At 33.4% G+C, this 115,298-nt stretch overlaps 10 protein-coding genes and 1 pseudogene across 17 annotated transcripts; 6 read left to right on the top strand and 5 right to left on the bottom strand.

The window, feature by feature from the left end:
• Positions 1-7,402: 7,402 nt before the first annotated feature.
• On the bottom strand, positions 7,403-12,581 carry LOC128161049 (uncharacterized; annotated as a pseudogene).
• Positions 12,582-17,131: 4,550 nt separating this feature from the next.
• On the top strand, positions 17,132-19,484 carry LOC128158687 (leukocyte elastase inhibitor-like). The gene is made up of 2 exons (XM_052821624.1): positions 17,132-17,171; positions 18,041-19,484. Exon 2 carries the CDS (start codon positions 18,072-18,074, stop codon positions 19,302-19,304), a length of 1,233 nt encoding a protein of 410 aa, XP_052677584.1. The 5' UTR covers positions 17,132-17,171; positions 18,041-18,071; the 3' UTR covers positions 19,305-19,484.
• Positions 19,485-25,748: 6,264 nt separating this feature from the next.
• Positions 25,749-29,244, bottom strand: LOC128158697 (uncharacterized). The gene is made up of 4 exons (XM_052821640.1): positions 29,046-29,244; positions 27,794-28,025; positions 27,460-27,570; positions 25,749-27,147 (listed from the first exon to the last, which is right to left on the bottom strand). Exons 1-4 carry the CDS (start codon positions 29,136-29,138, stop codon positions 26,804-26,806), a joined length of 780 nt encoding a protein of 259 aa, XP_052677600.1. The 5' UTR covers positions 29,139-29,244; the 3' UTR covers positions 25,749-26,803.
• Positions 29,245-31,515: 2,271 nt separating this feature from the next.
• On the top strand, positions 31,516-34,144 carry LOC128158691 (galactoside alpha-(1,2)-fucosyltransferase 1-like). The gene is made up of 2 exons (XM_052821634.1): positions 31,516-31,631; positions 32,879-34,144. The coding sequence occupies exons 1-2, from the start codon at positions 31,604-31,606 to the stop codon at positions 33,916-33,918; spliced, it is 1,068 nt and encodes a 355-aa protein (XP_052677594.1). The 5' UTR covers positions 31,516-31,603; the 3' UTR covers positions 33,919-34,144.
• Positions 34,145-34,836: 692 nt separating this feature from the next.
• Positions 34,837-50,132, bottom strand: LOC128158682 (isoleucine--tRNA ligase, cytoplasmic-like). Its single transcript, XM_052821620.1, has 29 exons — positions 50,030-50,132; positions 49,511-49,659; positions 47,631-47,787; positions 47,081-47,200; positions 46,407-46,626; positions 45,954-46,082; positions 45,605-45,692; positions 45,239-45,299; positions 45,002-45,100; positions 44,619-44,741; positions 44,246-44,337; positions 43,849-43,947; positions 43,464-43,590; positions 43,193-43,266; positions 42,630-42,824; positions 42,206-42,292; positions 41,860-41,943; positions 41,264-41,408; positions 40,690-40,810; positions 40,315-40,406; positions 39,912-39,989; positions 39,150-39,271; positions 38,437-38,725; positions 37,850-38,038; positions 37,450-37,545; positions 36,888-37,055; positions 36,410-36,649; positions 35,368-35,649; positions 34,837-35,134 (listed from the first exon to the last, which is right to left on the bottom strand). The coding sequence occupies exons 2-29, from the start codon at positions 49,630-49,632 to the stop codon at positions 34,997-34,999; spliced, it is 3,837 nt and encodes a 1,278-aa protein (XP_052677580.1). The 5' UTR covers positions 49,633-49,659; positions 50,030-50,132; the 3' UTR covers positions 34,837-34,996.
• A 2,095-nt stretch (positions 50,133-52,227) lies between these two features.
• Positions 52,228-53,597, top strand: LOC128158698 (protein kish-B-like). The gene is made up of 3 exons (XM_052821641.1): positions 52,228-52,356; positions 52,832-52,963; positions 53,299-53,597. Exons 1-3 carry the CDS (start codon positions 52,347-52,349, stop codon positions 53,379-53,381), a joined length of 225 nt encoding a protein of 74 aa, XP_052677601.1. The 5' UTR covers positions 52,228-52,346; the 3' UTR covers positions 53,382-53,597.
• A 2,410-nt stretch (positions 53,598-56,007) lies between these two features.
• On the bottom strand, positions 56,008-71,378 carry LOC128158690 (MAP kinase-activated protein kinase 2-like). The gene is made up of 12 exons (XM_052821633.1): positions 71,305-71,378; positions 70,844-70,925; positions 69,381-69,533; positions 67,659-67,798; positions 66,740-66,804; positions 65,056-65,135; positions 64,465-64,591; positions 62,363-62,438; positions 61,047-61,171; positions 60,468-60,553; positions 59,919-59,999; positions 56,008-59,447 (listed from the first exon to the last, which is right to left on the bottom strand). The coding sequence occupies exons 2-12, from the start codon at positions 70,892-70,894 to the stop codon at positions 59,301-59,303; spliced, it is 1,131 nt and encodes a 376-aa protein (XP_052677593.1). The 5' UTR covers positions 70,895-70,925; positions 71,305-71,378; the 3' UTR covers positions 56,008-59,300.
• Positions 71,379-79,679: 8,301 nt separating this feature from the next.
• On the top strand, positions 79,680-81,505 carry LOC128158694 (uncharacterized). Its single transcript, XM_052821638.1, has one exon. It carries the CDS (start codon positions 79,734-79,736, stop codon positions 80,658-80,660), a length of 927 nt encoding a protein of 308 aa, XP_052677598.1. The 5' UTR covers positions 79,680-79,733; the 3' UTR covers positions 80,661-81,505.
• Positions 81,506-87,837: 6,332 nt separating this feature from the next.
• On the bottom strand, positions 87,838-90,692 carry LOC128158692 (serine/threonine-protein phosphatase 6 regulatory ankyrin repeat subunit B-like). Its single transcript, XM_052821636.1, has 5 exons — positions 90,632-90,692; positions 90,118-90,415; positions 89,365-89,516; positions 88,999-89,204; positions 87,838-88,674 (listed from the first exon to the last, which is right to left on the bottom strand). The coding sequence occupies exons 2-5, from the start codon at positions 90,257-90,259 to the stop codon at positions 88,164-88,166; spliced, it is 1,011 nt and encodes a 336-aa protein (XP_052677596.1). The 5' UTR covers positions 90,260-90,415; positions 90,632-90,692; the 3' UTR covers positions 87,838-88,163.
• Positions 90,693-90,711: 19 nt separating this feature from the next.
• Positions 90,712-107,990, top strand: LOC128158688 (isocitrate dehydrogenase [NAD] subunit gamma, mitochondrial-like). Of its 8 annotated transcripts, XR_008240025.1 has the most exons (16): positions 90,712-90,851; positions 91,804-91,869; positions 92,289-92,377; positions 92,955-93,070; positions 93,275-93,332; positions 93,536-93,668; positions 98,514-98,647; positions 99,041-99,143; positions 99,339-99,485; positions 99,930-100,024; positions 101,014-101,074; positions 101,591-101,679; positions 102,523-102,573; positions 105,274-105,301; positions 106,364-106,384; positions 107,663-107,990. XR_008240025.1 is itself a non-coding variant. In XM_052821629.1 (15 exons), the coding sequence occupies exons 1-13, from the start codon at positions 90,777-90,779 to the stop codon at positions 105,281-105,283; spliced, it is 1,176 nt and encodes a 391-aa protein (XP_052677589.1). In that variant the 5' UTR covers positions 90,712-90,776; the 3' UTR covers positions 105,284-105,301; positions 106,364-106,384; positions 107,663-107,990. The 8 variants fall into 8 exon arrangements, 7 of the variants coding, with proteins under 7 accessions (XP_052677589.1, XP_052677585.1, XP_052677587.1 ...); XM_052821629.1 differs by lacking the exon at positions 102,523-102,573; XM_052821625.1 differs by lacking the exon at positions 105,274-105,301.
• A 1,241-nt stretch (positions 107,991-109,231) lies between these two features.
• Positions 109,232-112,950, top strand: LOC128158686 (uncharacterized). Its single transcript, XM_052821623.1, has 2 exons — positions 109,232-110,045; positions 111,398-112,950. The coding sequence occupies exon 2, from the start codon at positions 111,411-111,413 to the stop codon at positions 112,734-112,736; it is 1,326 nt and encodes a 441-aa protein (XP_052677583.1). The 5' UTR covers positions 109,232-110,045; positions 111,398-111,410; the 3' UTR covers positions 112,737-112,950.
• Positions 112,951-115,298: the final 2,348 nt, after the last annotated feature.

Here is a 115,298-nt window from a genome sequence, read left to right as displayed (position 1 = left end):
ACTCTTGGAATCTTTATAGGTCAAAACAAAGAAATGTGTTACAATAAAAATTGGACAAAAATTGTTGACGATTTAGAAAAACTATTTGAGTCATGGGAAACAAGAAAATTAACAATATTTGGTAAAGTTTGTGTAATAAATAGTTTGGCAATACCAAGATTCTTATACACTGGGTCAATTTTAAACCTCACAGAAGAAGGTATACTGAAAAAAATACCGAGTCTTTTATATAATTTTATTTGGAATAAATAGACAGAATCAAAAGAAATACTCAGATAGAAAAAAATCAAGATGGAGGCATAGGTATGGTTGATATACTGATGAAACTTAAATCAATAAAAGTGTCCTAGATAAATCACATTTCCAGAAAAAAACAGTTCCTTATCAATTTTTGTAGACAGTCTGTGTAAAGAAATGTTTTTTGATTTGAGTATCTCTGTAAAACCAATGTAATATGTTTACATGATTATCAAATGATAGAACATTTTCCCCTGTTTTACAAAGAAATATTTGTCTTTTTTAACGAATGTAAAAAATTTAAAACAGACATGAGTCTAGACGCACAATTAAAAGAACCGCTATGATGTAATAAACTGTTTGTGTTAAAAAACAAACAAGTATTTTTTAAAGAGTGGTTAAAAAGTGGTATTAAGTACTTAAAGGATATTGTAAACGAAAATGGTTTGAAACCTGCAGAATGGTTTAAGTAACCAACTTGTTTGTAAAAGAAACTGGATATGTGAATATGTAATTATAAAAACGATGTTTTCAAAATGCTTTCAAAATTATGATTATTTTTTACATCAATTTTATTATAAAAATGTTTTTTGAAATTTCCAAGGAATCATGGAAATCTATTTATGAACAAAAAATCTAAGCCATTAAAGACAAAAAATATTTAACTTTAATTACAGACTACTAAACAATTAATTTGTATAATAGAGAAATGATGAAAAGATGGAAAATTGTTGAAAATGATATGTGTGTCTTTTGTAAAGATGTAAAGGAAAACAACGAGCGTCTCATTCTGAGATGTAAGAATGTAAGTCAAATATGAGACACTGTTCAAAAATGTTTAAACTTTGATGTATTATGGAAAACAGTAGTAATAAGCTTTTATTTTGAAAAGAATGAGAAAACACTATTATTGAATGTTTGATTTCTTTGATTGCCTGTAAGATATATAAGTATCAAATGTATTGTAGAATTGAAAACAAAGAGGAAAAACCTCAAGAAATATGTAATCATATAAAATATGTACTAACCTTTTTCTCTGAGGTCTACAAATCGTTGTCACAAAGGAGTTTTGCAATCCTTTTAAAACGTATTATAAGCAGTTTATAATTCATATAATAGATAAATTGATACATAACTTATTTTTTTATATATATATTTATATATCTTTTCTATATCTGTTTTGTTATATAAATAGGTGCCAACAGGTCCACATACCAGGTGTGGTTGCTGTCTTGCTAACATGGGGCATTAGAGACTTGTAGTTAGTGGACTGTGGCTCTTCATGTTAGCATAGGCAATGTCTTGCTGCACTAAAAGTGAAATATACATGTATGTTTGAACAATTCTGAAACCTTTTTTCACTACCTTTTGTCAATCTTTTTTGTTTTCTTTTTCCAATATTTTTTATACTTATAAGACTTATGTCGAATACGCTGTATGAAAATGTGCATTTCTACTTATATTTAAAGATTCTATACATCTATGTTGAAAAATTATGTAGTAAGTACTTTTGCTATTGTTTTGAGAACAAATGTCAATAAACGATCGCGAAAAAAAAAATTTATAAACATGTGGTCATTAATACAACATTTTCCCGTTTTTGCTATCGAAACGCGGAAAAATATAAGTATTTACTTCACTCACTATAAACATAAACAACAACATACATGTACAATGTATGACAGCCAGCCGTGCGTGTGCTAGATATTTCAAAGTATGGGAAAACGACAGTAATTACAAACCAGGAGACTTTGAAACACGGTAACGCTTTTCAACTGAATTTACAATATAGCCTTCCTTTGCACTCTCACTTTTCCATCTACCGTGCCTTTTCAGGCAACTTCCCTTACCAAAATATTGACCTTCTGGCAACACATTCTGGCATTATTGCAGCAATACTGCAGCAACATTCTGGCAATACATTGCGGCAATATTGCTGCAGTAGCGTTTTTCGTATGCAAATGAGATTGCGGCAATATTGCCAGCAAGATGTTGCCGCAAAAGTTTTGCTGCAACATATTGTTGCGACAACACCTTTCTGACAATACTTGAGATTGCAGCCATATTACCAGAAAAGTGTTACGGCAAAAATTTTGCTGCAACACCTTTCTGGCAATACATTTGCATAAGAAAAATGACATTGCAGAAATATTGGTTCAATGCATTTTCTGTGCTCTGGCATCAATGGTACAATATATGCAATATTTATAAATAATAAATGTATACAGTAAAGCAGTCATGTATATTATATTCATCTACAACTAAAATGAAAAAAAAATCTTTAATTGCCATTACAGTTTTATTTTTTTAAAGATGCAAAAAGGTTACAACAAGACTAACATTTTGCATTACATTAAATTTGGACTTTTCAAAAATAAAAAATAACTAGACTTTTGTTGCTATAGCAACAAAAAGGTCTTCCGTTCCTCATGTATTAATCTACACAAAAAATCCAGTTATCTTGTAAACAGAAAATGGATACATGTACATTTTGTCTTTCCTCAAAGTTTGGATGTTCAAGTTTTCGTAAGTTATAGTATCTCGTTGAAAAAAGTTTTTTATCTAGGGACCGGAAACGAACAAACGGAAGTGATTTAAGAAACGGAAAGTAGATATTTTAGTTCATTTACTTACGTACGTTACTGTTCATCACATTGAGTAAAATGTTTTTGAAAAAGTTAAAAGTTTTAAAGAAAGTTCTATTGCTTTGAACGTTTCAAGTATTTACCGGAAGTGACGTAGGACCCAATGAAACCCGTTGAACACATGTTCAATCAATGTCCATTATCTATATAAGTCTTGATCTATCACAGTTTCTGAGATCTTTTGGGTACTTTGTTTTTGAAAAAGAAGGCTACTTGAGATATTTGAGATGTCTCACCGGAAGTAGATGTTTTTTTTACCATGTGTAGATGACTTTTTGTATTTCTATAGCTAAAATGTTACTTCAATGCTAAATAACCAAAATATTTTTAAAAAATCAAAATTGGATGTACTTCCTGTGACGACCGGAAGTTACGCCGGATAAAACAAAATATTGTTAACACATGTACATACATAGGTCTATCATCCCACAAAGTTTGGTTGTTCAAGTCGTTACTATTTTTGAGATCTCGTCGAAATAAGGTTTTTGGTCTCTGGACAGGAAACGGGCAAACGGAAGTATTCAATCTAAATTGTATTCAATATTTCTTGTATACTTGCCTTTTGTACATTATTTTTCATTTATCTAACTAAAAAATATCAAAAGAAAACAGTTAAACTGATAAACAGCTCGATTTTTTAAAACTCTTCCGGTGTGGACCGGAAGTGACGGCTGACAAAATGAAACCGGTTTAACACCTCTTCAATCAATTGTCTATCATCCATGAAAGTTTCGTGCTTTGATCACTTACAGTTTTTGAGATCTCACGGGTACAAAATGTGTTTTTAAAAAGCAACCTGAGATAATTGAGATATCTCACCGGATGTAAAAAAAAGTTGTTGATATAACATCGCATGAATAACCTATGTATAAATATAAACTTATATATTTATTCTATGGAAAAAGAGTTTAATGCAAAAAAATAATTATTTTTGAAGTGCTTCCGGTGACGACCGGAAGTTACGACGAACAATACAAAATAATTTAAACACATCTACAGCTATAGGTCTACCATCTTACAAAGTTTGGATGTTCAAGTCTCTACCGTTTTTGAGATCTCGAGGTGACAAGCTTTTCGTTGCGGGACAGGAAACGGACGAACGGACGTGAATTTTGAAAAACTTTTATCACAAACCTCTAGATGTTTTTATTTCCAATCATCCCTAAAAATTATATGAAAATCCATTGAGACATCTCTGAGAAATTCACAAGACAAAAAGGGGAAAAAAATAATAATAATAATAACTAGACACGATCTCGTTGCGAGCAACGAGGAGGTCTTCCGTCCGATTTCTAGAAGAAAATATGACATCATCGACTTTGATTTTCGACAACAAAACATGATATGGAAAAAGGAGTGAAGTACTTATGCTTCATTGCATCGCTTTTTATAAGTTCTATTACATTGCTTTTTTAAATGCTTGCATTTCCTCCAATCAAAATTGAAAAGATTAATTTTGTTTACATCTGGTCCCTAAAAACCCAAATTGGGTAACGCAAGAGAAAATCATTACATGTATATTGTTAGGATATAGAAACGTATTATACCTAATCTAGCATTAATAACCTTTCACAAAATGGCTCTCATTAAAGGGATATAGATAAAAAAAAAATTAGAGCCCTTTGATCCCCTAATTTAAGGGGCCATCCCCTTTTTCTTGGAAGCAAATGAAAGGACATTTAATTCTGAAAGCATTTTGTCAACAATTTTGAAGATAGCATATGGCTAAGAACATCTTCTTGAACAACTTTTCTTCTGTATTGCATTTCAAAATATTTTTTCTTTCCGAGATATGGGTGATCAAAATTTTGGACTTTTGGTCCGTAAAAACCTTTAATTACGTAATACATGACAAATTCGTTACATTGCTTGAATACATAACTGTGAGATAAACATATTTGCTTCTATAACATTTCACAAAATATCTCTCAGTAAAGAGCTACAGATTAAATGCTTTAGAGCCCTCTGGTCCCCTTATTTGAGGGGCCAGCCCCCTTTTCTTGATATCAAATGAAAGGTCATCTAATTTTAAAGAGATTTTGTTCAAAAAGTGATTAGAAATTTGTTACCATTCTGGAGATATATGAGAAAGAAGGTTTTGGCGGCCGATCTCTTATCTCCTTATAGGGACCGTTTAACAAAATTTTGAAGGTTGAATATTGTTAAGAACATTAATTTGAACAACTGTTCTTCTGTATTGCATTACAAAATATTTTTCCTTTCTGAGATATGGGTGATCAAAATTTTGGACGTTTGGCCCCTAAAAACCCTTAATTACGTAATACATGACAAATTCGTTACATTGCTTGGATACATAACTGTGAGATAAACATATTTGCTTCTATAACATTTTACGAAATTTCTCTCAATAAAGGGCTACAGATTAAAGACTTTAGAGCCCTTTGGTTCCCTAACTTTAGGGGCCAGCCCCTTTTTCTTGATATCAAATGAAAGGTCATTTAATTTTAAACAAATTTTGTTCAACGTGTGTTTAGAAATTTGTTACCATTCTGGAGATATATGAGAAAGAAGGTTTTAGGGGCCGATCCCTTATCTCCTTATAGGGGCCTTTAAACAAAATTTTTAAGGTTGCATATTGTTAAGAACATTGATTTGAACAACTTTTCTTCTGTGTTGCATTACAAAGTATTTTTCCTTTCTGAGATATGGGTGATCAAAATTTTGGACTTTTGGCCCCTAAAAACCCTAAATTACGTAATACATTACAAAATCGTTACATTGCTTGGATACATAACTGTGAGATAAACATATTTGCTTCTATAACATTTTACAAAATATCTCTCATTAAAAGTTACAGATTAAAGACTCTAGAGCCCTTTGGTTCCCTAACTTTAGGGGCCAGCCCCTTTTTCTTGATATCAAATGACAGGTCATCTAATTCTAAACAAATTTTGTTATACAAGTGTTTAGAAATTTGTTACCATTCTGGAGATATATGAGAAAGAAGGTTTTAGGGGCCGATCCCTTATCTCCTTATAGGGGCCGTTTAACAAAATTTTGAAGGTTGCATATTGTTAAGAACATTAATTTGAAAAACTTTTCTTTTGTGTTGTATAACAAAATATTTTTCCTTTCTGAGGTATGGGTGATCGAAATTTTGGACTTTTGGCCCCTAAAAACCCTTCATTACGTAATACATGACCAATTCGTTACATTGCTTGGATACATAACTGTGAGATAAACATATTTCCTCCTATAACATTTCACAAAATATCTATCAGTAAAGGGCTACAGATTATAGACTTTAGAGCCCTTTTTATTCCCTAATTTTAGGGGTCAGCCCCTTTTTCTTGATATCAAATGAAAGGTCTCGTAAATATAAACTTTTTTTGCATTACATGTGTTAACAAAATATTTTTCAGAAAAAAGATAAACTAAGAAAACCACGAAAAATTACGACGTTTTTTTAGTCTCAATTTTCGGGACCGGGCGAGCTTTAACGCCTTTTAAGCATGACAAATATGAATGCAAAATTGCACATCTACAATCTCTTGTCTACAATCCCTGAAAGTTTGAACTCAATATCTTTTACCGTTTAGGAGGAGATCCCTGGACAAGCCGACCCTCTGAAAATCGCTAAAACGTCATTTTCTCAAGAACGGAAATGACGTCATCAAAATAAAAAAATGTATATTAAGTTCGGATTAATATCTATTAGATCTAAAGGTTTCACGAAAATCGGTTCAGCCATTTCCGAGAAATCGCCTGCACAAATTTTGTAAGAAAAAAAAAAATAATAATAGGGAAAAAGAAACCGAACGAAAACAATAAGGTCTTCCGTTGGAAAACGGAAGACCTTAAAAAGAAACATTACAATCACTATAAGGTCTTCCGTTGGAAACGGAAGACCTTAAAAAACAGTTTGTGATTACACATGATAAAGAAGTAAAAAATTATTTTATGCAATGTAACATGCACAAAATAAGTAATGAATAAAAAAAATAATGTATAATATTAGAGACCTGAATCTGGAATTTCAACATGCTTTTAAAAGACACCAGTTAAAATTAATAATCTTTAAATTTAACACATTTTATAAATACAATAAACACAAATATGATAAACAAATCATGATGAAACTTGACTAAAAGTACCCAGCCAATCAGTGACAATTTATTGCTGCAGAATAACATGTATTGCATTTGATTGACAGAACGCGCACAGACGGATTGCCACAACGCACACAGACGGATATGGACAAAAGTTCATTGTTTACCGTAAGCAAAGCTCAAACCATATAGTTCACAAGTCCTGCACAACCACTTGCTATATTACGATTGATCAAAGCATTCGTCCTAGGCATTCCAAATGTCCTTTTTTGACAGTCTCATGGGCATTCTGATTTCACACATAAACAATCACAAAAACAGCTATCAGAGTATCACAACAATATCCACATTGGAATTCGGCACTGTTGTGTATATGTTCCTCCCCGTAATCTTAAACAAATTATGTCATCATTCTTTTTTGGTTGCCAGTTGCACTATTCATTTAATCAGTTAGGTGACAGCTTTATTCATGGTTTTCTTCACGTCTGTGTAACCCAGGGCAAACCTAGCCACTAGGAAGATAAATGGATTTCATATAAGCACATTGGCAATTGTTTTCAGATTTTAAGCAGTTTCAAGGGGGGTTTGGGGGGGTCCATACCCCCTCCCCCTTCAAATATGCCTCGGACCCCCTTCCCCTGGCAAACTCAAATAACCGTCGGAACCCCCCCCCACCCCCGAATAAAATTCTAGATCCGCGCATGGTTCTTAAACAGTGTTGAACCTATTGGTATAATGGTAGATCGCAGTCTTTCGGTTTATAAACTTATAACAAACATGTTTAAACTGACATTCAATGAATATATTTTGATTGCTAAACTTACTTTTTCAAAAACGTGCTCATGCAGATGGTGCAGGGGATGTCAACACTCCATTCGTTCACTCAGATTCGTCCTCAGTTCAGCCGTTGATTTTTTTTACAGATAAACACTCAATTGACAGTGTATTTTTTTAACCTTGTTTACAGATAATTCCCGTATTTCATTCATTTTACCATCTCCAGTGATGGCAGGAGGCTCGATGGCAGACAACATGGCAACTTCGAATGTGAAAATTGGCGGCTAGCGATTTGATCGACCAATCAGCGCGCGCGTAACTTAACATTGAAACGAAAGTAAAAGTGGAAACAAACACCATACGGAAATTCTTAATTCAACATGCATCGAGCAGTTTAGATACTCAAATCTAAGTAGACTGATATTTTAACTTAATAAATAAGAATATACCGTTACAAAAGAACAGACAGGTCGGTATTCACGTAAAACATGAGTGGGGGGGGGGGGGTGTGATTCAAACTTTTATAGTGAAACATCGTAATTAACCATGCATAACAGTTATATGCCATTGAAGGGAATCTCACTGGATTTTTTTTTAATTGAGACTTTAATAGAATAAGACTTTAATCATAAAATATTTATTAGATTTAATTTTTTCGACTTATTATTATTTTGGGGAAAACATGTATACAAAAGCAATTCATGCAATAATAATTGACAGTTTTAGACTTGTGCTGAATGTGTAAAATTTTATAAGTCTAAATTCTGATAAGGCTTTTGCAAGTTCGGTAAGCATAATAAATCAGAGGAAAAAGAAAAGTTTGTGGTAAACTTCTTGCAAATTTTAAGGTGTTATAACTGAAATCATATCTACATTTTTTAACCCCCCTCCACTGCTCGGCTTCTCCTTAAATTATAATTAAAACAGAAATCAAATATGATGCCTAGCAGTATTGCCAGATCGAAATATATATTATGTATAAATTAGTTGATGATTTAAATGATCAAATACATGTAGATGTTACCAGAAAATTATTTCGGGCAGTATGATACTGAGTGTAGCCAGAATATTACCAGAAGTCGTTGCAGCTAGTGGCAATATTCTAGGTGCATTTAATATAATTTTTTACAGAAATTACTTTAATAGTATTGCCAGAATGTTGCCAGAAGTTATTGCCGCTAGCGGCAACACTCAAGCAGTATTGCCAAAATGTTATCAGAAGTTGTTGCAGCTAGCGGCAACATTTCACTAGTCTCAAAATCTGGTTTCTGGTAACAAAAATGTGTTGCTGCAATATTGGCGCAATATTGTGGCATTATTGCAGCAATAATTTTACTTTGGTAAGGGTTTCGTCCACACTTGAATTTGCAGCCACAGTCGCTCCGCCTGCCCTCAACGAATGAAGCCCAATATTAACATTCCCCACAACAGATTTAATTAAAGGTAATATATTATTTCTGGCAGCAGAATAGCTACTTTTCTTGTTTTTATATATTAATTTACAAATGCCCTTTGACCTAAAATTGGTTTGAATATGAAAAATGTTTCTCTTCCACGTCTTCCAAAAGATCCAGATACCTTGGCACATATTTACCTAACAAGACGCTGTGCTCGATCTCGATATCGAAATTTCGTTTCCTTGACGGTATTGGTCTGTTTTGCTTTTCCTTATAAAAATAACCAGGTGATCTTCGTTAACTAACACATCATTAAAACATAGAGAACTAAACTAAGTTTGTCGAATCGTAAAAAACTTGCAAAACTAAACAAAATCATCGTGAGGTTTCTAACATTTAACAAATCCGTTGAATCCAAGAAATTTTCACATAACTCTATTAACACATCCTTTGTTATTGGTTCCTTTCTATTAACAGATTTTGACGTTCTTCTCCTCGCTGCCTCCTGTATAGATGAAACATAAGAATTCTTGGTCGGGTCTGGTAAACCCACACTTTCATGCGCTCATTTAATCGCATACACAGCCGAATTTACCGGATAATGCGTTGCACCATTTTCTAAAAGATGTGTTAGATATAATGCGACATGAATCGGATTCGCCGGCAGAGGCATTGTGTCCTTGTGACTTCATAAAATTTTCCCATCTTTTGAAAGAGTTGAAATATGTCCTATTGGTGTTGTCACTTTTACTTGATAAAATAAGAACACTCATGTAGGGGCAAAGGTCGTCCAAATTACTGCCAGGTTAAACTCATCTGTCCAGTGCTACATTCCGTACTCTCTCCTGTAATCCTAATCTTACGAAATCAAAATTCAATTTTTAGGAAAAGCATATCAAACAAAAGTCATATTTTCCCAAATATTCCATTATTTCTCTTTCCTTTGCATTCAGCATCTACATTTTTAAGCTTAACTACATTTTTCACATACCATTTAAAACTACCTTCCTTGACAAATATTGGCCAAAGCGGGGCAGATTTCCATTGTGGTATTACTAGAGTACATTTACATTTTTCCTGTTCAATTTTTCAAACCACTTTTCGTATCTACCTAGGTGGTGGTACAACCCAGTTAACACTATTTGACCATACCTGCGCAAATGCGTCAATTCCACTGCATGGTATTAGCACAGTCGTATTTTGAATTGAAAACTTCACATTTATTGTTATAACTAGAAGCAAATCTGTCACATGTGTGCTTGCCCCATGCTTCATCAAAATATTCATATACTACCTGTTTAATTGACCAGTCATAGCAATCACTCATTCTCAAAGGGTCTGCTTTTGTATTTTTCGCTCTAGGCAACCAAATGCAATTCAAATGAATAATTTTCTCGTCACACAGACTATGCACTGACATGGTAATGTCTTGCAAAGCCTTTTTCTTACTACCCACCTTCAATATGTGTGGCACATTTTGATTATCTGAATTCACCTCAACTGAGTTGTTTATCACTAAATCTACAGAGTTATTCAATATTCTCCTAACCGTTTCCAGCTCCCTCCAAGTGGAACTCTGAATGCTTTCCCGCTCATTCCAAATACCATACCATTCAAATTCCTGCTGTTCATCCTTTGAACATAAAGTCAAATGACCTCCATAACTTGAATCTGAAGCATCACAGAACAATGCGATTTGTCTGATCTCTGTATCAGTCATCTGACTCAAATGAGGATGTTTTAATTCATTCTTTCTAATTTATTTACCCAAAACTGAAGCTCATCCACCGCCTCGCCTCCTGACTCAACATAATATAAGAATTCCAACTGGATCTTACTAGTATGCAATAATACAAGTATCTTGTTCATAACCTAACCATATCACTAAACATAGTCTGTGTTGAAATAATCTGTCCAACCACTGATGCAATGGAACGAACATCAAACCAATTGAAAACTGCTGTATAGCCTTCCAAAATGTTTTGAATATTTCCTTTAAGTTTCTGAATTCTGGGATTAGACACCGATATTTTGTTAATTTCTGTGTTCCATACTAACCCTAACCAAACTATCTCCCGCGTAGGTTTCCACTGACATATTTATCATCAGCCAAAATAAAACCAAAAGCATTTAAGTCTGCCTGTATTTCTGAACTAAGAATTTCCGCACTCTCAAAAGTTTGAGAACCTCCTATGCCATCATCTAAATAAATGACAACTTTGTGACCTTTTGATCTCCAAAATTTGACCACTTCACGTAAAACTTTTGTAAAAATGTATCCAGCGGTACTAAGACCAAATGGTAGAACATTGAAAACATAATATTTTTCTTTCCACTTAAAACCCAAGTATTTTCTATCCACTTGATTTATCATAATGTGATGGTAAGCGCTTTTCAAATCAAATGAAAACAAATAATCCCCCATCTGGAACAACTCTCGCGATGTACTCGCGTCTTCATACTTGTGTTTCTTCTTAAACAAATGTGAATTAACATGCCTTGCAAATAAAACCAATCTCTGTTTTAATTTTTTACCTGCTACTGTCAATGGATTGACCACTTTAGGTTTTCCTATAGCTTCCTGCACACAGCCCTTCTTTACCAACTTTTCTATCTCTGACGACACAAACCTGTCATTGTCTATAGCAGATTTATTGTTTTTAATCTCTACAGAACTTGGAATAGTAAATAATAGTAAACGGCAAACTTTAGCCAAATTCAATAACACTCAACACATACCTGCTCGCTTCAATCGAACGCCACTGACCCAGATTACTTCTCAGTCTACCTACCGGTGATTTACCTGTCCGTACCTCTGTTTCGCTCGATTGATTACTTTCTGAACATGCAAATGCAAATCTACTTATCTTTTCATCTATCTTCTCTGTGCAATCTTTTCTCCAGAGTCATTTCTTGTGACATCTGTAGCACTGTCCGAATCTTCATACAACCGTTGGACCATTAGATGATTTTGACTCGTTGGATGTAGTGGACGGATAGGGCCTTTATTTTTCCCGTGTTTTTCGTCTTCTGAGTCTGAAGCTATTGGGTTTTTTACATATTCGTCTACTGCTCTTCACCCGGCGGCTGAAGAATCTGCTAATTTTATGAGTTTTTGTCTCTGTTTTATTAAGTTATAACCTTCCGATATCTTCTGTCTCGCTTCCTGGATGCGGTTCTCTTCCATTTCTTCATTCGCTTCCTTAATTGTCGCCATCACTTTCGCGTTATGTTTGTACTGCTCTTCATTCCCGCGTTTTTAAATTTATATCCATCTGCAAAGACTTGTTTTATTTTAGCTTCTTGCCTCTCCGCAATAACTTTCTGGTTTTCGTTAATATTTCTCTGCACTGTAGACAAAGACTGTCCAGAATACTCGAAAACTGGCTCAATATTTCGTTGTTTGCTTCTTTAATTGTCAGGTTTATTTTTCTTTGAATGTCGTCCGCGTCCATTTTGATGTCACTCGCTTGAAACGGCGGCTAGAAGTGACCCACCCTCTAAAACCTGTTCTTTGCCACCATTGAAAACCTTTTTCTATTGGTCAATTTCTGACCAATACAATACATATAACTCATAAACATGTGGTCATTAAAACAACATTTTCCCGCTATTGCTATCAAAACGCGGGAAAATGTAAATATACACATGTGTTGAAATTTGGACAGTGATATACACAGGGCTTGGTCTTGTTCAGTTTATTATGAAATCGTGTGAATATATATTTAACAATACAAATGTGCAATGGGCCTCATTCTTTGACTTAGATTGTGATGCCTTTTTGTCGACCGTAGACTCAATTATTATTGCCGGTGTGGAAATCACTCCAAGTATTCTCATGATTAAGCTTAAAGATCATTCCAAAGACTGCATGATTTGTTCTCCATGACTATGTATTTCAAGCACTTGTCTATTTTGTATAAAGGTTAGCCAATATATATTTGCCAAATTGATTCAAATGGGAAATTCGGTTTTAAACAAAATTCCAGTTTTGCATGCTTGAGATAAGTCTTATACAATGAGAAGAGTGGGAAAGAAAAAGATAAGAGGCATTTACCGGTATTCATGCTATGAATTAATTTTTAAAAAATCAATATTGTGAGAGTCTGCTACAGTATATTTAAACGAACTGATTCTTACACTTGCCTCTTCTATAGCCATGGTTTACTGTTTTTTATTTATCCAAAACAGCTCCTGGAAATTCTAACAAAATTTATACTCTTACACTTAAACACTCTAAGGAAAAGAAAACAAATCAACGCGACTTTCACCAAGAACCCCCCCCCCCCCCCATGAGAACTCACATGTACAAAAGCTGAACTATCTGTCGAAAAGTATTATTGTACATGTATACCTTGATAACCACCTTAACATCCTCTTAAATTTAGAAATTCGTATTGGTTTACTATTAGTATAATGACATATTACATTTTGCACACTTTTATTATTAATACTGCATTTAATATTGTTGTTCACCCCCCCCCCCCCCCTCGATTGACACTAAATTCATCATGTTTATAGTTAGATGAATAATTTATATAATTATACGGTGTTCATGATGTTTAATTACTCATAGGATTTTCGAGTTCATTAAACTGCATTATTCTTGTATAATTTCACGAAATACTGCTCTAATCGAAATATCATTGTCCCGAATTGTCTGTAACTATTTTGACATCCGTTTTTCAACTCCATCACTTGGTACTTGGTACTATACTCTGTCCCGAGTTTTTGCTTCCACCACTTTTTGCTTGATATTTCAATAATAGTTAATACCTTTGTGCTCAAACTACGTTCATCCACTAATATGAAAAATGTCCAGATTACCTGTTTTGAAACGCCCCCTCTGCCGCTTCAGGTTTCAATACACAATCCAAAATTGAAAGTCTACGGAGATTTTGCATTGCATCAGCCATTAATAAGCCCGGATGATAACGTTGAAAAATTGCGCGAGGTATCCCGAATAATTCCGAATGGAGAAAAGATGTAAACATTTTCCATTATAAATCTCCGTAAGAAACTTGTTTTCGTTCCTGTAAACCTTTATGAGTGAAAAGGGATAATTTGTCAATGAAGATATCTTGGATATTTTACATTTCATCGATATCATCTGTACTTCTTTCAAAGGTATGTGTATTTTTATTAAAAATCATCAAAAAGCGATGGAAGCAATAACTCAGGACAGGCTTTAGTATTGCTAAGTTTGTGTTTCTTCTGTCCATTTTTAAAGGTAATTCCATTGACTGCAAATCAGTTTCATTTTTAATTTATACGTCTACATCACCCTTGCAATTGTGTTCGGAATGTTTTCTTTATCGTTGCTAAGTATGTAATAAATCCAGAGGTGCTCGAATGAAAGTTCACGAGACTTCACCGAGATTTGTTCAGTTCCTGTGAAATTTCGAGCGGAAGTATAAGTGTTCGTATAATATTCTCAAAATACGTAAGTACTGGTCGTTTATCATATCGTATCCTACTTTGGTTTATGTTAATACATGAAATTCTTTTAACATCATGTCTTATTTAACCATTTAGCGGTTTTTTTATATTAAACGATAATATTCAGAACAGGGTTATCGTTCGTGTTCAACCACGTGTTGAGTGGTTAAAAAATCATATCCATGTTTGATGCTTGTGGAGTGCAATTCCATGTTTTTAAAAGGAATAATAGGTGTCTGTTTTGCATAAAAACTTAGTATATTGAGCCGATTTCAAGGAACATTCTGCATAAAATAGTATAGTCTGTTTCAATATTGATGCTATTACTAGGTCAGGCGCGGATCGAAAACTAATCCTCAGGGGGATCTCTACTTAGCATGTAAATTGTTGCAACTGGAGACAAAAACTATTTTTTGTATTTACACATTTATTTCTAGAACACATTTTATCCACCAATTAATGAAGATAAAGTTTAAAATCAATAAACGGCTAGATTTTATATTTGACTACTATAGTACCTAGATTCTTTGAAATAGACTATAAACATGAGGCACGATTTTTACTGCGAAACTGAAAGGGTCAAATAAAACCACGTGGTCTAAAATTTAAATGACAATAACATTCGCAGGGGTGTATGTATTCTTTAATAACTTCCAAGTGAAAAGATAGATAATGAAAAAAAACGAGATTTATTCTTGGACCGAATTTTCTCGAATTATTAAGACCATAGATTTAAGACTGTTTTAATATGCTGTGATAATTAACAGAAGTTTAAACACTATATGTAATCTTTGTGATTGCATAAACCGTGAATTATGTCTTGATTAGTGGATCATATAACTTTGGTACATACAATAATATTATAACTTGTTTTTTTTTTTACACAGTTCAATATTATAAAATATTTACAACCTGTGAAATTTTTAAGAGTTTTACAATAAGCAGGGCAGTACTTATTTTGAATTAGTTTTACCTGTTAAACATAATTTACATACTTTTCATGACATATTTTAGGCACATTAAAGAATGACAGAGCATACCTCTGATGCTGACTCTTGTCATTTGAAAAAAAGGCATTTTTGGAAGACAATACCAACATCTGCGGATTATAATTCAAAGCTAGAGAAAATCTAGTCTCATTAAACTAATGCAAACATGAATAAATCAGTCTCGAGTAACTTATCATTGAGAATCTGATTAATTTGCTTGGATTGGTTTAGTTAACGTCACCCCATACTGTCTGCACTGTGAGTACTGGTATTTTAATAGTTAGGTAAAATATAATACATGTAGTAATTTTATATTATGAACAAATGGAATAAATTACCCCATGCATATGTGGGATAATAAATCCCATGACATCTATTTTATGGCATTAAAAACCTTAAACTGTTATTTAAGAAAAAAGTGGGTTTTTAAACCCCACATTATTTCATGGGGTTTTCTGCCCCATGGGATTTATTGCAAAACCCCATGGGGTTTGCATGGGGTTTTCTCTGGGGTATTTTTTCCAAGCTAAAACCCCATGGGGTTAGAACTTTTAAGTTCAAATATCTAAAACAAAAAACTATCTAAAAATGTTTCATTTTTTCCATAAATTTATTTAGAATTAAAAAAAAAACACCAATTGGTACTAAACTTTGGTCGATAGTGTGAATGGAAAGGGGTGCGCAACGCCGGAAAAATGTCCATTCCGAAGTTGTCCGTCCCACTGTTTATAATGAGTCACTAATCTCGTTTTTACGATTAATAAATATGTCGTTATAAAGAAATGATATCGTTATTACGAGTAAGTGTCTCATCAAAACGATTCAGCACGATAATAGCTGGTAATCGTTACAACGATTTAATCATTTCATGATTACGAGTTCAAATCTCGTCATCACAGTATTACGAGTTAATGTCTAGTTATAGCGATTTAATATATTGTTATAACGAGTTATAATTATAACCAGTATAAATTGGTATAGTTACCTGTGTAATGTGACGTACTATATAATTGTATGATTTTTTTTTCTCATATTTGTTACCTTACAGCGTAGCGCAATGAGTTTAAACGTTGACTACAAATATGTGGCCCAAGTGTGTTTACGGGAAATTGAAAGTAGGAGATTTCCAATTTCATATGGGGAAATATACATTGAATGTAAACATTAATAGATATTTGTAAATTTTGAGAGAGGGGGTGTCCACTAAAAAAACAAATAAATGAAAACTTGAGCCAATACTAAATCGAATGACACCGCATTAGCTGACTCTATCAATGTACATGAGAAATAAGTATTCTTTGACACTCGGCAAATAATTTTTTTAAAAACATCTTTATTCTTTAAACAATAAGCTAGCAAAAGAACTTTATCAACATTGTGAAATTCAAATCTCTTGGTTCAAATGGTCTAGACGACTTTATTGTAAGAATGAAATATGAATATTCCTACCGAAGACTAAAGTAATGAAAGAATACTTTGTTAAAAGGAATTGTGTTTTAAAATTTAAATGTTCAGCGATTGTCATATTATCTTATTTAAAAAAGCGTAACATCTCTACTGCTCATATGGAAATAAAGCGGACGAACTAAGTGCATGTATAACTTGACGATTCCTCAGGTATGTTAATATATGTACTGTTTTGATTGCCCCTAGCTAGGCTCCTCACGTATGTAAATACTGTCATGTATTGCCCCTAGCTAAGCGTGGACTCTGGTGTGAGGTGGGGCAATGGTCTTCTCAATACTTAAATTCAATATATTTTGTTTTGTTTCTGTTTAATCTATGTATATAAGGCAGATTTCAGTTAAATATTTTTCTACCAAATTATGACCCCCTACCCATGACCTCCAAAACAAAACAAACCCACAAACAATCATGTATTATATCGTTTTGTTTTTTTTTCTCTTGCAATTTAATAATACTACAATGATCATGTTTGTGGTTTGTGATGAAATATGATCCAGATAAACCTACCGTGACTTTTTAAATCACAGTAAACTAATTTAAACTAACAGTTAGCTATATCAAATGTTATTTGAGACATGCCGGTTACCGTAGTATATTCTTATATCTGTAAGTGACCAACCCAGATATCCAAGTGACCCGGAAGTTACACTGGGGTTTACCCAACCCTTTGCAATGTCATTGTGCAATTGGAGAAAATTGTTTCATGCAAATATTTATCATAAGATTTGATTCAAATCTTGCATACATAAAACTCTATATGTTAATAAGAAAAATCCAGATAAACTAAAGCAAGCCGTTTATACTTTTTCCTTTCTTTTCTATAAACAAACATAAATTCAAACTGTAAAAAAATTGAAGGGACGTTAAAGAATTATCAACAAGCATTCTAATTTAAAAGTAATATTCCTGCATAATTTCCTACTAATTCACGTTTCACTTTGATTTTAAAAACGCCATGCTGCTTAAATGCTATTTTGTTAATAACGGTAATAGATTGCATGCATTTTCAATCATTTCAGGTGAAACTTGACATAAAAAAGAACTGAAAAGATGTTACAGACTAATATCTTGTTTATTGTGTTACTTTTTGTTTGTGTTGGTATATACACAGTAATGACGACTGGTCAACCCTTTAGAAATAAAGAGACCGCAAGTGCATTTGGCGATGCCAACAAGGCTGTCATGTTGAGTCTTTTGAAACAGTTACCACAGGCATCGAACGTTTTCTATTCGCCTTTTAGCATTTCCACTGCTTTAGCCATGGTCCACTTGGGAGCAAGAACACAAACTCTAAAAGAAATGAATGAAGTTCTTCATTTTGACAAAATGGCAAAGGATATCCACTCAGCTTTTGGGGGTTACCTGGAGTATTTGTCAAAGGAAACTGGTGATGTTACCCTTAAAACAGCAAATAGGATCTATCAAAGCATGATGCTTAAGCCTGAAGAGACATTTATGAAAGAATGTGAAAAGCATTTCAAGGCTGCAACAGAATCAATGGATTTCTCTCAGTCAGCAGTAGCGAGTTCGAAAATAAATTCTTGGGTTAGTCAACAAACAGAAAGTAAAATCCAGAATCTGGTTCCAGCTGATGCACTAGATGCCTTAACAGTCATGGTTCTCATCAACGCCATCTACTTCAAAGGGAACTGGAAAAGTCAATTTCAATCCGAGGAAACTCAAAAAATGGAATTTCGAAACAAAAAGGATAATTTCATGACTGACATGATGTATCAGATGGATTATTTTAGATTCTGCCATTTACCCGAAATGCAAATAAAGGCCCTAGACATTCCATACCAAGGTGATAAACTAAGCATGCTCGTTCTTCTACCAATGGCTGTGGATGGACTAAATGATCTGGAAAAGAAGCTGTCTGAACATCTTCTCAATGACATCATCAGTAATCTCGAGGAGAACGAGGTCGAGGTGTATCTTCCAAAGTTCAAAATGGAAAGTGAGTTTAATTTGAGGCCCTATTTATCTGCTATGGGGATGTCGTCTGCTTTTGACGAGAATAAGGCGGACTTTTCCGGAATGGACAAAAGCAAAAATGTCTACATCAGCGAATTGTTTCATAAAGCATTCGTGGAGATGAACGAAGAAGGGTCAGAAGCAGGAGCTATTACATTTCTTGTGACAAGTACCTCTAATCATATAACACAAGAGTTCAGAGCAAACCATCCTTTCCTTTTCTTTATCCGTGATTCGGTAAACGACGTCATTCTTTTTTCCGGCAGATTCTACCAACCAGTGGAAACGCCCGGTAAAGACGAATTGTAAATATTGCTATAGAAAAGATTTACTTTGCCGTCTGAACAGATATATTCTAGACGTATAGTATTGATTGACGAAGTATAGTAATGGACGTTTCACAGACTGAGAGAATATTTTTTTTCTGAATAGCCATAATCTAATAATGTTTTTTTCCGACACTGTTTTGTATAATTTCACATTCAATTATTAAACAGACTCGAACAAGTTTAATGCTTTGTTTTGAAATATTTCATTGTCTGTAGGGATAGACATTGCAATCCCATATTTATATATTTGCAAGTTCAATTTTTCGAATTTAAAAGAAATGAAATAGGAAATACGTACTCAACAGTGTCCTTTTCCTTAATTTTATATATAGTAAATACGTTAGCTTTTGTTTTTATTTACACTCCTCCTTCGAACCACGTGGTGTCTCTTTGGGTTAAAACTTTACTGAATAAATGTAGATTTTGGTTTTCGATTTCACTCTAATCCACGCATGTAGGAGTTGCTTAAAAATCATGTATCTGCTGCTCCTGATGACGATAAAAATGCAAAAAAATTGAATGGTAATAAAAACAACATTTGTTTTTTTAAGACGATGAAATTCGAATTTCTATACTACGAAATCAGTATTATTTGTAGCATCACTTTTTGACGAATTTCAATTTTAACACTTTCATGATTTCGTCAAAATTGTTGTTCGATAAATTAATACGTTTTTTCCTAATTCTTTAAGGTCTTTAATTTGAGGAAGGGAGGGGGTCCACTAAATCCATAAAAACTGAGCCTATACGAATTCGACAGTGTCCACAGTAGCTGACTCTGTCAGTGTATTTGAGAATTTTTTTTCTTTAGTACACTTTGAAACCGAGCAAAAAAAGTTTTAAAAACATTTTTATTTTCTAGGTGATATGATGGCAAGGAAACGTTATCAAAATAATTAAATTCAAGACTATTGAATCAAATGTTCTCGGCGATTTCATGGTTAGAATAAAAATTGAATATTCCTGCCGATGACTTAAGGAAAGCCTCAGTCAAAACTAATCGTATATGTTTGGAGATCGTGTGTGTGATCCGTGTATTGTAACTCTTGGCTCTCCTTGCTGATCGTAGCGTTAAAAACCGTATTAAGGTGACTGAGAGTGTAACATATGACAAACGGACGTTTGATGGACCAGTCGTAGATCTTACGTACAAATTTGCTTTAAGACAGGTTGCTGATCGCAACTTGGGATATCCATAGGAACAGTACTTTCGCCTTACGATTACCGTATGGAGCATGGACACTTATAATTTTTCACATTAAAGAAATATCATTTTTTCTTTAGACATATACTTAAATATATCTACTGCAAGTAAGTAAATTTTGAAACGCCAAAAGAACTCGTAGGAAAAGAAGACTATTATAAATTTCTTATTCTACGCAAGTTTTTAATTCCGCAATTCCATTGCTTTTCAAAAAATCGCAAGAATATATAAACGTCAAAAGAACTCGTAGAAAAAGAAGACTATTATAAATTTCTTATTCTACGCAAGTTTTTAATTCCGCAATTCCATTGCTTTTCAAAAAATCGCAAGAATATAAAAACGTCAAAAGAACTCGTAGAAAAAGAAGACTACTGTACATTCCTTATTCTACGCGGGTACTTAATTCTGCAATTCCGCTGCTTTGCATAAAATCGCAATAATAAAGAAACGCAAGCACCATTTTTTGGTATTAATTAATATGAAAACTGAAAACTGTCGCGATATTACGCAGAATAATATGATGGATAATTATTCTAGTGCTAAGGCGGCATTTTTGCACCTGTGTAAGCTGCGTATATCGAAGGAATTAAATATGATTGACCATTGCTTAAAGAGTTTATAACCACCTTTGTTATTATTGTATCTTACCAGTGAAGTGAGATATTTACCTTTAAAAAAGAAATTCCAGCGGGAAAATGATTTTTCCATAGAAAAAAAGTGCTCCTATAAAAAATCTGAAATTTCCTATTGGAATACAAGAACTTCCTATAGGAATTTCAATTCTGACTGGATTTGATCAAAGCCGATAGGAGATCTTAAATTCCAATAGGAAAACTACCTGTCTGAATTAAATTTCTTCAGGAAAGACCATTTTTCTATAGGAAATATAATTCCTCTAGGATTTTGAAAAAATCCTACATGATTGTCGATATTTCCTGTAGGAGAATCATTTCTTCTAAAGGAATTATCATTTCATATTATATATTTATTTTTAAAGATAAATATCTTGACTGTTTGATAAAACACACTAAAAACAAATGTGGCGCTAAACTCTCTAGACAATAATATATTCTGTGGTATATATGGATTTTTCCGAAACTGCATCTTAAGCGGGTGCAAAACTGCCACCTTAGGACTGGCATGATTATCCGGCACAGTCTTTGATATTGATTCCTCGCGTTTATTAAGCAATTTACTATACGTGACTGCACTTATACATTTATAAAATTATTGTGCTGAAGAAATTTCCAATAATTTTTAAAAAGAACAGTTGCATCGACAAATGCTAATAACTTGTTTTTCTATATTCTTTGAATAATTTTCATAATGTTCACTGGGAAAAATAAGTTAATTCTTTGAACGAATAAAATGTAAATGGTGTCACTCTTTTAATAATAACATTGGCATAAATGCAAGCTATAAATAGGATGTATATATTAGGGCACTTTCTCCTGCACGGGCTAATACTGGGCCAACCTTGATCTTATTCTCTTGTTGTTGGACCCAGTCTCATATAACCTCCAACAAGCCAACATGCGTTTTAGTTTTCAGACTTTTATATAGACTTTACATGAAATATACTTTTACGTGAGTTTGGTATGCATCAGCACCGAACGTCTGATTCCAATTGACTATAATTAACAATTCAAAATTATATATAATGAACAATGGAATAACACAATGAAGGATTAACACAGTAAGTACAGATGCAAGGAAATCAATTATCAAACAGCTATTGATCGAGTAAATCATGACATTTAAGCAGTGTGTACATAAAAAGATTAACAAGAAAGCAAGCGTCAAATGGGCTGCAAAATATATATATATAATTGTTGTATGAATCCTTATTGAGTGTTTACATAAAACACATCAAAGAAAAGAAAATAACGAGTTGGTTAACTAATATTTTGGTAAATTTTAATATATTTTCAGCAACACGTTTGGAAGTTAAACATTTTACTTTTATTATTAAGAATCGAGTTCGTTAGCATTTCTAGAGGTAATTGTATGACCATTGCCATAGAATGAAGTATAGGAGAACACATTGAATTTTTTGTATTCTAATACAAAGTTCAACTTATCATTATTCTCTTGAAGATTATGTATTTCAAATCTTTCCTATTTTTTGTTGCATTGTATTGAATTAAAACTAAATGCATTACTTCATATGACTTAATAATAAAATAGAAATGGATTTTTCAAAATGTACATTAGAGATCATACATTGTAAGCTCATCCTGTAGAAACATGACAATTTCAAGGGTAAAAATTAAGCCGGATAATTTTTTTCCTAAATCTTATCTACACTTCAGTTTATGAAGAGAGTCATGCTTATTTAATTGCTTGAGGTTCTCAAAAGTATTAATTTTTAAAAAATAAGGTCAGCTCAAATTTTCAGGTCTTTCATATTTTTGCGTAAATAATTGATATTTCATAAATCAAATATATCATAAAAATCCATGTCATTCAGGTCTTTAGTATGTCCTGTATACCAATCTCGATACATTGTTTTGAAAAGAATGAAAAGCTCCGAGTCTTTAAAATTCTTCTGGTCTATATTTTCATCTATATCAACTAAGATTTCTTCAATCATTGACCATGCCTTTTGTTCTTGGGAACTATATTTCTTAAGAAATGTCAAAAACTGCTCCATGCCTTTTTTTTGTCTGCGTTTTCAGTCGTTTTCGCTCGCCTTCCTCTAAAAGAACTGTCTCCTCTTCCCTTTCCTTACGTCAACTATGGGTTTTCCACCAGATGCCATACTGATAGTACTGTAGTGATTTTCAGATGAAATTATGCCAGGAAATTTTGAAAATATATACACATCCTAAAAATGGCATTAGACATGTTTGATGAGAAAAAATGCACAATAAACTTTCAGATTCACATGCACACCACAAATACGTGAAAATCATTGATGCTTCCTTTCAAAGTACTGATGCATAGAACAGAGTTATCTGGTATTGAAAAAATATTTAACACCAATTGACCAAAAAAAATATTTGACATAGCATATGATCATGACCAATCTATAATGACTGTATTATTGTTCATTTCAAATAATGTCAACATATTGTTTGATATAAAGTTACCGATATGTCACTAATGAGATCAGTGTTTGCACATATACACACAATGTCCAGGAACACCATGCACCACAAATACCGATAAAGTTTATTTTATTTTACGGGAAAAGATGTAAAACAATGTATAGGCTCCTCGTAAACATGTATTTTCTTTCAATCACTTTTGAATAAGTTGACTTTAAGGCTGATTTGAAAAAGCAGCTCAGCGTTTTTAACATGAGGGTTGTAAGTTTGAGTCTCGGTGTGGTCAACATGCAAATACATACCGGTATTTCTACTCTTTAGAATTCGGCGTTTTTCCATCAGCTGAAAAGATTTTACTGCAAAGTCAACGTACAAGCCTGATACGCAATAAACGTGTGATTTTAGTGTCTGTACTTTCGATTTCATATTTTTTGAAAAGTAATGGAGAAAAACTACATAATGTAATGAGAAAAAACACTTTGTAAGCTTTTTGTAACCATAAAAATATCAAGTCCTCTACCGATATGCTGGATTTACTTCAGTGATGTTTAAGTTCAACATTCTGACTACATTCGTAGCTTGTAGACATTTTGCCAATGCTCCTAAGTGTACATATCCTAATTCTAAGACCATATGTCCCATCATTTTGTTATCAACATCATAGGGAATAAGATATATTTTCAAAGCAAACAAATAACTGAAGACTTACCGTTTAATGTTGGCCTTAATGTCAAGGACCACTATTTTATACACAGACACACTCGAGTGTTTGTCGTTATCAAGATTTTATAATTCAAACGTGACCTACGTAAAGTGAACCTGAATTCATGGTACAAAACATATATTACACCTGTAAAATAATATTAACATGGCAGTCAGTTTGTTAGTTCTTGTCAATTTAATGTGGTACGCATGGGACAATTTTGGTCGCTTCGTCGAAACGCACGAATAGAGAACCCATGGATTCCAATGGTGCTTCAGATGTCATGAAAAATGACAATAACAAACTGACATCTCTTTCAAAAATCATTTGAATCTAAATAGACCATATTCACACTCAAATTAACGTGATATTATTTGTTATCTATATTTGACTACAAAATTCATAAATTCGTATTTATTTAAGTGAAAATTGTAAAAGCCTCAGCGGGATTCAGAATCAGCTAATGCGGCTCAGTAGATGACTATGTTTTTGGGGGTTTTTTTTTTTTTAGAGTTTGACATCAAGAATGTGAGAAAAATATACAAGATTAATTTAAAGAGGCTGCATGGATGGTCAAACAATTTACTATCTGGTCTGCCTCAACTTTTACGATATGATTTGTTTAGCTGTAAACTCTTTAGAAAAGAAAAAATCTATTCATTTTATCTTTCAAATTTGGGTATTTTTCTTTATTTTTAAACAGACCTCTTCTTTTAAATGAAATCGATATAGTCTAAAAAAAAAAAAAAAAAGCCACGACCAAATAGCCCCTTTAACTTTTCATTTCGTAAAAAATACATCCCGGCCAATAGGAAGGCCGTATCTTATTTCCCTACATCGAGTCCTTTTGTGTTAGCCGAGGATTGATGTCAACAAGACTGCGAGAAAAGAATCCATCATGTTACTAATTTCCCGACGAATTAAAGCAAGCTGCAAGTTGTTAGAAGCCTTAACAGTTGTTCTCGAGAAAAAGACTTTTTAAAATCACTTTGAAGACTCAAGTATAATTTGATTTAGGACAAAACCGTATGATTACTCCTAGAATATCTTAAACCTTCTCCAAAGGCGGTCAGTGTTCGACGTTTTGATTAGAGGGGCTACGAGAAGCTATCTGAATAAAAGTTATAGGAAGGGAGAATCATGTATATCTCGTTCATTTTGAAAGATTTAACGTTTATACTGATTACAGCATTTGGTTACCATAAAAGGATGTTTTGTAAGACTTCTGTTAGATCATATAACGAGTTCTTTTCAATCTCGCTGAATTGAAATACATTACATTCTTGATTAGCTTACGTGACGTATAGATTTGATTGTATTTTGCTATTTAGAAATCAAAATCAGTTTGAAGTTGCTCCAAGTTTTATTCAGCAGCAGGTCATATTTTTGATAATGATAATTCAACTAAAAAAAAAAAACAAGAAAAATTGCGGAAACATTCCATTGATAATTTGATGACTGTCTGTAGATATGTGATTATTGTTTAATACATAATTAAGTACTTCAAACTACAATGTGTTACTGCTTGTCACCCAAAGACAAAGTTACGTTATAAGTAAAATACATTTTCACTTAAGCTTGATATATAACGAACTTTATCCCAAACTGTGTGCATTATAACAATGATAGCCTTACCTGTGCATATAATACCTCTTCAGAGAAAATCGTCTTTCAAGATTTAAAAAAGATGAATTTAATTGTTTAAAATTTAATAAAAATGAATGGTTTACATTACTTCCACAAACCAACGAAGATCGTTGTATTTCTAATCTTCTACATACTAAAAGAATCCAACTAAAGCATTTCTTAAAAATCAGTTCTGGTTAAAATTTCTTATAAGTCAGAAGGAATCAGATATACTAGTAATTGTCATAACGGAAGGAGAAAAGACATCGATTCGGTTATTAACAGATGCAAAAGATAAAGGAAATATTTGAGAACTTTTAACAAAAACTTTAACAACAGTAGTTTTGAACAATTCCTTTTTAAGATGTTAACCTTATATTTTTTTTATAATACATGTACAATGTAACCATGATGTAAGACAAATAAAATCATAACACTTGTAAATAAATTATATAAAATATTAAAAATAGCACTAAACATGTATTGAAAACCAACTTTTATTCGCAAACCTCCCTACTGCAAATGTATCCCGCTGCAAATCAGCTCTCTGGTGTTTATGGCATGGATTCAAGGTGCATTATAGAATGTTTCGCAAAAATATTAATTTGCGACAAATTCTATTTCTGGTAGTTTCGCAAAGTAGAGACTTGGCGAATAAAAGTCAATTTACAACTTTACAGGGTTTTTTGTGTGATATAGATACTGTAATTGTTTTGGGGATCACTGCACGACTGCATCATTTTCTACCAATTCTGCCGTCAATTGTATTATTTTTGTAAATAATGATGGCAACCAAGTTAAACAGAATTTCTTTTCTCCTTGGTTTATACAGCAGCTTTTGTGCCCAATAAATTGTTTTAAAAATGCTGTTTGTGAAAGAAATATTGATCCATGTTTTAAACAAGATCTGTTGGCCCTTTCTTGCAGCATTTTTCGTCGATGATCTCTCTGAGCCAGTAGAGACCAAACACCAAGAGGTGTACCAAGGGAACAATCACAAAAACGAGGCCAAACAGCCACAGAACCCCGAACCCGGGCGCTTTGAACCAATCCATGTTCGGGTATACCGGGCGCTCGTTAGCAAGGCTGTATATCATGTTGAAGAAGAAGGTGTAGACAAACAGGAAGGCCACGGGTTGGTAGACGTGGAGAAGTCTGGTTTCCTTGGAGCCGACCAGGATGTTGCCGATGACGTAGAACGCGCTGAAGATCTGAACAAGGATACTGGCGGCATCGGTTTCTATTAAATGTAAAAGTAAAGAATTGTTAGAATTTATACCTTAGCTGTTAAAAATACAAACGTGTAAAAAAGACTGAAAAGATAGAAGGTTTCGAGATAAAATAGGAATGGCATGTCTTCATTTTCCTATTCAATTTATATATTTTGATTGACAATGTATGCTTGTAAAACATTCTGGTAAAAAAAAATAACACTACTTTATTTCAAATAGCAAAAATCCACCTCGCATGATATTTTGAACAATTTGCATTAATTAACTGACCAACGCTAAAGAAATATAGAATGGAGAAATCCTTTAACGAAGCTACTCACCGACAGTGACCAGACTTCCGAGGAGGATCAGCATTGTGAGGGTGGAGGTGTTGGTGATGTTGTACAGGACCCACACGACCTGTAGATACCAGGGGGTGCTCACCAAGCCGCCTACAAAGAGCATGTTATAATACCATAAACCTCATGCACAAAATGACTGTTAGACAGGGCAAATATCGTGGAATCACTATACTAGTATATTGTTTGTTGTGGACTGTGTTTTTCTCACGAATTAATTAACATCCAAGATAACTTTTTTACTGGTGTATATTCTTATAAACGGGATACTGTATTTACGTTAAATCTTAAAACTGGAAAAGTGTTGGTAATTTACCGGGAACTGGGACCAGTAGAGACTGTTTTTTGATGAACACGTAGAGGGTTGCCACGCAGTCACTGACCGCCCCCACAGTCAGCACGGTGTACACCCAGTTGGACAGGTAGAAGGGCCAGGGCTCGGAGTAGGGCGCCAGATCGATCCTGTAGTAGGGCATCAGGATTAGGTTCAGGGAGTGATATATCGCCCATATCAGTGTCCAGATAGGGTAGAAGAACGTTGGAACTAGCTGAAGAGATAAAAAAAAATATTTACACAATAATTACATGTATAAACAATGATTACCGGTTATATGTTTTCTATTTGCCGGTTAATTTCGATGTTTTTCGGTTAAACTCTGTGTTTGTCGATTATAATATGTAATTTTCGTTGTTATATTCTGTATATTATATAATTTTCGTGGTTATACCGGTATTCTGTGTGCGTCGTTAATATTAAGCAGTTTTCGGTTCTATTATGTGTTTGTCGATTATATTTAACGTTTTTCTATCGGTTATACTCTGTGTTTGTCGGTTATATTAATTGTTTGTCGGTTATATCATATGCGTTTGTCTGTTATATTATAAGTTTGCCGGTTACACTATGTGTTTGTCGGTAATGTTAAGAGTTATGTGTTTGTCGATTATAATCGGTGTTTTTCGGTTATGTTATTATTTCGATAGTGTGTTTCATGGTAAAAAATATGTTTGGGTTACGGTTGAAAAGTTTCAACTACGCGTGTAATGTTTATTTAATTTATTCTCGCAACAAAATTTTTAATTGGTTTCTAATTTAATGACTTTCAAATTTGTCGATATGTTTTAAAATGATAAATTTGCTATTTAAATCTTAAATATTGAAATGGTGTTATCACAAGATAAAAATCTGTTTGTTCTGAATTAATATTCTTTTGCTGTATATGAAATTTCAATGCAACTGGTTTGCTTTAACAACAATTCTAAAAAAAAAATTAAAAAATAATCTGAACAATAATCCAATTGATTAGGGCATAAATTCCATTATTTAGAGCTTTAATTCTTTTAATGCACAAAATCGATCATATGTGACGTTTTCAAAGAAGTGAAGAGACACCTTTTACTTGAGATTGTAATAATTTTGTAATAATATCTCGTTTTAACAGACCACTTTTGAAAACTTTTTTTTTTCAATACGACTATGTATTATCCAAATAAATAGTTTTTTCGATTAGTTACATGAAATTTATTGTTAATTGACATTCTTTAAAAATCTAACTATATGTAGCACTTACTTTTCCAAGAACGAAGGTTCTTGGCTCTACATTATTAATTTTCAACTTATCCAATTTAAATTCATCCTTAAACTCGTTGAAATCCTTCCCCATATTTGCCGATCACGATACCAACACAACCGCCTGCCACCTCCAAGAACCGATCCGATGAACAGTGGATGTGTACTGTCCATTCCTAACCGGATGGCGGACATTGATGCTTGTATTTGGTTTGATCTGTGAACAGCATGTCCTGTTCAATTTTGAATGTTAGCCAGCAGTGTAACTACAAATCTTCACTGCGCATGCCTAACCGGATGCAGGACTTTGCTGCTTGTGTTTGGTTTGATGTGTGAACAACATGTCCTGTTTAAGTTGGATGTATAAAGGCAGTAATGTAACTACAAAATCCTGCATCCTTATTTCACTGTCGTCCGGCTGAACCCGAGTTTATGACAGCTGGACGGCCGTGGCCATTAGCCGTGGCCATTAGCCGCCATTTATATACTTCATTCATTAAGCTCCTTTAGAATATTAAGAGCTTTGTTTAAAAGGTTTTAGAAAAATATGTCCAAGTTTAAATCTATAATATTTATGTTTTCCTTTCTAAAAAAAATAATTGATGACAAATTTTTTTTAAATCTAAAATTATAGCGCAATTCTGGTTTTCTCTGTAATCATTTTTTTTTCATTGAGCCGCCTTAATTCATCAGAGCTTCATGCTGAAAGGCTAACACTTAGAAATCTTGTTTTGATTTGAAGACTAAATAATATAAAGAGGGTTCGATAATCATTACATTTTTTAGCCTGTATCGATCTACTTTAGAAGGACAGTTCTAAGTAGTGTAAAAAAATATATACCAAAAATCAAAAAGTAAAATGTATGGATTTTTTTCTTTATTAGATAACAGTATATAGCGAAACAAAGCATATCTTAAAATTCAATGTAGATTCGATGGTTAATTTGTTGACTATCCAGCCTCCTTAATTGAAATAAATAGATTTAAAATTAAATTTTTGATTTAAAAAAAAAACTTCAACCGGTTAAAGTCTCGGCGGTCATGGCCATCTCTTAGAGTAAAAAAGAAAAGCTAATAATTGAAGTACATGTATATATGGATATATCAAATTGAGATTAAATTTTTAAGTTAAATCTTTAAAACTTTTAATATTAATCTCAATAGATATATCGTTTTGTAGGTGTTAGAAATCTGAAATGTTTCAACCATAAAGTCTCTTACTATTAGCATAATTCGTAAGAATTCAATTACAAAAAAATTCAATAGTCAAAAAAGAAAACAAAACAAACAATCAAGCAAACATATTTGCTTTAGATTTTTTTCTGAAAAATTAAATAGATACAATGAAGATATAACTAGTAAAAGTAAATTAATTAAGAATTTTTTCAAAAGTATTATTTAGATAAATTAATCTTTAAAAAATATGAAATTTAAAGTCAAAATTTTTCATTTCTGAGAAAAACTTACTATTTTTGACATAATTATTGCAATAAATAAAAGTAAAACTTTTGTCTGACGCATTTTGATGATTTTACGATTTATTTATTCACCTTTTGAAAATAAATTGAATAAGATCACTGAAGCATTATTGTTGTCTCTTAAATAGTCCAATCCACGCTTTGCAAAAGTTGTTTCCCTTTGCGGGGTCAACCCAAAGGTCAAAAGGGAAAAACCTTTTTCCTTCTTTATGCTACCAAATATCTGGGCGTCCTGTGATAAAATCACTTTGAATTGAATTTATTCCTTTAATGTGTAAGTTGCCCCATCCTGAAGCAATCAAAATACATAACGGAAACGGAATTTTATTGTCAAATGACCAAGTTACAAACCTCTAAACTACAAAGGCTTCTGTGAGAAACATATGAGTTTTTCACAAAAGCAAAGGGACATAACTTTTGTAAAGTGTGGATTGGTCTATCAAATGTATTTATATGAAAGTTACCAAAGAGTTTGAAATATTCATATCTTATAGTAACTTTAAATTGAAATTATGTTAAACATCTAATATCGTGTTAATCATAATTTACGATTATACCTTTTTTGAACAGAGAATAACCAAAATAAAGTAATAATGTTAGATTTTAATTTCAATGCAAAGCTACAGGTTGAAGCAATGGGGACATTTTTTTAATTAAAATTGTAACGTTTGACTTCAGTTTTATTTACAAATTGAATGTCATATATTGCTTTTGTTCAAATCAGTATCCTCGAAGTAGAATACTTGTTTTAAACTTATACGCAAAATAGCTATTTGTAAACAGAAATATCTTTTTCTTAATATGCCTGATTGTTTATCAGTCATAATAAGATCGAAAAAATCTCTATCTCTCTCTCTCTCTCTCTCTCTCTCTCTCTCTCTCTCTGAGAGAGATAAACCTCAGTCAGATCACAAGACAATTTACTAATCACTCTACCATTATAAACAATCGATTGCACCCCATGATTTATTATCATCCCCCAAACACCCCTATCTACAATGTTATCAGCTTCATATAAAGATAAATCAAAGTCAATAAAACACAGAAATAGTCTCTTAAATCACCGCAAAAGGGTGAAGTAATGATCAAATTTACTAAGTCCAAACTAGGTAAGTTTTTTTCTACTTTCTTTTTGATAAAACCTTGACTTAAAGTATATATACAACCGACATCCTTTCTGGTTTCCATGTATCAGTATACATGTATATATACAACTTGTGCAATGGGGTCAGTGATCTTGATTGTGTACACTCAACCATACCGGATACAGAACTTGACCAAGGATGTACAATAGGCCATGTTTAAAGCTATTTCTTAGTGGAGTTGATTTTGTCACCACCATTGATAATTCTTCCGCTTTTAAACACATTAAATACATTTATTAAAGAATTCATCCATTTCGTTCATTATAGTTTAAAAATTTACTTCAAACAGTTTAAGAATTTTGTGGTTTATCTCTTCAGTCTTCAAGTACAGGTGTAATGGGATCAGTGGAATTGGATTAATGTACAAATGAACGTACATATGTATATATATACCGGATACACATTATGACCAATTAAGAGTTAATATGCATGGATATGTGTAGCTAGCTGTGTTCATTACGAAAACTATTTCCATATCCATTTAATATTTAAATTATAACTGGGGTTTTTTTTTAAAATAATTGACAATGTAAGCAATAACCTTTAATTGTTTTCACCCGTTTCGATCTTGGCAGTCTGAACTTTTACCCAAGACATGTATTTCAAAACCCTTTAAGATTGCATCAAAAACTTTTTATTTGGTTACGCATTTATCGGTAATTGCTTATTATATCGTGATGTTACCATAAGTATATGGCATTTGTAATACAAAATATATGAAAACTTCAATTTGCATCCCGCCCCTTGCACCAATTGGGGGGGGGGGGGGGGGGGGGATACATATACTTTCCAAAAAAAATTCTTACCTACCAAAAAAAAAAACAAACCTTATCCGTGGGGGGAGGGGGGGGGCTAGTATGCCTATGACTCCAACTTCTCAATAATTCAAATCTTTTCAAGGTAAATTTAGGAACAATTATCTTTGCTGCAAGAAAAAGTGGGAGCTGAACCCTCTATGATGCTATGTGCCTAATGGTTAGGTCTAACTTTGCAAAAAAAAAAAAAAAAAGTGGGGGTTCCGACGCCTATGCACTATATATATTAATTTTGTTACTGTACGCATACATGATTTCGTGTCATATTTTCTCGCATGCTTAGAGGTATAAATTTAGCCTGCTTCTTTCCAGACAATATGATTTTTTATGATTGCTTATTCAGTCTACACAACATACATGTAACAATGTTTATATTTGGGTTTTTTTTTTTTTCAGGGGCATTGTTGCTTCTTTTCATGACAGCATGTTTTTTAATGCAGCGCATTTCTATCTTACAATATCAAAACAGGAATAATTCAAACTCGGTGTTTCTAGAGATATTACACCCTACATCTGTACATTCCATAAATGGACAAAAGAAATACAAAGATTTTTCTCCACAGTTGACAACTCCGGAAACTAAGCCCGTTGCTTGTATGGTTTTCAATGGCAGACTTGGGAATCTCATGTTTAAATACGCATTTCTCCACATCATATCAAAATCTAAGAATTTGTATCCTATTCTTCCGGAGAATTTTGAACTGAGTAGATATTTCTATTTACCGGAGTACGAATCTCAGGAACAAAACAGCAGACGACAAGATTGTGACAAGATTAAAGAGCGGGAAATCGAGAGATGGTCGTGCTCATATGACGACAAATTCACGAATTTAACCGAAAAAAAGGAAGTGTATTTCCATGGGTATTTCCAGTCTTGGAAATATTGGACAAAATATGAAGAAGAAATAAGGGAAATGTTTACGTTCAATGCAGAAATTCGGGAAGAAGCAAGTGATAAATTATTACATGTACTCTCTGAAATGGGATATGCAGATTCCTCGGATGACGTAGTCGTCGGTTTACATTCAAGACGTGGTGATTATTTATGGAAAGCTGCCAAAGAATTCGGTTACGTCACGCCAAATGAGACCTATTATTTGAATGCTATGGCATATTTCAGGAATAAGTTCCCAAACCAACGTGTTTTCTTTATTGCTGCTTCGAATGATATCAACTGGTTACGCGGAAAACTTGGGAAGGAAGAGAATATTTATTTCTTGGAGAACAATCTTCCATTCATAGACATGGCGATACTATCGTTATGTCATCACGTGATCATGTCGTCAGGGACGTTCGGATGGTGGGCGGGATGGATGTCACGTGGTACTGTTGTATACTATAAACATCTCTACACACCTGGGTCGTCATTTTCTACCACCTTTAGAGGTGGAGACATTGGTGACTTTATTTACCCTGGGTGGATAGGGTTAGCATAACAAAACTTAAACTATATGTACATAAACCATAGTTTTCATTTTCATTGATTTTATTTTGTGTTGTCATAATTCATAGTCACTATGGAAACTGAACAAATGCTTATTTTATTGTCAAATATATCATTACTTGTTTTTTGTTTTGTAAAAATTTCATGTAAAAAATTCGAAATCTAGTCTTTTAATTTTTTTTTTCAAATAATTATAACAGTCATGCCTTACATTTCCTTTTGTTTTGCCTCGGACTAGAATGTCGCGACGTCATTGGATGAAACGCGTCACGTGGCTGCCTTACAAATTTCTTTAAAAGGCAAGCGTCAAAATTTATAGCGCAACATGGCGGACGTGACGTTATTTGAACTGATTTTCAACACAAACGTTTGTTTACATATCAAACTTTAGGTCCTCGACAAAACAAAACACTTATTAGGTTTGTTACTGACTGTTTAAAGAAATTTGTGGGGTCGGTAAAGTCCATAGAAGGCTCGGCTCCGCCTCGCCTTCTATGGACTTTACCGACCCCACAAATTTCTTTAAACAGTCAGTAACAAATCTATTAAGTAATATTGTTGCTCTACCAATTAAACCAATTGTGTGGTCTGTATGACTTATTTTTCACACAAAAATATTAAAAAGCATATTTTTTTTTCAAAGATTGTATATATTTTTTTCAAAGTGCATTGCTACACTGCTTTCAGAAATGGGATGCATTCAGGTTAAGGATAAAATATTTTCTTTTTAATTGAATTTTATTCAAAAGCCTTCAAATACAACTTAACTAAATCATTAAAAACTAGAATCAGGGGTTGTAAAAATCAAAAAGGCATTTATTTATTTATAACAAATGTAGGTTTTTTTTAATGATATTGTTATTTCTATATAGCAAAGGTATCTATTACACAAGGAATATAAACCTGACTTTATATATTCCACTCTTTATTAATCACACAGTGACAAGACACTGAAAATCAGAATAGAATATCAGGATGTTACACTTCCAGAATTAATGTTAATGTTTATATAAATAGCACTGCATGGTTTGTGATTTTAAATGTCTGTGAAATCCCTAGCCGTCCTGCTGTTATTGCACCAGAAGCTGTAGTGTTGAGCCATGTAAATCTAGGAGGTTCTTAACACTGTCTGGAGTTACTACCCCTGCCTTGTCCTTTGTGCGACTTAATGTGACATTCTTTCCATTTAAATTATACACTGCTGATACCTGTAACAAGATTACAGTCCATTACCGTCCTTAAGACACTCAGAAAGCAAATATACAACCCATTTCATTAGAAAAATGTACATGTAAGAGGAATTTGATATAAAACTTTAGTACAAAATCAATTAGTTTATTAATTTTGAAACTTTAAAAAAATACAAATTGTTCATATTTTTATTGGTGTTAACCATTAAAGAGTAAATTATTTTGAAAATATTAGATATCATAACCAATACCTGTGCAAGTAGCTGTTCCACATTCAAGGTGTTTCCTCGGGGATTTTCTAACAGTAGTGTCCCCTTTTTACTGCCTCCTTTTGAATTCTCCACATTCACAAAATGACAGACAGGTGTCGCCACTGCTGTGTACTGGACTCCCTGTGTCCCCACCATGGGCCCCACATACAAAGTCTGACCCAACAGTGTGTCTGGTTTGGTGGTGGATGGAAGCTCGTTTTTCAGTCCAGCATCGGTATACACTACCACCCTTCTTCCTCGTACTCCAAAAACAGATTTGATCTAAAAATGATTAGAAGATGAATTTATATAGGCATAATGAAATTATTCCTTTTTTTGGGCCCAAAATTATTATAAATCATTCAAAATATATATTGAGAAAGCAGGGATTTTATCTTAAGTTGATTTCTATTGTTAGATGTCAAAAGAAAATATCAAATTCCTTTTAAATTTGTAAACTTCAAAAGAGTTATTCCCCTTTTTCATATAGCATTAATATTCTCAATTGGACAACACTGGACCTACATTAACTTATGAGACTAAAAGATTATTTTAGATTATCATTAAACTCATTTTACTATCTATATTCTTCTGTTACTATATACCCCAGTAATACATGTATTGGTATATTCTGAAATTAGATATCAATGTAAAATGTTCAAATCCTCAGATAACTTTCTCCCATATTTCTTTTAAAAACTGATATGAGGTAAAAAGTAAACAAACACCAGAAACAAGCTGTTCTAATTAGCTTGGATTTTAAAAAAATATCATCCACCTTGTTTACATGAAATTATAAATACCCATGGATTCAAAAGTTAATAAAATCTTCAGTTTAAATCAAACCCATGCCCTTTTAACAAATACCGGTAATAAATAATTTATGAATTTTTCACAGATGTACAGTAAAAATGCATGCATGTTCAGCTTTTGAATATACATATTTATGCATATGTATAAGTTCACCAACTAAGGTCCAAGCATAGCTTTCATAAATTTGACAACTCTATTAAAACAACAGGACATGATGAGAAATTCCCACCTGGTCAGTCAGTGTCTGGATGTCCTTGACCCCGTTCCCTGAGGGATTCTCCAGGAGAACCGTCGCCTGATTTCCCTCCACTCCTTCCTGTGAAGGCATTCCCACCAGGACCACATTCACAAACTTGCAATAGGGGGCCGCCTTTGCTGGGGCGGGAGGCAGGAAGCTGACGGTGGTGCTGGCACCACTTGACTCCCCACCCTGTTTCACAATAGCCATCTCCAGCTTATCTTTCTTCACCTGTCAATAGTATCAAGATGTGAAATGTGGTATCCATATCATTGGGCTGATGTCATATTTAAGTCAACTACCCAAAACAATTTTTTTGTATGATTACACCTATGTCTCTCTTATGTAGTTTAAGAAGTAAGCAAAAAAATATCCATGAAACATATACTTCTCTCTTGACAAAAAATCAAATAGGAGTGCTGTGGAATTGAACAAAAAATCTAACATACTGGTGGCCATTAATACTCACGTCCATACTCTCCTGGATGTAGACCGTCTCTGATGCAGGGACAGGGAATGGAACGAGTGGTTGTTTGATGGCATTACCGATGTAGTCGCTGAATTCTTTGATGATTTTATCCAGATTCTCAGAGGCTTTGTAATACACGGTGATCTTGTCTGATGGCACTAGTCCTCCCTAGTTAAAGAAAATCAAAGTACTGAAAGCTTTGAAAGTACTGAAAGTGCTAAGCTAGTGCCATTTTTACTATGTATGTGTTTGTAAATTCAGAAAAAAGAGCACTTCAAGATAGTCTTGATCATGAGAAACAAACATATATGACTCCAGGTGTTCTAATAAAATAATATCATTTCAATGCACTCAATCATTCTTTATCAATTTTCTATGATAAATTCTATAGTTTCAGGAAAAAATATCAACAAATGGCTGCTTTCATGATTTTTTCTCAAAAAGATTTAAATTTTTCAATTTTTTTTTTAAAAGTTTTCAATCCTAGTAAAAAAACATCAAAAAATTGGAATAATTTTTTGAATGTCCATGGAAGACAAAAGAGACATATTCTGTAGGGTACCTTTTGTCGTAGTTTCTGGACTCTGTTGATGACTTCTCTGGCCACGCCCTCATCCAACATGCTCTGGTCGGGGACTATATCTATCAACACCAATACCTAACGAAACAAATTTTTAAAATAAGAAAATACATGTAGCAATATAATTCTGAAGAGGAGAATTGAAAACTGAATACTAGGTTTATTTTGCCTTTAACAAATCAAACTTAACAAAAAGATCTTGATATAGTTTGGTTTAATATTTTTTTATTTGAAAAATGACTCAAATTAGTCACTGATGTTTTTCATCCTTCTGTACACTTTTACATAAATTTATCCCATTGGAGTTATCTTTCTTTTCTAGGGGTAATTCTGCCTTAATCAATTCATATCCTATATACTATTTTAATACCCTTTTATTTACCTCTTTGTCAGAGTGGGCATCATAGGAACTTTTGGCCCCCTCCTTGCTGCTGTCAAACTTGTACATCAGCTTCAGGTCGCCCTCTCCCAGTGTGTGACCAGCCACAGTGATCTCCCCTGTTCTCTGGTACTCTTCAAGCTGAGAGTCTGTCAATTCCTTCACAGCTTTAGCAATGGTTTTCACTGCTCCCTGTGAAATCAAAAGAACAAGTTATTACAGTGAAAATTCCTTATGAACGATCCAGCATTTTATTTCAATTTAACTGAATTATTATAATTGCCTCCTGGCATTTTGTATGATCAATTCACAATCTATCATATGCCACACCAAAGCAATCTTATCATACATGTACACCATTATGCATGCTTAAAAAGAGACTGTTTTCTTCACAAGGAGGAAACACATTCAATAAATGAAATACAAATAAAATAACTATAAACTAAACATTTTTAGTTTTTTATAGTGATGGATCTGACACCACATCTAAAAAAAAATTTCTAATTCTAAGAAATCATCACAAAAAGCCAAAGCCCTATACATCCTAGTTTACAACTCCCTTCTCCTTTTATACACAAAATGAACTTCACCTTTAGCTTGGCTCCCAGCGTCTTGAAGTCAGCCTCAGCCACCAGGTGGGCACCGTAGCTGGATTTGTCCTGAGTGACCTTGACCTCTCGGACGTTGAGCTCCTCCATGATGTAGGACTGGAGAGATTTGATGTCGTTCAGGGCCTCAGGGTCGCGGTGGATGGCCACCACCTCTTTGAGGGGGTACTTGAGGGGGAGGGTGTTTCTTTCTCTGGTGACACGACCCAGTTCTATGACGGACTGCATGCGGGACACTGCCGTCTCTATGGAGACGTCTATCAGATCCTCCCTGCAGGAACCCAGAAATATTTTTAAAACATACCTATTCACTGTGTATGCCCAAACCTTTGGACAAGAATGTGGAGAAACAATACACAAACTTTTTTATCATATAACCCACCTCCCCCTACATTTTCATTGCCAAGAAACCATACACTTCATGAAAGTCAGAAACAGGAATCTTTGATGCAGACCAGTAAACATCAAACATCAGAAAAATTATGATGATCATGAACATGTATAAAATACTTACAACAATTTAAATTTTATTTTATTTTAAATTTTCAATTAATTTTAGAACTTGTCATACTTTGATTCTCGTGGATTTATTGTCATTTTTTTTTACATACATTATTGTATAAATAGACTGGATAAGAGATACCAGATATATTTAGACATTGCAGTGATAGACAGGTGTCCTGACCGGTACACACCTGTAAGAGGGGATCATCAGGAAGTGGACACTGCGGATGTCCTGTGTCCCCACAGACTCGGGGTCTATCAGCTGTCTCAGACTCTGGAACATGTTCTCTGTGATGTACGGAATCATCGGTGCCTACAAAAGCAACAACCCACTCCAAGATTAAACTACTGTACATATATCATAAACAAAGAGGAAAATAAAAATATCTCCATGAATTAATGACCACAACGTCAGTATATGTAAATGTACTGGGTAGTACAGATTTCTTATGCTGAAAGAAAAACGTACAAGTACTGGTACTTTGCACTTTCAATTTTAGGGACATAGTTTTCTGTGCATAGGCCTGATCATGATTATTAGAAGTGCCATCTTAAAAAAAGGTTTAATCATGTTTATTCTAACTGTTAACTCACCATTAGTCAATGGTCATTAGAATTGAACGTTTTCCTTGTGTCTGATCATGGTCATTTGAACTGTTAACTCAACATGAGCCTGACTATGGTCACAATAATTGCTATTAACTCACATTGACCCTCATCATTGTAATTCTAACTCTTAACTCACTATTAGCCTGATCATTGTGATTAAATTCAACTGTAAATTTATCTTGAGTCTGATCATAGATATTCTGTTAACTCACCAACCTAATCATGATTATTTTAACTGTTAACCCACCATGATTATTTTAGCTCTTAACTCACTATGAGTCTGTTTTGATCATGATTATTCTTCAATATGACTTTCATCATGGTTTATTTGAACGTTAACTTACCATGAGCCTGATCATGGTCATCAGAACAGAGAACAATGTCTCCAGAGCTTCCTTACAGTCCTCTGGTCCTCCCTCTCCCTGTAACACAGACAAAACAGTCCATTAATATCTTAATATTCAATGTTCATTTATCATGGAATCCAAGCATGTATTTAATTTTTGATTTTTTCATTAGTGTTTTTGTTTCTTCCAAAAATGTCTCTGTGATAAAATGTTCATATATAAAAGAGCAATTCTAGTTTTAATTATTCTTTGTGCTATGGGTGCATTTAAAAATTATTTTTCAACACAAAATGCTTTATTTCAAATGAAATCAGTATCAGAACTAATGCTGTGATAATCTGCCTGGTATTTTGTATGTCTTGGTGTGTGTGTATGAGTGTAATGGTGGAACTAGACTTACCTTTAGCCTCTTTCTGTTCATCCTGACATACCAGTTTGTGAGCTGGTCCACAAATTTGACAAGTCTCGGCATCACTGTGTAAAGGCGATATGCTGCAAACAGAAAATAAAAATCATCATTATTAGCATGTAAAATTAACTATAGGGCTTCTTACTAAGTTAAACTCACTGATGTAAAAGCTTTTGAGATTTCATATTAAAGTACATTCTCATGATATCATCATAATATTCATGGGCTTTTTTTTAACAGAAAATTATAAGTTAAAGTAAATAGGAGATATACATATTCACACATCAATATTAGAAATGATGTTGACTTGAATTTGTTAATTCATTATATCAATTTGAAATCAGTAAACATATTTCTTAACAATACCCTGCATCTCCACTCTGACGAACTTGATGAGTGACTGGGCAAGGGACATAATCCAGCAGTCCTTGTAATTGGAGCGCTTGGTGAGCTTGTTCTCATTGTAAAGGAACTCCAGCCCCTCCTCCTGAAACAGAACAGGATCTCAGATAGGAAAACATCGAGTCAACAGTTAAAAAGACTCTGCTTCAGAAAACATTAACCAATACATGTAATCATTAACTTTAAAACTCTTCAATGACATATGCTTTCCGTTTATTTCTCACCGACAGTGCATAAAATAACAACTTAACACCCATATAAACAATATTTTGATCTCTTTTGACTACTCGCACATGTAACAACATGGTTGCTGTAAGCAAAATTAACAACTCTGTAACTTAATATCTAATAAAATCATACAGATACATATTAGCTGTTTAACCATCTTACATAACATAAGTCTAGCTATGAATTCCCTATTTTGCATAGATTACGCATTTCCTGTAAGAGCAAGCTTTAATATGTAGTATTTTCAGTGTTTGTACATCAAAGTGCATTTATTTATCAATTTTCCATAAATACTAGCAATATCCCTCACCGTCTGATAGCGGTCCACATTTTGCATGAAGAATCTGTAGGCGTTGTACCAGGGCAGGAACACGTCCTTTAGTACTCTCTCAACCCCCTCCTCCTTAAACTTCAGACCCTCAGCCTTCACCGCGGGGGAGTTACACAGGTACAGCCTGGAGGACAGTCATTGGTCAAATTAAAATGTTAATTTAAAGAACAAGAAAACTGAAATTTGTAATATATGTCGAACTGTCATTGGTCAAATTAAATATATGACAAAATTGAACTGAAATTGGACACACAATAACTGTACTATTGTCATTGGTCAATTTAAAATGTCAGAAGTCAAGAGAAATGGAATTATGATGTAAAATTGCTCAATAGATATTACTCTAGAAGCAGAAATATACGTTGAGGATTTAATTTTGTTTATTTTTATTGGCAGTATAAATCAACGAAAGTAAATCCGATGAATTTTTAACCAAAGTATTAACTAATACAAAGAGATTACGATATGACGAAATTACACGCCAACTGATTTTTATTTGGTTCAAAAACAACAAAATTTTGACCCAACCAAAATATGCGCTTCTACAGTATCTTCTTTTGCAGTTCTTTAGTTACCTGAGAGCATCAGCACCATACTTATGTACAATCAGCATTGGGTCTGGGTAGTTCTTTAATCTCTTGCTCATCTTGTTACCATCTCTGTAATATGTAATGTTACAGTACAAAAATCTCTCAGAAAATATTACCATGAATTTCATTTGTACATACAATAGATACATGTAAGCATTTCTAGCACAATTGACAGATCTGTTGACAAAATCAATTTCAACAATTTTAAGACAGAGAAAAAGAGGGAAAGAAGGAAATGGAAAGTGGGGGAGAAAATGGGTTTTATAAGTTTGCTGTTAATTTAATTGATAACTTGACATTTTTTGGAATTCTCTCTAGGAGTCATACGTACTCTGCCAGGACAATTCCGTTGACGATGAGATTCTTGAATGGAGGTTTCCCAAACAGCAATGTGGACAGAACCAGTAGTGTGTAGAACCTGAAACCAGACATTTAATCACATATACCAGGAAGAGGTGAAAATCCAAACTTTTACATCTAGAGGGGAGCTGCCTCAGAGGTTCTTTTTTTACTACATTCTTTGTACTATGAATAAAAGGATGTTTTAAAACCACATGCAAGTAATGTTTACTTTTGATTGAACTGCTAAATTACTTGAGGAATACTGCAGCTACATTGCCATGAACTAATAATGCTTTTGTCTAACTAGCATTTATAATTAATGGAATCAAAGTTTTACAAAAAAAATTGGAATCGCTATTCATAAATTTTCCCAAAAAAAATCCATATATTAGTCTAGTTGTCTAGTTACACACCATCCTCTGGTCTGATCTATGCCCTCAGCAATGAAGTCGGCGGGGAAGGTGTCATCAAACTCCTTCTTTTTCTCGAAGGGATAGTGAACCTGGGCGTAGGGCATGCTTCCACTCTCAAACCAACAGTCAAACACTTCCGGGGTCCGTCTCAAAACTCCTTTCCCAAGTTTGGAAGGAATAGTGATACCATCCACTCTGAAATCACAACATGAATGTCAACAGTTACAGAATCAATATCTTAAAATCAAACACAAGTACACTTGTCTGAGATGATACTCATGTGTGATGATGGTTGCAGTAAATTCTGTACATATAAACTACTCTATCTTTAAGTTAATTTCAACTTAAACATGAATTTCACAACCATCCTTAAAGTCAATATAATAAGCATAGAAAGACAAAAAGACATATGAAAGATTAAGAACCCTAAATGTATGTCATGAAGAAGCATTTACAGAATATTATTTGCAATAAATTTATGTAAATAACCACAAATTAACATAATTAATTCAGATTTTTTCAATCTACAACAAAACTCTTTCACAATTGTCCAAATGACTTACGATTCCCGATGAAGGTCCTTGACCTCCACTCCAGACAGCTTCTTCAACTCTTCCACCGACCCAACACACACAACCTGTTGTCAGCCAAAAATATCACCCAAATCATAACTCAAGTTAAAACTTCAGTTTTTCTGTTAAAAGATGGTCAAAGTTTTAATCTGGCCAACTTTTTAACCAACTCCAAAATTCCAGCCAATATTTCAAATGCCAAGAAACATTTCCCAAAGACATTTATTTGATTTATCCTCCAATGATAACCTGCTTCTCTCACCTCTTCTCCATCTTCACTGATCCAGAGAGGGATGGGTGTCCCCCAGTACCTGTTACGAGATATCGCCCAATCACGTGCCTCTCGCAGCCAGTTAGCAAATCTTTTCTCTTTCACAAAATCAGGCACCCTGCAGAGAAAAAGGCATTGAAAGACACATCTTAAAAAAAATGTTATCCTATTTACAGAACAAGGTACACCTTCAATAATTGTGTATTTTCAGGAATTGTAAAATTGTAACATCTTTACACCACAAATACTTTGAAATTCCCAATATACAGTGCATTGGTGGATACATATACAGAATGGATTCCTACCATACTGCACATAAAGGAAAAGTGCAGTATATCACATCTGAAATACAAGTGTATTCCTAAGTAATACTAACCAGTATGTCTTCTGGTTATTCTCCAACAGCTGTGTGGTAGCCTGCTCCACTCGCACAAACCAACTCGGCACCGCTTTGTAGATTAGTGGAGTCTCCGATCTAAGGAACAAAATCAACCCAATACTAGAAAGTTCAGGCTCATAACATCTTCATAGTCTAAGCAGTGACTATTTCACACATAAGGTTTAACTTTTAAGAATATCTCCATGTAGTGTGGGAAATGATTAAATGTCATTTAGTCATTAGAGCACATTCTGAGATTTGCTCCAAAATGCATCTCTAGAATTTATACATACTTTGATTATATAGAAAATGGGGAAAATTTGCTATTTGCACACTTATTATACATTCATCAATGTCCATAAACATATCATTTCTCTTTTGCACTATCCTTTACCTCCAGCAGAATGGGTAGCTATGTTTGAATGTTGACTGATGCACCAGACGACCATTCCCCTTCAGGTGTTTTATGATGTGCTTGTCTGCTTCCTGTTACCATGATAGGTATACAATCATTATTGCAAAACCCAACAAAGTATTTAATGTTATTCATCTTACAATGCAAAAGCTGTCTGTAAATAACAGAACCCATTTATAACCAGCGAATTATTCACATATTTACACACAGTGCAAGAAAGTTTTGACTGGTTACATTCTGTAAAATATTACTTCATATATTGGATCTTAAATCAACATGCTTTCAAAATGACCAAACAAATTAAGAGAGTTGTTCAGAGAATACATTTTATAACATTCGGAATGTAAAGGACCTTGACATATTGGCCTTTGAAGTCTAAGACATCACTTGTGAACTTTCCAGAAGCGTCAACGGGGCAGATGATCTTCATGTCTCTGGAGATGATACCATACTTTAAACACACCCTGTAATCATCCTGAAAGATAAAAGGTATTAAAGATTAAATCAGATATTACAGTATCTGAAACACAAAAGAAAATGCAAATATTATCTAACTAAAATGTTTCTAAAATTATACATATGATTTAAATTCATCAATTTTAATGGTATTAAGTAAAGTAATGATATTCAATATTTTTATGACCAATTTTAAAATAACCAGTTCGTGGTGACGAAAAAGTAAACGTAATACTAATATGTCCTGGTTCCTTTGTATATAAAGTTGAAGTACAGTACCTCTCCAAAGTAAGGAGCTTGGTGGACAATCCCTGTACCACTCTCCGCTGTGACATAGTCATCTACCAGGACTCTGAAGGCGTTAGTCTGCTCTCTCATCTACACATAACAAAATAAAATTATTTTACTATTATAGAGTAAACAAGAGCTTAGTAACTTATTATTTCAGTGACTTTTTTTCTTTAAAATGAAGGTTTACATTATTTAAATGTGTCAAACACTAGTACATGAACTTACATGTTTAAAATATGGGAAAATGGGCTCATATTTCTTTCCCTCTAGGGTCTTTCCTTTAAACCTGTTGGATAGAAGTAGTCACATATATATGTAAAGAGGTATATAAATGAAAAATATGCCATCTTTCTCTGTATCTGTCTCTGTCTGTCTATCTATCTCTCTTTTTTCTCTCTTTTCTCTCTCTCTCTGAGAATATTATTAATTTTTAGAATATTATCTCAGAGTCTAAGGTATGATCTCTCTCCCTCTCTCTCTCTCTCTCTCTCTCTCTCTCTCTTGTTGCTACACTATAAAACACCTTTAGTTTAATTAATCAGTTATATGAGGAATTTCTACTAGAACATTTAATTGTTACTGTTTATATACCTCTCTAGAATTGTGTATTCGTCTTCATTCTTGAACAGAGAAACCAGCCGTGCCTCCATCATGATGTAAACTTTTCCTGTAGATTTGTCTTCAAAACATACAGATGAGAGCATTTATTTACATGAATCGCTGTAATGTTTTGGTGCAAGAAAAATTAACACTGATTAACATAACTATATGTCTACATGTAAATTTCAGAAATGATATTTAGTGCATAAAAGCACCATGTGTAAATAGCTAAGTGTAAGTAATTGTGATCATATATCAAGTTAATTTAAATATGTTTTTACCATTAAAAAATAGAATAATCTGATATAGTTCAAAGATCAAATCTTTTTTTCTTTTCTACCTTTGACCTTGACATAGTCCAGGTCAGGGTTCACACACACTGACAGGTTGCTAGGCAATGTCCAAGGGGTGGTTGTCCAGGCGATGATGCACACGTTAGGGTCATCCAAGAGGGGAAAGTTCACAATGACTGAAAATGATCAATAAATTAGAAATACTGTAGAAGCAGATGATTTGAGGGTATCTAATTGCTAGTGAATAGTGATCTGTGATGTTTTCTTCACGATTTAATTTGGATTCTTAGAATTAACCATACTTATATTTAAATGTAATCATATCAATTTTTCATAAGGGATTTAACTTCTTCGAACAAAAATTTATCATATTCAAATAATCAAAATTTAATTCCCAATAAATATTACTGCTTTTAAATTTATAGATGTTTTTTTTCTTAGATACATGTATGTCTATGTAAAAATATAAGAGTTTGTCCATTGAATAAAAGTAGTCACACCTGCTGGGTCCACCACATCCTTGTAATTCTGTCCGGACTCAAAGTTGGACAGTGGGGTGTTACAGGCCGTGGAGAATGGCATGACCTTTGACCCTTTGTAAACTAGTCCCCGGTTGTAGAGCTCCTTGAACACCCACCAGATGCTCTCCATGAAGGTGGGGTACATGGTCTTGTAGTCATTCTCAAAGTCTATCCAACGACCGAGTCTGGTCACTATTTCCTGCAACAGTCATGATAATGATACAGGATTATGATATGAATATGAAAGTATCATGTTACAGGTGAATAATATAAACAAGAAGGTATCGTGATACAATAGCATGATATAAACAAGAAAATATGTGTACAATAACCTGATACATGTATAAACATGATGTAACACAATGAAATACATGTAATGGTAGTCTAAGACAATTTCTAAGTTTAATAAAAAAAAATGAAAATTACACTCATTTCAACTGATCATGATGAAGACTACCTATAATTAAGTTTTTACTGATATTTTTACACCAATGATTTCCTAGACATAATATTCTTTGTCAAAAGAATAAAGCTTTCAGTTAATTAATATTGAAATCATAGTAGGTCAAATGCAAGCACTTGAATAACATGGTGGAACATGTATCGTATCAATTTTCATTGGACAACATACATTCAGAAGTTCTTCCACTCACCTCCCACTCTGTTGAGTACCTCATCACAATCTTCCTGCACTCTGCGTTGTAAGCGGCTATCCCCATCTTCTCCACATCCTCGGGGCCTTTGATACCCAGTGTTTTGTCGATCTCATATTCCTGAAATAAACCAGTCACATTTTACTTAAACATGATAAAGCCAATAAGAAAGATGAAAATAAGAAGTGCAAGGCAAAACCTATACACCTTTTTTAAAGATGAACTAGGTTATCCAGTTGTATATATTTTTTCCATAAGCTCATTATCAACTTTGTTCAATATTTATGAATGACCTTGAACTTTAACAAATAACTTTGACCTTGACCCTCAAATATGTCACTATTCTCTATTTTTCTAAGTTTAAAATTTACCATAAAGAAAGTAGTCTTCATACAAAGTATGACAAGAGATACATGAATAAATTTCATTCTATTTATAATATGTATGGGAAGACAAACTGCCGTGTGTTATCATAATTATATGATTTTAACTTTGTAGATATTGTCAATGAGTGAAAACTCATTCCTAATGAAAAAGAATCTATCCCTACCACAGGCAGACCGTGACAGTCCCACCCGAACCTCCTCTCCACGTGGTATCCGGTCTGGTGGGCCCAGCGTGTCACCACGTCCTTGATGGTCCCAGCCAGAATGTGTCCATAATGAGGCAGGCCTGTAGCAAACGGGGGCCCATCATAGAACGTGTACCTACAATGTTATAAATGGTGGTTCATCAGAGAATGCTTACCTAAATAATCCAGCATACATCTTAAACATGTACAATAACCCAATATACATATATGTTATAAACGGTTCACCACTGTACAATTTGTATCTAAAATTATCAATTATATACATGAATGTTACAAATCTCAAACACCATGAACACATGTATGCTATAAATCATATTTTTATGTACATCTACATAACCCAATATACAATGTGGCCACTCAGCCACCACTGGAATACATTATCATGATCGTGACAGACCAGTGGAAAACATTAGCCCATCATAGAATGTGCAGCTACAATATTCAGTTATATGTACATGAACGCAATAAACCTTTGCTCATCATAGAATGTAAACCCACATGATAATCCAAGTCCTGTGTCTCTAAAAATTCCACCTAGCTGGATTTTCTTTCTTTTGAATGAACATTTCATAAAAAAATATCAGATGGTTTATTTACCAAACCAAATAAACATTCCTTGAAAGCAAATAAAAAATTGTAAATATCAAACTAAATTTTATTTTCTTTTAAATTGGTTCGGGAATGGAATAGATAAACATATTGATAAAAACTTTCATTCAGTGTTGAAAAAGGTAAAATGGTTACCGTACTACTATAAATGTACATAATTATGAATATTACAAGTTTAACAGCTGTTTAATATGTTGTTAATTTCAATAACTTTAAATGAATTACTTCTTTTATCATGTGGCATCTATAAGATGTGCAAGAATATAACTTTTATTTTATTAATAGACTCCTTCTTGAAAGCTTTAACTCAATTTAAATCACCAACATTTTTCAGTTACCAATTTACTGGAGCTCTTAAATAAGTGCATGTCAGCTAGATAACAAGAAATTCTTTATTGATTTTTTTAGCACCAAATACATGTGCATTGCATCTATTTAATTTTACACTTAAAATTTGACAATGACAAAGAAGTGTTTTGCTAATATCCATTACCCAATACATGTGGTAATTACTGACTTACCAAGCAACCCAGTGCCAGTATTGTTTGCTTTTTATTAAATTTAAATCCCCCATTCACCATGTTTTCAATGCACCACTCAGATTTCAAAATCACAAAGCCATATCATCTTCAAAAACATGTGACAGGACTGGTGTATTCTCAGATTGAAATTAATTACACACTTATATTTAACTTTTTTTTTGGGGGGGGGGGGGGTTCAAGGGCAAGGATCCGTTAAAATGTTTGACAATCAGTTGCATATTGGGAAAGTTTACAAAATAAATGTACTATACAACTACTACCAAAATAAATCAAAAATTAAAAACCATAAATTGCCTTTATAAAGTTCATATAATATTTTAATCAGTACCTTTGATAATTAATTGAAGATAACACCATACAGAATTATGTTAAAAAGGTACCTTTTTAGCATTGGGAATGGGGCAGTTCAGGGACCCTATTCATTAACATGGGAAGCCCTGAAGAATCCAATGAAATAAAAAAATATATTTACAAAATGCCTAATACTCTATAACTAAATGTAGGAATGTGATTGGTAATACAAGAAAAAGGAGCAAATAAAATCAGTCAGGGTTTGCACTGATCTCAAGAATGACCATTTTGACTCTTATATATATATATATATATATATCTGTGAAAGTCTTTGTTTCCACAGAAAAATCACATTCCTGTAAATGTGAATCAGCTGTATACATCTGTCTCACCAACCTTGGTTTGCCTTTTGATTGCTTTAATGATGAACGGAAGGCATCTATTTCTTTCCAGTATTTCAGGATTTTTTCCTCCTCATTAGGAAAACTGATGTTTGTTGTTGGCAGAGACTGACTCATCTTGCATGTATTTTACACAATTAAGACCTTCAAAAAATAATAATAATTTTAAAAAAAAACATTTCAATAAACTGGGGCTTAAACTGTTATACACTACTCAGTTTGGTTACCAGATTCTGGTACTTTAATCAAATTAAGCAAAAACGGGATATTGTTAAATGAAAATTAACACAGTTCACAATTCAATTGAACAATGACAAAACAAAACATTTATGATCTTTGAATGCGTCTGTTTTGCCAAGCCCAAACATGATGATTTGATCAATGAAAGCGTTAAACAGAAAGTAGAATCTTAACAAAAACTGTTCAACAGTGAGAATTTTCCATATTGTTTATATGTGCGATTCCTATCTTAAAGTTCAAAGTTCAAAATCCTGATTCAGTTACTTATACATACCCAGAAATCTTATTGCTAACCGCGAATTCAAAGAAAACGGTTCATTGCAAGGTAAAAACTTTCATAAAGGTTGCATCACTCGTTTCCTCACCGGCATAACATGTGTACCGGAAGCTTGAAAAACATAGTTCCAAAACATTCGGTAAAAACATTCAGTTTCCGGAAAATGCAATAAAATGATATGTTAAAGTCGCAATATTATATTTATTGCATTTCAATACATTATTGACTCAAACCAAGTATGTGTAATTACATTACATTTTTTTTCGTCCATTAGATCATATCAAACTTTTCAGCATGCACCTAACAGCGTGATGGGGGTGTTCCAGTTCTTCACGGACTCATATGCAGTGTTCCCGAGACGTTTTTAATCTTTAAATGTTGCTCTAACATTTGACAAGAATGCTAAGTAGATGGGTGGATAAGGCGTGTAAAATGCCCATACACGGTCGGACAAGCTTCTGAAAAATTAAAATATCAATAAATGTGAGATTTTTAAAAAAAAAGTCATTAAAGCAATATATATTTTTAAAACATATCATTGATTTTTAACCTATAAATATGTCCAATACTTGAAATTTTTTGCCTCAAACAGGCTTATACGTATCAAAACCTTCAAATACTGTCATTTTTTAGAACTTCAAGGCATTTTCTTTTATAGAGTGGGTCTATATTTTTCTCATAGTCTAAATTAATAAAGTCTATTGAAAAACAAACCGATTTCAATCAACAAAAACGTGGAGAGATGACCCACTATACATCAAAATTATTATTTTGTATCCCAACAAATGAACGTTTTGAAAAATTAATACAAGTCCGTAAATTCGTGGTCAAAGTCACACATAATATTTTAACAGGCTACTTTGTTGTGTCTGAAATGGCTTAGTGGTTAGAGTACCTGACTTAAGCTAACCTTATATATCTAGGGTTTTGATGTTAAGGGGTTTATACCACAAAAAATTCAAGCAATTTTTTTCTTATCTTTTGTTAAAAGTATTAAAAACTTAATATATTTAGAAATTGTGCTTTTGTAAAATTGTATAATAATATATTTGAATAGTTTTATAATTGAAAAAAAAAATAAATAAATTCAAAATTGTATTTTACAACTAAACCGAACGGGCATTTGTGCCATCTTATTCCCCCATCCTCCATATATTCATTGTTTCTTTCAATTGCTGGTATATATTTTTTTTTACAAATCTACAGTTCTTTAAATTAAAACCTGCAAGGGGGGGGGGGGGGGTACACAAGAATTTCGAAGGGCTTTATGACAGAATTGGACATGCCAGGCCGTATTTGATCACCTTATAATATTCAAAGAATGAGTCCTTTTTATTAATTACTTATATTTATATAGTTTTCAATAATTTCACGATTAAATATTAAATTAAGATCATTAATGCTGAAATGTATTGGACTATACGTTACAAAATCAATTCGTATAGTGTTATCTCAGATCGACACAGTGGAAAATGCAAATAAAAACGGGTAAAATGTTTTCGTTTAAAACATTTTAAACACAGGCAAAAAAACGTTATAACTCTTTTTCTTAAAAAAAATACATGCACATGCAGTCACGTGCATTAGGAAAACAGTTTGTTTTTTTGTGTCTTTTTTTGGAAGTAATAATAGATAACGAATGGCAGATGCTTGTAAATCAAAATTGTGTAAGATATACATGTAGCAAGCTTTGGATCCGACATATTTATGCACTTTGGGTTATACTCTCTTTATGCATGTTACATACATGGTATATGTCTCTGCATGCTTTATGTACATGTATTGATAATTAGCTTCAAGTCTCAGCTACATGTTTTTTTATAGTAGATAATTTTGAAAAAAGATTCAAAGGGAGAAGGAAATTATTTATAAACAAAAAGTTCCTTTGTTGATTCATAGGGCCGGGTAAAATTAAAATAATTCAAATATTTGCAATGAAATGGCCAAACAGGCATGAATCACACCCAAGAAAGCGCTCCAGCTAGGGAAAACATTTTTGTTGAGATAAGGATTATATCGTAATATGGTCTGTGAGTCCAATTTTCTTTATAACTTATGCAACTCTCTCTCTCTCTCTCTCTCTCTCTCTCTCTCTCTCTCTCTCTCTCTCTCTCTCTCTCTCTCTCTCTCTCTCTCAATTCTTTCCGGAATTGACACAAACGTATAAACTTTTAATTTAGTGATCAAACATCACTTCCGCTTTAAAAAATGCCACGGTAGAACTTGTTGAAGTTGTTCTATCCTTGTTTATTTTTTGTGATCTGATTTAGTCCCTTCGAATGATTGATTGATAAACGATAAACAATCGAACATAATGACGAACGGTAAGAAATTTCAGAAATAAGTCCCCGTACACACAATTAAGGATCAAACTTTTGCTTCCTATTCAGTATTTTTAAGAAACTTTCGTTTCTGGTCCAGATGTACAAACAAAAACTCAACTTTAATTATTTTCCTTTTGATATACCCTATATACAACCATGGACGAATAAACAATATTTAGATTGCAAGTGGTTATTATTATGTTAAACAGTAACATTGCTTATATGCGTAAGGATCCGTAATTTAAAAAAAATGCAGATGAAATTAGTTGGAGCGATCCTATATCATTTTATGCAGTTATGCATCATTATATAGCATTGTAGGCTATGTCTTTACCTTGAAAAATTTTTTTTTTTCATCTTTTTTTAGTTTGTATTTTTGAGGGGATCACTTTTAAGAATATATATGATACAGTAAAGTTTGCCATGCCCTTTACATTGCTTTACCCTGAAAACTTTATATATTTTTATCTTGCAGCATATTCTTTTGAGGGGATCATCGTTTTTAGTCTGTTGGTGATATGCACATGTGCATATATGAGAAGAGTTCCACGACTCAAACAGTGGTTTTTATCTGAGAAAAAGGGATTTTTTGGTGTATTTTACAAAGGTGAGCATGGTATTGAGGAATCATAGGTTAGGGGCACTACCCATATTATACTTCAAACCTTGTTTTCTAGTCTATAGCAAATATCAGTACATACACACTATCCATGTTGAGACAAAACCCCAAAACTAGCCACTTGAATTTTGAAGTATATTAACATTATTTTCAATTATTAAGAGGTCTGAATTTTTCATTAGAAATTTTGATTCAAATGTAATCAAAGGTGAAAATACTTGTTTGAAACATTCCTTTAAGTAAGTGTTCAACAGAGAACTTTCAACAGTAACATACATTTTATAATTTTGATATTTGACCCCGTCCCTGTTTTGTTTTTGTAGCATCTGTGATTGGGACTCGACTCCATATGCCTGTGGCTCTGACTTGTATATTAATGGCCTTCTATCTCCTGTTTCTGAGGTGATGAAGAATGGCCAAGTTTTGTGTGTTCTTTATAATTTATCATCGGAAACTTGATTAAAACAGTGCTGAGAATGAAGGAATTGGGAAACAATTTTCATTTGATCTGCATATTATTTATGTACATATACAGAGTGTGAAGGAAAAGGTCATTGTAAATATGTCTTATTATGTAACTTATATTGTAATTATATGAATAGATGTAACAATGTTGCTCTCACTATTATCATTTTTTGGGGAAAAGATCGACCTCTAGATAAAAAAAAACTTGGTATGGAGTTAAATTTATATATTGAAGTTATTGTATATACTGTAATAATAAGTATGTTCCTATTACTACGGTACATATTTTATGCATGATGATTATGCAAATCAAAGGCAATCAATAGAGACAATTACTTTTCAATATTCAACACAGCATCAAAAGAAATTTGTTAAATTCTGAGGTTTTTTAAGTTTAAAGATATTTTTTTGAAGAATTAAAATTTTCGCTCTCTATCTCATAATCTGTATATGATGCATTTGGTTAATCATTTTTTCTACACAAAGGCATGAAACCTTGTAGTTTCTAAATTCTAATGGGTGTGACCATCAGATTTGAGGTGCAGTTGGAAGATTTGCAAAATTTTAATCAGACTGGCAGTGCACTGAATGATTTCAGTAATATGATCCTATCAATATTTAAATTTCTTTGAATTGTGTGGTATATAAACATAATGTAAACTGGTGGTACAGAAGCTTGGCACTTTTATTCCAACCATGATATGGCACTGGCAAACCATGCATGTAAATGCTAAAACAAGAAGATGATTGTTTGTTTAAAAAAAAAACATATTTTTAAACGTATGCCTGAATATGGCATACTAAGTACAGTAAAATATCATTAAGCCCTTAATAGAAAAAATTATGTTTAGGTTTGGTTCAAACAGGCATGCATTTATTTTTTAATTGCTTTTTTCAAAAAAGAAAAAAAATAAGCCCCTTTTATTGAGTAGTTCCCCTTATTCAAAATGACCAAAATTGACCAATGCCATGTCAATGCAACAGAATGTAGTTGTGTATGAGAATCTTTTAAAAATTGGGGCTTTATGTTGATTTCTCATTTTTTTTCAAAGGCTTTTGTATATTCCTCATAATTATATGCATGTCAATATTGATTTTTAAGAGAAAAACCTCTTAATTTCACTTTAGTACTATGTGTCTGTCAATCTGACATACAACGTACTCTCTCTTATACTCATCTGTTTCTTAATCATGCGAGTACAGATACAGCAAAATCTCGTAATCTCAAATTCACCAGGAGCCATATTAAAAAAATCAAGATATCTACAATTTTAGTTACACTAAGAGGGCTTGATGGTCATGGCCATGTTTAGGCTATATTTACCTTCTCTAAACAAAAAGCTGTGTATAAAGATATAGGAAAATGTTCACATTGTAAAACTAAAATATTTAGATTTTTTCCTCACTGAATAATAGTTTTAAAAAAAGCTTAAGGCAGACTTGTGGGTAATTTGTTGACCATCAAGCCTCCTCAAAGTTTAAAATGCATGACAAAATAGCAGTTGGGACTTACAATAAACTTTGACATATCATTGGTATATCACTTCTACTCTTTTAATTAGTACTTGTCTGATAGTCAATTTTTAGTGGTAATTTTTGATTTGGTTGCTTTGTAAAGCATCTATTTATTCTACAGGAATTGCACAATTTATTGAAATCAACCTTTTCAATATCTCCATATACATATGTATATGTATTGAAATTTACTTGTGTTTATTTCTCTTATTAAAAATAGTTGATGACATTTTGAATTAAAAATGCTGAACTGTTATCTTGAAATGTCAGAGAGTTCCTAAAACTTTTAAAAAGTTTCATATCTAAACATTTCAAAAGAGAATGATACAAGAACTTTTGTTCATGTGAGTGATGTGGCCCATCGTCTTTTTTTTTCAACTTATGCCAGGCGGAATTGATAACTACTGATAAAATGATGGTAGTGATGAATAATTGAATGTTAGAAAGTTGTCCACAATAAATTAAATATCATAGAGCTGCAAGAAAGATTCTGAAGATTATTAAGTAGGCCAGGATAATTTTTTACTCTTTCCTTGTGCATGTACATGTAATTATCTTGTTTTGTTGTTTTGAAATAAGTGATACTCTGGCTGTCACTTAGATATTTACATAATTATCATATTAGACTTGTCGTAGACGAAATGTTTAAAGTAACACTTACTGGTGTATTTCACCTATTTTTCTGAACTTTCTAAGACTAGTAATGTAAACATGAATTTTTTATTTAAACTATTGAACACATATATGTACATGTATATTATCTGTTGCAGCATGTTACACAAACTTTTCATGATAAAAGAGGAAAAAATTGTTGTTTGTTTTGTTTTTAATTAAGTTTACTGAACAAAGTTTGTTCACCTTCTGTTTTCTGTGTTTTGAGCAAATATATCTAAAGTAGCCATCGGCCAATAAAAAGTGAAGTGTATAATTCTTTATTCCTAAAATGGGAAAAATTTCTTTAAACCATTAGGCATCCACTGCATTTTAGTTCATGTGTATATAGGCCTGTATGAACAATGTGCATATTTCATCCACAGAATAAAAAAATAAAATTTCTGTAAATTATAGGTAATTTTATTTTCGTCTCGGTATTTTTTTTTTCAAAAGAAAGAACTCATAATTTACAGCAATGTAATCAACATTCTCCAACAGATGTGATTCTCTACAAGAAACAAAATTCAAAAAATAACAAAGATGTAACATTGACTTCAAGAAACAAAAAAAATATAATTTCAGGATTACAGAAACAATTTCCTTGTTAATGAATTCTACAAATTGAAGTTTTTACCTGCATCATTGAAAACGAAATGAAAAAAACATGTAATCATTTCACTTGCTAAACAACATGGGCCAACATTTGGACCAGTTGAACAGTTATACATTCATAGTATCAAAGGTTCTGAAATTGATCTTGTATAGGCTGGGTTGTCAGAAAGTGCAGTTGCTTATCATTTGTTTCCAAAAAAAAAATAATTAAAATTCGTTATCTAAATTTATTTCTTTGTATTGCAATAAACACATACACTAAAACACAATGTTTAAATTCTGTTAAGACAGAGTATTCAATGTACACCTTTTTAAACATGGTTGAAAAATTTGGGTTTTCAGTGGATGTTTTTATTGCAATACACATAAATACACACAAGATAACCAATTTTAATCCATTTCATGTTTAAGAACAAATAAACAACTGCACTTTCTGACAACCAAGTCTAGACCTGAAATTGATCTTACTACATTTGTATATTCATAACGCTCATTGCCAGGTATTTTTCCAACAAAAATTTTTTTTTTTTTAAATTTTATATCTCTACATTATAATCATTTGTACACGTCATTTATTTGTGAGTGATATGATAAGTGAAATGAAGTGACTGAAAAAAAGAATGAAAACTGATACATAACATTCAACATCAACAAATGTTTGACAAGGGTACAGAACAAATTTGAATTCATGCAAATAAAAAAAACACAGTTACAAAGTTCTTAATTTATAATTATTGTAGAAATTTCATTCAAACAATAAAAAAATTCTTTGGAAGTTAATTTTAATTTGTGTTGAAAACATTTTTTGGGGCTTGCAACATGTACAGCTGATTGCATGTGATATAAAATCTAGTAAATTCTTTGTTCAGAGCTAGACTTCATTGAGACAAGACAAAAAAAAAAATCTTGTTCATCATGATACAAAACTTCAGCTCTATGTACAAATATTGGTTTGTTAATCAGAACCAGTACTCTTCGATTGAGTGAAATACATGTACATATGTACCTGTTTATATATGATTCACACTGCGCAAAATTGTGATATGTTTACAAAAGAAGCACATAAAATTATCATATCAACTACAAACCGAAAATAAAAAGTTGCTAAACTTTAAAATAAAATCTTAATAGATGGCTACCTGATGTTCTAAACATGTGCATAGTTTAACATACAGGTCTTTTCATATCCATTAATTAACAATTTGTCTAATATTTACATGAAATAAGATACTAAGAACCAGTAATTGTAAAATCTAATTGGAAACAAACTGTTTAAATCTCAATTAACTTTTCTTGGGTTATCATATATAATTTTATTAATAATTTTACACTTTAATGTATAAAGTACTTCACTTTGAAAATATTTTTTTGTTCTCTTCTCCCTTTAAAAAAATTACATAAAATACATGATACTAGTAATTTCAATCAGTATTTTATTTCAGTTTCATTGTATACAGTCTTAATGATAGAGAACAAAATCTAAGATTTAATTTTGCATGAAATTCATGCACATGTACATTTAAATAAATTCCATGGTTTTTAACTCTTTTCCAGTTTTGAAGTAGGGAAGGCACTTGTGAAATTATCAGATAGAAGCACTATTAAACAAAAATCGTCAGTGTTTATATTCAACAAAATATACTTCATATTTGTAACTTGTACACAATACTAAATATCACACAATACAGTGTACACAAAGTTTGAGTTCGGAAATTTTTTTTTTATCGCCATTTACATTTATAAAAGTGGATGACGCTTCATAGGACAAATACATGTATCGGTACATGAAACATTTCTAACAAGTCCCCCCCCCCCCCCCCCCCCCCACCTACATACGTCAACTGTTTAAAATTAAAGAATAAACTTCATAGGGATTGTATTAACCAACTTATAATGAAAATACGAATAATATACAACACAACACAATGGATAAAAAAAAAAAATATACAAAGTGTACATAGAATCCTCGCATGATTTGATGATCAAAAAAGCTACATAAAAAAAATGTCAGAAATGTCGTCAAGAAAAAGTCCACTACACGTCAATTCTTCTCTATAATGTATATTGTATATGAATACATACTCTTCAATACAGAATGCACACTGTTCATTCTATGTTTATCACACATTCACAAAATTAATATGGAAAACTTAACATCGATATGATTCACAAATTGTTATAATAAAAGTATATGCTTATTAAGTAAACTCTTGTTTTTACAGTTTCAATATTATCACTGAGAAAAAAAAAGTTGAAAGCTACAATAATTTAATGTTAATTTCTTTTAATTAATACCAGTTAGATTGACTTTGGAACATGTATGTTGAAAAGTTGTTGGAATTTAATTCCTGTATAAAATTCACAAAATATACATGTATAAACCAACATTGTTTCTCCTAAACAGAAGCGGGGAAGATAGAGGGAAAATGTTTATAACATTCATTAGAACTGAGTTCAGTAAAACTTAATGATCAATGGCTGACACTAAGAAATATAACACACATATACATGGTACTTCATGTCTCAGGCTGTTAAAGCCTGCTGCAAAAATAAAATTTCATAAAAATCAAGAAAGTTGCTATTGGACAAAAAAATAAAACTTGTCTATAAACATTGATAAATACATGCACATTTAATTGATATCAGAGAAGACTAAAATCTTTTTGTTTCTCCTGTTGATTGTTCTTAGGTACCGGTTCACAAAATGAGCATAAGAAAACAGAAAATTTGTAACTTTTACCTGATATTCAATACTCTGATAAAAAATTCTTCTGTGCAAAAGTTTTAAATGCAAGATGTTTAATGCAACAAACCCTGCTGTTAGATTTATTGAAAGAGTAGAACGATCAAGAAAGGTGGCAGGAAAAAAATCCAAATGAATGTCGCACAAAAATCAACCGGTAAAAAATAAATAGCCACCAGAACTTGGGCCAAATTGTGAAATGCATCGGTATAAACAACATTGAGTAAAACACATGTATAGAGGGTATGAATGGAATGTCTCCTGGATCTATTTATAGTCACATGATTCAACTTGATTATTAACCAGTCAGATGAGTTGATTTGATTTGCTGCTGATCTATGATTTGAATTCCATGGGCTGGTCCCCTTCCTGTTTTTGCTGCCTGCGTTTTTTCAGTATTGGGTTATCCGAGTCCTCTAGATTCTTGATTTGACACTGTTCGTAGTCCACTCGCATGGTCGCCAGTGCGTTTGTCATTTCCTCCTAAACAACAAGTATATAAAGAGTCAAACTATGAACTTCTTTTCAGACTTCACTTTGGGGTTTAACTTTTACACAAATTTATGTTATTTAATCATTTATGACTATTAAATAAGAAATCAGAGTTAATTCTTTTCCACTTTTTAAAATAAGTTCTGTTTTTGAATGGATTCCACATTATAGAATTCATCTTAACAACACCTCCACATAGATTTTTTAATTTCTTTGAATTCATCCAAACAACTCTAATTATATTTTATTTCCTTGGAGTGATCAAATTCATAGAGTTATGTTTGTCATACAAAACAATACTTCACAAGGATAGGATAATTCCCACAGGATAAAGTATTTGACAATGTACATCTAGCATTTGACTTGAAATCAAAAGAACAGGTAGACATACAAATGAAAGTCTTTTACAAAGAGGTAAGAGTAGGATAAGACAGCAGACATTAATGCAGCCAAAATAATTACCTGGACATCAAGCCACATGTCTTTATCTTCTTGTAAAATTTTTGCAGAAAACAGAGGTGTCGCGGGAACGATTGTGTTGTCCTGTAAAATCAAATGATTCGAGATTAAAACAACTAATACACATGTCCTGTAAAAACATAATGTTTCATGTACATGTACATAAACAATTATCTGAAATTAAGAATACACATTTCCTGTAAAAATAAAATGATTCGTATAAACAACTATCTGAAATTATGCACACATGTTCATGTAGATGCAATATACATGTATATTCAATACATACGATATTATATGTATTTCTATTCACTACCTTAGATTGTTGTTCACAGTATTTGACAATTTATTCAGAATCGAAAACATTCATTAAAAATAATGTCATATCATGGAAATGATTATGTTGTCCTTTAGGAAAGAAAATTATCATTGTTTCATTTAAACAACTTTTTGTATTAAAGTAACTAAACATAAGATAAACTTTAAATATCAAAAATGCAGAAAGCTTGGTAAATAAGCTCATATTATTTAAAAGTAAAACAAATGACTTACCGCAACCCATTTGTTTCTCATTACATCTTCTATAGACAACCTTTCCTCTGGCACAGTTTTAAGTAGTCCTCTAATTAAATCTTTTGCTGTAAAAAATATCAAAATTATAAAAAAAATCAGACTGAATTTATTTTCATTTTCAAACATTTTAGCAATCTGCAATATTGTTTTGTTTTTTTTTTCACTCACAGAGACTACAGAAAATTTAACTAAAAGAAAATCCAAGCATTTTTCCCTTTCCCTTAAAACGAACCCATGATGGCATCATTTGATAAAGCATAAAAAATAAACTTGGGAAGTTTAATTTTCTCAGGCCAAACATATGGCAATCAGATTTGCTGATGGCTATTGTATGAGTTTTTACCTTTATTTTGTCAATATATTGTAATTGTATGACTATCATTCGTTAAATGAGGTAAAAAATGCACAAGTTATCCCCCCTTTTCAAAAATTAGTCCAGTCATTTGTACAGTGTGGCAATGCTCAAGAAACTGAATTTCCTGAACTGACACTGTCCTTCCAAATCCAAATCTATTTCAACTGTACTATTGAGTCAAAGTGCAAGCTAGAGAACTTTACCATCTTTTGATACTTTGCTCCACTCTGGATTGGGGAACTCGTATTGTCCATTCCTAATTCGTTTCTTCATTCCCGGTGAAATAGCTGCCCCGTGATTACTATAGAATGGTGGGTATCCACATAACCTGCCATGAAAATTAAATACTCAGTCAAACATACACTTTTGTTGAAATGGATTAAAAATCAATGTTCCGGTAAGTACCACTTACTGTATACAGGGTTATTTTTGCCTCATGTTATTTTCATTCTTCTTCACTTACAAACGATTTTGCCCCGTCTTTAATTCGCCCAGATAAAGGTGTGTTTAAAGAGAGATAATTTAAGATATTGGAATTCACCCAGTCTGAAATGCGCCTGCTGACAGCGAAGGCGAAAGAAGCAAAAATAAAACGGGGGTGAATATTCCTCTGTATACAGTATTAACTTGAGTGTAGCAATTTTGAAATTTCTCAGTTGAAGGAATAAAAAAGAACTGCATGCTAACTGTTTGAACAAAGATAGTTGATTTTGTATTGTATTTACACTTTGCTGCGTATTCTATTTAGCATTTTTGATGGGAGGCAGTGTCAACTAAATCAAGTGCATCACTAAAGGTCATGCACATAATTAACATGTGTATTTAAATAGATACATTTAGACATATGCTATTCAAATCTCTACTAGCTTGCAGGAAAATCAATTTCCCCCAAATATTGTATGCTATTTATACAACACAAAACTTTTCCACTGAGATACATGTACTTTAAACAGGGTAACAAAAAAAGATTTTATGGGAACATTTATCATCTGATCTAAAGAAAGAAACAAATTGTCTGATAAGAATATTAGTACATGTGCTGCAATTATATATTGGTATATGATATAATAAACTTTAAATACTTTCATGTTAAACACAAAACTCTGATCGGTTTAGATGCAGTTTATAATCTATTCTATTACCTTCAGAATTAGCAACACACTTGGCAACGGGTAACACAATGAATTATTACATGTGCATAACTTATGTGTGTATGGTTCGCTGTACAATTCACATCATTCTTAAAGAAGTTAGTTACATGTTTGAAATAATGTGAATAATAAGTAGAAATAAAAGCAGTAAAGTGTTTTCTTTAAAATTAAGACATCCAGCTAGAAGTTTAATAATAAAATAAATAATGCCTGTTGGGCAGGGTAACAGTTAAAATTGATGCCCCTCAAAAACCATTGTCAATCTCCACTTTGCAAATGTTGACAATGGTTTTCTCGGGGGTGTCAATTTCAACTGTTACCCTCGCAAACAGGCACTATTTATATAATGATATGGCTGCTGTACTTACAATATATACATTATAACACCTAGCGACCACATATCACAGGATCTGTCGTACTTCTCTGGACCCAGAACCTCAGGTGCTGAAATTAATAAACATCAAGAATATAAACAGCATCATTATAACACAATTTGTTCACAATTATGTTGTGTCACATAGTAAAAGTAAGGTTTGGTGAAAAACAAAATTTTATTAAAAAACAAAACAAAACAAAGTTTTAGAAGCAGTGCTAAATGCCAAAACTAGGATTTTTAAAGTCAAGGTCATAGAGAGGGTCAAGGTCATAAAATTTGAGCTAAATGCAAATTGGGATGAAATGACAGTAGGACTGAGAGGAAGAATAAGAAACTTGAAGCGCTGTTAATGAATGGTATAACAAGTGAAAAGCTGTCAATGTGAACTGTATCCATAATCCATGTCAACCCTGAATTGATAAACACTACCTACTGTATCCAGTGAAATGGAGTACCCTATATGCAATATTTTGCCAAAAAATGACTAAGTTCAAAAGCTGGTATTTTTTTCATAAATTATCAGAAATCAAAATCCTAGCAATATGCACACCTCTGATATATGTACAATTGATCTTCAAAAAAAACAACTTCGTATCTTGAAAACTGTAGGAGTTATCCATAAAATGAGGGTACCCTATATGCAATATTTAGCCAAAATATGACAAAGTTCAAAAGCTGGTATTTTTTTCATAAATTATTAGAAATCAAAATCCTAGCAATATGCACACCTCTGATATATGTACAATTGATCTGCAAAAGAACAACTTCCTATCTTCAGAACTGTAGGAGGATTATCCGTTCAATGAGGGAATACCCTTTTGGCAGCCGCCCGCTCGCCGGCCCGCCATTTTCACCATTTTAAATTACCAGATTTTTTCCGTTGGAAAACCCGATTAAAAATAAATTTGATTTTTACTGGGTGTATAGCGTATAGGTTTTTACTTAGAAATATAATCTGCATAGTCATTCAGGACGTTGTAATGAATCTGCCAAACATCATAACCAAGTAAGTTTCTATCAATCTTATCCACAACCATGTAATTCTTTTCAATTAAAAATTTCAATGAACTATGAGGTAATCATATTACTATAGAACTGCACCTTTACACTAATTCAACAATGAACAGAAAACAGAAAGTATAAAATAAAACAATATTAGTACATGTACAAATATTAACACTAAAGAAACACATTTCTTCCTTGCAGCAGTAATACTCTATTGCAATTCCTTATATTTGATACATGACATAATATTAAATTTATTGAAAAATATTTTTTGAACTGCATGCACATAAACTTTCCATCTCATCTTTATTGGGATTTAGCATGTGACATTCCATTACCTAAGTTCAATTATTCTAAAATGCTTCCTCATTTCACTTGACCAAAGTCCACTTTTTAAAAATAAAACCTGGAAATGCCTGCCATAGTAACTTTATTCATTTTTCCTAAGTCTATCCCCAACTAAACAGGGCTATCAATAATTTTGAATTGAAGAGGTAAATTAGTCAATTGAAAAGGCTTTTTTAGAATTATTATCATTTGTTAATTTTGTCAATTATGATATTTAATGCAGCCAACAGATCCCTTTCATTGTAATTGCAGTACTGCTCTTTTGCAAAAACTCATTTTTAAAATTGATAACCTTTGGCAAAGATTGAGTGGGTAGATACTTGAGAGGACTGGATATTCGTCACCATTTTTTGACCACATAATATATCTCCTTAAATAGAAGACCTCTGTATGGAGATATAAGAAAGCAACCAAATTTTACAGTTACAAATATGAAATTCGCTTCATTAAATAATAGTATATCACTAAACATTGACAAATAATTCTTTTTTTAAATTACAGGTAAATCTGATGGTAATTTGTTGACCTTCAAGCCATCAGATTAAACAATTGCTGTATTTCTTAACATCAAAATTCACCAATTTGCCCAACTAAACAGCAGAATCACATTTACTGTGGAAAGGGTATATTCTGATCCCCTGCTCCCCCCCCCCCCCCCCCCTGTGGAAAGCTGTGCCCTGTATTCTAGCCCACTGCTAATTTCATAAGGATGTAGTTCTGGTTAATCAATCAATGACTTACCCACATAGTATGGGGTATAACAGGGCGTCTGTAGACTTTTTATCGTGTGGATCTCTTTGGCGAACCCAAAGTCTGTCAGTTTCAGGACCCCATCTGGGCCTTTCTTTGTATACAGAAGATTCTCCGGCTAAAAAAAAGGACACAAGAATGTGAAGAAAAAAGTTGTCGCTATAAATCACAAGAATGTGAAGAAAAAAGTTGTCGCTATAAATCAATATATGCAGTATTATTTTTTTTTAACATTGTGTAGTTTCAAATACATGCACATACATACAAATATATATGTCACTTTGGACTATAAAAAATCAAATGTACATTTTATCTCTCAGAGTGGTTTCCACTTGATAAAGCACTCTCAGTTAAACTTAAAACTTAATTAATCAAAAGTGTTTTGAAAATTTGCATGACTTTACATGAAATCTTTCATTTACACCAACTTAAAACAAATGCATGATCTGCTATACATAACTAACTTATATATCAGAAAATAATGCCATACTACATTTCCTTTAATCAATACTTTTAATCTAATTTTTTCCCTGAGTTTCAGTTCTTTAATTATAACAATAGAACCGATTTCCTACACTGTACCTTCAAGTCTCTGTGGGCTATGTTGACAGAGTGAAGATAGTGGATGGCTTTGGCAATATCTGTGATTACTGATGCTGCCTCTACAAAACAGAAACACTGGACTGAATCAGGATTCTACAGCGTGGTGTTATCAATATTCATTGACTACCTATTTTCAGGGGTTGAAATATATGGTAGCCTGATGCCCGGGGCTAGTCAGTTTAAAACTCGGGCATGCTCATTTTTACCAACTGATAGTCCATCAGGCTAGCAAATCAGAACTCAGAACTGTATTATGATATGAAAAAAGTTTGAACATAAAATGTGTTCTCTGAGAAGAATTCATTTCAAAATGAAATAAACAGCAGTAATTGTGTTATACATGTATTTTTATTTTGCATCTTAAAATGGTTGGGCTAGCTGATTTGAACTTTGGGCTAGTAATTTTTTACTGACTAGTAGCCCCTGGGCTAGTGAGTTTTCCTGGAATATTTCAACCCCTGATTTTTGTGGATTTTAATATTGAGTTGATCCATAAACATGATTAAATTGAAAATAAAATTAAAGAAATTGTTTTTGAGTTCACAGTGATTGCATGTACATATATGTAACTATACTGTTGGTTTTTTCCTAGTTCAGTGTTCAAAATGGTTATATATGGTACTTCCAATCGCAATAAAGAGATGAAAACCCTCTACATTTATGAGAATCAAGGCTACAAAAATCAGGAAATACAAACTTTGACATATGTCTGTCCTCCTCTGTATGTTAAAGGTATTACCTGCTTATTAATTCATTGATGGCCTAATATAGTCATATCTTTACTATATATTAGAAGGAAATAAGTGTATGAAAGAATCAATTAGCACATATATACCATATTAAATAAAGAAGTTAAATAAGACTGTCAATAGGTATTTCACAGTTAGAAATTAAATATGGATATCCTGATAGGCAGTGACTGTACAAACCCATCTTTTGATATAACCTGCTTTTCTTTAGTGCAACTTGATAGATTATTACGTCAAGTATAATTATACCAGTATATAGATTTTTTTTAAAATATTAAACATATATCAAACGATTCTGTCTGTTGATCTTTTTGCATTAAACTGTATTACACAATTACAGTAAAGCACTTAATTTGTATGAAGGGGAACAAACTAGACATCACTGAGATGGGGACCGTCTCAAAGGGTCCCGCTTTGATAAAGAACAAAAGGATGAAAAGAACCGAGAGAACTTTGATGAACTTTAATCTCCGACTTTGAAACTTTGAACATCCTGTTTCCAACAAGCACTCTGTGTGTGTAGTATGAGATAGAGCCAAGAGACAAAAACATCTCAACAAGAATTTTACACAGCGAAATGTCTGCCATGATCTTGATATTTGACACGGACACAATGTTTAATAACACTTAAATAAATTAAGAAAAATTTACGAATACAAATATTGCATAATTTATAAAAACGTCTTTAGAATTAGTTAATTATCATTTTATTGCCTTTGGGATTAATTTACACGATTGTGAACTCATAATACAGGACGACTTTAACTTCTCTTTCAGAGGAAATTCTGGCGAAGTTATCGATCAAAATCGACTATTTCTCCCAAGTCGCCCCCTAGGTTGGTCCTTGGTATACAGTAAAATTTATATCTCCTGATGACAAAGGCCTGCAAGTGATCAGAACAGCTAGTACATACCTCTTTCTGTGAACGCAGAATCTGCTCGCTCTTGAATTCTGTTGAACAGCTCACCCCCTTCCATGCTGAAAAATTTAAGCAATGGCTTCTGATAATTCAATCTCTGAGGTGGACAGAACACACTATATCATATTCATCCAATTAACATTTATCACTCCAGACCTATTATCAAACTCCCTTTAAGGCCTTTAGAACCTTTTCTAAAAATCAACAATTACCTAATGTAAAATTATATTAATAAACTTCTTCAAAAGCCTTAAAGAGTATTCATATCATTTAAATACATATACATCAGTTTGCATTCAGTAATTACACTCTTACTTTGAATTCAGAAAAACCATACATGTTTTTCATTATTATAAACATATCTTCCTCATATTTCAAATAAATTTATATAAATACAAACTAATTACTCGATCTATATTGTAGCACATATATTCTGGCTAGTATTAACCAATTATGAAATTGATTACTTTGAATAACAGTGGAGCGGATCTAACGATAGCCATTAGTATAAAACGACACTGAATAGCAATCAGTGAGCATTAACACTTCAATGGATGAATGTGCAAGTTTAACTGGATCACTTCAATTTCACATTCTTTATGAAATTAATTTGTTCTTGAAATAATAGAACCATTTCAACAAGACCTTGGACTTTCAGTAGGATGTAACAATCTATTTCTTGCGTCAAAACAAGTTAAAATGACGCTGGTTTCAAGTGAAATATACACCGATTGCGTACTATTTGCTTAAAAGCCAGACAAATCATGTTGATTTCAAAGAGCCATGCCTGAGAGGCCTACAATGAAATAGACAGGCCTACGTCACATTGCCGTTTGACTCAACTACCCAAAGTCCAAGCTCTTGTTAAAATGGTTCTAAATGAATAAAGTCACAGCTCACAAAAAGAACTGACCATTCCATTACAACCAGGAGACACTTTTGACCGCTGTAGACGTTCTCGTACACATCCAATATGGCGACGATGTGTCGACATCCTGACGCTCTCCAGTGTAGATCAACCTCTCGCCGTGCTTTGGGGATGTCCCTCAAAACCTGTAATAGTTGTTTCATTGAATAATTTATTAGGATGATTTTTACAAAGTGACACATCAATAAATCTGGTTCCCAAAGTTCTTAAGACAAATTCAATGATTCTGCAATTTTAATGTGACCGATGTATGTCAAGTAGTGCTACATTTGGCATTTTACAGACTTACTCAAGTGTCTATGCTCTTTTAATTTCTTCACATTTGTTTTTAAGTTTCCAAGTAAAAATGTTTCTGAATTAGAAATCTAAATTAATTTGCTATTTATCAAAGTAAACATTAAGACATTAAGTCTATGCAATTTAAACCAATGACTGTGTCAAAATCACTAAAGACAAACAAACTAATGATATCTCAAATAAGAGAGGCAAGGTGTCTCGGATGGAATTCTGAAGAGCTTTCCTGAATACCGGTACATTTTTTGTCAGTGCTGTTGTAGGTATAATATTTACAAACAGGCTTTATCAAATACTCATGGTAAATCGGCGGGAATGTGGTAATTGGGAACCAGAATCAAAAACATACATGTATCACATTACAAATGTAGGGCCCCATCACTTCGAAGGGTAAAAATAAATATGTTACTAGCCCAGTGACCTCCTTTTTTTCATCACCAAAAAAGTAGGGAATATACCATGTATACAGTCAATTATAAACTTTTAATTTGTGCAGACAGATGAGATATAGCACTATATGAAACAATGTCAAACATTATGTGCCCTAGATGATCAAAACTTGAAAAAGGACTTCCCTATTTTTCACTATATAATATTCCTTTTTTTATAAACATGCTTTCAAGATATATATACTTCAAAGTTTAAATAAAGACCCTTCCTTGTTTCTCAGCAATTTATAGATTTGAGATGTGACCGAAAAAAATATAAATCACATACTTTCTTTCTCGACTATGAACTTCTTCGTCACAAACTTACATGTATGTTATAAATCATTATCATGGTAAAATTGCACACTGCAATGATTCTTTTTAACACTGAAGTACACATGATATAAGATCTACATGACTACATCTTATATAAGAGAGTGTAACACACAAATGACAACAATGTATGACATGACTCTAATTCCTTGAACTATATTTGGATATGAAGTTGCTAGTTGTGATGTCTTGACATATCTGAATCTAATTCATGAAACAAATCATTTTAGTAAACCCAATAATCAAATAAATTGGGAAAAAAATAATCAGAAGAAGAGAGCATGAATAGTTTTGTTTTCAAATTCCAAAGCTGAAATCAATTATCATGATGCAATTATTTATGATTATGATAAAAAAAATATAATGATCATATTCACATTGAAAGAAATGTCAACTTTTTTAAATTACCGGGAGTGAACAGGATGTCACTCCCGTACTAAATATTCGTTGTAAAATTAACAAAAATATTAACCCAGAGATGGTACAAAGTGATTGAGGAAGGGTAAAATTATTGTCATATTTGACGAATTGTTCCAAATACAGTAAAAAAATAATAAGATCACCTTTTTCAAAAAAGGAACATTTCTAGTAAGGAAAAAGCGTGATAAAATAAAACCCAAACAATTCAGATATATCCCTTATCGATGTTTACCTTCAGAGCACATTTCCTATTGGTCGTCTTGCTGAAACATTCCACAACTTTCCCATTGATACCCAAACCCAATACACTCCCCGTAATGCGATAATCATCACTAATCGGGTTCTTCTTCGGCTGGAGGTTTCGGGTCTGAAAATCTCCCATCATCTTCGAAAAATGAGAATCAATTGTGACAAAACTTGTGTGACCCACGTACAAACTGGGATAATCTTGAAGACAGCGAAGTGTAAACTACTTTTGCTCTGTCTGTGTGTCGCTTTAGCAATAATCGGAAGTGACGGAAAAATTTATAAATAGATATTATTGTCATGAAATCCTGAACCGTAAAAGAAGGCACAAAGATTTCCGGCAATTGAATTATCAAGTCATCATTACCAGGGACGTATATACGTGTACTTAGTATATCTACGCCCCTGTCATTACTGAATACACAATACAGTATGATTTCGTAGCAGCGGTGGGAAGGGGTGGTATAGATGGACTCGCATCAAAATATATTTTTTTAATTTGTAACGTGTTACATGTATTCATGTATAGCCTATAGAGAATATATCGAATGTTGAAGAATTGTCCTCTCCCGTTTTAATTTCAGGGAGCATTACTTTAATAAATCCGACAAAGTAACATTCAATAGAAGTTTTAGGTACTTTGCTATCAGGATTTATCTTATCATTTTTATTTGCTTGTCAAGATTTAGGTAAGAGTCCCCCCCCCCCCCCAAACTTTCAAAATGAGGGTACATGTATAATTGCCTGTGTTTTTGGCAGTGGCATTTAGAAAAACATTGTTGAGTAGCAGAGAGAGAGAGAGAGAGAGAGAGAGAGAGAGAGAGAGAGAGAGAGATTTAATCAAATTTTGATTTTAATATTTAATTCCTCGTTGGATAAAATTAAGATTAAGTAACGTTATAAGAAAAATAAATATTATTATATTTTCAGCATATACTAGTATTATAAAAGTAATTTTAATTTACATTACATGCAGATTATCTTGTATGTTGTTCAAAACCGTTAAACACGTAATGTACAACCGAATTAATCATTTTTTCTGTGTTGATTGATCTTTTTAAAATCAAGTTGCATGCATATTCACGAGGTAAAGGGTGTCCTGAAAAGAATCGCGGACCTATGTATCCATAAAATACAAGTAAGTAATTAACTTCATAAACCTACCCATGTCCCCTGTCTGTCTGTCTGTCTGTCTGTCTCTCTCTCTCTCTCTCTCTCTCTCTCTCTCTCTCTCTCTCTCTCTCTCTCTCTCTCTCTCTCTCTCTCTCTCTCTCTCTCTCTCTCTCTCAGACCACCGTATCCTCTTAACAAAGCTTTAGCACATTTATCTTATATTGAAAAAAAAAAAAAATTATCCATTTATATCTTCCAAGATGTCCAAATATCTCTCTCTCTCTCTCTCTCTCTCTCTCTCTCTCTCTCTCTCTCTCTCTCTGTGCACAATCTTACCATAGGTCTCCGGGGCTTCTGATGTCCATGCTTATCCACATTTCTCTGCATCTTGAGAGTGGTGTCACTAATTCTTTAATAACTTGAAAAAAAGTTCAGTTCTTATATCACAAATTACAGAATATGAAATAATGCTCTCGATCAACAATGCCCAGATGCCGGTTCCACCGGAAGGTGATTCAGAATATATAACGTTAGATTTATTATTCAAATTTCTGTTTCATAAAACACATCATATATCACATCAATCATTTTTTGTATCATATCGGGGTCGTGCTAGGGGCAATTTTAAACTGAACTAGAAACCAGATTAATTCATACGTGACTGATTGACCATGCAGGCAAGCTATGCATATCGATCCTTAATCTTAAACTTTTCAATTTTTTTTTTACACCTGTATTTATAAAATACACAGTTTATATATTCAATGATTTTTTTTATGAACTTGTGAAATACTTACCCAAACACATACAAAATTCCTCTCATAAACAAAAGTATTTCACACCTAATTGAAAGAAAACACGTATTTTTAAAACATCTATAAAAAACACACGTATATCAGATACACGTACAATTTAAAACTCCCCATTAAAAACACATTTATATAGAGCCAGGCAGGAAAAGTATACGATGTGTGGGATTTCGAACATCAACTGGTTACAGAGATATGCAAGATGTTGGTGGGTATATTTAGAATGACTTGCGGGCACCTGCATGCATCACACGTTCTGGAGTTTCTAAGGAATGCACGTACATGTTTAATGTCAAGGAAATCGTAGAGATAGAACATTTGTTAGACTGGGCATTGAAAAAAATGCCCATCAAAGTCCTATAACATTTATGAATGTACGTATAAATTACAAAGAACAGCGGGGTGGGATGGGCGTTCATGCCTTTTTTCTCTGATTTAAATAAAATGCCACCATTATATAGTTCACCTTTGGTATGCAGTTATAATTTATTCAATTTCAAATCTATTTTCATATTCCATGAACTTAATTACTGATTTTTACCTCCTTTTTTTTGGGGGGGGGGGGTTAAATAGAGGCTAAAAAGAAATATGAGCTGCAATTTTCATGTCGAAAATTTATGCTCGAAATGTAATTTGCTGCTAAATTATGGTTTGTAAACTTCTGTTGGTGATTATATAAGAACCATGATTAATATGACAGGTTTGTTGTCCTGTACAAAAATTATTTTTCTATATTTATTTGTTATGTTGTTAATTTTGAATTCGCGTTACAACATGACGTAATACTTAGCAAATTCTTGCAGCAATATAGAATTATAATACAGAAATCAGCTCATAATCTTTTAGAATGTTATTTTTGTCCGGTATACAATAGTGATAACAAAAGTACCTCAAAAAAACAAACATTAAATATATATAGAGGGTCTGATTTAAAAAAAAATTAAAAAATGTTTGTGTTAGGCAACTTGTGCAATGAGTGTATAAACACGATTAAAAATATGTCATAAAAGATTAAAAGAGAGTAAAGTCCCAGAGGGTTCTATATTGGGGGGTGGGGATGGAAAGGGGGTCGGTGCTGTCCTCAGGTACCTGTGATATAATAGTGATAACATTTGGAGGAGTGCCCGGTTTGGTGCAATGCCATAAGAAATATTTGCACATTTTACAAAACAATGCATGAATGGATTTGTTTATTTCAACCCTCATATTTTTCAAGAACTCGTTAAAAACCGTTTTAAATGCATTTTATAATAAACATAAATTTTAAAGAAAAACATAAAATTATCCTTTGTAATTTTTTTTCAAAGTTATTAAATGTATTATCTTTGCATTGCTTTGTGAGTTCTGTCAAAAAAGGACAATGAAAATGAATAAGAATTGCAAATATTTTTATTGGTTCACTTCTATATTTGGTGCATCATGTGGTTATATATACGATATGCAATGTATCTGGTATGTTATTAATGTACGGAGGCAAGTTTCCATTGGTAGAAAAGACTAATACAAAAAGCAAGCAATTCACGCTTGGAAATGTCGATAATTTGACTTAAATGAACTTCGATTCTTTATGTTCATACGTACATGTATGTTGATTATTATTTACATACATAGCTATATATATATATAGCTTGTATTTGTTTTGTGCTCAGTCGATCGTATACAAATAATTTTGTTTTGAATCAATTAATGTCATCACATATACGATATAAACCTTTTCGCAATAGGAAGTATTTGATTATATACATGATGTTTTTGGAAAATGGACGTTTAGGAAAATTAAATAACAGGAAAAACATTCAGATACAAGTCTATATTTACAGGCACGAAGCATCGTTTTTGAAAGTGGGGGGGGGGGGGGCAGACTCATCCAAAAAATCTTGACAAGCAAATATAAAAAAAAAAAAAAAAAAAAAAATGTTATGTTTCCAAAATCTTTAAAATCCTAATCCGGGGGGGGGGGGGGGGGGGGGGCTGGCTTACTATATAACTTCAATTTCACTTCTCATTTCCTTATTTTCATATCAATTTTTTACATACTCCCAAAAAAGTGGGGGGGGGGGGAACTCTATGATAATTCCATTTTTTTTATGTAAATTTTAAAAAAATTGTTGCTGCGAGAAAAAGTGAGGGGCCAGGCCCCCCCCCCCCCCTGGCCCCCCCCTGATGCTACGTGCCTGATTTATACATTTGAAAATCATCAGTAGATCAGCTCATATATTTTGAATGCCTCATGAACTTTAAATTTGACGTAAAAGTAAAGTACAGTAGCTTGCGAACCATGCATCAATCCCAAGAATGACGTACTTATGACTTACCTTATTTTTTTTTTTTAAACAGAACTAACATAAAAACCCGTGCGTATACGTGAGTACAATTTAGCTATATTTGGGAATACCCTCCTAATTTTACAGAACTGCGCATGCGCCGGATCAGAAGAGGGCGCAAAAGGATGCAACATTTAAAACACGACCGTCCTAGCTACATTTAATTTGTCGACGAATTAAGTGGAAACTTCCTGAATGGCCAAAGTACATACTTGTTTAAACAAGATGAATTAACAATGAAAAACCATTCCTATTTATAGTATATAGTTTTACTCAGCCCCAGTTTCCATTTCTACTTCATACATGTGTATGTTTATTTGTGGTATGCCTGAGAGAGTGGCTGAATTATTAAGGCATTCTAGATATCTTGGTTGTATTATCTTCCATCTTGTAATTATATCAAAATTATCTATAAATGCATTTAGAATACTCAAGGTTTGGATCTTTGAAATGAACTAAAATTAAATAAAATTTCCATTTCCTGATGAAAATTTCCAGATTTGTTTAGACAAGGCAAGTTTTGTTAACATGCGTTTTAAACACAAGGAAACTGGAAAGATATATTTAATAATTAATGTGAATAAATCAGGAGAATCATGCATTATAAAATAAGAATAATTGATACTTTTGTGCAAAATCTTTGCGCAGATATAAATAGTTAATCTAGATGTATGTTATATAGAAACATTATTGACCAGTTTTCACTACAATATTATTTGGTGAAACCCATTAAATTCCTAGTATTTACAAACAAAAAACAAAAAAAACAACTCAGTAAAATCAGAATGTCATCACATAATTTATCCATAGAAAGTGACGCCATAGAAATATTTTGCGAAATAACAGAATATATGTGAGTTTTGTAGATTTGAAATTGAGGATGAATATCACTTTGTCTTAAGCTTGATATGTCCACGCTACCAGCAATTACGAGCCAAATATATCAGTAAATACTATTGGAAAAAACACCAATGTATAAATTTATACAGCTATTATGTGTAAACAATGTTAGAGAACTCTATAACTTAGGAAAGTCTTCAAACTTAACGTAATGGTTTATATACTATTCAACAATTGAATTGTTTTAATTAAATCGATGTGTTGAATTGTACATGTATACATTCTCCAATGCTATTATTACTGTACTACATAATCATTGCTATTACCATTTGCTAGTGAATCCATGCAATGTGCTGCACATATTCTGTTAAAAACATTTCATATGCTATTACTTATTAGGTTTGTTACTGACTGTTCAAATAACGTTACGTCCGCCATGTTGCGCTATAAATTTTGACGCTTGCCTTTTAAAGAAATTTGTAAGGCAGCCACGTGACGCGTTTCATCCAATGACGTCGCGACATTCTAGTCCGAGGCAAAACAAAATAAGATGTTTGTCTTACGCAATGAAGAAAGTTGATGTTGAATCACATATTTACCGACTTGCAGGCCTTTAATTAATTATGTATAATCAAATCTATTTTTACATTGACTCATTCAATAATCCAGAAAATTTGAAATTACGACGTATGAGAATTTTGGGTTTTGGGGTTTTTTGTTTTAAAAACAACAACAAAATACCAAAGACGACCCCTTCCAGCAATATTTTTAAATATCGTTTAGTAATCAGTTATAGTTTCCCTTTCTTTGGATTTTTAAGCCACTGTAGAGAATTTGGTTAATCTCCCACATGTAAAACTTCGAGAATAACCGAATTTTCAAGGGCTGTTTGGAAAATTATTAAGACATTTACCCTTTTTTCCTTGGGGTAAAAGATAAACCCTTGAAATTTCACCAAAATGTACACCAGGAAACAGTTTATCAATGTGTAAAAGTTTCTTATCCGTGGCATGATTAGATCATTCCTGGTAAACTAACCGTCACCCAATGACCCGGAGCAATGCGTATATATATATAACGCAAAAACACCCCGAATTAACGAGTCCAACTATGTAAGATTGATCTTTTCTCTGGAAATTATTAGACTATGTGTGTTTGATTTGTTTTCTTGTACGTGTATGAATAGAGTAAATTGAATTGAGTGAATAAAGAATTGTATGGATTTCAAAACGTGTAATCCATTCGATGTCAAGGGTATTTAAACAAAGAATGTTTAATTTATATAATTTGTAAAATTATGATATAATCCGAGTTTGTATTCAGCGGCACGTAAGTATACATGCATATCATGTAAGCACATGTACATCAAATATCGAAGAACAGTCTTCACGTTAAATTGAAATTATTAACAATTGTTACAGTTATATTTTGTAGAATGCTATGATTTTTCCAGACCTCATAAAATTTTGATTCTGTAAAGTTCTTAAGGTCAGACGCGACCTATCTTCCATTCCACGTTGAACTTCTTTTGACTTTCATTTTCTGTCCAACTACCAAACACAGTTCCAATACTGACCTTTGGATTCTCATCCCACATACATTCAATAAAACCACCATAGCCTACATCCGAGGCATCACAAAATAATTGAAAATTGCATACATCTGATGCATCAAAACTTTCTAAACGACAGCCATTTTCGTTCAAACGATTTCAACTTTCTCGCCAAAATTCAATTTCATTGAAAGAATTAACAGACATTTTTACCTTCGAGTGCCAACTTGCTCTGCTCATTATGCATTCATACAAACATCTTTTCTTCAGTCTAACAGTGTTACCAATAACTGCCTTGATTGAAATAATCTGACCCACAATTTTTGCCAATTCTTTAACTTGAAAAAACATTTTATTTTTCATTACCTTCAAATGTACAAACTCTAAAGAAGAAATAAGTCGCTCAATTATATCTTCTGTAATAAAAATTTTCCCCTTTTCCATATCCCATAACAGGCCTAACCAAATTCTACGTTGTGTTGGAAGCCATTCACATTTATCATCAGCAAACAAAAATCCCAGAATTTCTAACTGTTGTTTAACGCAAATGCTAACATTTTTTGCTTTATCTATACAAGATTCAGCCCCAATGCCATCATCTAGAAAAGTAATGATCTTCATACCTTTTGCTCTCAAAAACTTCACGGGTTCCCTTAAAACTTTTGTAAATATATATCCAGCAGTTGATATACCCAGGCACGTAGCATCAGGGGGGGCCGGGGGGGGGGCCTGCCCCCCCCCCCACTTTTTCTCGCAGCAACAATTTTTGAAAATTTACATATAAAAAATTGAATTATCATTGAGTTGCCCCCCCCCCCCCACTTTTTTTGGGAGTATGTAAAAAAATGATATGAAAATAAGGAAATGATGAGTGAAAATGAAGTTATATACTACGCCAGAATTTCTCAAAATTGAAGTAAAATTTTAACTCATCTTGTTAGACTCATCTTTCCTTGGACAGTCCCGGCTCCAGAGGCCCCGTGCCCCACAGTCGTAACATCTGCCCGGTTTAGTTGATGCTGTTGACTTGTCATCTGTCTCCATTCGCGTTGCAGTCTCTGCCACGGGCTTCTTGTAATAAGGCGCGAATCTGTAAGACCGTCTCCTGGAAATTCTATCCTCTCTGGCTTTTCTTTCCGCCCTCATCTGTGCCCGATACATCTTTTTCTCGTCGTCCGAGTCTGCCGCGATTGGATTCGTTTCATATTCTTTTACCACTTTCCATCTTAACTGGGACGAATCTGCTAATTTTATGATCTTTTGTCTATTTTTCACCAGTTCCATACCTTCATTTATGCTAGATTTTGCGGCCTCAACCATTTCTTCATTCACCGTGTTGGAATTCAGATGCTCGTTTGCTTCTTTTAATTTCGACAAGACCCGGGCTTCATGTTTGTATTGGTTTCTTTACCCTTCCTCCTGGACACGTAATGCTCATTAAGATTTTCTTGGATATGAAATTTGTTGGATATTTTGTTGGAAATTCGAAAGCCTTGAGTCTATCATTCTTTCCAAATTGTTTAACAGATCTGTTTGCTGACGGGAAACTGCCAAATTGATTTGTTCGGAAATTGCGTGATTCATCTCCATTGTCCTAGCGTCCCCACATAAAATTGACTTGCTCGGTTAGAGCGTGCGCTAGAAACTGACCACCAGGACTTTCAGAAAACTACTCAAACACGTCATTTTCGACTCTCTTATTTCATTGGCTATCACTAAGTATACAAATGCTAATAACTATACGAAACGTAACCTCCGTTTCTATGCAAACAAATACGTTTTCATATCGTTAGGACAACTATTTCTCGCTATACTATCGTAACGCGAGAAATTTCTATTATGTAACAATAAAACTATACTGAAAATCGCAGATTTTTTTTAATTCAAACGCGATACGGCGATAATAGTCCCACTCGATCTGCAATTAATACATTTACGCTCCGCCCAAAATTTGGTCACATAGATTTCATTTCTAAATATTAACACGAGAAATCCAAGACGACAAAATACACGGAATTAAAAAGATAAGATACGTAAAATACTTAAGAGTACATAATGCAGAGCTTATGACTTGATACAAATACCAGCTTTTAAAATGTTGACACACACACACACACACACACACACACACACACACACACACACATATATATATATATATATATATATATATATATATATATATATATATATATATATATATATATATATATATATATATATATATGTTGTTTTTCCCGCGCTCCTGCGCACTGCTGGAAGCCATGTTTCCTGGAAATACGGAAGAAAAATAGAGGACTTATACAGTTAAGTTACAATGGTAATAGGCGTTTATGGGAATCGATTCTCTGTGAAAATTTTAATTTTAATACACAGAACGCATTGCTTTGAATGTCATATATCTTTGCCCATGTACCTCATATTTACTTGCTTTTAATGCTCTTTTAATGAAACACGAGACTCGACACGAAATCAATTTTATATAATTTTCCTTGATATATAATTCCTTATTTATTAACATTCAAACCTGTTACTTCCCAAAAATTCAGGGTACATAACACTAGGGTACCAGACTATTTCAGGAGCTAGAATAGTTAGAATTTTCCATAAAATAGCATGCAAAATGCAATTTAATGCTTATAAATAAAGTCATACACTTTCTATCTTAACTTAAAAAAGTATCATATAACATGAAAACATTACTTATGGAATTACTTAGTGGAGATCTTCAAATCAGTTGTGGAAATAGGAAGAGGCTGTAAACAGGGCTGTGAAAAGTAATGTTTCACATTTAAATAATGGAAAAGTTAAAATTATTTCAGATAACAAAAATGTTCCTACGATTTTACAAATTGGCAGTAGAAAACCTTATTTGCATAATATTGCTGGAGATGTTTTAAATACATGTTCAGAAAATGATATTCAAATCAATCCTGTTTGGAAGCCAAGGAATGAAAATAAAAAAGCAGATACTTTGAGTCGATTGACAGATATGGATGATTGGTCAATAGATGATGAAATTTTTGAACATTTTGAGAAAATGTGGGGTGTTCATACAGTGGACAGGTTTGCTACGCATTATAACAAAAAGTGCGTTAGATTTAACTCAAAGTATTGGTGTCCAAACACAGAATGCGTAGATGCTTTTAATGCTTGTTGGAAGGGTGAAAATAATATAGTTTTCCCGCGTTTCGTAGAATAGCGGGAAAATGTTGTATGATATTAACGTGTTCGAATAGATTCGCGTAGGAATACAGGGCGGGGCCATAGGAAGGCCAGTATAAAAGGTCAGATTTAATAGTAAAGGTCATTCTAGCCAGTTTCACTCAGCGCACGAAGCTTACATTCTTTTATCGCGGGCAGCATGGCAGCACCAAATGACGAATTCTTACAAAGAGTTTCAGAAATAATGGACTCCAAACTGTCTTCATTCGAGCAAAAGATATCCAAACAACAAAAACAGCAACACGAACAGCAATTGTCCAGGATTCAGGCAGCAAACGACAAGACGTTTGTTTTCAAGAGGAAGGGAAACGAAGCCCAGTACAAATTCAACAACAGCGTAAGAGAAAAATTGATAGAAGCCAACACCAGCTTAAGCGAAGGGGAACCAGAAATGGCCTTTAACAGCATTTCATCAGAGTTTATTTTTAGCGGGTATCGACACATCATCAGCGGACAATGCAGCTCTAGCAGAAAAAATGTGTGAATATATTGTGAAATTCAGAAGTGAAAACATAAGCAAAAAATATATGTCGTCATTCAATAGGTGGTCAAAATTCATTACGAACAAAGGAAAATCAGCTATTCCAGCCAATTCAATGCATGTCGCTCTTTATCTAACGTATTTGTTGAATATCGGATGTTCTTTTCATGTTATATCCAGTGCTGTGTACGCTATCAAGTGGGCGCATTCCATTTTAGGATATGAAGATCCAACAAAACATCAATTCATTAAAAATATAGTAGAAGCTTCCAAACGCAACAACAAAGCCAGAGTTATCAAAAAAGAAGTCGTCACGACTAAAGATCTCGTATTATTGTGTGATATTTATGCAGATAGTTCCAGTTTAATGGAAGTGCGTGATATGTGCATGATTCTACTTTCCTTTGCAGGTTTTTTACGCTACGAGGAACTAAGTTCACTTCGTTGTTCAGATGTTAGATTTTTAGATGTATACGTCAAAATTTTCATCAACAAAAGCAAAACTGACCAATATAGACAAGGAAACGAAATACTAATTTCAGCGGGTGTTACTTCGGCTTGTCCGGTAAAAATGTTGCAACGTTATATATCGCTAGGAAATATAGACATTTTTTCTGATCATTTTTTGTTTAAGTCCGTGTTTAAATCCAAGGAGGGTTTAAAGTTAATATACATAAATAAAAAACTGAGTTACACACGAGCAAGAGAGTGCATGTTATCAAAACTTAAATCCGTTATGGGAAATGTCAACATTGGTCTTCATTCCTTACGATCGGGAGGCGCGACAGCAGCAGCAAATTCCAACGTGAACGAGCGATGTTGGAAAAAGCACGGACGATGGGCATCAGATTTGTCTAAAGAAGGTTATGTAAAAGACAGTTTAGAAAGCAGACTTTCAGTTTCAAAAAATTTGGGATTATGATAACAAACAAAAGACAGTCAGGTTACATGTTTTGTTTTGTTGGTTTTTTTTTTCAGTACTTAAACTATTTCGCATAATATTTCATACTTTGCTTACTTTTGAACATTTAATTCTAAGCTCGTCTGGCTCACACCTAAGTTGTGTTGTTCTTAATGTGTTGGAAATATTCTTATAAAGGTATATTATACTATAGTTTTCCCGCGTTTCGTAGAATAGCGGGAAAATGTTGTATGATATTAACGTGTTCGAATAGATTCGCGTAGGAATACAGGGCGGGGCCATAGGAAGGCCAGTATAAAAGGTCAGAGTTAATAGTAAAGGTCATTCTAGCCAGTTTCACTCAGCGCACAAAGCTTACATTCTTTTTCAAGTTTTTTGATGTCACTATATTTAGTGAATTATATAGCATTCCGTAATTAATAATAATATTTATAATAATGTATGAATAAGTCCGATATTCGCCCCTAGACGTTATTTACACTTGCGTTCGGACACAGGTTTCCATAGTTTTTTCAAATATTTTTTAACGTCATTCATGGGGAATTATATTTTTTGTTACACTTTATGTACACATGATATCGATGATATATTATCATTAAAGGCCAGCTGCCCGCAAAGCTCGTCTGGCTCACACCTAAGTTGTGTTGTTCTTAATGTGTTGGAAATATTCTTATAAGTGTATATTATACTTGGTTGGTTCCACCTCCAACTTTGATACCAAAAGCTATTAACAAGCTTGTTGCAGACAATGCAAAAGCAAATTAATTGTGCCGGAATGGAAATCGGCTCCATTTTGGCCGATTTTGTATGACGGTAAAAAATTTAAAAATTTTGTTTTGTCTTGGGAATATATTTTGATTTTTTGATTTTAGGATTAAACAGTAACTTACAGGTACACGTAGAAAAAGAGCAGTAGTGGATAGCGGAGTTCCTTTACAAAGTAACCTCGGAACTCTTAGCAATTAACTGTCAAAGTATCTTCTGTTATCGAAAAGTGAAAGTACAAATAAAGCGTATACACACAGTTTTCAACGATGGACAACGTTTATAAGAAGTCATGGATACAGTGAATTACCAGCAAAACCGGTGCACGTTGCGTTATATATAACACATTTGTTGGATAATGGCGCGTCTTATGCTTCTGTGAACTCTACAATTTATTCGATTAAATGGATGCACAGCATATGCGGTCTGGATGATCCCACAGAAAATTCATACGTCAAATCTCTTCAAGATTCAGCCAAAAGATTATTCGCAAAACCTGTGCGTAGAAAAGATCCAGTTGATACCGAGATGTTACAGAGTTTGTGTTCATTGCATAAAGACACAAGTGATGTTTTGATTTTGAGAAATTTAGTTATGATTTTATTTGGATTTGCTGGGTTTTTAAGATTTGATGAAATAAGTTCTTTAAAATGTAACAACATATTTGTTGAAGATGAGTATTTAAAGCTTTTTATTGAAAAATAAAAATGATCAATTAAGACAAGGAAATGAGGTTTTGTTAGCCAAGGGTGTCACATGTGCCTGTCCTTACAGTATGTTTTTACGTTATGTATCGGCTGCAAATATTAATTTGTTGTCAGATTTTATTTTCAAGCCAGTGTTCAGAAGCAAAGGTGTTGCCAAGTTTATAAAGAAAAATAAACCTATTATTTACACTGCAGCTAAAGAAACATTGTTAACAAGTTAAAAACTGTTGCTCCAAATTTAAATATTGGTATTCATTCACTCAGGTCCGGTGGTGCTTCCGTTGCAGCTAATTCAGGTGTCAATGATAGATGTCTTCAGAGGCATGGTCGGTGGAAAAGTGTTTCAAGCAAAAACATGTATATCAAAGATTCTGTGGTTAAGAGATTGCAAGTTTCTATAAAATTAGGATTATAAATTATGATTATTTATGTTGAATAAAACACTTTTCTCTCCCTTTCTTTGGTTATTTTCTATTGTCCCACCACAGTGCGCTAAAATGCATCATATTGTTTGTTGTTTTATTTGTATTAGTGAAGTAAAGTGTGGACGTTTAAGTTTATTTCATTCATGCATACATTTTTTTCGAGGCGGGAAGGGGGAAGCGACATCTTTGCGGGGAGGGAGGGAAGCATCTTAAAGTGGACACAGAACCCTTGAATAACCTGCAAAGAAAACGGGGTGTAAGCGATATTTCATGTCCATTACATATTCTAACTGCTAACAAAAATTGACGTTATCTCGAACACGATATAATAACATCTCACCAAATGTTTCTTTTTTATGCATGACTTTTCTGGCTATCTTTGCATGCGAGCAGAACCCATGCATAATACATATGGCAGTGAGCAGTTGGCAGCAAGCTGTGAACAGTGACAATAAGCAGTTGCAGTGGCGTAGCTTTCACTGAAGCACGGAAGGATTTGCTTCCACATTGTTTTGTAAATAAAAAAAGGCAAATAAAAAAAATTAATTATTCAAATTATTATAAAAATATTGAACCTAAATAAATAGATATAAATAAGAGTACCTTTAAGCCGCATACAACGTTGTTGTATCTTCTCTAGAAGACCTCGAACAACAGGGCAATGGCTAGGTCTTACACTTGTTCAGTTACAAAGTTTGATTTTATTGTTTCGCTTGTCGCTTTGTTTTATCCTTAGGCTACTTATATTTTCAAATGTTTGGAAATGTTTGCATGTATGTATCGTAACTTCAGCAACCGCAGAACGCTGTTTCAGCGTCATGCGTCGCTTAAAAGGCATACCTCGGGTCAATAATGACGGGACAAAGAATGTCGTCTTTAGCAACTTTACACATTTACAGGCATACCAGTCAATTTAGCGGCTGTTATTTCAGATTTTGCTGAGAAAAGCAAAGACGACTTGCCTTTTTTTCAATAAATAAAAAAAAAATATAAGTTGCTCTTCTGATATTTGTATATTATTTTATCCATACAATTCCATAACCTGAGTGACAGGTTGACAATGATTATGAATAGATTATCGAGAATTAACTGAATTTTAAAGTTTAAATATATAATTATTTTTTGTATCGTAAGAGTATTTTTGTAGACAAAAATGTTATAAACCAGTAGGAGAGAAAGCACAAGACTTATTAGATAAAAATTAAATTAATCACATCATAAATCAGACACAACTTTTTCTTCTTTATAGTTAATTTTATGATGGTGATGAAGCAAGCATTTTTAAACAACATAAAAACAGGGGTTATATTGATGAAACTCCTCTTTCTGGATACTCAAATTTAAGTGTCTGAAATGCTAAAAACTCGCCAGCTTCCGGGGGCTTCGCCCCCTGAGCCCCCACACGGGCTTCCCCCCTGGACCCGTTGGGCGGCCCCCAAACCCTTTCCTTAATTTGCTTCCACATTAAACAAACTTAAGCTACGCCCCTGGGTTGGCAGTAAATCATTGCCAACTATTTGCTGCCAGCTGCTTACTGCCGAAATGCACTTCCGTATGTGTTAAAGCTATACACGCTATACTTAATTGGCGTCGATTTTGAATGACAGTGAAAACGCATGTGTTTGTCTACTTATAAAATTTCCCTTTATTCTGTCAATTACAATGGTGAATTCCTTCTCGTTACAAAGATATAGATTTTTAATTGTTAATTTTCCTGCCAGGAAAGTATTACCTTTTCGTGAATATTGATGAAGGAAGAGCTAAACCGACCTCATTGCGCATGTCCGCATGAAATCAGGTTGCCGTTATTGTTTGCCTAATTAGATATCCGACTTGATTTTTAATATGCTTAACAGTTGTTAGTTTGAAATACATACATGTACAATAAATAAAATACGTTTGCCACTCACGATACCCTTACTTTTGCACTAACACTTACAGTTTCTAAAAATAGCACATAGGGGAAATACATTGGTCTACGTCATTATTTCTTAAGGAAGTATTCATATATATACTCATAGAATCGTATTTTTTGTACATGTATTTTGGACAAATTTATGCTTTACTGAAAATGTCCTTTCCTTTGTAAAAATATTACAATTATGAAGATGTTGACCCTACACAGAGTTTTGCCTGATAGACTAAATTTAGCTGTCGATATCACGTGGTATATTGATATTCATTAGGAGGCATTACTTTCCTGGCAGGAAAATAAATATTTTTTATTAATTGTTTAATATTTGATGTTTTTTTTTTACGTGATCGAATGAACATATTGTAATTAACAGCATAAAGGTAACTTTTTTAAAGCATTTCCCCGTTATTCAAAATTGACGCAAATTATAGCGTGTATAGCTTTAAAATGTTATGTAAGTAACTAACGCGGTAACAGTTTAGCAGTTGGTAGTCCATCTTCGCTAGCCAAGGGTTTACGATCCGCTCTTCTAAAAGGTTGTAGAGGAGAGGAACGGATCGTAAACCCTTGGATAGCAAAGATATTGACAGTCGTATATGCATGGAATCCCATTAAAAAGATAGACGTCTAAAAATTCAATTCATAATTACTTACTGAAATAACCGAACAACTGAAATATCTTATTTAGTTTTCATGACCGTCATTTATCTGTACCCTTTTTGTACTCTTTTGATGATTTCATTTAATTGTTTATGTAAATTGGAATTTCTACAATATAGAAATCATATTTGTTAAGATCGTCTTTGACATTTCACAAAATCAGACGTGAGAAAAGGTTTTTCTATAATCTAACAGCCGTCGCATATCTGATTATACAATCCATTTGAGAGGTTGAATTTAAGCAATGCAAATAAGACATTTAACCAATAAAACGCTTTCTTTGGAAATAATTAAGGAAACATATCATTTTTCAAAGCATTATGCTATATACTCCTTTGTAGTACCCTGCCTAAATTCCATTGTGTAAATTTGTAGTGCACCTTTGTTATTTACTTAATTGTTATATAAGGAACCCATGCAATGGAAATAAGCCTTTTAACAAGGCTTCTATGGGTTATCCTTGGTAAAAATTATCATTTGTATGTCATGTAATCTACATGTATATAATAATAATTAAACAAATTGATTCTTTTGACGTTGCATAGTGCTGTGATAACGTCTGTTTTTCTATTTGTTATATTTCATATATGTGTAATCATAGCATTCTACGATATATTTACCTGAACAAAATGAAGTGATAATGAAATGAAATTGGTGGTTCATGTAGGTATTAAGGCAGTGGGGATTAAAGAAAAATACCTGTACATACTTTTGAATTCAGGTTTGTTTCCTTTATACGATAGCATTCAACATTTAACAGGCGTCCACTTAATTGAATGCGCAATTTGAAAATTCTTCATTAAAAAAGTCATTTCTGCAAATGAAACAAAAACTCGATCTGCCTCGTGTGTTACAATTTCAAATTAGAATCACATGAAGTTGGAGCTGGGCTTGGTTAATAGCTTAAAGATATTGGATCAAAATCGGCCATTGTTACTTGGGTGAGCAATGGACAAGATACATGGTTTCCTTGTCATAATTGTGATTTACACAACATGTAATACAGCTTTGCTCACTGAACAGATTCTGACCCGAACCATGCGTAAGATCTAGAAAATTTTCTAGTTGGGGGGGGGGGGGGGGGGGGGTACCAAGACTAGGAATAATTTTGTTTGCCAGGTTGGGTTGGTGGGATTTCAGTCCAGATGCTCCTAAACCCCTACCCCTCCCAGATACCCCCTTCCAAAGTCCTGATAATTCTTGGCCTTGGAATACACAACTAGAAGAAGTTATGTTACATCGACTACAGACTAGTCAGTAGAAGAGTGGGTTTGTTACCATGTAAACCAATGAGACAGAGTTTCTCTAGTACCTAAATAAAAACAATTAATATTACAGAATTCTTAACATCATGTTTAATTACTGGGAGAGGAATGTGATATTTCCAAACATTTTAAAAGTAAACAGCAAAACAATTACATGTAATAACAAATAAGGTTAATTAACACATATTGTGTAAAAATAAGGTTAGAATCTTAAAAACATATGTAATGACTAATGTTCACTATCAATAACATAAAAATAACAAACAAATCAAAATGTATGTATTGATGGGGCCAAAATAGAAAACAAAATTAGAAATTAGTTTCTCGGGCACTTCCACATATAACGCTCAAAATCCTACATTTACCTCTTTAATCAATGTTACTGACATATTGAAGAAAGAGAATAACACATTTTTTATTTGAAGCTCATTAGGCAAAATAAAATAACCGATTTGTTTCTCAGGCATTGCCATATTAATGAAATGCTTCACCAAAGATTTAATTCTACCTATTGAAAAGGGGCAAAGAAAATAAATTGCTTTTTTTCAATTTTAAGATATATGTATAATACCATATTACCCTTCATAAATTTTGCAATGAAACAAAATACCTGCCTGCGTCTTTATATTTTTGAATTTTTTTCGCCTGACAAAATAAAGAATAATATTTAGGCCAGACAGGTTCCAATTGAAAAGAATAAAGTTTAACCCCTGCCTGTTGCATTTTTGGCTCCGAGAAACTAAAATTCATTATTTCTGGCCAACTTCAGTATCACACTTGAAAGCTCTATGGTAAATCGTACATGTATGATAACGTTATAACAATGGAAATTTTTAGGAAATAAACTAGCATTCAATCCCATTATAGAAAAAAAAATATGAAAACTGAAAAGAATAAAATTTATGCTCTCAGAATGAATACCTATGTCAATCAATACATGGTACTGTTTTCAAAAGCCACATCTTCAAATTAAAAAAAGAGTGTATAAAAAATCATAAAATTTTAAAATTTCTTGCAATGAAATAAAAATTGAAATCAATGTTCATTACAATTAGCATAAACTAATTCAGAACAAGTATGAGGTTTCATTCATCAAAGTATCAATTCCTAAAAAAGACCCAAGCATCTAACTAAATGTATCACAATTGATCTCTTAACAAATACACATTTTAATTAATTTCACACACGATACATTAGTTACAATACATCAATTTTTTTTATCTAAATACTGTAGATTCCTTATTTTACGCGAGTTCTTAATTCCATGATTCAACAGTTTTCCATCAAATCGCGAGAACATAAAATCGCGATTGCCGAAATTTTATCATAGTTTCATGTAGTTTACATGTCTGAAAATTAAAAGCGAGATTTTAAAATTCGCAAGACAGGCTTCTCGCAATTTTACGCGGATATTAATTCCTCATGTTTAATTAGGAATTTTCAGTAAGTGATTTTTCTAACCAAGTATTGATTTTTTTTTTATGCTTAGTTTCTTGCAAACTAATTTGTAAAAAAGAAAAAAAGCCCCCCCCCCAATCCTGTAGCCAGCACATCCCCATGATACTTTAACATCATAATTACCAAAAGCTGGCATATTTCAACCAAAAAATACCTTTCACACTACATGTATATGTAGCTTGCTTGCAAATTAATTTTTGAAAAAAGCCTGCACATTCTCATATGCCTTCACTTGGACAGGCTTATTACAGGTTAAGAGGTACTAGTTCATTTAAATACAAAATAACTGCAGCAGTATCAAAAAACTGTCAGTATATGAAGTCATTGTTTACCCATTCCATCAACAGTTTTGGTAAGGGAAGACTTGTGGCAGCTTCAGTGAGCCATTTACCCAGAATCCTCCGCATCTTGAACCGACACGCTTCCTTGAGTGTCGGGGGATTGGCACATTTATAATGAAGCAGTTCCAGCAGTAATGGTGCTGTCTCTTCAAGTCTGACGTTAGAAACCTCTTTAAAGCTTTGGTCCGCGGAGACGTTGTAACCCTCTGAGAGTAAGTATCGTATGATTCTGTGTCTGTTTCCGAGACAGGCTAGAGACAGCGGTGAAATGTAGCGATATTTGTTCATGTCGCAGTTTGCCAAGATCAGGGCTTTCATCGATGCCAGTCTATTGTCCGACACTGCCGTCTGGAATGGAGTCTCACCGCTCGAGTTCATCTGGTTGACGTCTGCTCCGAACTTTAATAGAGTCTCTATCAGGGCCACGTTTCCCATGTGTGATGCTTGGTGCAGGGCAGTATCTCCCATTGTTTTTCGCCTGTATAATAAAATATCTGAGCATGAAAAAACCCCACACAGTTGGGATAGATAGTCAGAAAGACAAGAGGCCCATTGGCCACATATCGCTCACCTGAACAATAGTACTCTATTTTGAAAGGATTTATTATGAATTGAACTCTCAAAAAATATTTTAACACTCATATAATTCAAAATTTTGCCATACATTAAATATAATTGCAAATACAGCATGTACAAGTAGAAGATTGACCATTCATTGATTTATTTAGTGTACTATGTAAGGCATACACTTGGCATGCAGATGCCATGTTATGTAAACTTATGAACTAGCTAGCTTTCTTACGAAGGAATTTCAAGTTTGGCCTTCCTGTTCAACAGAAACTCCACCATGTGAACTTGTTCATAACACACAGCCAGTTCCAGTGGGGTGTGTTCAGTGATCGTGTTCAAGGCGTCGATATCCATCCCAGCGTGCAACAGTTCCTCCACAGCCTCGGTGTGACCGCTGGTAGCGGCCAGATGAATCGGCAAGTCACCGTCCGCATTGGCCTGAATAATTTTTAAAAAGACAAATCTTTACTTTGATCAGGTATAGGTATTTAAGATGAAGATAATTTAATTAATATGGCTGTATAAAGCATTTGCCATTTACTGTACATTTTGTAATTGTGTTTGTTTATGCTGATAATTAAATGGCTTTTAACCCTGCCTTATACAGACTGCATCCTGCTTTGACTAGGATTTGGATGATCTCCCTTGGACCATGTTGACAAGCATGGTGGAGAACTGTGTTTTTATCTTTGTCCAGACAGTTGATGTCAGCTCCCAGGCTGATCAGTTTCTCAATCAATGGAATCAATCCTGCAATAAGGTATTCAAAACTTCAAATAAATTTTTAGAATAAAATGTCTACAGATCGATATGTATCAACATCTGCACTAAACAACATTACATGATTTACATGACTGTACGTCACATACAATAGATGACAGTAACTTGATTTATACTCATTGTCTGATAATTTTTGTCAATGGAACTATGCAGTCGTTTCAGTGTATAGCAACTGATTAAAATCTAGTAATTATATAGTTCAGTAGCAATCAGAATGTGCATGATTTTGTATATGCATTATCAAGAGTGTTTACTGCATGCTACTTTAGTTACATACACCCTTATTGCACATTTGCACTTGACATTATCCAATCAAATGTATTTTTACTAAATTTTATATGTTATATGTTTCAATATTTGGTTAAAAATGCTGATTTGCACAACAAGCCTATCAATATATGTCAAATATTTGCCAAGTATCTACCAGTATACTCGTCATTGCTCAATTTTCAATTTAGAAATTGTGATGTAAACTTCATTTATTGCAGGGGTGATCGAGAAGCGGCAAGATCTGGTTTATCTAATACATGTATATATATATATTTATTATGTGCATGACAGTTTTTTATACCCATTTTGGTGGCATAGTTCAGAGGGGTGCCTGCTGATCTGGAGACTGTGTTGACATCATAACCCGGGGTTAGCAGCAACATGGAGGCTCTCTCCACGTCCTTCCTCTTCATTGCGGATAAGATGTGATTGTTCACTGCCATTTCCTTCTATCTATAAGTTATCCATGTCATACACATATACTAGCTCAATCAGTGGCCAGCTGCATGTGTATGGATATATATACCTCATAATGACCATGCCCATACAATGTGATCATGTCATTCTCCTCACAGCTACATTATTGCGGCGTGAAAGTCCTGAGGGTAAAAATTAAATTTGAAATAGTTCAATAGTTCAAGCTTATGTCACTGGTTCAAGGTGTAAATTAAATTGTCTCATTCAGACTCGAAGCCATGAAAAAAAATCTGCAATAACAAAAACTTATGTCACAAAGTGCATTCATCTTTCATAATGTTCATGTTATATGCAACTGAAAATAGACCAAATACTTGTACGCAGAAAAATCTACATACCTTTAATGGATCATCGGATGTCCAAAATATTGACCGATTGCGCCAAACAGCACGAAGCCTGTCTCCCGAGATAACCCGAAAGTAAAAATGAACCTCTCTAGAGTTTACGTCAAAATTAGGCCAAGTTAAGGTCAAGGTGAAAACAATGGCGGCGCCCATGCAGCGTTCGATGTTGAAGTTGCTGAGATCATCTTCTGCTGCTTTAAAAAGATCTTTTAGCGTAAGATTGTCTATTATACCCAGACATTTTGATTCCAAGTTTTTCATTGAAACAAGTTATATGTTAAGATCTCGACGAATTGCGTCGATTTCTTACAATAAAACTCATTAGATTTAGAGGACATTCTGACACGTAAAGTACGTGAATGGAAATTGCCGTCAGGGACGTAATGTGATACAGCAAATTAACATTTGGGTTGGCAAAATATGGTTTGGTTGTAAGCCATCGAAATAGTTTCCCGAAATAAATGGTTTGACTTTCCTGAATATTTATTCCTAATCTCAGCGAGATTCGACGAGACCAGAGGCAGAGACATATTTATGTCTCTAACGAGACTGAAAATTTTTGGCGAGACGTCCGTCAAAAATTTTCAGTCTCGACGAATCTTGGAAGAGACGTCTGTCAAAAATTTTCAGTCGCGACGAATGTCGTTGAGGTTAGTTACTCCCATAATCATAATGCACGTACGTTACCATTTATTATCTTCAGAGAAGTTGACAGGCACATCCTTCATCAACTTCTCTTTGCAAATCCTTAAATTTTTATTCATAAAATCTGTTAATGTCAGAACAGGATTTATGTAGTCTTCAACCAATGTTTTGACCAAAGTTTGGATAAAGACTATGTCTGTCCACTTCATTCGATCAAGAGGCCTAAAATTTAGTGTAAATTTAAACTAATTGGATATAATGAATAATGTTTTATAAATGGCTCATCCATGGTGTTGGACTTTATGCTGTACTGTACTATCTATGCACATTTTCAACATGTGAACATGGTAATTCACTTTAACTCCTAACACTTCATATTTCACACATACTAGATTATGATAACAAAAATAAAAATTGTATGGACTGCTGTCGTAACCTTAACTAAAATATGATATCTTCCCTTCCAATGAGATTTTTTGATAAGAATTTGGCATAGTTTATGTAAATTTCTTTCTTTCCAGACATCAAGGGTTGCTACAACTTCTTCCGTCATACAGCATAAAAAGTATTCAACAGAACCCCACTTTGTGAGTAGCTGATGCTGGCAAATTTAAGAAATACACACAGAAAATATTTTTGGTTGAATTCAACATTGAACTCATTTCTAAATCAATCCACACCAGCACAATTTTTTGTTCATTGTAATTTGCAGTTTTTGACTATATAGTTGGCTCTGTAGCTCCCAGATCATCCATCCAAATTTTATGGACCAGGAGCTACAGATTTGCAGCTAAGATTTTTTAAAGAATTTTGCTGGGGACTTCATAAAACTTTTTATACCAGAATTTTCACTCTGTCAGTATTCGTACAAATTGAGTTTTACTGTATAAAGACAAGACTAAAACATTTTAACTTCCAACTTTTTAATTTGATTTGATGTTCATATCATCTTTACAAATTGATCTCCAAGTTAATGAAATATTTTTCCAATTATTTACTGCTACAGAGTAAATATGGAGGAAGAACAACTGTGACAGCTCTATCAGGGGATGGAGTGGGACCAGAGCTCTTATCCTATGTTCAGGAAATATTCAGGTACTCTCATTTTTCAGTTCTAGGAAATAAAGGAATCAGAGTTACATCAAACATACTTATGATGAATTCATGCCTTTAAAAAGTATAAAAAAATAAACATTAATATAAGTTGTAGAACTTGTTTATTTTAAAAAAAAAATGTTGTTAAAGTTTCTGGATACAATACAGGACAATTATCCAAATTGTTCATTCCTGGTACTCTGTTATAAAGTCTAATAAAGATGGGTTTTTTTTGTATTTCAATGTTAATTTGAAATTTAATGTTTTTAATATCTGCAGTGCAAGAAACAATAATGACAATACAAAAAAAACCAAAACAAAAGTTTACAAACCCCTATTGTTTGAAGTTGCACTGTAGAAAGTATAGTTAACTTTTGTACAGATGATCAATATTGATTCAAATTGTTGTGCTAAAATATTTGAGACAGGTCTGCATAAAAAACTGTGTGAATAAACGGATTAAAAGTCATTGCTCACTTTAAGAATAAAAGTTTATATTTAGTTATTTACCTGTTTGTAGATGGGTGATTATGATACCTATTCTTAAAGTGATTGAAAGTTGAAATCTACGTTTCAGATATGCTGGAGTGCCTGTTGACTTTGAGGAGTTGGAGATAAATGGTAGTACTACTGATGAAGAAACACTCCGCAGTGCTCTTCTCTCAGTCCAACGCAATGGGATAGCCCTGAAAGGTACATGTATACAGAATTAGGACCAATCAATGCTGCTGTTTTTGTATCGTAGGCATCATTATCTTGATGAATTTAAGACAATTTTCAGAAGACTTATTCACTTTTCATTGTTACAGTATACATGTAACATTTTGGTGTATCATCTTTCATGTTGCAATTGAAGTGACTAAATCATGCTAAATAATTCATTATTTTATATCACAGGAAATATTGAAAGTAAATTTGATGAACCAGGATTCAAATCTATGAATGTTGAATTACGGTAAGGTGCTTGGTTCTGAATTGTTTGTGAAATGAAGAAATGTACTTAGATATGAGTTTTGTGATGATGTTACAAATGAAACGATACAGAAAAATCTTTTTTTGAATTGTTATAAAGTTCAACTCTAAATCATGTCATTTTATGGACACTTTATATGGAAAATTTGTACAAGTTTAATTTGGAAGTTGTCGGTATTTATACAGCACACAGTTGGAGCTGTTTGCCAGTATTGTTTGGTGCAAGTCCATCCCTGGGGTGTACACCAGACACCAGGGTCTGGACATCATCCTGATCCGAGAGAACACGGAGGGAGAATACTCAAACCTGGAATACCAGGTGAGAGAGAGAGAGAGAGAGAGAGAGAGAGAGAGAGAGAGAGAGAGAGAGAGAGAGAGAGGAATGGATGGCAGAGTTCTTGAAATCTTTTTTCCACTGTCAGTCATTTGGACTGACAACCATCAGAAGTTTGTCAGTCCAGACTGATTTCTATCAGTCCAAACATTTTCAATAGAAAGATGAAAAACTACAAGTATATTTGCCTTCTAGTTTCTCCCATTTTTACCTTAATTATTCTGATTTCTCCTAACTTTCACATTCTGGCTCCTGATAACATTCTTATTTATCACTTCATTAATTATTTTTATTTCCTTCCCTCTCTCATTATCAACTTTTTCTTGTTCTCTTCCTCGTTCTCTTTCTGCACATCTCATATGTAACTAGGGCTCGGTTGTCAGATAGCGAAGTTCTTATTTCCCGAAAAAATTTATAAATGATTACATAGGGATTTTTGTGTGTATTTCTGTGTATTGCAATAAAAACATTCACTGAAAACCCTGTTTCGGTGTATGCAATGTACATTGAAAAAACGTAACGAGACAACACTCGCCATCTTGGATTTATAGGGGGCCCTCAGTTCACGCTATGTTTAAAACAAGTTCTCCAATTTCTCCCATGATTTCTGACGACATCTAGGTTGGAAAATGATTGAAAGACTTATTCCTATTGTCTGACTACATCTGTTAGCTGCATTATAAAGACACCGTATCAATATGTATGAAATACTCGCCAAACTTACTGAGGTGTTCCGAAAATGTATAATAAGTCTAGAGAGAGCAAAAAAAAAACGCAAAAAACTCCTCTTGATTTATCGTATGCGTTCGGATCTCCTCAGTGAGTATGAAAATTAGTTATATTTTCGCAAGTTACTCTGTCCATATCTACCGGTCATTTGGACTGACAGGCAACCTCAAGTAATCGGTCCTTGGTTATTTTTATCGGTCTTGCCGACAGGACCGAAAGATTTCAAGAGCTCTGGGATGGTCAGATGGAGGGATGGTGGATGGCCAGACAGACTGTTATGTTGTTTTTAGCTCACCTGAGCTGAAAGCTCAAGTGAGCTATTCTGATCACATTTTGTCTGTCGTCCGTCTGTCCGTCTGTCCGTCTGTCCGTCTGTCCGTCCGTCCGTCCGTAAACTTTTCACATTTTCAACATCTTCTCAAGAACTACTGGGCCAATTTCAACCAAACTTGGCACAAATCATCCTTAGGCAAAGGGGATTCAAAGTTGTGAAAATTAAGGGCCACACCCGTTTTCAAGGGGAGATAATTAGAAATTAATGAAAAATTTCGAGAAATTTTCAAAAATCTTCTTCTCAAGAACCAGAAAACCAGGAAAGCTGAAACTTGTGTGGAAGCATCCTCAGGTAGTGTAGATTCAAAGTTGTGAAATTCATGACCCCCGGGGGTAGGGTGGGGCCACAATGGGGGGTCGAAGTTTTACATAGGAATATATAGAGTAAATCTTTAAAAATCTTCTTCTCAGAAACTAAACAGCCAGGAAAGCTGAAACTTGTGTGGAAGCATCCTCAGGTAGTGTAGATTCAAAGTTGTGAAAATCATGACCCCCGGGGGTAGGGTGGGGCCACAATGGGGGGTCGAAGTTTTACATAGGAATATATAGAGTAAATCTTTAAAAATCTTCTTCTCAGAAACTAAACAGCCAGGAAAGCTGAAACTTGTGTGGAAGCATCCTCAGGTAGTGTAGATTCAAAGTTGTGAAAATCATGACCCCCGGGTGTAGGGTGGGGCCACAATGGGGGGTCGAAGTTTTACATAGGAATATATAGAGTAAATCTTTAAAAATCTTCTTCTCAGAAACTAAACAGCCAGGAAAGCTGAAACTTGTGTGGAAGCATCCTCAAGTAGTGTAGATTCAAAGTTGTGAAAATCATGACCCCCGGGGGTAGGGTGGGGCCTCAATGGGGGGTCGAAGTTTTACATAGGAATATATAGAGTAAATCTTTAAAAATCTTCTTCTCAGAAACTAAACAGCCAGGAAAGCTGAAACTTGTGTGGAAGCATCCTCAGGTAGTGTAGATTCAAAGTTGTGAAAATCATGACCCCCGGGGGTAGGGTGGGGCCACAATGGGGGGTCGAAGTTTTACATAGGAATATATAGAATAAATCTTTAAAAATCTTCTTCTCAGAAACTAATCGGCCAGGAAAGCTGAAACTTGTGTGGAAGCATCCTCAGGTAGTGTAGATTCAAAGTTGTGAAATTCATGACCCCCGGCGGTAAGGTTGGGGCCACAATGGGGGGTCGAAGTTTTACATAGGAATATATAGAGTAAATCTTTAAAAATCTTCTTCTCAGAAACTAAACAGCCAGGAAAGCTGAAACTTGTGTGGAAGCATCCTCAAGTAGTGTAGATTCAAAGTTGTGAAAATCATGACCCCCGGGGGTAGGGTGGGGCCTCAATGGGGGGTCGAAGTTTTACATAGGAATATATAGAGTAAATCTTTAAAAATCTTCTTCTCAGAAACTAAACAGCCAGGAAAGCTGAAACTTGTGTGGAAGCATCCTCAGGTAGTGTAGATTCAAAGTTGTGAAAATCATGACCCCCGGGGGTAGGGTGGGGCTACAATGGGGGGTCGAAGTTTTACATAGGAATATATAGAATAAATCTTTAAAAATCTTCTTCTCAGAAACTAATCGGCCAGGAAAGCTGAAACTTGTGTGGAAGCATCCTCAGGTAGTGTAGATTCAAAGTTGTGAAAATCATAACCCCTGGGGTTAGGTTGGGGCCACAATGGGGGGTCGAAGTTTTACATAGGAATATATAGAGTAAATCTTTAAAAATCTTCTTCTCAGAAACTAAACAGCCAGGAAAGCTGAAACTTGTGTGGAAGCATCCTCAAGTAGTGTAGATTCAAAGTTGTGAAAATCATGACCCCCGGGGGTAGGGTGGGGCCTCAATGGGGGGTCGAAGTTTTACATAGGAATATATAGAGTAAATCTTTAAAAATCTTCTTCTCAGAAACTAAACAGCCAGGAAAGCTGAAACTTGTGTGGAAGCATCCTCAGGTAGTGTAGATTCAAAGTTGTGAAAATCATGACCCCCGGGGGTAGGGTGGGGCTACAATGGGGGGTCGAAGTTTTACATAGGAATATATAGAATAAATCTTTAAAAATCTTCTTCTCAGAAACTAATCGGCCAGGAAAGCTGAAACTTGTGTGGAAGCATCCTCAGGTAGTGTAGATTCAAAGTTGTGAAAATCATAACCCCTGGGGTTAGGTTGGGGCCACAATGGGGGGTCGAAGTTTTACATAGGAATATATAGAGTAAATCTTTAAAAATCTTCTTCTCAGAAACTAAACAGCCAGGAAAGCTGAAACTTGTGTGGAAGCATCCTCAAGTAGTGTAGATTCAAAGTTGTGAAAATCATGACCCCCGGGGGTAGGGTGAGGCCACATGGGGGGGGGGGGGGGTGTTAAAGTTTTACATAGGAATAAAGAGTAAATCTTTAAAAATCTTCTTCTCAGAAACTAATCAGCAAGATGATTCTTTATAATTGTTAAGACTTTGGCTCCAGGACAATTCTTCGGCCTCACAAGAAGGTTCAGAGTTTGATGTAGCTAAATATCCCATATATAAACAATTGTAAAGGATCTTTTTGAGAACTGCAATACTCAACATGTGATATGACTATAAAATTGAAGCAGGCAGCTATTTTTTCATTAGAATCTTTTTGTATTACTGTTTTGGGTTATTGCCCTTGATTTATTGATTCTTGATTATTTTAATTAATGCATCCACTGTTAACCAATTAATGTGATGATTATTTTTATACAATAATAAATATTCAATGTATATAAGTTTGTTCTGCATAAGTAGTTTTGGGTTAGGCTGGATTAGTTTGTTTATTTTTGATTTCCAATTTTTAGATACTATAAATTATTTTAGGCTGGCACATATATAGGGACAGTGTCTATTGCATTGCAATGAGTGACTGTTTGGGGTTAAACAGGTACGGAGAGATTGAGGGTGTTGACATCCCTGCTCTTTCTAATCTTCGTGTTTTTCTAACCAACGATACAGAATGTGCGGTCATTTCTGCCATGTATCGCATTAATACAAGTGTGCGGTCATACCTGCTTGTATTGGTGGTGGTTGCGGCGGAGCACTAGTGTATAGTCATCCCTGCTGGTGTTCTGGCCTTTCTAGCGCAAGTGTGCGGCACTCCCTGCGTTAGGTTGAGCTGTTGACGCAAGTGTGAGGTCATCCCTGCTTGCGTTATCTCTGCTTGCATTAACGTTGGTACATGTTGAGTTGCGTAGGTGTGCGGTCATCCCTGCCTGCATAACGTTGAGTCCCTATGTATGTGCAGGAGCGGTGATTAAAGTCTGCTCTTGTAAATATTTTCAGCAATCAGGGGTATCCGAGTTCCAAGGGGGATAAATGGATTTTATTTATACAGGATCTACATGTATTAATGTACATTGTCCAGATTGTATTATGACTCCATTAAGCTGACTTTATCATACCTATTGTTCCTCAGGTGAGCGATGTGGCCCATGGGCCTCTTGTTATGTTTTTAAATTTAGGAGAAAATGTTTTTATTTTATTCAAAATTTGTTGGCTTGTTGTTTTTTTTTATAGAATATTATGTACACATTTGTAGAATACAGAGGCAGTTCTATAAGGCCTTTGTTTTCATAATGGGATCTGATTCCAATATTCATGAAGTTGAAGTACATGCCATTGTTAAACTTAAGCGTGGGGAGGAATTTTAATATTACCGTATTTGATTCACTTTTGACAGATATAGCAATCATTGTCGAAGTCTTCTTATCCACTTTTAATTATATCTTTCTCTAAGAAATGAATGCAATTTTCAGATTGTACCTGGCTGTATAGAAAATCTTAAAATCATAACAGAAGCAAAGTCTACAAAGATTGCCAAGTACGCTTTTGAATTTGCCAAGACACACGGGAGGAAGAAAGTCACTGCCATTCACAAAGCAAACATCATGTGAGAAGTTTTCCTGAGTTCAAGCCATTTATATGTAGTTTTTTCAAGTTTCAAATTAAGAAGTTAGACATTACACTGTCAGGATACTAAATTTACCTGTAATTATATTTTAGCACCTGTTTCACTAAACTAATTTAAACACATGTACATACCTAATATATGATTGATTAAAATGTTTGTTAATTATGGCTACACTAATCAGCTTAAGAGGAAGATTGTGCATGCTTTTGAACTTAATAAAGAACATACACAGTACTAACTTCTTTAAGAATGTGATATGGAAAAAAAACATGTAAATGTAATTACATGACCTACATGTATTACATTACATTATATATATTTTTAAATGTTATCTTATCCCTTTCATTGAATATAAGTTTATTTTATATGCAGGAAATTAGGAGACGGACTGTTTTTGGAGTCCTGTAGGAAGGTGGCTAGTCAATACCCAGACATAGAATTCAACGACATGATCGTGGACAACGCTAGTATGCAGGTCAGTTATATCTCATAATTACGTACTCCTCCTCTTACAAGATTAGGCAATACATGCATGCTGTGAACATGAATATTTTCACGGGGTGATTTGTAATACATGTTTACTGTATAAATTCTTATGCACTGGGTGTATCATGGGTATATCATGAATTATGTATTTTGTTAACTAGAGAAATGTTTTGTTTTGGTACAGATGGTGTCTAAGCCTCAGCAGTTTGACGTCCTGGTGATGCCCAATCTCTATGGTAACATCCTGAGTAACATCACGGCCGGTTTGGTGGGAGGATACGGGGTGGTGTCGGGGATGAACATCGGAGACGATTACGCCGTGTTTGAAATGGTACGGTAAAACTCAGTTTTAGAGAACATGCTTATTGTGAATCGACACTAACAGCAAAGTGATTTTCATTCTCTGTGACTATATTACATGTTGTAAACTTGATGGATATAACGAAGTACGCTTTTAATGAAGCAAAATTGCCTGTCCCTGGGGCTTTGTTTTAACCATGTTTTACTGTACTTCAAATTGATAACTTATTAATAAAATGGTGGACATTTATAGTGAGAAATCAATGTCACTACAGTGTCAATAAAATTAAGACATGTACGGATTTAGATAATCATAAAGATCTCATTACAAGCAGACATGATGCTACTTGACAAAATATCAAAGTTTTTAATACTTATAGGCAGAAATCAAAAGTAGCCAGTGATGTTAATAATAAAGAGTAGATTGTATGTTTCGGAGGAACATCAGAATATTTTTAGAATTTAATTCTTTTAGGGAACAAGAAGTTCTGGTCGCAGTCTGAAGGGTAAGAACATAGCTAACCCAACAGGGATGCTACTCGCCAGCTGCGACATGCTGGACTACATCGGGTAATTTCTTTATTGATTTTTGAAACAGTGAGTTAAATTTTGTTCAAAAATGATTTTTTTTTTTATTTTAATGTTTACAATGCTTTAGTAAGGCATTTTTGATAGGCAACCAAAATTTGATAGTTATTTCTTGAGTTATAAGCAAGTTACAGATTTTAAAACTCTCACTATGTAAACAAAGCTTTTGTTTACATTTTGAATGTTGAAGTGAAAATTCCAGTTTTAGACCTCAAATGAATGTGTTAATCATTAGTAACTGTTTATTTATGCCTAAAATGAATAAAATGATAGACAAATCAGCTTGAAAAAGATTTTTTACTGGTATATTTAACCTACGTAAACAAAAACAGGGCATGAGCCTTGTTTACATGACGAAGAATTGTGAGCCCTGTACATGTATCTTCCTTAAAACTCATCGACTGGCACCCAAATTTCATTTGATCATAAGAAATGCATTCCTAAATCATTGTAAATAATAAAAACAGAAAAATAAAATTTTACCAAAATCGTGACCATGTCCCTTTAAATCTGATATAAAATAGACAAAGAAAATAAATGGGATAGATTGTAAAATATAGAAAGAAACAATGGTTAATAGGAAATTCAACTCCTTTTGACATAACCATGGTATTTTAGATACCAGAGTTTGCGATTCCAAAGATCTTATTATCAGTGATTAGTGGTAAAAATACATTTATTTAAACAATAAAACAATTTCTTTGGCAATTCAAATCTATGAAGGTAATGAGCATTGTAGAAATAAATACATAACCAGCATAAGCAGTGTGTCATATGTGGAAAAATTGAGTGACACTGGTTCCTCGGCCGTGATTAGATGAATTAGTTTATGGTTACAGGTTTAGGTTAGTACGTTTATGAATACATCAGACTTAGGAAAGAAAATAATCAATATAGATTTAAATCTGTGCAGGTAGTTTTATTGAAAAGAGATTTGTTGATTTTTTTTAAAATCTGTTATACATATTCAGATGCAACAAGCATGCAGAGTTGATCCGTGATTCTGTGATGAAGGTGATGTCGGTGGATAAGGTATGTTTGCCATTTTTAGATTTCATCTTTCATCATAGTTACAGTAATTCATTGTTTTCAAATGCCTGACAGTGTGATAGCTAAGTACTTTGTCAAATTTATTCCCATCTTTGAATATCTATTAATGGGGCATGGACAAACTTTAAGCGAAATATTTTTTAATTCTGATTTTGCTTTTAATGATTACAGTCACGGTGCTAAAAAAATTATTTACAATAGTAAGTCAACCAAAATTTAGAATGAGCTGTCAAGTATCTATAAGTCAAATACCTGTCTGTCAGCTACAATTTTGTGATGAATTTTTTGCCTTAGAAATTAATGATTGGGTTTATTTTTTGTCCTTGTAATAGAGCTTTAACCTATGAATCATAGGAGTATCAGAGTCTTTTTTTTTGCATAATCTTTGTAGAGAAAAGCTAGTAGAATAGATACATGTTCTAGACCATATACATGTATATATGACAGATAACTGTTTCCTTTAAGTTTAATGCTATTGTGGACTTGTACTTTTGACAGGTTCAGACCCCAGACCTGGGGGGTCAGGCTACCACCCTAGAAGTCATCCAGGCCATTATTGAGGACATTAAGCCAAAGACGTCCAGCTGGTAAGTGTCCCATAATATCAACAAGTTTAACTGTGGCGTTTTAATTTTTGATATTAGAGTAGTGTGCAATTTGTATTGCTACAGTGAATATGAGTAAATCTGTTGATTTGTTAATTTTGATGCTTTTTTTAACAAGAAGGATTTTGGCGAAATGATTGCATGTTAGTGGAACTAAATGTCATGGACATTCATCATATGAAGTTTTTTTGTTTACAGAATCAGCATGCTCTTCTCATGCTCTGAATGACATTTATCCTACTTGACATGCAGTTTTTTCTGTCTTAACAATCGTGTCTGACATAAATTTCACTTGAAAAAAGCATTTTTGCAAATTTTACATAAATCAACTTGCATTAATTATAAGTGAACATATTTTTTTGCCTATTATAAAAATAAAATACATTATATTTTCTTGACATGCCATTTATTCCATGGGAATCACATGTGGAATTTTCTCATGTGAGATTCCTTTAAATGCTCTTCCCATGAAATTAATGTAGAAAGCAATTTTCACTTGGCATAGTATATAAATGTATTTTGATGTTTACCTTGCAAAACTCAATTAATAATTTAGAAATCCTGCTTATTTTAAAAGTTGCTTCATTTGTGTAGATATATATTAATTTTTTTTAATTTATATAAAATCAAATTTGCTTAACCTTTTCTATATGTAATCAATATACATTTTTTTGGGGTAAAATTACATTGGTTTATGATATAGCTTTCCTTGCATGTATACGTGTAGAAACATTATCAGAAGCTTCATTATGTTCAAATTTTAAAATTTGATTTCACTTGGGAAGTAACTGTCTTTCTTAGATATTAATGCTTCGTTTTCACCAGGAGTACGACAGCGGCTCAAAATGTATACAGCCTACGATGATGATGACAGTGGTATGATGCCATTAGCTGCATTCTCCTCCCATCTTATCACTCCTATAACTATATATGGCTTTGGGTCCTTGCAACTAACCTGCTAGTAACATGTCCTCTTTAGTTGTTCTCTCTGTGCAGCAGTTTTATTCCGAATCAACATTGTACAACAAAGCAATAGTCACAAAGAAATAAGGGTATTTAGAGCGGTTATTGCAATTTTGAATATAAATAGTAGAAACACTGCGAAATAGTGTTGTCTTTGTTGGTGGGATGTTTAATATGATTTAAAGTAGTCCGAGTATCGCACTACGTCATAATACGGATTTTACAATATTGGTTCGACTTTTACAAAGCGTTTTTGATAACCGGTATTGATTTTGCTCTACATCGCTGTTGTAAACAATGGCAATAATTAGCAATTAGAACGGTAATTTATGTATTCTATGAGAGATAGAAATGATTAATGTTGAGAAACTCGATTCTGTTAAAGTAAAATGAAAAACTAAGTTTCTGATTAACCAGGATCTCAGGTATGCTTATATCTTCTTTGTTTTGACCCCCCCCCCCCCCTCCCGAATTTTTCTTTCTCTTTTACTAAAACCGGTTTAAATTTAGAGACAGAAGCTATTTCGAATTTAATCAATCGTCAATTAATTAATGTTTAAATGATATCTAACATTGTTGACAGATCTAGGCAGAAAACTCTAGCAAAATGTGATTTTTACGGATTTTTTCGTCAGGGTCTACTTGGTTTAGAGCTTATAGCGTGAAAAGTAATCCGTCAACATATAATTTATTTTACCAAATCTTTTTTCTAAGATGTCAATCTATAGAATAAACACCATGAATTTAAGTTTGAGTCCATAAAATAGTAAAAAAATTACCAAACGCGATACTAGCATTGGATTTTTTGTATTCTATTTTGATACATCAGGTCCATAAAGCGTACTTACTTACAAAAATTTGCGCAAAGAGATATGGCTTAAATAAATATTTATACTCTATTTTGTATCTTCAGATCTAATTTTTCCAAAATTGGTAATTATTTTTAGGAAAAACGGACGTCTGGCAAATTTCATAATTGTCAATGATTTTCGCAAGGGGGTACACCCGTCTGAGAGCTGATAACAAACAAACTAGCACGTAAAAATACATATTTTCTTTTGTATATGTATTGTTAGAATGTATATTTATCATGTAAAGCTAAGCATTTAATGATTGAGCCCATTTAGTGCCGAGTATAGGACTACCTTAAAGCAAAAGATTATCAAAATGTTACTTGAAAATGTAATCAAAGATAAAAGTAACAATTTTTCAACGAATTTGATGAAACAGACTTTGTATGCATGACAATAAGGTTTATGCCTGAGAAGTTCTTTTCCAGCCATCTTTATTGAGTAATAGATGTAGACATTTGTGCATTACAGATACTTTGTAGCAAATAATAAGAACAAAATGATTATTACATTTGCTAATGGGGAGCATTTCACGATAAATCGCCTTAGTCACATTCATACCCTAATTGTATTAATGTTTGATTTGATGTGTTGCAGTGAGTTAATAGCTAATCATCAGCTTAGAACTGCCTGCTCTGGTGAGCGATGTGGCCCATGGGCCTCTTGTTTTGTTTCAGCTAGGCCCTACTTATGGTGTTTTGGAACGATACAAAGCATATGTATAATTAACTTAATATATTTATTGAATTAATTGAATATTGATTTTGGTGTAATTTTGCATGTTAAAATATAATTTTGCATATTAATTGATTTTTTGAATATTATTCAGAAGAATGTATCTCCTACATGTACAGGTTGCATGATTATATATGAATTTTAAGAAAGGGAATTGAAATATTTAGTTTAGTATTTTATTTTTATATATAACTTTATTGTATAATTGGTATTGTTCATCAGAAATCAATATTTAATTAAAAATAGTTATTTTGGAACAACAGACCGCTGTAATAAAAAAAAAAGAAAATTACAAAATTAACATTACAAATTTATGTTAAAATATTCCCCTTTTTCCCTTCCTTAAAAAAAATCTGGATACCTCCCCCCCCCTCAAAAAACAAAGAAAAAAGAAGGAAAACCCTCATCATTGAGTAGATTTCAGTGTTTAGGGTCAGTAGGTGATATTGATGAACTTTGACCTGTGATGTTATGCTGATGAATGTTTGTAATTTGATGGCAACAGACAATCAAAAAATTAACAACTGAATAAGGTAAATGCACATGTTAGATGTTATCAAAAGATTCTCGTACAATTCTATAGTTTGACTTGCAACCCTGGCAGTCTGACCTTGCTTGTTGATTTTGATAAATATTCGTCCTATCTTTTTACAGGGAATGAAACATTTACATAAAGCTAGAAATTATTAGTTTCAATTCATGAAAATCTATTCTTCTTGTTTTAATTAATACTGATAACTAAATTTTCCCCTCTAAAAAATAAGAAGATTGGGAAATTGAAAAATGTTGACTCCTTTCTTTGCCATTTTTGATTTTGTGCTTTGAGCCCCAATGCAGACTTCAGCATCAGTATATTGCTTCCACCCATACAAATAGCTGAAAAGCCTTAAGCATGCTATTCCACAGGCCATGCTATCTGTACAGGATAAAATTTTTATTCTATTGTTACAGTTCACCACAATTTTTTACTTTAACTTACTGCCATACTTTAAAGGTGTCTAAGGATGCTTTTCTTTTTAACTTCAAGGTCACTATAGTTAATTCAACTCTAGAGAGTAAGTTCGTTTTACTTACTATAACACGATTAATTTCTTCTATAAGATATTACATAATAATGTACTATCAGATTTGTAGCTGTCCTCTTATCTACTGACATATTCACTGAATTGTGTCAGTGTTTTGTACTTTCAATTCAGCATATACTTACATAACTTACTCACGTGTACTCTTAATGGGATTGTACTGTTTGAAGTGGTACATAATGAAAAAAAAGTAGTTGTTTGATGAATTCATAGTACAACTCTGACAATCCCAACTTCTAATTCATTCGGCCAAGTGTTTGAGCCTTGAGAAAAAAATGTTGTTCTGTTTTGTAGGAAAATAATACACCAGTAGTTTTAATTTGACATTCAGATATTCCCTTTTGGTAATGAATGGAAATGAGCATCGTAATTATATACACTCCATGCTTTTTCTATCCATTTATGCTGCAGTTATTTAAGATATGATGATAACTATAAAACTTGTTTTTTCAAGGCATGAGATGTTTGATAATACCAGTATTTTGTACTAACTAATGTCGATTTATAAAAACACAAAATTAACATTTAATTTACCAGTAGATGTAAAATATACATTTATCAATCAAATGATATTTGTATATTAAGAGGGTTGGATGGTTGTGGCCATTTTTAGGCTATATTTACCTCCTTAATATAAAGAACTCTGTATGAAGTTATTGGAATATGCTTAAATCGTAAAGCTAAAATATAACAGCATTTTTTAACTAAATATTAGTTTATGGCCAAAAATATCATGTTTCAAACTTTAAGGTGGTTAATCTGTTGTCCACCCAGCCTCCTTAAATACAGTGTAGTAAATATATGTAACAGTAGATCAAAGGGTATTGTACCTTAAAATTCTGATTTAAAAAAAATCAATATTATTTTTTTTTCTATTTTCATTACTAAATGATCTATTTTATCTGATAGGGCATTTTCTTGGAATGCATATTTACTCATATTTTTCATGTGCATATCTTGTTTGTATGGAATGATTTACTAGTATTTTTAAAATGTTAATGACGGTTTTCTTTTACTTTTATCTATTTCTATCAGGCTGCATGCGTAGACCTATAGGTGAGTTTGACCCTCAGAAACTATCACAATGACTGTTAATTAAAATGTTTCATGTTGTACATGATTTCCCTGTTCATTGTTTTATTGTAACAGTGAAAATTGTGTAACACATTTAAGGAATTCCGTTGGTTCTCTGCAAGCAAAACGGTTCTATTGCAAAGTAAAAATTGTAAATCAGTACAGTTCTTGTGAATTTCTTATTTCTGACTTCATAGGCAATCAAAACTATTGTTTCAATTTACTTTTTTGTCAGATAATTATAAAGAGCTGTATAGTTAGTTAAAGATAGGAAACCTTTTGCTAGCAAGAATGATTTTTTTTTAGTTCTTTATTATCAAATTTTTCCCTCCTTACAAAAAGGAAATATGAATGATGTAAAACAAATTTAGATGTTTTTTCATAGACAAGATTTCGTTTTTATCCAAGTACCATAAACGTTGTTTTGTTTTTCACATATTTGAACATGTATACAATTCTAAATTTAAAATTGAGATGAATTACATTCAAGGTAACAAAGATTTATAACAATTTTTATTTATTTAATAAATGAGACCATTCTTCAATTTGATTGATAAATTTTTCTTAAATTATTTCTTTTATAAGATAACACAGTGAATTGCTTGTGAATATTGGGATGGTTAATATGCAATTTTTCATATTAAGACTTCTATAGTATGACACTGTAAAATGATTACACATTTATCACAAAAGTAGGTTTTTGATATCTTGATATATTTTAATGATGAATTTGACATACATGTACTGTAAAGCAACTTTTATTTGGGATGATATTATTTCGTGGTTCACCGGAGATTAATTGTATGCGGGGACTAATTTAATGCAACGAAGATGTAGATTATCTGGAAAATAATATACTAGAGACATTTAAATACTGGTCAGCGGCGAGAATTATTGTTCGCAATCAAGATGTACAATGTAGATTATCCGGAAAAAAATATACCAGAAGTTCACGGCGAGAAATATTGTGACAGCGAGGCTATAGTGAACCCCGCAGAAATTTCTCGCACTCAAATAATAGTTGGTTTACAGCATTTCTCACATAAATCCATTTTCTAAATGAGATTATCTAAAATAAGATGTATTTGAATACAAATTCACAGAACATATTAGCTGATCAAAGAAATTATTTCGAAAATGATTATAATTAGCTGTAGATAAACACCTTTAATTAGCCCGAATTTACTTTGTAAACAAATAACTGTATTCTAATATCTAGTGATTGTGTAACATTAGTGCCTCACTCTGTTATGTTTGTAGAGATGACAAAAAGATGGCAGACGTTCAAGGAATGAAGCATCAAGGAGAGAAACAAATATAAAGATGTAGAGAAAATAACAAGAAATCTAGTTGAAAATTTTCCCCTCGAACATTTATTTATTGAGCCCTAATAGTACAATAATATTGTACATGTATGTGTATTGTGTACATATTGTGTACGTGTAACGCGTTCTTGATTTTGACTTTTTATGTGTGTACATACATTTTATGTAATAGTTTTATGCCTTTATCTGTTACATGTTAGCATATTACAGAAGTGTTAAATAATTGTGTTGTGTCCGGAGATTAAATCTAATATTGACAGTTATACTGTGTATAGCGTTGATTTTTAAAATCAAATTTTTAAAATTTTAAAAAAAAGTTTACAAACTTAGCTATAACATGAAAAATAAAAGGTTGTTAGTGTAAAAAGGCAAGAGGTTTTTTCTGGGAGAACATGATTAAAATACCGGTACCACATTGCCACCACAGACAGATGATCAAGTCACGAAGAAACGTTTTTTAAGGTTGGGGATAGGGAGTCTTCTTTTTGACTCTCGTATAGAAAATGTTTCTAAGTGCCCCCCCCCCCCCCCCCGAACTCTTGAGAAATCTCAAACTCTAGGACACAGCCACCGGCCGAATGAATTTGTTCGTATAAGAAGATGAAAGTCCGTCAGATATATATGGTCTCGTGCTTGTCTCATATGTTTAATTACAGCCACGCGCTCGATAGAAACCGGTATATTGTCAAACCATCGCACGATCCACAGTTTTCTGAAAATTTCAGTCACTTTTCATCGGGGGGGGGGGGGGGGGGGTGACAGAAACACGCGTGTTTGCAAACTTACTGCAAAAACAGAATATCGCATCCACCACGTGTCTTATTAAAAATAAAGCTTATGTGGGAGTATAATGTTATGATTGTCAAATTTTCAAAATCACATTTTACTTGAATTTCCACAGAAAAATATTAGTTCAAAAAATTGCGAAATAGAGCAAAAATCACTGAAATGCTTGTAATTATTCCATGATTAAAATGCTCTACTCAATCGGAAAACCTTTAACGAAAGTTAATCACAAGACGTCTAGGTGTCACAAAGGAAAATAAAATGGATTACAAAAAAATAATAGAATTGTAAACCACAGGGGCACCGTATCCTCTCTACACTCTATATATATATGTCATAGAATGTACTGGTACTGTACCAGTTATCGGCTAAACTGAGAGTTCGGGTTTATAGCACGCGACTATCCGAGATTTTTCAATTCAGTCGTCTGTTTCGAATAAAGAAAAGTAAGTTTGCTTGAAAACTTTCTTAAATATGATTTAACCATGAGCTTGAACGATCATTGTTTACCGCTGATTTACATCTTTTCACTTTCAGCAGTGGGGGAAGTGGCGTAATAAGTTCAAACTAGATTATGGCATCTTTGTGATACATTTCCATATACCTTCTTTGATTTGACATAATATCAATACATATTACATTACAAACAAAAGGAATTTATTAAACTCTAAGAGATTCATAACGCAGTAAACGCCTGATTGCACAATATTGTGTATTGAAAAGTCTACAGAGTTTTGTTAATGTATTATAACCCTTACTACCTTTAGTCTGACCCAAAAAGGGCCATAATTTGAAGTACATTATGCAGAGTATCAAATCAACATGTACAGGGATTTTACTATGTTATTATCGCAAAGCCGAGAACTGATACAGTAAATTCTTAATTGTAAAACATGGCAAATTGGGGGCGTGCTAAAAAGCACAAAAACAATATGTTTTGAGTTCTTAACAATGATATAATCTAACAGATGGATAAACAAGGAAATCACCATTTAACGTATGTCAAGTTTTATCCCAAAATATCAAGAAAGAAGGAAATACGTAAAGAAAACGTTAAATTTTAGACATTAACTGGTACAGTGCCAGTAGAGCGGATACGGTGCCCCTGTGTGTAAACTTAAGAAAATACACGATATTCAGAATTTCAATTTTGGGGGCATATCTTTTATTGAATGCATCAGGAAATGCGAATTAATGAAGTATAGTTGTCATCTAAGATTTGTTAGTGAATGACAACTAATTTACAAACTTTTAACTATACATGTACAAGCGCCTCTTACGAAATTTATGAAGACAACTGCAGATGATGCACGCAAATGTCCGTTCTGTACACTGTTGAAGTAACATTACGAGATCCACACGTTAGAAGTGGGTTGCTGACTGTCTGTAATATCCGCCCGACGGCCATCGACAATTTCCGGATCCCATTGTCTCGGAATGTTGTCATAAATCATTTTCTGTTCAGGAAATCTCTCAACCAGACAATCTGCTATGATCGTGGATGGAGGGACTGCCCCAAATTAACAACCCATGTAAGTAGCAGAGTGTTAACTTTTTAATGGTACTTATTGCACTAGTCAAGAGAAAAATGTATGCAGCGTTTGTTAAATCTTGATTTCATGGAATGATGGAAGAATTTTTACGGTTTAGGTTTCAATTGGAGGGGAGGGGGTGGGGTATAGGTTACATTTCGTAACTATAGCTTAACTGCATCATTTTGGTTTCATAGGTGAAGATTTTTATCAGGATATGGGTGAAGTAAATTATTTAAATATTAAAATTTACTGACATACTAGAATTTGAAGAATTTTCTGAACTGATACTATGAAAGGAATTTTTTCCGTTTTGATAAAAAATATCATTTTTCTAATGCTTGTATTATGACAGATTTTTAAGGTCCTCCAAACACCTTGGAAAAGTTCTGCATACAAGCCCAGTCTTCTAAATCACTTAAAGATATGGGTTTCTAGCATGTGTTCGACATGAAAGAAAACAAGAAAAATTCAATTTTGGGGGGAAAATCAACTTTTAAAATTTTTACCGCTATTAATGCAAAGGAAAGTCCCTGTGGTATTCTAACTTGGGACCTGCATGCGGGTCGGTAGTTCAAAGCTACAACCATTGCGCCTCAAAGATAAAAAAACAAAAAAAACAATGACAGGCGATATGAATTGATTTATAGTGTGTTAAAATCACCATGCTGTGACGCACTATCATAAAAAGTAGAAGTCAGAAAGGGGGGGGGGGGGGGGGTCGGGGATCCTTGCTTAATTTTCTTATAAATCAAATATGTGAAAAAGAATTATCGTATGTCCACCATCAATCAAATCATAGAATTTGGGATAAACTACAACAGTATGGAAATAAATGCTTTGTTGTGGAACGGCACACATCCACCCCATCCTTTCGTTAATGGCCTTCAATTAAGTAGATCTTGCATGTACCTTGGAATTCAAGAGGTCAAGGGTAGGGGTTAGTTTAAGGACGGGCTTTTATTCAAACGTGATGCTGAGGTGGCCTACGGGATTGTATACATGTTCACAGTGGTTGGGTGAAAGTAGACATCACTCAAGGAGACAAAAGTTAAGAGTTGAACGAAGCCTCCCGGTACAGTTTGAGTAATGATCAGTGAAAGCCGGATATGATACGACGCTGGCATGAATATGTTATGATGATAATGTACATACATGAACGTGATCTAGCCAAAGTGTGTTTCATAACCATATCAATCCATGAGTTTGATTGGTGCGTTTAAAAATTCAATTTTTCTTTATATAACATTTCGTGCTTGAAGTATTGCATAACTTCTAGATGTTTTTAAACACTAATGCTATATAGTCCTTAGTCTTTGTATATTTTAACGTGTTGTACACTTTATTTTCAGGATAAAGTAAAGAATGTTCCTATTTCGAAAACTTCGGTTTTTCTCGCACAGCAAATGTAAAGAGAGCCAATCAATCACAGATCTGAGTAGCATTGATAATCTGAACGAAGTTGGAATAAACAACCCGGGATATAATCTAAAAAGATCAAAATCAGCGGAGCAACTCAACATCGAAGTCAGGCCGCCGTTGCAGAGGTCTCAAACAGTTTTTTCAGCAGACGACACCTCAGACCCAAATGCAGACGGTTATCTTCAGTCAAGTTCAGATGTCATCCAAGTTGGTTCTCCAAATTCAGTGAGAAGTAGAACCTTTAAACAACATTCAAACAGCATAGACTCAAACGCAGACGACTATCTTCAACCATGTACAGATATTGTTCAAAATGTGTCCAATTCGTCAAGGAAAATTGCTATAGTCAATCCTACCACCCATGTTGTACACAGTGACAAGGGAAAGGACGAAGTGAACGATCCTTTTGAGGAATCGTTGTACCAAAATGTCGAGCCAATCAAAACTCCCCACTCACCCAGTAAAGTTCTGCACAAACCCAGTAAAGTTGAACAAGTTAAAAAGGAAAAAGGGGAGGAAGCCGGGTCTATTTACCAAAACGTGGAACCATTGGTTTGCGAAACGAAAACTTCAGAAAATGAGATGAGCGAATATCAAAACTTTGTTGTAAAAAGGGAATCTATCACAAAACCGACGAAACCTGAGGACGAATGTGAGTATGAATTTGTGCAAAGACCTCTTATAAGTGACAACGAACAAAAACTGACAAAAGCACAAGACGTCAACGAGGAAGAATGTCGTGATAGGACGGACTCCGTTAGTAAAGTGAACCTTCGGAAAAACAGTACCACGAAAACTGGCACACACGAGTCGAAACCGCCAACTTCAGTTATCAAGCCCAAAAATTTTCTGAAAAACTTTCCCAACAAATCATCATCAGCAAAGCCGGCGAAGAAGCCGAAACCAGCACGACCACCCCCGCCAAAATTTTCGGACAACATGAGCCGGTTCCGGAACAGATACACTAGCCCGGATCTTTCGCCCCAACCTCACAACAAAGTACCGGAGAAGAGTCTCTCGATAGACAGTCATGTCAGTCATAACACGAGCGAACCAAAGACAGTCTCGTCCACGGCAGACATTCGAGGAAAGATGATGTTTAGGAACGCCAGGAGTGCCTCCGAACAAATGCACGTAGTGCGGAGATCGGACAATATCCATGACTACTTTGACATGTCCAACAGTCGCCCTGGGGAAGTGGTGCTTGACGACGGTGATGATTATATGCCCATGAGTTTAGAGGATAAGTGTCCGCTGGATAGACAGTAACGTGAATAACGTTTCGCGTCATGGGCATTTATTAAAATCTTGATCATGAACGATATACAGATATATACTAGTATGCGACTTTAAGTTATTGATATAAATACCGGTATGGGTTTTACAGTTGGCAGTTGCAAAGCATTATCTATTAAACATAAGAGAGAGAGAGAGAGAGAGAGAGAGAGAGAGAGAGAGAAAGAGAGAGAGAGAGAGAGAGAGATGTGGACATACATGTAAAAGATGTTGAAATTTAAGTGATAATGATATAAATAGATCCGGATGATTTTATTTCAATATGACATTTATGTGTTACAACTTTGTTAAGAGGGCTCGATGGTAGTGGCCATATTAAGACTGTATTGATCTCCTTTAGAAGAAGAGCTCTATATAACAGTATAGAAAAATATCAAAATTTCTAAAAGGTTGAATGTAGTGATTTTTTTCTATACTTAATTATATAATTATATAGCTGAACAAATCGCATCTTAATTTTTTTAGTTAGATCTGATGGCTAGTTTGTTGACCATCCAGCCTCCTTAAGTTCAGTATTGAATTTCCCACAATGGGCTTTTGATGACAAATTGAAATAAATATGTATTATTTTGTTTTCAAGTGGTGATCGTATTTTAATGAGCCTAGTAACACGTTGTTACTTTGGGTGTTTTCCCGTGTTATTATTATTTTCGTTATAAAAGGGGAAATAACTCGCTTTGAGGGATATTATCCTTGTTGGATCAATTAACAGCTCTACTCGTGGGAGCTTTCCAAATATGGCTCGTCCTCTACGGTGGCTGGAAATCCAAAGAAAGGAGATATAAGTATAATAATTGTTATCAGATGTTTTATTTAGGATGGCGTCGATGGAAGTGACCAAGCTTGGGTGCATTTCCACCGACAAACCTGCGTCTTTGGATTCCAGGATTTTAGCCAATCAGAATTTAGGATTGGTTGATTTACCGAAACAAAGTTGTAAAAAAATTTCCTAATAAAGAAGATTATTTAAAATGAGCAATCACGTGACCTTAAAAAGATAGTCACGATAATTGAGATAATAGGTACACCTGTGCTCCACCATTGCACAGCAGATGTTTTTCCATCAAACTTCTCCAATTTGATGTTTGATAGCTGTCTTATGTGGCTTTCTGCAGGGGCTGTCACTGATCTTTGCAGGGTATGTTGTGGCATGGGTGGTGGTGGTGGTGGTGGAAGAAATTCCCTCTGTTGTTGTTGTTGAAGTGTTTGTCTTTGCTGTCGTTGTTGTTCATGATGTTGGTGCTGTTGAATTTGAAGTTGTTGTTCTTGGATCTCTTGTTGCTGTGTGATATGTTCCTGTTGTAGGGCTTGAAGTCTCTGCCTCATTACATTCAATTCCTCTTCCTTTTCTTCTTGGCGTTGTTTTTCCGCCTCCACTCTTAATTTGAGGGCTTCAATTTCCTCATTCTTTTCCTGGAAAGTTGCCATGATCTCCGCTTGCAAATTTCCATTTTCTGGGTTTGAAGAATTTTCTGGAGTTCCAGTTGGCATCTTTCTTCTTGGTCTGAAGTTATATTTCTGCATGCGAGGTTGGGATCTAAAGGATGGTCTCCACCAGTTAACACGTTGTTACTTTGGGTGTTTTCCCGTGTTATTATTATTTTCGTTATAAAAGGGGAAATAACTCGCTTTGAGGGATATTATCCTTGTTGGATCAATTAACAGCTCTACTCGTGGGAGCTTTCCAAATATGGCTCGTCCTCTACGGTGGCTGGAAATCCAAAGAAAGGAGATATAAGTATAATAATTGTTATCAGATGTTTTATTTAGGATGGCGTCGATGGAAGTGACCAAGCTTGGGTGCATTTCCACCGACAAACCTGCGTCTTTGGATTCCAGGATTTTAGCCAATCAGAATTTAGGATTGGTTGATTTACCGAAACAAAGTTGTAAAAAAATTTCCTAATAAAGAAGATTATTTAAAATGAGCAATCACGTGACCTTAAAAAGATAGTCACGATAATTGAGATAATAGGTACACCTGTGCTTGACCTCAGGCCTTGCGGCCTTTTTAACAAAAAAAAGACAAACTAACAAAAGGAACTAAATATAATTACATAATCACTTGGGCATCGATGTGATTAAACATTGGTCAGTAACAGCTCAAAGTAAATCAATTACATATATACAATGGAGTTCCATTAGCGTGTCAGGCCAATGTTTTTATAAGCGAAAGCACCTTTGCGGTTTTTGAAAAGACTAATTTACCCAGGTAACACCAAAAAAGGACATTTGTATGTCGTATTTATATTGCCTAATAAAGAGACATCTGTAAAAAAAAATCAACTCTGAAAATGTTATCAAAAACCAAAATTATAGTCCCAAATTATGAATTTCATAAATCATGAAATTATTTAATACATATCTAGTCATAACACCAAATTTTATTTTTAAATAAACATTTGTGGGAAGACACTAGCTTTAAACATTACTGAATAATCTTAGATCGCATTTTATCGGACCTAATTGGAGTTGGCAATCTGGCTGCTTACAATTTAAACAATTGAGTGTGAATTGAGTGAAGATTGTATAAAG

The sequence above is a fragment of the Crassostrea angulata genome, chromosome 8, assembly GCF_025612915.1.
Source record: "Crassostrea angulata isolate pt1a10 chromosome 8, ASM2561291v2, whole genome shotgun sequence".
In the NCBI taxonomy this organism is placed as follows: domain Eukaryota; kingdom Metazoa; phylum Mollusca; class Bivalvia; order Ostreida; family Ostreidae; genus Magallana; species Magallana angulata.
This window is presented reverse-complemented; position numbering and strand designations above follow the sequence as displayed.

Coding starts and splice junctions, on each gene's coding strand:
- LOC128158694 (XM_052821638.1), top strand. CDS start 79,734: ATGTGTGAATATATTGTGAAATTCAGAAGTGAAAACATAAGCAAAAAA.
- LOC128158697 (XM_052821640.1), bottom strand. CDS start 29,138: ATGGGGAAGGATTTCAACGAGTTTAAGGATGAATTTAAATTGGATAAG. Junction 27,571..27,793: donor TCTACTGGTCCCAGTTCCCG/GTAAATTACCAA, acceptor TGCTCTTTGTAG/GCGGCTTGGTGAGCACCCCC. Junction 27,148..27,459: donor CGGAAGTCTGGTCACTGTCG/GTGAGTAGCTTC, acceptor TACATTTAATAG/AAACCGATGCCGCCAGTATC.
- LOC128158687 (XM_052821624.1), top strand. CDS start 18,072: ATGTTACAGACTAATATCTTGTTTATTGTGTTACTTTTTGTTTGTGTT.
- LOC128158690 (XM_052821633.1), bottom strand. CDS start 70,894: ATGCAGAGAAATGTGGATAAGCATGGACATCAGAAGCCCCGGAGACCT. Junction 67,799..69,380: donor ATAGGAAATGTGCTCTGAAG/GTAAACATCGAT, acceptor CAACTATTACAG/GTTTTGAGGGACATCCCCAA. Junction 59,448..59,918: donor ACATGTGGCTTGATGTCCAG/GTAATTATTTTG, acceptor CTTGTTGTTTAG/GAGGAAATGACAAACGCACT.
- LOC128158682 (XM_052821620.1), bottom strand. CDS start 49,632: ATGAGTCAGTCTCTGCCAACAACAAACATCAGTTTTCCTAATGAGGAG. Junction 40,407..40,689: donor CGTCAGAGTGGAGATGCAGG/GTATTGTTAAGA, acceptor TTCTGTTTGCAG/CATATCGCCTTTACACAGTG. Junction 37,056..37,449: donor TCCAGAAACTACGACAAAAG/GTACCCTACAGA, acceptor TTCTTTAACTAG/GGAGGACTAGTGCCATCAGA.
- LOC128158691 (XM_052821634.1), top strand. CDS start 31,604: ATGATCAAATTTACTAAGTCCAAACTAG. Junction 31,632..32,878: donor ATTTACTAAGTCCAAACTAG/GTAAGTTTTTTT, acceptor TTTTTTTTTCAG/GGGCATTGTTGCTTCTTTTC.
- LOC128158686 (XM_052821623.1), top strand. CDS start 111,411: ATGTTCCTATTTCGAAAACTTCGGTTTTTCTCGCACAGCAAATGTAAA.
- LOC128158692 (XM_052821636.1), bottom strand. CDS start 90,259: ATGGCAGTGAACAATCACATCTTATCCGCAATGAAGAGGAAGGACGTG. Junction 89,205..89,364: donor CAGGATGCAGTCTGTATAAG/GCAGGGTTAAAA, acceptor AAAATTATTCAG/GCCAATGCGGACGGTGACTT. Junction 88,675..88,998: donor GCCAAACTTGAAATTCCTTC/GTAAGAAAGCTA, acceptor TTTATTATACAG/GCGAAAAACAATGGGAGATA.
- LOC128158698 (XM_052821641.1), top strand. Junction 52,964..53,298: donor TTTTGGTGTATTTTACAAAG/GTGAGCATGGTA, acceptor TTGTTTTTGTAG/CATCTGTGATTGGGACTCGA.
- LOC128158688 (XM_052821626.1), top strand. CDS start 90,777: ATGGCGGCGCCCATGCAGCGTTCGATGTTGAAGTTGCTGAGATCATCT. Junction 93,071..93,274: donor CAATGGGATAGCCCTGAAAG/GTACATGTATAC, acceptor TTTATATCACAG/GAAATATTGAAAGTAAATTT. Junction 93,669..98,513: donor ACTCAAACCTGGAATACCAG/GTGAGAGAGAGA, acceptor TGCAATTTTCAG/ATTGTACCTGGCTGTATAGA.